The 144,179-nt window shown below is 36.7% G+C and overlaps 3 protein-coding genes, 1 long non-coding RNA gene, 3 other non-coding genes and 1 pseudogene across 8 annotated transcripts; 5 read left to right on the top strand and 3 right to left on the bottom strand.

Annotated features, from left to right (window-relative positions):
* Positions 1-71,624: 71,624 nt before the first annotated feature.
* LOC143561134 (uncharacterized) lies at positions 71,625-72,258 on the bottom strand. Its single transcript, XR_013140243.1, has 2 exons — positions 72,148-72,258; positions 71,625-71,976 (listed from the first exon to the last, which is right to left on the bottom strand). It is a non-coding gene; the product is annotated as an uncharacterized LOC143561134 (long non-coding RNA).
* A 17,083-nt stretch (positions 72,259-89,341) lies between these two features.
* Positions 89,342-93,516, bottom strand: LOC143561133 (pyruvate kinase isozyme G, chloroplastic-like). Its single transcript, XM_077049266.1, has 12 exons — positions 93,278-93,516; positions 92,477-92,728; positions 92,198-92,363; positions 91,989-92,123; positions 91,787-91,897; positions 91,574-91,662; positions 91,417-91,479; positions 91,131-91,306; positions 90,946-91,042; positions 90,699-90,847; positions 90,499-90,607; positions 89,342-89,740 (listed from the first exon to the last, which is right to left on the bottom strand). The coding sequence occupies exons 1-12, from the start codon at positions 93,461-93,463 to the stop codon at positions 89,627-89,629; spliced, it is 1,647 nt and encodes a 548-aa protein (XP_076905381.1). The 5' UTR covers positions 93,464-93,516; the 3' UTR covers positions 89,342-89,626.
* Positions 93,517-96,337: 2,821 nt separating this feature from the next.
* On the top strand, positions 96,338-96,410 carry LOC143561156 (small nucleolar RNA snoR14). Its single transcript, XR_013140249.1, has one exon. It is a non-coding gene; the product is annotated as a small nucleolar RNA snoR14 (small nucleolar RNA).
* A 45-nt stretch (positions 96,411-96,455) lies between these two features.
* On the top strand, positions 96,456-96,551 carry LOC143561155 (small nucleolar RNA Z101). Its single transcript, XR_013140248.1, has one exon. It is a non-coding gene; the product is annotated as a small nucleolar RNA Z101 (small nucleolar RNA).
* Positions 96,552-96,615: 64 nt separating this feature from the next.
* LOC143561154 (small nucleolar RNA Z101) lies at positions 96,616-96,707 on the top strand. Its single transcript, XR_013140247.1, has one exon. It is a non-coding gene; the product is annotated as a small nucleolar RNA Z101 (small nucleolar RNA).
* A 3,162-nt stretch (positions 96,708-99,869) lies between these two features.
* LOC143561146 (S-norcoclaurine synthase 1-like) lies at positions 99,870-103,025 on the bottom strand (annotated as a pseudogene). Its single transcript, XR_013140244.1, has 5 exons — positions 102,895-103,025; positions 102,736-102,820; positions 101,773-101,921; positions 100,796-101,120; positions 99,870-100,091 (listed from the first exon to the last, which is right to left on the bottom strand). The product of XR_013140244.1 is annotated as an S-norcoclaurine synthase 1-like (transcript).
* An 11,022-nt stretch (positions 103,026-114,047) lies between these two features.
* Positions 114,048-118,800, top strand: LOC143561151 (putative methyltransferase PMT14). Its single transcript, XM_077049285.1, has 7 exons — positions 114,048-114,335; positions 115,447-116,101; positions 116,191-116,401; positions 116,530-116,812; positions 117,243-117,629; positions 118,205-118,282; positions 118,377-118,800. Exons 2-7 carry the CDS (start codon positions 115,463-115,465, stop codon positions 118,600-118,602), a joined length of 1,824 nt encoding a protein of 607 aa, XP_076905400.1. The 5' UTR covers positions 114,048-114,335; positions 115,447-115,462; the 3' UTR covers positions 118,603-118,800.
* Positions 118,801-135,510: 16,710 nt separating this feature from the next.
* LOC143561132 (tobamovirus multiplication protein 2A-like) lies at positions 135,511-139,252 on the top strand. The gene is made up of 6 exons (XM_077049265.1): positions 135,511-135,816; positions 137,130-137,229; positions 137,337-137,417; positions 137,490-137,594; positions 137,682-137,891; positions 138,921-139,252. The coding sequence occupies exons 1-6, from the start codon at positions 135,578-135,580 to the stop codon at positions 139,026-139,028; spliced, it is 843 nt and encodes a 280-aa protein (XP_076905380.1). The 5' UTR covers positions 135,511-135,577; the 3' UTR covers positions 139,029-139,252.
* The last annotated feature ends 4,927 nt before the right edge of the window (positions 139,253-144,179 follow it).

The following is a 144,179-nucleotide window of genomic DNA, read 5'->3' as shown; positions in this document are numbered from 1 at the left end:
GTATAATTCATTAAATTGTAAAAAAAACAATGGAATGTTATATTAAAAATTTTAAAACAAATATCGTTGAAGGACATCATTAAGAAACATATTTTTTGTTAAAATTAAATATTACATGTAAGACATGTTAGAATTTAGTGCTTTGATTGAAGGTTTTAAATGATTTTTTTAATAAAATAATTAATAGTTGAAGATGAAAAGGTAGAGGTGCCACTTGACAAAATATTAGGACAATTAAAGTATATTTGGTTGAACCATCATTTTTGTTTATTATAATATGAGATTACTAGTTTATAAGCCCGTGTGATACATGGGATTAGATACAAATAATTATAAAATTAAGACAAATGTTTTATTCAAGTGGATGATTCGAATTTACTAAAGAAATTGAAGAAGACAGTTGTTATATCACGAATTCATATATTAAGCGAATTGTGTCTTTATCTTAAACATATGTAAAAGGCGAAGAAAATTAGTATTGCCTTTACAATGGTTCATATTTACAGAAATATATGCCATCATACAACATACATATTGATAAAATATTAAAGCTTTCTAATACAAGTAATCAGTTCTAAAAATTCAACTTTCGCTATAAAAACATTGTGTATATATTTATCTGTTTTAAATACTGTTTTATTATGAATAGCCTTTAATGACCGGTAACATCATTCTACAGTTTATTCTTGTTTTCTTTTCTTTTTATTTCAAATCAAATATCAAAATCATATTCATTTACGTTTTTAGTTGTGCTAAACCAGATAGATTGTGGTCGATATGCTCTTATGGATACACATCCATACTCTATCAAAGATTTTTTTTTTATTTTCAAAATTGTGTGTTTTAAATCTGTTTTGCCATTTTTTGTGTTTGATTTTATTTATTTTCTCACTTAGCTTTGGCAATATGCCCGGATCACATCATAACATGTTGATAGTTCATAGTGTTGTCTCATATGTTATGGATTTATATTGACATAAGGTTTTATTTTTTACTTTTTTGATTGCATTTTGTAAGGCTGAATGGCGTATGCCTTTTGCACCTCCAATGAAATGAATTTGATGCTTTGAACGTTTTCTCTTTGATTTTCTACTTGTGGACACACCTTTCTTACATGATCCAGTGATCAATGTTTGACCTTCTTTGACTTTGACTTCATCATCATTTTGTAAGACCGATGCCTACGGCACCCCCAATGAATTTCCTTATTGGGATGATTCTCTTTTTGATTTTTTTTTCACCAAGTAAATGAAGCAATTTGCTTGATTTCACACTGTTGTACGAAGTTATTTATCCGGTCACCAATCACCAATGTGACAATTGACAAAGAGGCTCTAGCCAAACAAAAACCAGATCCTACTTTTGAGACAAAATCCGCACATTGCCAAGAACCCTTAGAACTAGCTTACTCAATTGTGTGCTATACATTCATATATTTCTTTGTTAATTACCAATGTATCATATAATTGATAGATAACGGTTGTGTTAGAAAGATATTTCGACGAATGTACTAGAAATATAAAATTCAATTTTGTGTCTTAATATGTTGATAGTTGTATTGTATGTCATATCATGTTGTATATGTTATTACTAGAAAGCTTAAGCAACAAAGTTTTAAATCTATTAACGGTTACTAGAATTAAGCAACAATGACTAGATGACGATTACCATAAAGTTCTAACTCTATAAAACACAATTTTATATTTTTGGAAAATAAAATAAATTATAATATTTAAATAAAATTAAAATTTAAAACTACAATATTTAATTAAAAATATTTTCTCATGATGAATGAGGCTTTAGGCTTGGTTATAGCATGTCTTGTGACGAATCAGGCGTTTTGTCGGTTTAGCCTATGTTTTGTTTTATGTAGCAATTTCTGTAATATGGTTTCACAAAAAATAGAGTTATATCATTTATAGAAATTTTAATAACATAATGAATGAAGATAGAAGAGTTGCATTTTCTAATTAAATAACATCAACCAAATTATGTAATTACGACTTATAAGTCGAAACCCCAAGTGTAATTTAGTTTGTTCAGAATTTATTCATGAGAGTGGACAGGTGGCCGGTGTGCCAGAGGAGTGATCTAGAGAGAGATGGTGAATTTTTTGTTGTTCTTCATCTAGACATTGATTTTAATAATGAATTAATGAGTTTTCAAATTGAAGCTAATTTAATTTTTTATTCACTCTTTGAATGAGCTTGAATTATTCTAATAATTGTTTAAATGGAGTATGGTTATCCAAATTGATTCTTTCACGGGGTGGTGTAAAATTCCATTGGGAGGACGAGATTAAATAGTATGTATACTACTGAATGGAAACTTATAGGGTGTGTCAACGTCAATCCTAAATGGGTAGGTTTGTCGTTACATATCACATATTATTTTCATATAAAGTTATGCATCATATCATATCAATTATCATAGGATATCGTATATATGACGTAGCATATCATATCATATCATATCATATCGTATATTGTCGTATCATAACATATCATTGCGTATCATAACCTATCATAGTGTATCATAACGTATCTTATTGTATCGTATCATATTTTTATAATATTATATTACACATCATATCATGTCACAAACTATAATACATCTATTTTCAAACAGTACTTTTATTTAGTTTTAATAAAACATTACACCGCTTAACTCCTAAAAATCCCATATAAATATAATAACTTGTAAATTAAAATAAGTAGAAAATAATTGTATTTTTCGCATATATGAGAATTTAACTTCTCCACCCTTATAGTTCAACATAAATGATTTACTAACAGAAGAGTTGTCAAATGTCCGGCGTTTCAAGAAACATTTTAAGTAGTTGATTGCTTTTTCGACTTGTTGTCATTAAAAGTACAAAATGAACTTTAATGGAAATATTCCATTAGGTTGAATTTAAGTGGCATACGGTTTGCATATGTTCCAACAATATCGAACATGCATTACACGAGTTAACTAGTAATTTCCATCATCAGCAACTATGAAATTGTTTGCCCTAAACTAGTAATAGCGAATTTATCCTAATTGTTTATTGATTTCCCAAAGGATATATCAAAATTCCGTTATAATTATAAAGTGTGGATTTATATAAACGTGATGTTGCATCACGATAGTTTCTAATGAAGCATGTGTTTATATACATAAGTTAAGTTAAACCGTTACACTTACGCAACCCTAATTTAGTTGTTTAATTTTTGTATTAGTAGGTTTTAGAGATTGCCGCTAATTTTACTTGTAAACACATTTCATGTTGATATCCATGCCATAATGTTGATATCTGGATGTTCTCTTTGAGGTATTTTGACATCTAGAAAACGGAAATCACTGATCGAATTATATTTAAAGACTTTTAGGTTTGACCAAAAGTGTCTTTATGTTTAACAATTAGGCTCAATTTAGAAAAATGTGAGGGCACAACAACATTAAAAGAGGTTTGGGGATAGAGATCAAACTTCAAAGATGCCCTCTCAGATTCATTCATCAGCATTTTGTCATACTTTCTTCCCTAACTCAGGAATATCGCCTTCTAAACATTTTTTTTACTTTAGTTTAAACCAATTAATCATATAAAGATTTCCAAGGATTTATCAAAACTTAGATCCTAAATCAAGAAAATGCATACTTATTGGATTCTGTGCTAAATCCAAATGCATGTTGATTATATGAATATCCAGCTAAGAGAAGTATCATCACAAGTCGTGATGTGGTCATTGACAAAAAAGCAACACGGAAAGGGGAGGGAAAAAAGAGCATTGGCCTCTTGTAATACAAAACACTAGGCTAACAATCTTGAACACCATTTGTCAATCATGAAGTCCTACCAATATCAAAGCTATAAGTAGGGTCGGGGGAGGGTGGAATATAGGCACACCGTGCCTCTATTCAAAGGGATATAGAGTTGGCTTCCAGAGAGACACTCAGCTCTAAAAAGCATATGTATGAGGGAATAAAAGAAGAGAATCAAAGTTTAACAGTAACATAATTAATAATAGCACTTAGTAGGATAATAATAATAATATTATATACATATGTGTGTGTGTGCATCAAATCATGTTTAATCCTATAATCCCAAGTTAATTTAGATTGTCCTCTACCATTTGTAACAACAAAAAAGTACTTACTAATTTTTAAGTATCATTGTTAATAGGGTTGGAGGAAACAAGGAGGATCGACAACAAATACTTCTTTAAGTGTTCTCGTCTTTACAACGACCTTTGTTCTTGATAACTTTGAGTCAATTCATAAGAGTTTTGTTTTACAGTAAGTGTATTTTGTAAAAATAAGCATTTAATAAGCAAAAACATCGTCATCATCATCGTACTCAGTATATCCCATCAATAACAAAGTTATGGTAGGGTCTGAGGAGGGTAAGATGTAGACAGCCTTACCTCTACCCCATAGGGATAGAGAGGCTGCTTCCGGTGAGACCCTCGGCTCGATAGTAGTTTTGCATCAAGCCTTAGACATAAGGCACATAACACTTAACCATCGGGACACGCCCGATTGGTGCATGTACCCTTGTCTTTCGGCTATCAACGCCACCACATGATGCATGATTAACCTTCCGCCACTTTTAACGTTATTTTCACGAGATTAGTAAAATAACGTCAAAATTAGTGCAATTTCACTTTTGCCTACCCGAATGTTCACACATATATACATTATACGCGCGCACCGCAAGCAGGACGAATTTAAGCAAAAACAAGAATCATAATTCATGATTCTCGTGTTCATGCGTTTTAATTATAAGATATTTCCACCTCCTTGTTAACTTATGTTTATGCATTGACTTGTATATTTCTATGTGTTTTCTATGATATAAGATTGTTTTTTTCTTAAAAGGTGGTGGTGTAAAATCATGTCTTATGGTAAACACACTTTAAGGCACCAGAGGAAGGAAGGCGAGCCTCTTGCTTGATTGCTTTTTTACCATTGCCATAAGCACAAACTAGATTTTAAACTAAAAATAGGAACTCATTAAGTTAAATTTAAGACATACAATTTGCATATGTTCGATTAAATTTCGAAGATACATGACACGAGTTTTGGACGTTTTAAACCCTTATTAAGCTCTACTTTCGTACAATATTCCCGAAAAACATAATCATATGATGTACATGTCCTTAGATTGTAATATTGTCGTTGTTGGTACATAAATTACAAAATGAACACATGGCATTGCTTGTTGATAGTTTCTAATGTAGCATGCATTTACATAGAAGTTAAGTTAAACCATCCTAGTTATTTAGTCTTAATTTAATTATGTAAATTTTTAGATCTAACAAATGGATCAAGAGGGTGGGCGGTACATAGAAAAGGCAACTACATTGATTCGAGTTTGTTTTTCCACCAAAAATAATAATTAAAGAGAGCAAGAAGGTGATCCAAGCTGTGTTTATGGTCACTATGTCTATGTGGAACCAGGGGCGGAGCTACTCTAACCGGTCAGGGGTCGGCCGACCCTGTGAAAACAATATAACTAGTAGTATTATAGTGTTAAAATCCTGATCGACCCCTGTGAAAATTTGACGTCGACCCTGTGAAATTTCAAAATCTGATAGGTGAGAAAGAAAAGTAGAAGAAAGAAGATAACATGACTGGAAAGATTTCTCCGGCTTGTGCAATAGTGGTTTCTGGTGTTACTTGGAATATTAAGATGAAGTTGAACGGTGAAAGAATCTACATGTGATACTTGAAAGCTGCCCTAATTAATTTTTATGGGCTTTAGTTTATTTTAGGTCTAGTTAAAAAGCTAAATTCCTTGGGCTTGAAAGTATTTATTGGAGCCATGGAGGTTTTATATGTAATTTTAAGATATCAAAATCCATTTTCTGCATACGTAACATCAAGAAAATGAAATCAACTATAGTTTACTAAGTTATTATTCGATTCAAATTTTTTTAGTTCTATGTTGTTTATATTTTATTTAATTTTACCTATTATCTTTTCTAAATTATTAGATTATATGTATATTTTATAGCTTACTTTTTTACAAAAACCCTCAAAACAAATATTGATTCAGTATACATGTGATTGTATATCAACAAGAAAAATATATATTTTATATACATTTATACAAATAAGAATTATATTTTATATATTTTTTATAAGACCCGACCGGTACCTCTAAACCGAACCTAAAAAAAATTATGTACCGATTTGACCCGACCGAACCGCCAAGCCGAAAACAATTTTTTTTTATATAACTGGGCACCGACTACAAAATTTCCGACCCCTGTAAGAAGATTTCCTGGATCCGCCACTGTGGAACATATGAAAGGTTCGAAATGAAGGTGTTTTTAAAATAGGATATTCTCATACTATATGCGGTTTAGTGGATATGATTAAAGAGATTATTTTCTGGATGAAAATTAGGTCCATTTTCAAGGTTAATATGTAAAGTTTTTGTTGATATCTTTGCATTTATTAATGATATATTTTGTTTAAAAAAGCAAAATATACAGTTTTTGTTTAAAAAAACAAGTGATATATTTGCATTTATTGATGATATCTTTGCATTTATTAATGATATATTTGTTGATAACCTTGTGTATACAGAATTGTTATCAAATCATTCTCTGTTATCTAGCCAACCCTAGCCATCTCCTACAATCAATCCTTTTTTTTTCCTTTCATATCAAATATCAGAAATCTTAGTTCTTTAAATAAAATTCCTTAAATAAAATCTGTGCAAATAGTTCTTTTCGTGTTTCAGCTGCGTTGGCATTGATAGATCTGCAGTTTGATCATATCATGGACACAGAAAGGTGTTCAAAATTGTGTGTTTTCAATCCGTTGTTCGTTATTTGACGTTTGATTTTATCTGTTCTCCCACTGCATATATTGCTCGTTGGCGGTCTATTGGGGTCAGATCATAACATGTTGATTTTTCATAGCATAGTAACACCATGGGGGAGATCTATGTAAAGGGCTATGATTCTTTGGAATCTCTTTCCAAATCATCCTCCTCTCCCCTAACTATTTGTAAAGGGGCTGGTCCATTAAGGTGGTCGGATAGAGGGATGAAAGTGTCCGAGGTTTTTGAGTTGCCAAAAGAGAAAACTGAAAAGCAGGATGCAGATATTGATAGTAGGAAAAGGAAGATGTGGAATGCGGTTATGTATAAGAATATGTTCAAATCTCCAAAAACAAGAGATGAAACAGATGCTATGCCTATTTTTCTTTTACTAATTTCCATCATGCTAGTTTATATTTATAGGATAATTTGTTTTACAATAGATGTCTGGAGATCATACAACTGATTTCCAACATCATAGAGGCTGAGGATGCTAATAGAATGATTGTTTTGACATCAATGTTTTAGTGTTAAGTAGTTATGTAACTTATTATACATATTTAATTTATGTTTTTTTCATCAGTGTGAATTGTAATTGATAGAAAAGGGTTGTGTTCACGGAATGCACTAGAATTATAAAGTTCAATGTTGTGTTCCAATACTTTTTAAGATACCATGCTCGATGGTATTGTTAGAAATAAAAGAAAAAAAAGGAAATACATTATAATCTCTTTTCCTTATTTAGAAGATATCACAAGTTAATGCTTCCAATCAAATGAACGTTGGAGTCCAAGAATCAAGCGTCTAGTATCTTTTTTATTGTATTTTCCTTTTTACAACCATCTTGTTCATATTATATATTCTGTATTATTCCACACATTTAAAGGATAACAAAGATCAATAAAACAGTTTTGAATCCATTTTAAATTAGGTATATCATATCATTTTGTATGATACCATAACATGTACTATTTCAGAAAAAAAAAATCTAACAATCGATCTTAGTAATCAATTTCAAGAGATTTCCGACGCCATCGTACGACATCTGCCACTCTTCGGCTTGTTCAATCTACGATACAACTTTCCTCTCCGTTTCACTAAGCAACAACACCGCCATAGCATACGCTCATATGAAGATTGTCTACAAAGGTTAATTAGGTTCTCTCCGAGTCTGCACCTCAAACCCTATATCTCCTAACTATGATATGGAATTTGCAACTGTGGCATTGTTATCTATGGCTTCGTAAGATAAGTAGTTATTGCATTTTATAGTAATTATGTTTCGCTAAATTGCTTATTTAACTTAAAGAAAGAAATTTTGAATTAAATAAGGATTAAGTGGATGCCGGTTAATAAGTTACTCTATAAAAAAAAATTGGGATTGATAAATTTAGTTAAAACATTTTTAATATTCGGTTCTTCGGTTCCAAGTCTAGAACCGCCGGTTTTACCCGGAACCGAACTGCGAACCGTTTAATGCAAATTATGAGAACCGAGAACCGTAAGGTTACACAGGTTAGCGGTTCTGAGGGACCGGTTCGGTTCTGGTTCCTCGGTTTCGGCGGTTCCGAACCGTTTTTTCTCAGCCCTAGTTACATTGAAGAAAAATCCATATGTTAGGCCATGCCTTTTCAGGAAAAAATAATAATAAAGCAGTATTTTTGCCGCTATAAGATATTTTTAGTAATAAAAAATCTTCACGTCGTCTGCAATGAAATTTTCATATTATATGGCCGCAATTACCATCTTTGAAAAATTATTTGATTAACTTGAAATACATACTAAGATTTAAATATTTACAACGCTCTTTGTCAGTAGCTTGTAGAGATTTGATCTTATATATGTATTTTGCTTGTAAACACATACATGTTGATAGATGTGCCAAAATATTGATATATAGATGTTATCATTGAGGAATTTTGGCGTTTGTAGAAAACGAAATCATTGGTTGAATTATATTTGAAGACTTTTAGGTTTGACGAAAAGTGTCTTTGTAGTTGTGCTCTATTTGAAAATATGTGAAGGCATAGCAACGTTATATACTTATATAGAATTGGGCAGAGATCATAGATGCACTAGTAATATATTAGTTCCATCAATCAGTGGTTGTCTGCTTTTCCACCTAACTTAGGAATATCCCCGATCCTAACCATTTTTTTTTTCTGTTTGTTTATTCCGGTTGTATACTGATTTCCCCGGATTTATTAGAAGTTAGATCCTAAATCTGGGAAATACATATTTGTTGGATAGTGTGATAAATCTAAAGGTTGTTGAGTATATGAACATGCCAATAAAAGCATCATCATAGGTCGTGATGTGGTATTTTACGAACAAGTAACATGAAGGAAAAGAGAGCATTGGTCTCTCATTGGCTAACCATCTTGAGCACCATTTGTAACAATAAAAACATACTTAATAAGTTTAATATAACATTGTAAGCAGAGTTGGAGCTCAGAAGGAGGACGGACAACTCATCTTTTAGTATTGGCGTGTTAAGTTGTTGTCTTCACAACACTACATTATTTGTTCATGATAACTTTTAGCCTTTTCGTAAGAGTACGTTTCGTTAAGTAGTAGGTGTATTTAGTACATATATGCATTTAATGACAAAAAACAAGAACCGTAACTCATGACTTATTTTTGCGTGTTCTAATTTTAATTTGAGATATTTTCACTTTCTTGTTAACTTAAATTTATACACTGGCTTGTAAAATCCTAAGTTTTTTCTACGATATAAAATTCTTTTTTTCTTAATATGTGGTGGTGTAAAATCATTTTTATGGCAAACATAATTTAAGGCTGTAGAGGAATATGCTTGATTGTTTTTTCACCATTGTCATTAGATTGCACAAACTATATCTTTTAATTGAAAAAAAAACCATATAGTTGAATTTAAGTAAGAAAGTTCGCATATGTTCGATTGAATATCGAAAATGCATGACCCGAGTTTTTCTTAACGTTCTTGGCCCTCGTATCCTACGTATCACACAAATATTTTCATAAAAATATAAAGTTATCAAATGAAGTACATATCCGTGTATCGTTCTTGGTACATATGAAGTACGAAAATGAACAAACATCGTTGCATCATGATATTTTCTAACGTAGCATGCATTTATACTGAAGTCAAGTTAAACCATCAAACTATTTTGTCTTAATTTAGTTATGAAAAATTTGAGATTTAACAAATGGATCAAGAGGGTGGGGTGGTACATTGAAAGGGCAACTGCATTGTTTCGAGTTAGTTTTCAAAAAGAAAGAAACAAAAACAAAAAATAACTTTGTTTTGGAAACCCTCATAAAATAATGTTTACATGTACCAAGATATTATCATTGTCGTCGTTGTACAAAAAATACAAATACAAAAAGACGACATTGCGTGGTGATAGCTTTTAGATAAACATGAGTTTATACAAAAGTGAAGTTAAACCGTCAATTATTTTAGCTTAATTTAATTATGTAAATTTTTGGATCTAACAAACTGATCAAGAGGTTGTTACCATTCAAAAGGCAACTCCTGTTATATCGTTACAATAATATGGTAGGGAATTAGTAGTTGGTGCAAGATCGAACAAATTTTTGCCTTTTTAAAGAAAAAAGAACATCGAAAGGGCAACCATATTGGTTTCAGTTTAGCTTATTTAAAAAAAAAGAAGCATTAAATCATAGTTAATGCACAAGACAAATAACTTTATTGACTTATTAATTAAACTCTTAGATCAAAATTTCATATATTTTCACTATTATATTTGTGTTGTTAGAAAAAGGTGTGAAAATATTAATAGATGATATATTTGCATGGTATAGTTATAATTGCTTGGAAGGCTAGGAACGATAAGACGTTTGAAGAAAAAGATATCAAGATTGAAGACGTTATTGGGGATTTAAAGTCTCTCTGCCTTTTGTGATTCAGATATAGATAAAAAAAATAGATCCTTAAGTTGGTCATGTTGGTGTAAAATTAAGCTTATGTCGGTTTTTCTATTGTTTGGTGGCTTTCCATTAAGGTGTGGAGGTGGTTTTGTTGTTGCTTGTTTGTTTATAAAATACACAATTCAAAAATATATATAGCTTTTCATTTAATTATAATTATTATATCTTTGCATTTAATTATTATATTATCTTTTGCATTATAAATACCATCGCCTGTTTTATGAGAATTTGCAAATCATTCTCTAACCCTAGCCTCTTCCTTTACTTACGATTGAAGCTAGCCAATATCAAAATAATCTTTTTATAATTATTGTCGATCCTTGTTTTCTTCTTCTTTTGTTTCTTTCTTTCTTTCTTTCCTTAACCAATTAATATCAAAATCATCATCCTTTTCATATTTCGATCCATTGTACCTGTTCTTATCATGGATACAAATATGAACTCTACTGAAGAAATGTTTTCAAATATATATGTTTTTAGTTCACTTTTCAGTTCACTTTTTATGAAAAATAATAATAATAAAAAAGTTTATATTTGATTTAATTAGTTTTCTTTGTTTATCTGGATCGAATCATAACATATCGATTGTTCGTAGAATTGTCCTTCTTATATGTTTTATTATAACTTCTGTTCATTCGATCTTTGCAACACACACACACACACACACACACACACACACCGAGGTTTATCAACATGTCGTATGATCTCCTCAAAAACGTATCCTACCAAGTACGTAGAGGGCGAGATGCATTATGGTCCTAGCCAGCGTAAACCAAATCAACAGCAGGGTGCAATGACTGAAATTGGTAATTTGTTTTTTGATTTAGTTCATTCATTGTTGAATCTATCGATCATGATTGCTTGTTTTGAAATGGATCAAATTTTTTTTTTTTGAGTTTAGTTAAAGCTTTTACCATTTTTAATAATCAATCTCTTAGGAGCGGTTATGAAGAGGATTGTGAAAAGATATCTCTAGTTGCCTACATTAGCGTTTTTTTTTGTGAATTTTTGGATTATGTGATTCATATTCTGTTTTTTTAATGTTACAGACGATGAAGACGGAGCATTGCTACTTGGGACACCACATTGTCTTGAAAGTAGTAATTTATTGGAAAGTTCAGCTAGAAGAAGCCGAACAAAGCGAGTTCTCATGCAAAGGCCAACAATGGAAACACAAGATGATATAGATGAACTCACAGATGAGATCAAGCTTTTAAGTCGTATGTTAAAGAAGGCGGAGGGGAAAAAGGCAGAAGCCGAGGCCAAGGCTGCTGCTGCACGAGCTTAAAGAATTTCTAGTGGGGAGGCCTATGACAAGGCTAAACAAAAGCTAGAGGAACTAGCCCCGAAATTGGGCGAGGCTCAGAAGTCCATTGAGGAGTTTGAAACGCAGTGGAAGGAGACTGTGGATGGATTGGAGCTTGCTATGGAGGAGTTATCGCGCCTTGAGTCTAGCCTTTGAATAGTTGCTTTTGACTGTTACTTTTTTTTTATTGTCATGTATCTAATGACCAATTGACCAGTTAAGCTGTAAAGGGTTAATTTTGTTAATGTTGTAAGATTTCTAATGAAATACAACTGTTCTTGTTCAATTTTTACTTCAATATTGACTGTGTAGTGTTTTAACTAAAAATTGAAAAACAAGACTGCCACGTCATTGCACGTAGGCTTGGGGTCTCTCACTAACTTTTTACTCAAAAACTCATCACGGTTTAACTAAAAACACAATTATTGCTTTTTTTTTATAAAATAATTCGCATTAATTTGTAGTGTAATTTATTTGGTGTATATGTCATATAATGCTCATTATACCGAATTATTAATGCGTAATAATTTATAATGTTCATATATTTGGTTTATTTTGACATATAATGTAATTATTCATCAGGGTAGACATAGAACACACATTTAAAATATAAAAAGTAAATAAATGGGTCAACTTGTGAACCCGAACCCATCAGGATGACACATATACGACTTGTCTGGCTAAAAAGATACAACGATATTTTTCCTCAACTTTATGTCTTTCCTTTGTTTTTAGAACAATGAAGACGGGGTAACATTTTTGTTTTTTATGTGTTTTTACCTTTTTTTAATTTTGAGTTATTATTTTTTATTAATATGCTTTTTTTATGGTCACAAATTTTTCTCGTACTTCTCATTTTTATTCCCAACCTTGCATGGTGATAGCTTAAAAATACACTAGTTTAGATAGAAGTTAAGTTAAATCATAATAAATATTTAGCTTTAATTTAATTATGTGAATTTTTAGATCTAACTACCAGATCAAAAGGTAACTATATTGGTTTGTAATTAACTTATGCAACCAAAAAAATATTATTATAGAGAATATATTTGCATTTGTTATAATTTGATTATTGTAAAGAATGTATTTGCATTTATTATAATTATATCTTACCTTGTTTGGTTGATATTTGTTGTTAAGAAAATAAATAGTAGAGATATGCTTGCATTTATTAATAATTATCTGTTTTAAATACTGTTTTATTGTGAATAGCCGCATCCAAACTCTATCAAAGATTTTTTTTAATTATTTTCAAAATTATGTGTTTTAAATCTGTTTTGCCATTTTTTGTGTTTTATTTTATTTATTTTCTCACTTAGCTTTGGCAATATGCCCGGATCACGTCATAACATGTTGATAGTTCATAGTGTTGTCTCATATGTTATGGATTTAAATTGACATAAGGTTTTATTTTTTACTTTTTTGATTGCACCTCCAATGAAATGAATTTGATGCTTTGAATGTTTTCTCTTTGATTTTCTAGTAGTGGACGTTTTAAATACTGTTTTATTATGAATAGCCTTAATGACCGGTAACATCATTCTACAGTTTATTCTTGTTTTCTTTTCTTTTTCTTTCAAATCAAATATCAAAATCATATTCCTTTACGTTTTCAGTTGTGCTTAACCTGATAGATCGTGGTTGATATGTTCTTATGGATACGCATCCATACTCTATCAAATATATTTTTTTTTCAAAATTGTGTGTTTTAAATCTGTTTTGCCATTTTTTGTGTTTTATTTTATTTATATTCTCACTTAGCTTTGGCAATATGCCCAGATCACATCATAACATGTTGATAGTTCATAGTGTTGTCTCATATGTTATGGATTTAAATTGGCATAAGGTTTTATTTTTTACTTTTTTGATTGCACCTCCAATGAAATGAATTTGATGCTTTGAATGTTTTCTCTTTGATTTTCTATTAGTGGACACACCTTTCTTACATGATCCAGTGATCAATGTTTTGTTGGAGAACCAAATTGGACTTATAACTCTTTCACTTGAGTTGATCGTATTCTTTATTTTACACCGTACGTGAACAAGAACACATATACCTTTGCTGTTGATTTTTCGTTGGTGGTAAAACAAGAAGAATTAATAATAAAGTGTTGTAAAGATTTAATATTGAAATAGGAGATGTGGTGATAATCGATAATGGAAGGAATGCACAGGAGGTTTCTTCAAAAAACTCAAATCTCTTCTCTTTCTTATTATTATTATGAAAACAAACTCAAGTATTTATAAACCTAACAATCACACTTTGACTAGAACTAGGAAACTAAAAAGATAAACATAAACATTTAAATAAATAAAACTTAAATAATAAAATATTTGAATTTTGATCTCCTCCTTATCCTCCCAATGAGATCAACCTAGCCACCCCTCGGTTTTATCTTTAACGATCGGGATTATAATTATCATTCACCCCTTAATCTTGATTCGTTCCTTTCAGATCTTCAATCCCGAGCAATTTCCTCATCTCTTCAAACTTTATCTTCGGTAGTGCTTTTGTAAGAATATCCGCCTTTTGTTTCTCTCCACTAATGTGCTCAACTTGGACTTCACCACGTTCAATACATTCACGAATGAAGTGAAATCTAATATTAATATGCTTGCTTCTTCCATGAAACACGGGATTCTTCATCAGATCGATAGCGGATCTATTATCCACATGTAAAGTCACCACCTTTTCTTCATGCCCGGTCAACTCGCTTAACAATCCCCTTAACCATATAGCTTGACAAGCTGCGGTTGCTGCTGCCATGTACTCAGATTCACAAGACGACAAGGCTACGGTTTGTTGTTTTTGTGAGAGCCATGAGATCAATGCACCACCAAAATAAAACGTCATTCCGGTGGTACCTCGTCCATCCGTTTGATCCATACCGTAACTACTATCACAAAAACCAACCAACTCTCTACTACCGCATCCATACGTTAAACCATATCCACTCGTGCCTTGTACGTATCTTAATATATACTTTAGAATCTGCATATGGGATTGTTTCGGTTCTTGCATAAACCTACTAGCAACTCCAACTGAGTAACTCAAATCGGGCCTCGTGTGTGTCAAATACCTTAAGCTACCGATTATTCTTCGATATTCGGTTGCATCAACGGGTTCTTCTTCTTCATATTTCGTCACTTGCAACCGATGTTCCATAGGAAATCGAGTCGGGTTGCACTCGCTTAAACCTGCACTCATTAAAATTTTATTAGCATAAGCTTCTTGTTTCAACTTTATCTCATTCTTCTTTTGGGTTACTTCAATGCCCAAATAATAAGATAACATTCCGAGATCTTGCATCTCGAACTCATTCTTCATTTGACTTTTGAATTTCTCAATCTCGGCTTGACTCGAACCAGTCACGATAAGATCATCGACATATACACCAACAATGAGAATGTCGGTTCTCGTATTCCGCTTGTACACCGCCGGTTCTCTTGGACATCGAATAAAATCCAAACCTTTCAAAGCCTTGTCGAGTTTTTCGTTCCAAGCTCGTGGTGCTTGGCGAAGACCGTATAAAGCCTTTCGTAACTTATAAACCATACCGTGTTTCCCGGGAACTTCAAAACCACCAGGTTGCTTCACGTACACTTCTTCCTTCAACTCGCCATTTAAGAACGCCGATTTAACGTCCAAATGGTAAACGAACCAACCATAATTTGCCGCGATTTCTAAAATAAAACGTACGGTTTCCATTCTCACCACCGGGGCAAAAACCTCATCAAATTCTACCCCGTGCTCTTGCACGTACCCCTTCGCGACTAGCCGTGCTTTGTACTTTGTTATTGACCCGTCAGCATCACGTTTGGTTTTAAACACCCACTTCAAACCAATCGCCTTGTGACCCGCTGGTAGGTTACATAAGTCCCACGTATTGTTTTGTTCAATTGAGACTAATTCAGATCTCATTGCTTCTCGCCATTTCTTTGAATTCTTTGTCTCTTCAAAGGTAGCTGGCTCTTCATCTAGGAGAAGACATTCTCCTTCACTCAACATTACATAATCTTCAAATCTTTTCGGTGGGACCGATTGACGACCAGTTCTTCGCAGCTCAGGTTCGGGATTTTCTTCCGGTTGGTCTTCAAATTCAGGCATGTTAAGGTTTGTTGGGTCTTCGTTTTCAACTGGAATTTCTTGTTGAACTTCTTCTTGGACATGCTCGATTATAAATTCAACCCATTCAGGTCCGGTTCCGACTTGAAACGAGTCGGTATGTCGAGACCAGTCAAACTTTTGACTTTCTTCGAAACAGACATCCCGGCTCACATAAATACGCTTTTGAGCCGGGTCTTACAATTTATAAGCTTTTGATCCCGGTTCGGTTCCGAGATGTACAACCTCCATACTCCGATCATCTAACTTTTGAAGGTTGACGGTGGGTATCTTCATGTACGTTAAACACCCAAACACTCGTAAGTGTGTTATGTTGGGTTTTCGGCCCATCAAAGCTTCATAGGGGGTTACCGTCTTCAATGCTTTAGTTGGTACCCGATTCAACACGTAAACCGAGTGTCTCACCGTTTCTCCCCATAAATTTTGTGGAAGGTCCATAGCTTTCATCATACTTCTTGTTGCATTAAGGACCGTTCGGTTTTGCCTTTCGACTACACCGTTTTGTTGAGGAGAGTAAGGAGCCGTAAACATTCTTTTTATTCCTTCTCGATCACAATATTCGGTGAAAAGTTTGTTGAGAAACTCGCCACCTCGATCACTTCTTAAAGCTTTAACTTTTAACAAATGCTCTAACTCCACTTCCTGTTTAAACTTTTTGAAAATACCCAAAGCATCATTCTTATTTTTAATGGTATAAACCCACATGTACCTTGTATGATCATCTACAAGAAGCATAAAATACCGGTTTCCTCCTAAGGTAGGAGGTGAGATTGGTCCACATAAATCGGTGTGAACCAACTCGAATGGTCTCGTGGCACGGAACATGGTGGCTTTAGGAAACGGATTTCTCTTATGTTTGCCTAGCATACATGCATTGCAAACTTGCTCACCATGTAAAGTTTGAATATCACCACGTACCATATTTTTAGACTTCATATTAGTTAATGTTTCAAAACTAACATGACCAAGTATAGCGTGCCATAGCCATCCTTGGTTTTTAACGGAAGCTAAAAGACATACCGGGGTTCCGATTCTAAGCTCGATCTTATAAAGACGGTTTGGACTTCTCGGGACTCTCATTAGCAAGCGATCCCCTTCCTCGTATAACCACAAGTGGTCGTTTGCTATCCAAACCTTACACCCTTCTTTGCTTAACTGACCGATGCTCAATATGTTGTTACATAAGTCGGGTTTGTAATAAACATCATTCATAACCCGCTGCTCACCATTCTTGCAATCGAAAATAATGGAACCTCTCCCTTTAATATTCACTTTGGACCAGTCTCCAAATTTCACCAAACCGCTCACTCAATAATCAATTTGGGCAAAGTGGGCTTCACATCCGGTCATGTGATTAGACGCCCTATTATCTAAATACAAAATTGAATCACTTACCGAGTCGTTTGCATAACGGATTGGATGAACATTCTCTTCGTTTAACATAACTTGATCTTTATCAACTTCAACTGAGGCCATCATAAGAGTTGGCGGCTTAGCCTCGTCTTGGTTAAGATTCGCTTCTTGAGTCGGTGGGCTCGGACATTCCCACGCAAAGTGGCCCAAAACATTGCAATTATAACATCGAACACCGCTTTTATCTCTACCATGATTTTGATTATTATGATTATTACCTTGATTGCCATCTCTTCCTTGGTTGTTCGTGTTCGGTTGGTTACCGTCTCTTCGATTATCATTGCTTTGATTAAACCGACCCCTTCCTCTACTCGAACCTCGACCACGACCTCTTCCACGGCCCCGTTGGTTATAACCCGAGGAGCCCCCGAGCATAACTTTTTCGGTCATGATCGGTGTCTTTTTTTCCTTGATTATCGTTTTTGGCATACAATAACTTTCCCATCTCGGCCATAGCTTCCTTGCCTTTGATTCTCTCTTCAAAAGCTTTTAACCTTGCTATACAATCTTCAAACACCATAGTGTTAAGATCGGCCCATTGTTCGATAGTTGCTACAATAGCAATAAAACGGTCCGGAACGCTATCGAGCAATTTTTTTACGAGTTCATGTTCTTCCATCGGACTACCCAAACTATCAAATTGCGAGGAGAATTCCGTTACCTTCCCGGAAAAGTCTTCAACGGATTCCTTTTCTCCCATCTTCAATTGATTAAAATCTCGCTTTAACGAACGTAAGCGAGCTTGTTGCACTCGATCGGCACCGAGAAATCTAACCCGTAGTGATTCCCAAATCTCATGAGCATCATGGGTTCTTGCAACTTGCATCAACACGTTTTCCGGTAAGGCTTGAAAAATAATAGCCCTAGCCACCTTGTTTTTTCTCTCGTCAAGGGCTTCACCGGACACCACCTCCCATAATCCTTGAGCATCAAGGGTCGATTCCATAATTACAACTCACGTGTTGTAGTTTGTTTTTGTCAACTTCGGACACTGCAACGAAGTTGAACTTGGTTCCCTTGCTTGCACAACTTGGTTCGCACCCGCTACCGTGTCTCCCATACTCACCGTCTTCTTTGTTGATTGATCGGAAAACGTGAACCGTACTCCTCACGGCTGAATTGTTTCCCGTCAGTCGGATGTGGTTATTTGTCACACCCTCAAAATCCACTAACGGAGTTTTACCGTCAGAGGGTGTGAACTAACAAGATCGGAATCATTATTTATAATCAAACACTTTGTCCAAAGTTTTCAAACCACGAACATTAAATTTAAATAAGTGCGGAAGCGTAAATCATAAACCAAGTGTTGCGTCACGCAGGACGACTTAAAAACCCAATTAATATAAGTTTAAAACAAGTTTTTCAAAACGATGGTATTCAATGAATGCATGTTCCTATACCGTGCGCCCGCCTCGGCTACCTGAGAATAAAATACTAAAAGTGTCAACACAGGGTTGGTGAGTTCACATATATAAATAAAGAAAATGTTTGCGTTTAAGTGTTTGCGTTTGCGTTACCAGAAAATGTTAAGTCAATTATATATCGATAGGTAGCTAGCCTATAAAACAAATATTACTAAGTGTTCGACACCGAAGCTGACTGTTTATCAATTGCCTTGCCACCATGTCTACCACGACCATGGAAATTGTGTTAGCCAAGGTTACACCCACTCGACCTGCCGTCGAGTTTAGAGTTGGGTGGGGTTTGTCAAACCCAGTAGTACTACTCAACAGTGACTCGCTATTATACAAATACTAAACGGTTCGATGTTATGAAGGACTTTAGTTGGTTTGTTTGCCACTTAGCCTTTCAAGCGATATATAACCAATAACAAAATCTAAAGTGTTTGGAGTATGTTATCTCCCCCAAGTAAAAAGCGTTTAAAAGAGTAAAAGGGGAACGTGAAACTCACTGTTTGCGAAGAATTCCAAAACAAATCCGAGAGATGCGTGTCAAAGAAAATCCTCACTAGTGCTCTAAAACAAAAATGAGATTCTCTAAGTATTTAAACTACTATTGAGTCTCTAGACTCGGCACATAATACCTATGCATGGGATACGTTTCGTGTTTCGTTTGTGAATTATGTGTGACTCGACAAACACATTGGTGACACGTTACATGTGTATACAACTACTTAAGCATCAAATACTAACATTGTACATTACTAGTAAATTATCTCCCCACAAGGGCAATTTAGTCAAAACATGGCAATTATCTATTAACAAACACGTTTCATGTATTTTCACATAGTTCAGCAGCTAATTTTTATCAAGACAGATTTCTACTTGAAAGATTACTCTATTCAACAGATCATAACATATCAATTAATTCACCAAAAATCGTCACAAAAGCACACATGAGTTAGGTTTCCAGAACTATTTTTATTGTATTTTTATTCCTCATAGTTTTCTCACAAAGACCAAAACATTACAGTAAACTCACAGCAGTCAAAATCATGCGCAATAGAATGATATTTGTTATTCCCGTTAAATGGTAAATTCTATTAATGCAAGACCAATTGGGTTAGATTCTTAACTCAATATGTTAACTTCCAGAATTGGAACTAACCCATTTGGTCTTGTAGTTTATGAGATATGATAATTTCAAAACAGCCTAACAGCAGACCCCACAATTCAGACTTGCACTACGTTTTTGTAAAATAATAAAAGTTAACTTTTACACGTCCAAAAATTACAAATTTGAACTCTTTAGAAACTAGAATCAACCTAGTACACTGTAGTGTTAATAATTTCGACCAATTACCACATTAACATCCCGTTACAGTCGTCTAAACATCAATTTAACAATCTGTCCAGTACCAGTTTACATCAAAACTCAACATAACAACAATCTATGAACCATAATCCATGCATATAACACTCTAGACACAAGATTAACCAACCATGCATATCAATTTCACATTACACACATAGTTAGGGTTTTTCTTTAAAGTTTAAAATCAAAGAACAAGTGATTAACAGGCAACAATAACACAACTAGTTATCAATTTCATTAGCCATTCATCATCAAGCATATAATCAAACCCTAACTCATCTTAATCATCAATTTTCGAGAATTAGGGTTTTGATTAACCCATTCAATACCAAAATTTAACACATAGAATGCATAGAGTAGTTGTTAATTACCTTCCTAGCACCTTAATTCTTCAACAAAACTTGAAACAAGGTTGTATGTATGTGTGTGTGTGCTCACGGCTGCCAAAGGAGAGGGAGAGGGGGGCCGATCGGTTATGGGGAGGGGGTAGGGGTTTAGGGTTTTGTTATTATTTAATATTAATAATGTTACACAATGGTCCTTCTACTTCTAGTTATTAAATTTCTAGTGTAAATAATAACTCTTGACTCTTGAATTTTGTGTTTAATGTATAAATATCAAGTAGCATATAACTTAACACATTATTATCAAATATTTATTGTTTTGATGTTTGTCGTTTGTTCACCAATGGTTTGAGTCGACTCGTGTGCGTTTCGGTGCAATCCCGAAAGACTACATGTGTAGTGATTGTCATGCGTCATTTAAAACCATAGTTTAAATGTAATGAGATGTGCGTTATAGATCAAGTGATCTTAAGTTTGAATTGACGGAGTTTGGATTAACGGAGTTAACCTGAAATTGACGAGTGTCACATTATTCGCCCCACACCGCTCTTTCCCAAAGATCGTAGATCGCTTACGCTCTCGATACCAATTGTTGGAGAACCAAATTGGACTTATAACTCTTTCACTTGAGTTGATCGTATTCTTTATTTTACACCGTACGTGAACAAGAACACATATACCTTTGCTGTTGACTTTTCGTTGGTGGTAAAACAAGAAGAATTAATAATAAAGTGTTGTAAAGATTTAATATTGAAATAGGAGACGTGGTGATAATCGATAATGGAAGGAATGCACAGGAGGTTTCTTCAAAAAACTCAAATCTCTTCTCTTTCTTATTATTATTATGAAAACAAACTCAATTATTTATAAACCTAACAATCACACTTTGACTAGAACTAGGAAACTAAAAGATAAACATAAACATTTTAATAAATAAAACTTAAATAATAAAATATTTGAATTTTGATCTCCTCCTTATCCTCCCCATGAGATCAACCTAGCCACCCCTCGGTTTTATCTTTAACGAATCGGGATTATAATTATCATGTTTGACCTTCTTTGACTTCATTATCATTTTGTAAGACATTACTGCACCCAATGAATTTCCTTATTGGGATGATTCTCTTTTTGATTTTTTTTCACCAAGTAAATGAAGCAATTTGCTTGATTTCACACTGTTGTACGAAGTGGTTTATTCGGTCACCAATCACCAATGTGACAATTGACAAAAAGGCTCTAGCCAAACAAAAACCAGATATTACTTTTGAGACAAAATCCGCACATTACCAAGAACCCTTAGAATTAGCTTACTCAATTGTGTGCTATACATTCATATATTTCTTTGTTAATTACCAATGTATCATATAATTGATAGATAACGGTTGTGATTGAAAGATATTTCGACGAATGTACTACAAATATAAAGTTCAAATTTGTGTCCTAATATGTTGATAGTTGTATTGTATGTCATATTATGTTGTATATGTTATTACTAGAAAGCTTAAGCAACAAAGTTTTAAATCTATTAATGGTTACCATAAAGTTCTAACTCTATAAAACACAATTTTATATTTTGGAAAATAAAATAAATTATATTATTTAAATAAAATGAAAATTTAAAACTACAATATTTAATTAAAAATATTTTCTCATGATGAATCAGGCTTTAGGCTTGGTAATAGCATGTCTTTTGACGAATCAGGCGTGTTGTCGGTTTAGCCTATGCTTTGTTTTATGTAGCAACTTCTATAATATGGTTTCACAAAAAATAGAATTATATCATTTATAGAAATTTTGATAACATAATGAATGAAGATAGAACAGTTGCATTTTCTATTCAAATAGCATCAACCAAATTATGTAATTACGACTTATGAGTCGAAACCCAAAGTGTAATTTAGTTTGTTCAGAATTTATACATGAGAGTGGAGAGGTGGCCTTGGGCCAGAGGAGTGATCTAGAGAGGGATGGTGAATTTGTTGTTCCTCATCTAGACGTTGATGTTCAATAATGAATTAATGAGTTTTCAAATTCTAGCTAATTTAATTATTTATTCACTCTTTGAATGAGCTTGAATTATCCTATTAATCATTTAAAATAGGCTCTGGTTATCCAAATTAATTTTTTCACGGGGTGGTGTAAAATTTCATTGGGAGGACGAGATTAAATAGTATGTATACTACTGAATGGAAACTTATAGGGTGCGTCAACGTCAATCTTGAATGGGTAGGTTTGTCGTTACAAGATTATTTTCTGGATGAAAATTAACCCCAGCCAGAGACTCTGCCCCTTGGACCCCGCTAGGGGCTGCCGCCCCTAGAACCCTGCTGCCAGGGGCGCTGCCCCCGGACCCCCGTTCGTTGTGGGTTATATAAAGATAGAAATACGATATGAGTAGCGATAGTTAATTGATACATGTAAATATTATACAGTTAGACGTGCACAGCTCAAGAAAGGAATTACGATTAACGGCGAGCGTAACAGGATCCAGGTGAGTTTCTAGCCTCATTTATGGGTTATGTTTTCGGGGCTGTGTGCATACTCTATATGTTTGTTAATACGCTTATCCTAAGTGATAAGCGTATGCCTTATGTGAATGATGTGAAATGTATGAACGATTGCTTGATGATACGTGAACGATCTTCGGATATTGCACGTATTGTCAGGTTGTAATGCTAGGTATAAGGAAGGTATGATATGTATGCTTATATGTATGAACGTGATAAAGTTAATAAAAGAAGGAAATGTATGGTTGTATGGATACGAAAAGGGTACCGAGCCCTAATAATACTCGAGGTACGATGTATGGTTGTATGGTAACGAAGAGGGAATTAAACCCTGCTAATATTCGAGAACTAGGGAACCGAACCCTACTAATATTCGAGGAAAGAGGGTACCGAGCCCTAATAATACTCGAGGAAGGAGGGTACCGAGCCCTAATAATACTCGAGGAATGTAGGGCGTAATTCTCTTTATAACGTAAGATATGAAAGTAAGTTAGTACAAAAAAAAGTATGAAAGTATGAACGTATGAATGAAAGAGTATAAGTTCGTGTGTATTGATGTATGATTAACTAGAACTCATTCAGCGTAGCTGACTTTTAGTATGCACACAGGTGAGTAGGATGAGGCAGCTCGCTTGAGGGGACACGTGGCGTTGAATAAGAGAATGGCATCGGAAGGCTCAAGGCGTTTTATGTTTTAATTACTTAGTTTTCGAAAGACAAGTTGTTGTTTAAGACAAGTTTTGAATTGTTATGAAATGTTTTATTAAAGTTTTTATATTCCGCGAATGTTTTTAATTAACTCTGATTTTAGAACGACGTTCATGAGTAAATCCAACACCAAAAGTAGGGCTCCGGTAACGGAGCCTTACATCTTTGATTTTCTATTAGTGGACACACCTTTCTTACATGATCCAGTGATCAATGTTTGACCTTCTTTGACTTTGACTTCATCTTCATTTTGTAAGACTGATGCCTACTGCACCCCAATGAATTTCCTTATTGGGATGATTCTCTTTTTGATTTTTTTTACCAAGTAAATGAAACAATTTGCTTGATTTCACACGGTTGTACGAAGTGATTTATCCGGTCACCAATCATCAATGTGACAATTGATAAAGAGGCTCTAGCCAAACAAAAACCAGATCCTACTTTTGAGACAAAATCCGCACATTGCCAAGTACCCTTAGAATTAGCTTACTCAATTGTGTGCTATACATTCTTATATTTCTTTATTAATTACCAATGTATCATATAATTGATAGATAAAGGTTGTGATTGAAAGATATTTCGACGAATGTACTAGAAATATAAAGTTTAATTTTGTGTCCTAATATGTTGATAGTTGTATTGTATGTCATATCATGTTGTATATGTTATTACTAGAAAGCTTAAGTTATTACTAGAAAGCTTAAGCAACAAAGTTTTAAACAAAGTTTTAAATCTATTAACGATTACTAGAATTAAGCAACAATGACTAGATGACGATTACCATAAAGTTCTAACTCTATAAAACACAATTTTATATTTTTGGAAAATAAAATAAATTATAATATTTAGATAAAATTAAAATTTAAAACTACAATATTTAATTAAAAATATTTTCTCATGATAAATGAGGTTTTAGGCTTGGTTATAGCATGTCTTGTGACGAATCAGGCGTTTTGTCGGTTTAGCCTATGTTTTGTTTTATGTAGCAATTTCTATAATATGGTTTCACAAAAAATAGAATTATATCATTTATTGAAATTTTGATAACATAATGAACGAAGATAGAACAATTGCATTTTCTATTCAAATAACATCAACCAAATTATGTAATTACGACTTATGAGTCGAAACCCAAAGTGTAATTTAGTTTGTTCAGAATTTATTCACGAGAGTGGAGAGGTTGCCTTGGGCCAGAGGTGTGATCTAGAGAGGGATGGTGAATTTTTTGTTGTTCCTCATCTAGACATTGATGTTCAATAATGAATTAATGAGTTTTCAAATTGCAGCTAATTTAATTATTTATTCACTCTTGAATTATCCTATTAATTGTTTAAAATGGGCTCTGGTTATCCAAATTGATTCTTTCAAGGGGTAGTGTAAAATTCCATTGGGAGGACGAGATTAAATAGTATGTATACTATTGAATGGAAACTTATAGGGTGCGTCAACGTCAATCTTGAATGGGTAGGTTTGTCGTTACATATCACATATCATTTTCATATAAAGTTATGCATCATATCATATTACTTATCATAGGATATTAAATGACGTAGCATATCATATTATATCGTATCTTGTCTTATCATAACATATCATAGTGTATCATAACGTATGTTATCGTATCGTATCATATCATATTTTTATAATATTATATTACACATCTTGTCATGTCACAAACTATAATCACATCTATTTTCAGACAGTACTTTTATTTAGTTTTAATAAAACATTACATCGCTTAGCTCCTAAAAATCACATAGAAATATAATATTTGTAAATTAAAATAATTAGAAAATAATTGTATTTTTCGCATATATGAGAATTTAACTTCTCCACCCTTATAGTTCAACATAAATGATTTACTAAAAGAAGAGTTGTCAAATGTCTGGCGTTTCAAGAAACATTTTAAGTAATTGATTGCTTTTTCAACTCGTTGGCATTAAAAAGTACAAAATGAACTTTAATGGAAATATTCCATTAGGTTGAATTTAAGCGGCATACGGTTTTCATATGTTAACAATATCGAACATGCATTACACGAGTTAACTAGTAATTTCCATCATCAGCAACTATGAAATTGTTTGCCCTGACCTAGTAATAGTTATTTTATCCGAATGGTATATTGATTTCCCAAAGGATATATCAAAATTCCGTTACAATTATAAAGTGCGGATTTATATAAACGTGATGTTGCATCACGATAGTTTCTAATGAAACATGTTTTTATATATAGAAGTTAAGTTAAACCATTAGTATCTAGGTTTTAGATATTGCCGCTAATTTACTTGTAAACACATTTCATGTTGATATCCGTGCCATAATGTTGATATCTGGATGTTCTCTTTGAGGTATTTTGACATATCTAGAAAACGGAAATCATTGATCGAATTATATTTAAAGACTTTTAGGTTTGACCAAAAGTGTCTCTATGTCTAACAATTAGGCTCAATTTAGAAAAATGTGAGGGCACAACAACATTAAAAGAGGTTTGGGGATAGAGATCAAAGATGCCCTCTCAATTCATTCATCAGCATTTTGCCATACTTTCTTCCCTAACTCAGAAATATCCCCTTCTAAACATTTTTTTGCTTTAGTTTAAACCAATTAATCATATAAAGATTTCCAAGGATTTATCAAAACTTAGATCCTAAATCAAGAAAATCCATACTTGTTGGATACTGTGCTAAATCCAAAAGCATGTTGATTATACGAATATCCAGCTAAGAGAAGTATCATCACAAGTCGTGATGCGGTCATTGACGAAAAAGCAACACGGAAAGGGGAGGGAAAAAAGAGCATTGACCTCTTGTAATACAAAACACTAGGCTAACAATCTTGAACCATTTGTCAATCAATCATACTCAGTGAAGTCTCACCAATAGCAAAGTTATAAGTAGGGTCTGGAAATGGTGAGATGTAGACACACCATGCCACTATTCAAACGGATATAGAGGCGGTTTCCAGAGATACAATCAGCTCTAAAAAAACATATGTACGAGGGAATAAAAGAGGAGAATCAATGTTTAACAATAACTAGAAATTAGACCCACCCGCGTTGCGGGGGATTGTGAACCCATATGAAAAACATACCTGCAAATGATAAACAACACACATGCATTGGAAGCATCTTCTCGCGCGTGAATGGTTTAGATATGTCAAGAAAAGTCTCAATATTATTGATGATATGTATTTAGTGAAACAATACATGTATTTGTAATGAAGCATCAAGTCATCATGGTTGTACGATATTCAACCGTGACATTTTATATTTGCAGCATTAGCATGTCAAGAAACAAAACACCCAATTTACACCATTACTTGAAAAGGCATTCATATTGCAAACAGAAAGATACACAGCAAGTTGGATCATATCTACCGCAAGTAAAGCAATAAAGTGAGACTTTTGAGATATACAACAATTTGGTTGATGCTAGTTTTTTTGAAGTAGTTATACATGACAAACAAAGGGAGTTCGAAGAGTAAAACAACCGATAATCCAAACCAACCGTTTCCGTCACCTGTCATTAGACATTAATATTAACGTTAGTGCAAAGCTTTTGAGCCGCTTTGTAATCCTTCGGGTTCATACATGTACTGCAGGGATAAAGTGAACGCAAACCAACCTGTTTGTATTTTTAAACCGGGCCCAAACAGGTTCACACATTCCTTTAGTGGGGTGGGGGGGGGGGGGTAAGTTTTTTAGATCGCTTTCTTAACGACCACCAGACATTCCTTTAGTCAGGTCGGTTAACGTCGACCTATTCGACTTCAAATGCCCAAATTGTAACCCTTTGTTCTAAGCTTGTGTATAAAGGCATCATTAGCACCATATTGTAGTGGCCTCAAAACTTTCTTCCTCTTACAACTGGCCAAATGAATTCCAAGCATCCACCACCACAAACAAACTACTATGATCGATTGGCACCATTTAAGTAAACAAAATCATTTTACCTTTCTGGTCAAAAGAAGCCAAAGAAGATCCTCTGCAAACGGCTCACTGCCTGAGGATGTTTCCCACAACAGCCGAGGCATTCCTCTCATAACGAAAATAGTTATGATCATAATATGAAACTTACATTTTAAGTTGTAAATCCAATTATATTCCATGGTTTTTCCATTCCACAAACTGCTTACATCGTTTCACACTCCTTAGATTCAAAGCCACCGGCAACAGCACCTCCTTTTTGTCACTACAAATAAGTTATTCAAAAAGGGGATCTGAAAATGGAGAGGAAGAAAGTAACCAATATACAGAAACAACCGACTCAAATTCGTCGTCCTCCATCGCCAAAGACGGCCAGAAAAATGCCAGCAACAAAGATTTAAACGAAAATCGTTTGACAGTCGAGACTTGCAACGGTTCCATAAATTAGGGTTTGATTTGGAGGTAGAGAGAAGGGTTGCAGGTATTCTGGGTGGCAACAATGGAGGTGGAGGGATTGACTGAAGATTTTTCTGATGAGAGAGAACAGAAAGACATATCAAAGCTACAAAAAAGGTAGGAGAGAACATGTGTTGTGCCAGCTGCTATAAATCAGACACAAGGGCACCGACCTTCTTATTTATAATATATATATATATATAATATAATTAACAATAGCACTTAGTAGGATAATAATAATAATAATATATGTATATATATATATAAGAGAAGAAAATACCATAATAGTATATGACCAAAATAAGGTAAATAGAAGCCTTAAGGTATTCTTTTCTCAAGAAAAAATTCTTAACTTAAATTCTACATCTCTAAGAATTCATATCCTCAACCATGTCCTCAGAGATGTTTAGATCTATCAAATCATGCTTAATCCTCCTTTCCCAAGTCAATTTAGGTCGTCTTCTACCATTTGTGACAATAAAAAAGTAGTTACTAATTTTTAAGTATCATTGTTAACAGGGTTGGAGGAAACAAGGAGGATCGACAACAAATACTTCTTTTAAGTGTTCTCGTCTTTCCAACGACCTTTGTTCTTGATAACTTTGAGTCAGTTCATAAGAGTTTTGTTTTACAGTAAGTGTATTTTGTAAAAATAAGCAAAAACAAGAATCGTAATTCATCAATCTCGTGTTCATGTGTTTTAATTATAAGATATTTTCACTTCCTTGTTAACTTAAGTTTATGCATTGATTTGTATAATTCTATGTGTTTTCTATGATATAAGATTGTTTTTTTCTTAAAAGGTGGTGTTGTAAAATCATGTCTTATGGTAAACACACTTTAAGGCACCAGAGGAACGAAGGCGAGCCTCTTGCTTGATTGCTGTTTTACCACTGCCATAAGCACAAACTATATTTTAAACTAAAAAATATGAACTCATTAAGTTAAATTTAAGACATACAATTTGCATATGTTTGATTAAATATCGAAGATACATGACACGAGTTTTGGACGTTTTAAACCCTTATTAAACTCTATTTTCGTACAATATTCCCGTAAAAATATAATCATATGATGTATATGTCCTTAGATTGTAATATTGTCATCGTTGGTACATAATTTACAAATTGAACACACGGCTTTGCTTGTTGATAGTTTCTAATATAGCATGCATTTACATAGAAGTTAAGTTAAACCATCTTAGTTATTTAGTCTTAATTTAATTATGTAAATTTTTAGATCTAACAAATGGATCAAGAGGGTGGCGGTACATAGAAAAGACAACTACATTGATTCGAGTTTGCTTTTCCACCAAAAATAATAACTAAAGAGAGCAAGAAGGTGATCCAAGCTGTGTTTATGGTCACTATGAGGAGCATATAGAAGGTTCGAAACGAAGGTGTCTTTAAAATAGGATATTCTCATACTATATACAGTTTAGTTAATATGATTAAAGAGATTATTTTCTGGATGAAAATTAGGTCCATTTTCAAGGTTAATATGTAAAGTTTTTGTTGATATCTTTGCATTTATTAATGATATATTTTGTTTGAAAAAACAAAATATAAAGTTTTTGTTTAAAAAAACAAGTGATATATTTGCATTTATTGATGATATCTTTGCATTTATTAATGATATATTTGTTGATAACCTTGTGTATTATAAATACCCTTTAACCAGAACTGTTATCAAATCATTCTCTTTATCTAGCCAACCCTAACCATCTCCTACAATCAATCCTTTTTTTCCTCTTTCATATCAAATATCAGAAATCATAGTTCTCTTCGTGTTTCAGCTGTGTTGACATTGATAGATCTGCAGTTTGATCATATCATGGACACAGAAAGGTGTTCAAAATTGTGTGTTTTCAATCCGTTGTTCGTTATTCGACGTTTGATTTTATCTGTTCTCCCACTGCATATATTGCTCGTTGGCGGTCTATTGGGGTCAGATCATAACATGTTGATTTTTCATAGCATAGTAACACCATGGGGGAGATCTATGTAAAGGGTTATGATTCTTTGGAATCTCTTTCCAAATCATCCTCCTCTCCCCTAACTATTTGTAAAGGGGCTGGTCCATTAAGGTGGTCGGATAGAGGGATGAAAGTGTCCTAGGTTTTTGAGTTACCAAAAGAGAAAACTTAAAAGCAGGATGCAGATATTGATAGGATAATCTGTTTTACAATAGATGTCTGGAGAGCATACAACTGATTTCCAACATCATAGAGTCTGAGAATGTTAATTAAATGATTGTTTTGACATCATTGTTTTAGCGTCAAGTAGTTATGTAACTTTATGATATACATATTTAATTTATGATTTTTTTTTTCATCAGTGTTTCTTGTAAATTTATGATATTTAATAAGGTTGTGGTTGACGGAATGTACTAGAATTATAAAGTTCAATGTTGTGTTCCAATATTTTTGAAGATACCATGCTCGATGGTTTTGTTAGAAATAAAAGAAAAAAAGGGAATGCATTATAATCTCTTTTCCTTATTTAGAAGATATCACAAGTTAATGCTTCCAATCAAATGAATGTTGGAGTCCAAGAATCAAGCGTCTAGTATCTTTTTTATTTTTATTGTATTTTTGTTTTTACAACCATCTTGTTCATATTATTTATTCTGTATTGTTCCACACCTTTAAAGGATAACAAAGATCAATAATACAGTTTTGAATCCATTTCAAATTAGGTATATCATATCATTTTGTATGATACCATATACTATTTGGTATCTTATCATAACTAACCTTATCGTATTATGCCATATAATATCATACTACATAATCAAGTACACCAAATCACACTTAATGATAATTAAAGATCATGAATACAATTCTACGTACTATTTTAAAGAATTATTACTCGTGTGATAATCGTACAACTATAGACAACTTATAAATATCTCTGTAGGCTTATGAAACGTAATATATATATACTCGACCCAAATGTAAAATTTTACCTATTTTATCAAAAACAATTTAAAAAAAAATACATCTACCTCTGTTTTTTAACTAGAAACTTTAAAATTTCATATCTACCCCATTTAAGATTCTTTTATTATACTTTATACCTCCCATTAATTGGTTCACACATTTTCACTAAATTTGTACGGGAGTTTTTTACTTTTTACTATTTCTTTTATTGCAGTTTTGACTGAATTTTATCAACTCAACTCTACTGTTAATATGTATTGCATTCTTATCACCTTTTTATTACTATTTATCTCTGTTTTTTACCAGTTTAAGACCATAGAAATCCTTTGGGTTGGGATAATAAGACCCTAAATGGTGAATTGGTTGTAGACCACTTAGTATTAATATCATGGATAAGGTTTGATTCTACACGATCGCTTAATTCTCCCATACCATTGTCTTGTGAAGTGAGATTGATTTGCATAAACCGTAAAGTTTACTCTAATTGGTGATTTGGTTCAACTTTTAATTATCCTTTTAATTAACATATCGCATAACATTTTCATTTAATGTCATATTATATCGCGTTACATATCATTATATATTATGTTACATCTTATATCATCCATATCATGTATTGCATAATATCATATAACCTTATATTAGAAATTATATTATATCATATCAGACCATATCACATCACATCTTTTCACGTTCCGTTGAATATCAAAGATGCATGACATGAGTTAAATAGTAATTTTAATTTCTATAACTGATAGCTATGAAATTGTTTGCCCTAAACCAGGAATGGCGATTTTTTCCGAATTGTATATCGATTCCCCAAAGGATATATAATAATCATATGTAATAAAGCACCGGTTTATATAAACAATTAATGATGTTACACAGGATAATTACAAGAAGTCACATGTTTGTATATAAAAGTTAAGTTAAAAGAGTCGCAATTATATATACTTAATTTAGTTGTATAAACTTAACATTGGGATCAAGAGGGCGTTACACTGAAAAAGGAGCTATATATTGCTTAAAGCTCGTTTTTTCAAAAGAAAAAAAAACATTTTATCGGTTTTAAATATTATTACAAATAAATATCCTAACATCTTACGAAAAAAGTCTACAATCAAAGTTTCATGGTGTGTGTGTGGGGTGGGTGGGGGGGGGGGGGGTTGACATGTAGTAAATAACTTGAAATACATGGTTGTTCTAAAAGCTAGGATATTGGCCCGTGCTACACACGAGCCAAAAATATTTCAAACGTCATGCATATAGATGTAGATATTATAAGAATTATTTACCGCGTTCTCTACAAAACCACACGATGTAGGAAAAATATGTATAAATGATGGTATGAGAAACTGTATAAATATACAAATCATTGAATTGCTAAATAATAGTCATGCTAAAAAAGAGAACACAAAATCTGTTATAAATAATTAATTGTGGTCAAAATCAGGTTTTAAATCATTTCAAATGAAATAGTTGTTTATAATTATAGAAAACATTAATTAATGAATTATGTGTCAATTCTATGAATGAAAACCAGATGACTTGAAAGCATACATGAACATGCTAGTTAAAGGTCATATGTATATCTTGTATTGTTTTAGTGGTATAATAAGATGTATAGTAAACTTTTAAAAATAAAAGCAAAAATTAATATATACTTTATACAAAGTAAAAAATAAAATATAAAATCACAATTTCATAATTAAAAACTATTAATCATAACATCAACCATTATTTTAGTTCATAAAATTTTTCAAATGTCAAATGACCAAAAATTCATCAACCATAATCCAAAGAAAAACGTAATTTTTACCGGTAAAACATTATTGAAACCTCTAAAATGAAAACCAACATAAAATATTGTTTTTAGATACACCAATAAATCTATTTTTCCTTCGAAGGAATTAATAGATTTTTCTTCATGTCAGCAACGTCACACCTGAAGCATTGTTTGCCTTGGCTTTATTAGTTGAATTTACAACTGCATCATGAACATTTTCAAAAATATTTTCGGGGATCATGATATAAAGTTGGTGAAACACGGTATTAAAACTTGGAAAAAATGGAATAAAATTGAGTGAAGAAAAACTTAAGAACTTTAATTCAACAATAACTTACCCGACATTATCACAGTGACAGACAATTTCCTTTTAATCAGTAACTATTGATTTTCAGAAATATTTTCGAGGTTCATGACATAAAGTTGGTGAAACACAGTATTGAAACTTGGATAAAAATGAAATAAATTGAGTGAAATAAAACTTTAAGAACTTTAATTCAACATTAATTTACCTGAAATTATCATAGTGATAATTTCCTTTGATGTGATATTACAATTCTCTAGATGTTTAATAGTTGTACATTGAGGATGTTACTGGATTGTTAAAAGGTGTAGGTATATTTTCTTTTATAGTAGGAAATGGTACATTAATGATTTCCAAAAATCTTGGAATTTTCAAATTTCAATTATTATCAATTTGTAACTTACGGTTACATTTGATAAACTAAGATATGTTAGTTAAATATTTTAGGCCATGGGGTGTACTCTAACCCATCTTAATTCCACATAAACTCCACATCATCATTTTTTTCTCTTTCACTCTATGTATGGTTTAACCCATTTAACACATAATTAATATAACATATCAATTAGTAATTAATACATAATTAATACATATTGTTCATTTTAATCCGTTAAAAGCTTAACCCATGGATCTTTTTAACACACTTAATACAAGTGGAGAGTGGTTTAATCCATTTTTAAAGTCTCATATCACTTTAACCTATGTATGAGTTAAAGTATACCCCCATGACCTTACAATTACAAGGTATATACTGTTAAAAATTTATAATAAAAAAAATCAAAAAAACATTTTCATACTGCTTTTATTTGAATTGCGTAAGATATAATTTGAAATGATGTCATAATACAAAAAGTGAAAACATTATTATTTACAGTGAATAAATTTTGAAAACATTTTATGGTTTAAAGTAGGTAAGATATTGTTAATGTTTAAATTATTTGAATAATTATAGAAAGCATTAAATATAATCAATCTGAATTACCAAAAATAATGATAACCAAACCAGGATTTTAGTGGAAAATATAATTATAGAAATTATTAAAGCAAATAGAAATGATAACCAAACTAGGATTATTTATTTAGAACGAAATTGTTCATTTTTTAAAATAATTTTTCCTTTTTTATTATGTTTTGGAATATGCTCATGTTGAATAATTTCATAAGAAAATATTTCATAAAATAACAAATAATCAAATATGATTTATAAGAAAATATTTAGTAGTTTATGAACTTTATTGTTTAAAGTTTAAATTTTTGTTACTTTGAGAATCCAAATTTGATATTCGGTTAGATATATATATATATATATATATATATATATATATATATATATATATATTCAGTTAGATATCCGAATTTGTTACTTTAATAATCATAGACGACTTTTCAATTTCATAGCGATTTCCATCATTACTTGCTCACGTATAGCCTAATTTAGTTGAGGAATGAAACGGTATTAATTGTTTTATAGATCATTTTGCAAGATTTAGTTCGAATTGTACATTGATTTCCCAAATGATATATCAAAATTCATTAGTTGCAATGGTTTATATAAACAATTAATGATGTTCTGTCATGATAGTTTCTAAAAAAAGCATGGGCTTATATATCCTACTATATATTAAAACAAATGAGTTTGGTGTCACATGCTCCTTGCCTATTGGACGATTGCCTATCCTTCCAAAATTATCTTTCACTTGTCTATTTTTCTTACCATTTAAATAAATCAAAAATAAATTATATTCCTAATAATTAAAATACTTAATGTGTTCATTTAAGTCAATAATAATACCGGTTTCCAAGTTTCAATTATTTCAACTTCATTACACTCTTTCCTTCATACTCAACCTTACCTAATCAACGAAATCCTCCATACAATCGGCTATTATTTTATGTCAATCGGACAATGATTTGCAATGTTTTAAAAACCGGTATTTTAAGCGTACCAGATTGTACTAAAAAATGGTACAACCGGTTGAACCGGATCGTACCGGGAGGTTCAACCGGGTTGTCTAGTTTACCCTATAATTTTATATAATGCAACTTTAATTAAAAAATATATGATTCCATATAACTACTATATTAAGATAATAAAGTCATATATAATCAACCGAAAATCTCAATAGATGCAAGATAATAACTAATTTTAAACCATTAAAAAACATCATACATGCAAAATTATTAAACAAGAAGTTAGTTTTACTTTGGAATTTGGATACTATATCAATCAATAACACAATATGCTTTAGAAAATAAGAACCGACCTTGGTAGCACTGTAGCAGTTCAAATGGTGATGGATGGGTTAAAGGGTGAGCAACCTGGTAGGTTATTATTTAACTTAATTGTGAAATGATGAATGGATGATGGATGCTCACGCTAGGTTAATGTTACTTTAACATAATTGTAAACGTAAAACATAATGGGCCTCACAAAAAAAAATCTGGTGGGCCTTAAACTGGTTTACCGGTATGAACCGGTTTTCTATGAAAACCGGCCGGTTCGATGTCTTCCAAAACCGTCCAACTAAACCGGGTATCATATACCGGGGTTGTCTTCGAATCCAGTTCAACCGGTTGAACCGGCCGGTTCAAACCGGTTTTTTAAACATTGATGATTTGATTAGATTCGAAATATTCAATTGACACAGTCGTTCGTCTAAATAAGGGCAATTGACGTTAAACGGAATACTCAATTATTTGAAAACAATCATTGATCTGATTACATCCCGGAAACGATTTCAGTAGATCCATGTCAATTGTTAATCAGATATTCACTTCAATGGTTGTTTTACCGTCAATCGATGTTTTTTCTGGTTAGTATTTTATATTGTTAGGATAGTATGTTTAATTAACCTAGGTTAGTATTTTATATTGTTAGGATAAACATGTTTAATTCTTAATCTTAATTATTAATGTTAATTGATATTTTTAATTGATAATTCCTATGTTTCCGATGGTTAATACTTAATGGTTAATACTTAATGTATAATTCATTCCAGATTTCAATTACGTTATATGTTAAATGTTAAATTTTTAATGTGTCATTGATTCAAATTTTCAATTATGGTATTTGTTAAATTTTTAATGTGTAATTGATTCCAAATTACAATTATAGTATTTTGATTTTTATTGATTCATATCATTAATAATACATACAACTTTTCAAAATCGGAATTTGAATTCGTAATCAACTTAATGTCTAATTTTGTAAACATGAATTATAATATAATTGAATTTATATCAGTTATGACTTATCAGTTATTATGATTTTGTTACAAATAAATCCCTAATTACATTCTGTAAATTTACTATATTTGTTAATCGGTTATTATACAAATCCCTAACATACTCTTTAATTTTACTATTTTTATTAGTAGCAAAATAAGTTTATATCAATATCAATTACATTTTTTGAAACCCCTAATTATATTCCCTAAATTAACTGTATTTAGTCCCTTTTTTTAACAATTCAAACTTTTTAACAAATACTGTTTATCTATATATACTATAACCAGAATAAAGAGATTCACACACTTCTCACTTACTTACTCTTCGATTCATATTTGTATCATTGTCAAGGTTTTTCATTTTCTTTAAATTGGATCAACCTCTGGCGTGAAATCAACCGAAAAGGTAAGACCTTAAAAATAATTATGGATTATTTATCAGTTTCTCTAAATATAATAATTATAGAAATCTAAATGTATACACTAAAAACATTTTTGCTAAACTTATTCGTAGGAGTTGTTGACGCCTTAGTCCGACCACTTCATTCCTATTTCAAATTATGAAGATGTTATTCCTGATCGTCTTTCATCGCTTGACGGAAAGGATTCTTTACCTATCATTGATGTAAAACTCAAGCGGAAGTTGGATGACACTTGACACTTATGATGGTCTGACACTGGTATGGTATGGACTCTGCAACCAAGACGAAGGTTGACGAACAACCAACTGTTGATGCTAATGTTGGTGAGGGAGATACCGTTCGAATGCAAACCATATAAAATGGACGGATTTGGAAGTTCGTAATAAATGCAGCGTTTTGCATGCATGTTTGCTTTTTTTTATTTGTTTGACTATGGATGTGTTTATTTTTATTGTTCTTTATTTGACATTGTGATTTTGGTTTTATTTATCTTGTTTGAATTTCATATGGATATCAATGAATTTGTGTTTTCCTTATGTTATGTGTTGTTTTAAATTTGTATTCTCTATTTTCTTTGGTTTAAATTTTAGATCAACTACTTTGTTTACCCTCTCTATTATTTGTTTACAAATAAGATCATTGTCTTTATAATTATTGTCTACATATAATTTTGGTATTATGTTTACCTTACTTTAATATTGTCTTATAACTATTGTCTTATAATTATTGTCTGCATATAAAAGTAATTAAATCATACATAACTAACTAGGGCAGTACTAATGTTAAATAAGACATATTATTATGTAACATGAACGTATGTAATTTACTTATTCAATATTTTTGTCAACTATTAACATATATATACATATGTTAAGTAAACAAAATATGTGAATGATTTATTACTTTCTGTATAATTTTGTTATTAATGGAATTACTATATGTTAGTTTAGACTTTTAAACATTAATAATCAATAATTTCATAACGTGTTTAAGTTTTCGATTTCAAATTAAATTGTTAGTTATCGTTTATTTCATTATTTATTCAATATGTATATTTTTGAAAATTAATGTTAAATTTATAGTTTCACATGTGGAAGTTTGTTGGATTAAATTATTAGATAATTTTAAATTTTAACTACTTTTTTTATTTTCATTGTTAACTATAATTTTTAACTAACAATCACTTAAAATAGGAATAAATTCATCAATAAATGTAGATTGTTCTCTTTTTTTATATTGTTGACATCTAATTAGTTAAAATTGGACCAAATTCATCAATAATCTTTTCATGTATTTACCTAAACTTAAATTTCTCAACTTATTTTATATGAAAGTTTAACTCTTGAACATGCAATTTTAAGTTTTTAAATATAATGTAGGTATTAAAAGTTAAAACGAATTATATACTTATTAGCATAAATCATCAACTATATTTAACTTTTTACCATTAATTACTATTGTACACTTTATGATGAAAGTCATTAATAGTTATCTAACAAGCACACATAACGAAACCCAAAATTTTACAAATTTTTCTAAACAATTTTGAAAATACATAGTTTTATGTTACAAAAAAACATAATGGAAATGACAATAGCGTATACCACTATATATTTGTTACAACATAACTAGAAACACAGTGAAAGTAAATAAAATAATATTTATTAAAATTCTTATACGCGACACGAACTTTTATGTACGGGATACCATTATTTATTTATTTATGTATTTTTATAACGTATTAACATTAATATAAGTATAAGTTTAGTCATTCTTTGGTTTGATAGAAAATAAAGTTTATTCTTATACGCAACACTAAATTTTATGTACGGGATACCAATTTTTATCTCTTTATGTATTTTTAAAACGTATTAACATTAATATAAGTATAGGTTTTGTTTTCCTTTAATACTAAACAAAATAAAGTTTAATGTTATCAATATTCAAATATCTATGCTTGACTAAAAGTATTTTGATTATAAATATTAAACATTTAGATTTGTGAAACTAACAAAAACCTGTGTTGTTTCAGTGTTTCATGAATGATTGTAAAATTCCTTTTATTTTCCTTTGAAAGTTATGTTTAATAAAGTTTTAATTTTGATACAGACGTTATTAGCAATTGTATATTCTATTATTGTCGTCATATATATGTATGAATTATGTTTTTCACTTTCATATTATCGGTTGATGTTACAAAATTTTATTATTTCCACTCATGGCGCCCACGGGTCAATAACCTAGTATATATATAAGTTAAGCTAAATAGTCACAGCTGTGCAGTCTAGTTTGGTTGTGCAAATTTTGAGATTTAACAAAATGATCAAGATGGTGTTACATTGAAGAAAAATTCATATGTTAGGGTATGCTTTTTAAGGAAAAAAATATAATAAAGCAGTATTTTTGCCGTTATAAGATATTTTTAGTAATAGATAATCTTCACGTCGTCTGCAATGAAACTTTCATATTATATGGCCGCAATTACCATCTTTGAAAATTTAGTTGATTAACTTGAAATACATACTAAGTTTTAAATATTTATAACACTCCTTGTCCGTAGCTTGTAGAGATTTGATCTTATATATGTATTTTGCTTGTAAACACATACATGTTGATATACGTGCCAAAATATTAATATCTAGATGTTATCATTGCTGAATTTTGGCTTTTGTAAAAAACAAAATCATTGGTTGAATTATATTTGAAGACTTTTAGGTTTGACAAAAAGTGTATTTGCATTTGTGCTCAATTTGAAAATATGTGAATGCATAGCAATGTATTAGTTCCATCAATCAGTGGTTGTCTGGTTTTCCCACCTAACTTAGGAATATCCCCGATCCTAACCATTTTTTTCTGTTTGTTTATTCCGGTTGTATATTGATTTCCCCAGATATATTGGAAATTAGATCCTAAATCAGGGAAATGCATATTTGTTGGATATTGTAATAAATCTAAAGGTTGTTGAGTATATGAACATGCCAATAAAAGCATCATCATAAGTCGTGATGTGGTATTTGACGAACAAGAAGGAAAAGAGAGCATTGGTTTAATACTTAATAAGTTTGAAATAACATCGTAAGCAGAGTTGGAGCTAAGAATGAGGATGGACAACTCATCTTTTAGTATTGACGTGTTAAGTTGTCGTCTTCACAACACTACATTATTTGTTCGCGATAACTTTTAGCCTTTTCGTAAGAGTTTCATTAAGTAGTAAGTGTATTTAGTACATATATGCATTTAATGATAAAAAACAAGAATCGTAATTCATGACTTATTTTTGCGTGTTTTAATTTTAATTTAAGATATTTTCACTTTCTTGTTAACTTAAATTTATACAGTGACTTGTAAAGTCCTAAGTTTTTTCTAAGATATAAAATTCTTTTTTCTTAAAAGGTGGTGTTGTAAAATTATTTTTATGGCAAACACAATTTAAGGCAGTGCCAGTAGAAGAGGAAGGGCAAGCCTCTTGCTTGATTGTTTTTTCACCATTGTCATTAGATTGCACAAATTATAACTTTTAATTGAAAAAAAAAACCATAAAGTTGAATTTATGTGAGAAAGTTTGCATATGTTCGATTGAATATCGAAATATATACATGACCCGAGTTTTTCTTAACGTTCTTGGCCCTCGCTAAATCCTACGTATCACACAAATATTTCCATAACAATATAAAGTTATCAAATGAAGTACATATCCATGTATCATTCTTGGTACATAAAGTACGGAAATGAACAAACATCGTTGCATCATGATAATTTCTAACATAGCATGCATTTATATAGAAGTTAAGTTAAACCTCAACTATATTGTCTTATTTTGGTTATGAAAAATTTGAGATTTAACAAATGGATCAAGAGGGTGGGGTGGTACATTGAAAAGGCAACTGAATTGTTTGGAGTTAGTTTTTCAAAAACAAAAACTAAAACAAAAAAAAACAACTTTGTTTTGAATATCCTTATAAAATCAATTTTTACATGTGCCTAGATATTATTATTGACGTTGTTGTACAAAAAAATACAGACACAAACATACGACATTGCATGGTGATAGCTTTTAGTTAAACATGAGTTTATACAAAGTTAAGTTAAACCGTCAATTATTTTACCTTAATTTAATTATGTAAATTTTTGGATCTAGCAAACTGATCAAGAGGTTGCTATATTCAAAAGGCAAATCCTGTTATATCGTTACAATGATATGGTAGAGAATTAGTAGCTGCAAGATCAAACAAATTTTTGCCTTTTGGAAGAAAAAGAAAACATTCAAAGGGCAACTACATTGGTTTCGATTTATAGCTTATTCACACAAAAAAAACATTAAATCATAATTAATACACAATGAATGATAAATAACTTTATTGACTTATTAATTAAACTCTCATATCAAAATTTCATATATTTTTACTATCATATTTTTGTCGTTAAAAAAAGTGTGAAAATATTGATAGATGATATCTTTGCATTTAATTATAACTATTAAATCTTTGCATTTAATTATAGTTATATCTCTTGCATTATAAATACCATTGCTTGTTTTATGAGAATTTGCAAATCATTCTCTAACCCTAGCCGCTTCCTATACTTACGATTGAAGCTGGCCAATATCAAAATAATCTTTTTATAATTATTATCAATCCTTGTTTTCTTCTTCTTTTGTTTCTTTCTTTTCTTCCTAACCAATATCAAAATCATTGTCCTTTTCATTTTTCAATCCATTGTACATGTTCTTATCATGGATACAAATATATACTCTATTGAAGAAATGTTTTCAAATATATGTGTTTTCAATTCACTTTTTATGTTTGATTTTATTAGTTTTCTTTGTTTATCTGGATCGGATCACAACATGTTGATTGTTCATAGCATTGTCTTTGTGGTTTGTTATATGTATTACTATAACTTGTGTTCATCCGATCTTTGCAAACACACACACACCGAGGTTTATCAAGATCTCATATGATCTCCGCAAAAATGTATCATACCAAGTAGAGGGCCTCAGCCAGTATAAACCAAATCAATGGTAGGGTGCAATGACTGAAATTGGTAACATCTATTTTTTGATTTAGTTCATTCATTGTTAAATCTATCGATCGCGATTGCTTGTTTTTTAAATGGGTCGTGTTCGTGTCGAATCCGGCGGGTTCACGGGTTTAACTTATTCATTAATTCTTTAGTTGTTTTTTTATTATTTTTTTAATGTGCTTATGTAATAACTAAAATCTATTTGGGTGTTTTTATGCCACATTTTTAATCTTTAAAGAAAAATTGGCATATTTTAAACTTAATTGCTTTAAAAAATATATATAATATGTAAGTTTTGATTTTTAAATTATATATATGCAAAAAAAGAAAGTTCAATAAATTTTTCCCGCTCCATCTGATTACTTTTTTTTTTGAATTTTTGGATTATGTGAATCATATTTTGTTTTCTTTTTTTTTAATGTTACAGACGATGAAGACGGAGCATTGCTACTTGAGACGCCACATTGTCTTGAAAGTAGTAATTTATTGGAAAGTTCTGCTAGAAGAAGCCGATCGAACAAAGCGAGTTCGCATGCAAGGGCCAACATGTTACAACAACCCCTCTGAAGAAACACTAACCGGACCCCGGGCAGATTACTGGTAACCTGGGGGTTAGATAGATGTTTCCCACGAGGGGTTAGACCCTGAGAAGATGGTTCTTCTGATAACCTGCAAAACAGACACCGTGAGCTCGTCACTGAGAAGGGGGGGGTTCCTCCTTGTGACCACCCTCCGGCGTGAGAATCAGACTAGATTGCTCTTTAAATATAAAAGTATATTAAGAGATTGCTAGAGCAGATATCAGGTATAATATGATGATAATCCGATAAGATATGATAATCCAAGATAAGATGAGATGGTCATACCATTTGTGGTATTTATAGCCGAAGGTAGGTTTCCAAGGAGGTATGGCCGGCTGCAACAGTGTTCCTGTTCCACCAACAGTAGCCTACGCACGTGCCCTGCTGGTAGTTGGTGGGTAGGTAGCGGCTGACAGCGACCAGACCTGCTGTATACTATTCCTTTTCCACCAACTGTCAGCTACGCACGTGGTATGACAAGAGTTGGTGAGTAGGCAGCGGCTAATAGTGACATACAGTGTAGGAGCATGCTGCTCGCCATACTGTTGTCTATAAGCTGTCGTATCTTTAGTCAGATCTTTTTCCCATACCTCGTTAGGTACAGTACAGAAGATCTTCCTGTATCGTACGAACTGGCTTATTTGGGCGGGAGTATTCCCCCTCCCGCCCTTGTGCGGGATTGTTCCCGGCTTCGCTCATTCCTTCAGGTGACACTGAACGATTGAGAGCTAAGTGCCTTGTGCGTGTAGCCTTGCTGCGCGGGTGGCCTTCCCTAATGGCTTGTATCCGAGGCTGCGGGGACAGGCGGAGTCCTTCACCATTGGGAGGCATTTCCTGCGGGACCAGCTTGCGTACTGCGCGTAAGGGCGTCACGTCTCTGAGCATGGTTGGTCCTGCGGATCCAGTTGGTTTCTGCGCAGACGTCCCTGTTTAAGGTGAGTCTTGCGGGTCCAACTGGGCTCTGCTGGGACCTACCTCTTCAAGTCCCCCCAGTCCAATGTTCTTCTCATGCGTGTTTAATAAAGTGAGGTGAACTTTTGGACTTTAAGCAAAGGGTTTTGAAAAGGGTTTTTTAAGGTTTTCCATGGGGATTCTTCCCGCGGAAGTCCTTGTCACTTGCAGAAATTCCCGAGTTTCCTGCTTGGTCTTTGGGTATGATGCGGGTAGGTCTGTAACCTCCTCGCAAGTCAGGAGCGTTGAGTCCCACTTGTGTGGATTCTCCATGAGGTTTTGGTAGTTTTGAACATAGTGATCAATTATGTTAAAACCACCAATTCCATCCTGGAGCTTCAAACAACGTAGTTCTCGACGTTCCCGCTATGCGGGGATGTTATTTCCGCTTCCGCAAGCATTGCCCAGAAGATCCTTCTTGGTTTCAATTCCCAGCGGAGCGCTAGGTATGTGAAGGGTTTTGCCTTAACACTGTACCAGCGCTCGTCTTACGGTTACTTTACTTCCAAGGTATTCCTGGCTTCAATTCCCTGCGGGTGCTAGGTATGTGAAGGGTTTTGCCTTTACACTGTACCTACAGCCGTCTTATAGTTACTTGGTTGCCGAGGAATATTTGGCTTCAATTCCCTGCGGGTGCTAGATATGTGAAGGGTTTTGCCTTTACACTGTACCCGCATCCGTCTTACGGTTACTTGTTCGCCAAAATTTACTTGGCTTCAATTCCCTGCGGGTGCTAGGTATGTGAAGAGTTTTGCCTTTACACTGTACCCGCATCCGTCTTACAGTTACTTGTTTGCCAAGGTTTTACTTGGCTTCAATTCCCTGCGGGTGCTAGGTATGTGAAGGGTTTTGCCTTTACACTGTACCCGCATCCGTCTTACGGTTACTTGTTTGCCAAGGTAAGGGGGATTTTCCCGCTTACTTTTTAATATTTTCAAAATTTGAATTTTGAAATTCGAAGGGTTGGTGGAAAGATAGGAACAGTCCAAACCTCTGAAACGTCGTGCGACGGTTTCTTCTGACTGTGTCAGGACGTGCAGGAAGTTATGGTGACGTGACATTATATGGTCATTCCAGACGCTTTTTACGGCGCGTGGGCGCGATTTTTCGGGCGCGTGGCCACGAAATTACTGGCACACGTCCTGTCAACAGCTGTTGCCAGCCTGCTTTTTGCCACGTGTCATAGTTTCATTGCACCTTCGATTTCTCTCTCCTCCGCATTAAATTCACCGCATTAATTGCGATTAGTATAAAGGGGGAGAGGCCTCTTTGTAATCCACACTTTCACCTCTCTTCTTCTTCTTAGTGATTTCCGGCAAATACTCCCCTTTTCAGGCAAGCATTTTCCCGAAATCACTTTCTTTCTGCAAAATGTCTTCTCATGATGCTGAAGCTGTAGCCGACGATAGGAGTACTGCTGGCGAGTGCCAGTGTGCTCTACCTATCGATCAGTACCAGTACATCGTCAGGAAGTTCATGCTTGAGTCTCTTGAGCCTGAGTTTCCTGAATCCCACCAGACTGTGTACGATGCCCCCAGTGGCAAGATCGGGGTATATGCTGCATTCTTTGTTTATGGGAACCTTAGGTTCCCATTGACAAAGTTTGTGTACCGTGTCCTGGAGAGGCACGGGGTGCACCTGACCGAGGTGCATCCGATGGCGATTGCCAAGGTCCGGCACTTCGAATGGGTGTGCCGGATTCTGGGTATTGAGCCCTACGTGGACCGCCTGATGACCTTCTATACTTGGAGGTGCGTCCAGGGGTGGTACACCCTGACAACCCGTATTAAGGGTTTGAAGATCTGCGTGACCGAGCGCAGTCTCCGATCGTGGAAGCGGGAGTTCTTCTACATCTCTGCCCGCGCCATCCCTATTGCCATGAAGTTTAAGAAGGGTCAAGCGCTTCCGAGCCTTCACGCTTCCAGCTACCAGGAGGCGGAATGGTTCGCGAAGATATCCCGGGTCCAATCTCCGGTTTACCGGTTTGCGGAGTCCGGGATGGTGATGCTGGGGATGAGCCGGGTATGGAAGGATGCGTCCCGGTTTCCCATCCTTCTCGAATACGGTTTGAACTCTATTCCTTATGGTATGTCTTGTCTTTTTTGCTGATATGAGTCTGTCTTCTAACTGCTTTTCTTTCAGAGGGGAACAATTTGGAGTCGCTCCTGTACCCGCGGGAAGCTGACGGTCCCGTGCGGGTGGGTACTCGTGCTCTTGACGAGAACGAGTTGCCCATCCTGGAGCAAACGGCGGATCGGTTTGTGGAGGTCTATCCGCTGGGCCACGAGATCCTGAGCCAACGGCGGCCAGGTAAGGCGATACTCTATCCTCAACCCCTCAATGCTGTACCCGCTGCTGGAATTCCTGACATCCTGTCTTCTTCTGAGGAATCCGCAGATGGTCCTCCGCTGGTGCGGAAGAGGAAGGCTGCCGGTGGGAAAGGGAAGGAGGTGGCCTCCACAGCTGATCCGGTGCTCTTATCTGACAGTGAGTCAGATAATGAAGAGGTGGCGGGGCACCCCGGTGGTGAGAAGACCACTGCTCCGGAGGCTACGACTGTTACCTCCGGAGAACCAACGACGACGACGGTGACCGGCATCAAGAGACCGGCTCCATCGGGTTTGTCCCCGCCTGTCCGTACGTTCAGGCTCAAGAAAACCCGTAAGTACAAACATCATTGTTTTTGTAGATTTAACATACTTCATAAATTTATTGTTTTAACACTTATCTTCTTGTGCAGGCGTGGATGTTGACGCATTCCCGGGTGGAGTGCCTAGTAGTACCTCTCCGCCGATGACGGTAGGCTTGGTCAGCCTACCTGAGGCGTCGACCCAGGCGCCTGCGCCTGGTCCCGCTGGTTCAGTTGTTCACTCTGAGCCGACTGTTCCAGCCGAGTTTATGCCACCGCCGGCCGTGAGTGCGATTTTTACGGCGTCCTTCACCGAGCCGGCGGTTACGATTGCTGCTGATTCTGCGGCAGCGACTGCGGCGGCTGCCACCATGCCCCCGCCACCGGCACCGATGGCCGGCCCATCAGGTACGCATGGGAGTACTCGCCAGTCTTTGCCACCTTCCCATCTGCCTGACCTTTTGGATGGGTTTCCTTTGGGTTCAGGTGATGAGTTCGGCGGTTATCGGCCTGTTACAGACCCTACAGGTGCGTAGGGTTTCTTTGGCCCCGTTTTCACTTATTTTTTATCATCTTTTCCTAACTGCTTTCACTTGTTTTCACTTGTTTTTGTAGATTTAACATACTTCATAAATTTATTGTTTTAACACTTATCTTCTTGTGCAGGCGTGGATGTTGACGCATTCCCGGGTGGAGTGCCTAGTAGTACCTCTCCGCCGATGACGGTAGGCTTGGTCAGCCTACCTGAGGCGTCGACCCAGGCGCCTGCGCCTGGTCCCGCTGGTTCAGTTGTTCACTCTGAGCCGACTGTTCCAGCCGAGTTTATGCCACCGCCGGCCGTGAGTGCGATTTTTACGGCGTCCTTCACCGAGCCGGCGGTTACGATTGCTGCTGATTCTGCGGCAGCGACTGCGGCGGCTGCCACCATGCCCCCGCCACCGGCACCGATGGCCGGCCCATCAGGTACGCATGGGAGTACTCGCCAGTCTTTGCCACCTTCCCATCTGCCTGACCTTTTGGATGGGTTTCCTTTGGGTTCAGGTGATGAGTTCGGCGGTTATCGGCCTGTTACAGACCCTACAGGTGCGTAGGGTTTCTTTGGCCCCGTTTTCACTTATTGGGTTTGTGCGGGTAGGACCGCCTTCCCACGCAACGACTTCACGTAATGTGAATGCCGTCGCCAGTGTTCAGAAAAGTATAAATGTAAAATCATCAGCTTCGATGTTCTAAAGAGAATCATTTCCATTAGAAGTGGCTCTTGGCCTTTTCTTTACAAATTGGAATTGATTTACATGCAAACTGTGTAAATAAGCTCCCTTCCATATTGTTGGGATGGGAGTGCCATCGAGCCGATACGCACCTGGTTCTGGATCTCGTTCTTTACGCAACATGTAGTCTCGACATTGAAGCTGGAATTTTTATTCGTGTTTTCCCCAGCTGGGGTTCTACACGCACCCGCCTGCTCAGCTTTTATTGCGCCACGAGGTGCGCGAGCGTCCCATCTCTGACAAATGCTTCAACCATGTCTTTTACGTCTATGCATTCTTCAGTGTTGTGGCCTTTTGTCTTGTGAAAGTCACAGTATTTGCTCCGATCAGCATCGTGGCGATGTCGGATTATTGGAGGCTTTGGCCACGGGAGCTCTTCGGTGGCGAATATCTCAGTGACGCTTTTGGTGAGTGGCGTCCATCTGGAGTTTCGGTGCGGCTGTACATTATCGCTTCCGCCCAATCGATGTTGCAAGCCGGATGAGGTGTCAAAGTTTACCCTTGACTGCCAAATGCCTAGCTTCCGCTTTTAATTTAATCGGGCGGTGAGGACATTGTCTTCTCTCGTCTTCTGAGTGTAGATGTTTGTGCTCTGTGGGAGATCTCTACCCAGTTGCTTCTCCGTTTCCGCATAGCGTTTTGCTGCTGTCATGATGGCATCCCATGTGGATGGCATACCATCTTTACCCGTTAGGGTGCGGATGAGCTCTGGGTCATGCGCGCCCTGGATGAAGGCCGCGCGAACAAGATCTTCGCTGATATTGCCCAAACTTAGCTTCTTTGAGTTGAAGCGAGTGATGAAGTTTGGCAGAGATTCATCTTCTTCTCGTATGCATTTGAGGATTGTCCATTGCTCCTCGGTATACTTCCGTTGCTGGCTGAAGTGTTGGCTAAATTTCTGCTGGAAGTCTGCCCAGTCGTAGATGTGGTTGACCGGTAGACGATCAAACCAAGCTCTAGCAGCCCCAACAAGCGTCATTTGGAACATGTAGCACCACGTGGGTTCCGTCCAATTGCTGACGGTTGCCCCCGCTATGAACCTGTTCAAATGATCGTCTGGATCAGATATACCGTCATATGTGCCTATGTTAGGCATTTGTTTGGCACTCTTTGGGGCGATTGCCTCTGCAATGTCCCTTGCAAACTTGGACGTTCCTGCATTTGCAACGTTTGGTCTGAACGTTTTGGAGAAGTCTCGTGGACTTCCACCTGTGCTTTTTGGTTTGAAGGCTTGTCCAAAATGCCTTTTCGGTTGGGATTCCATTTCCTTACGCTTCCCTTTTGCCCTATGGCGAGGGTTCGCGTCGGAGTCGGATTCCTCCGAGTCATCCTCCCAGTATTCGAATTCTTCGGCCTGTTGTACGGAACGCAAGCGTTCGTTCAACTCGGCCTGGAATTCCTTTTGTCGTGCCTCCGCCCATGCCTTGACTTCATCGAGAGTTTGGCGGGGGAGTCTTCGTTTCTCAACCTGGGTATCCGTGGATCCCAGTAGGCGATCATTTACTGCACTTGCCCCAGCATGAGTAACTGGGGTAGTGTTCGTAAAATTTACTTCACTTGCCCCGGCTTGGGTAACCGGGGTAGTGTTTGTAAAAACTGTGTTACCGGTATTCCCCCCAGTAGCTGGGGTTGTGGTTACCGGAATTTCTCTAACCATCTTTGTAGAAGTTTGAAAAAACTGGAGAAAAATGTAGTTCTAGCTTTATGCACGGATGGCGCCAATGAAGAAACACTAACCGGACCCCGGGCAGATTACTGGTAACCTGGGGGTTAGATAGATGTTTCCCACGAGGGGTTAGACCCTGAGAAGATGGTTCTTCTAATAACCTGCAAAACAGACACCGTGAGCTCGTCACTGAGAAGGGGGGGTTCCTCCTTGTGACCACCCTCCGGCGTGAGAATCAGACTAGATTGCTCTTTAAATATAAAAGTATATTAAGAGATTGCTAGAGCAGATATCAGGTATAATATGATGATAATCCGATAAGATATGATAATCCAAGATAAGATGAGATGGTCATACCATTTGTGGTATTTATAGCCGAAGGTAGGTTTCCAAGGAGGTATGGCCGGCTGCAACAGTGTTCCTGTTCCACCAACAGTAGCCAACGCACGTGCCCTGCTGGTAGTTGGTGGGTAGGTAGCGGCTGACAGCGACCAGACCTGCTGTATACTATTCCTTTTCCACCAACTGTCAGCTACGCACGTGGTATGACAAGAGTTGGTGAGTAGGCAGCGGCTAATAGTGACATACAGTGTAGGAGCATGTTGCTCGCCATACTGTTGTCTATAAGCTGTCGTATCTTTAGTCAGATCTTTTTCCCATACCTCGTCAGGTACAGTACAGAAGATCTTCCTGTATCGTACGGACTGGCTTATTTGGGCGGGAGTATTCCCCCTCCCGCCCTTGTGCGGGATTGTTCCCTGCTTCGCTCATTCCTTCAGGTGACACTGAACGATTGAGAGCTAAGTGCCTTGTGCGTGTAGCCTTGCTGCGCGGGTGGCCTTCCCTAATGGCTTGTATCCGAGGCTGCGGGGACAGGCGGAGTCCTTCACCATTGGGAGGCATTTCCTACGGGACCAGCTTGCGTACTGCGCGTAAGGGCGTCACGTCTCTGAGCATGGTTGGTCCTGCGGATCCAGTTGGTTTCTGCGCAGACGTCCCTGTTTAAGGTGAGTCTTGCGGGTCCAACTGGGCTCTGCTGGGACCTACCTCTTCACCCTCATCCAGTGAGGAAGAGGACAATCAACACATAGTTGTTCATAAACACCCGCGCTTGTCCGAACTCAAGCCTCCGTCAAGATCCGATGGTTTCAGTACGAAACCATCATCTGTTGATACTAAACTGGAAATCAGGAAAGTTGATTTCCTGCATCAAAGAGGCTGATGATGTTGATGATATGATTGATATGTCATCCGACGCATTCACTTCTCTTGATGCTCTCCGGGTAGATTACACACCGTTGTACAAAGCAGTTTATTCTGTTATTAGTTACCAGTGTGACAAAGAAGCTCTAGCCAAACAGAAACCACGTTCTGATTTTGATATAAAAGCTGCCCATGACCAAGCGGCCTTAGAATTCTCCGAGGAAGAAAGACGCACCATTTATAATCGGGTGCTTAAAGAGGCGCATGATGATATAGATGAACTCACAGATGAGATTAAGCTTCTAAGTCGTATGTTAAAGAAGGCGGAGGGGAAAAAGGCAGAAGCCGAGGCCAAGGCTGCCGCTGCACGAGCTGAAAGAATTTCTAGTGGGGAGGCCTGTGACAAGGCTAAACAAAAGCTCGAGGAACTAACCCCGAATTTGGACAAGGCTCAGAAGTCCATTGATGAGTTTGAAACGCAGTGGAAGGAGACCGTGGATAGATTGGAGCTTGCTATGGAGGAGTTATCGCGCCTTGAGTCTAGCCTTTAAATAGTTGCTTTTGATTGTTACTGTTGCACAATTTGTGTTGTTTGTTATCGCCTTCAGTTTGTGTTACTTTTTTTTGTCATGTATCATCTATTGACCAGGTTAATTTTGTTGTTAATGAAATACAACTGTTCTTGTTCAATTTTTACTTCAGTATTGACTAAGATATTGTTCATGATCTCAGACACCTAAGGGCTGCAATTGCAAATTGAAAGTTTGCTGATAACAACAAAGATCCCATATCATATATACATTATTTAGAATTGTTCGTTAGAAAATGGCGGGTTCTTGAATCACTTCGAAGTGTGAGTTGTCGACTAGTTGAAGACGACAGTGACGAAGGTTGAGAATAAGGTGAAGTGTGAGGGATGCCTGAGAGGCTGAGTCTAGGCGACAGTGTAGTGTTTTAACTAAAAATTGAAAAACGAGACTGTCACGTCATTGCACGTAGGCTTGGGGCCTCTCACTAATTTTTCACTCAAAAACTCATAATGGTCTAACTAAGAACACCGGAAACACAAACAACATGTAACAACAACCCCTCATCCAGTGAGGAAATATTAAATTCAGAGAAAAATCAACCCATAGTTTCTCATAAACATTCGCGTTTATCCGAACTCAAGCCTCCATCAATATTTGATGGTTTCAGTATGGAAGAATCATCTCTACTAATGCTAAAGGTCAATTCAACGACGTTGATTTCCTACATCGAGAAAGTTGATGATGTTGATGCTATGATTAAGCCTTCATCACAACTATTCGCATTTTTTGATACTCCCGAGGTTGATTACGCACCGTTGTACCAAGCGGTTTATTACTAGTGTGACAACAAAGCTCTAGACAAACAGAAACCGCATTCTGATTTTTAGATAAAAGCTGCCCATAACCAAGTGGCCTTGGAATTCTCCAAGGAGGAAGAAAGATGCACCGATTATAACCAGGCGCTTAAAGAGGCGCAAGATGATATTGATGAACTCACAGATGAAATAAACCTTTTAAGTCGTAAATTAAAGAAGGCGGCGGGGGAAAAGGCAGAAGCCGAGGACAAGGCTGCTGCTTCACAAGCTAAAAAAAATATTGTGGGGAGGCATATGACAAAGCTAAACAAAAGCTTGAGGAACTAGCCCCAAAAATGGGCGAGGCTCAGACATTGACGAGTTTGATCTCCGCAAGAATTGTATCCTACCAAGCGACACATACTGAGGTTTATCAAGATGCCTTATGATCTCCACAAAAACATAGCCTACCAAGTACCAAGTAGAGGGTGAGATGCCTTATGGTTACATGTGTGCTTTAGCATCTATGTTGTAATATGTAATAGGAATAATATCCTCTATGTAAAAAAAGATCCACATATCTCGTATTTATTGTTGAGATCCTAATACAATGTGAGAATGAGAAGAGGAACTAGATTTCTATGATTAACCTATTGTCTTACAATGGTTATTTTAATACTACGGTCTCTTTAAAAAGAAAAGAATTGCATCACTTATAAAAATTTCAACTTCATAAAGAGTGTTAATAGAACAATCTAATTACTTGTTTCAAACACAACGTTAACCAAACTTCGTATTACAATATTACAATTACAACTAGTAACATAAGAATTCGAAAGTTGTTTAGAATTGATTCATGAGAATCAAGTGGCCGTTGGACTAGATTAGTGGACTACAGAGGAGGCACTTGGAGATTGGCTGCCTTCTGGTCGGTGGGTGGGGTAGTGCATTTGGTTGATTGCTTGAGTGTTCCACATCGTGACACTATGATCAATGGTAATTGATGAATTATCAAATTGACGCTAATTTCATTTTATAGTTGTTTAAATTTTATAATGGGTTTAAATTATTCAAAATTAATTGTAAAAAACCGGCCAAACATTATTCCAAATAGTTGTTTAAGATAGGATGAAATTGTCCAATGTAATTGCTTGAAGTACACATATTATTTCATAGAAATGTAATACACCCAACTTCAATGTTAGGTTTACCATTGTATATTCGCATATCAAATTATATTCATATCATACTATTCGTATCATATGATACAATATTATATTATATATCATATTCTACTGTATTAATATACGTATTATATCATATAGGGGTGTGTTTCTTAACCGTGCCCGAATAAGAAACCCAACCTTAGGCGACCCAAGACCCGAATAACCCGACCTGAAGCGACTCAAGACTAACCCGACCCGAATCTATCCAACCCGTTTAAACATCTAACCTGAACCCGAGATTAACTATTTGGGTTGGTATTTGGGTTGAAATCCCCACATTCGGGTTGACCTGAATAACCCAAAGTAGGTTAACCAAGGGACGTGGCGATGTTAAAACTTTAGCATTGGTATATCACTGTAGCGCCATTTAAGGTACTATTACTCGACATGCGTTAATCAGACTCAAAATCAATTTAATGAACTCTAAATACTAAATAGTATTTATATCAATTTATACGTATTGATAACTGATCGGTCATTCTTTATTTTCAATTCCACTGAAAGCAGCACAATAACATTAGCAATTTGACAGAAGCTTTGTTTTCATTCTAGTTGATTCAAGGTAATAATGTATATAAATGTTCTATATTATGTTTCATACTAATTATGTTCACCTATTCAATCTATAATCAGTTTGTAGCTGAATGTCTACGTTGGATGTCCTATAATTCGCATTCTATACTAATGATATATATATTCAATCATGTTTTATATTTGAATATTAGATGTCCTCTAAATTATATATTGGTTTTTATATATTTATGATTTTGTTAAAATTGTTTTTTGACTTGTTAAACTCAAAACCTGACCTGTTCAACACGTAAATCGAACGGCCCAAACTTATTTGGGTCGGTTCTTGGTCAATTGCCTTTATGCTCAAACCGAACAACCTGACCCGAGCAACCCGGAACCCAATTAAATTACCCGAAAAACACCCTCTTTGTTCTTGATAATTGTTAGTCTTTTCAAAAGATTTTCGTTTTACTATTATTGTATTAAGTACAAATATATGCATCTATTGTGTTTTAATTTTATGATATTTTCACTTCCTATTTAACTAAACTTTATACATTGACTTGTAAAATCCAAAGTTTTCTTGAGTACACACACTTTAAGGCATTAGAGGAAGGAATGCAAACCTCCTGCTTGAGTTCTTTTCGTCATTGCCATTAAGAAGCACAAAATTATTTTCTCACACTATACATTTATCTTTGGCAGTCTGTTGGGATCGCATCATAACATGTTGACAGTTTATAGCGTTTTCTTATGCATGTTATTAACTTTAAACTGACATAAAAAAATATTTTTACTTTTTTGATTGCATTTGGTAAGGCTGATGTGCTTTGAACTTTTCTCCATTTTCCTCTTTTTTGAATTCTTTCTCTTTGATTTTCTATTAGTGGACACAGCTTTCTTACATGCAAGGCCGTTTTTGAGGCATGGCAGGGTAGTCGACGGCCACATGCCCGACACCCCGCTAGGCCCGAATTTTTTTTCCAAAAAGAATTATATGTATTTTTATCAAAAACATGTGTATAGTCAATGTTTTAACACAATTATATAACCACTAGTTTGTTTTAATCGTAAAGGGTATGAAATCTAACCAAAAGGTTGTGGGTTCTAGTCTTATTTGAGACAATTTTCAGCTTATTTTTATACAAAATTTTTTACACAACTTAAATCATAATCAAGTAACTCATTTATAATTAAATTGTTTAAACCCAACAAAATGTTTCTTTTACTTAAGGCCCCAAAAAAATTTCGCCTTTAGCCCAAAATTTTTTTCGACTTTTCGGAGCCGGCCCTGCTTACATGATCTGGTGATCAATGTTTGACCTTCTTTGACTTTGACTTTATCATCATTTTGTAAGACCGATGCTACTGAAATAATTCTCTTTTTTGTTTTCTTTTCACCAAGTAAATGCAGCAATTTGCCGGCGTTGGTGGAAGAGTTTCGGTTGAAGAAGAAGGTGGAAGGAATGTAAAGGTTTTATGAAATATAACTTATTTATTATTATTATTATTGAAAGACTATTAATAATATGAAATATTACTTACTTATAACTTTTTTAAATCTTTTGGCGTTAATTTGAATTATTAGTAATATTTTAATTGTCAATATCAAATTTAAATGTTAAATTAATAAATTATATATTTTTTTTTGTACGAAATTCATTTTCATTATATAGAAACATAGATATTACATCAACATAGCAGGTAGGCGGGCAACAAGCTGCGCCGCCACCCCTTTCTGAATTGCAAACCCTAACCTGCTAAAAACATACCCCTGCCCCTTTGGAGTCGACACATTGCTATGCACAACCTGTTGGACCCTGGTTAGGAAACGGATAGCTTCCTGTGCCAAGGAGCCAAAGGTATCAAAAGTCAGAGGGACAAAAACATGTTGGTTCTCTTCGCAGGCTTTAGCATGTTTCTCCACCTTCTTTGTTTCAGCCCTTTTCATTGCTTGCCCAGCTACAAACTCATTATCCCTCAAACCAGCTAAGGGAGATACCCCTGTGAGGTCAACACAAGTGTGCTTTCCCCCGGCCCAACCAAAGACGAGCAAATCTGCCTGCCGTAGAGTGGATCTCCCTTCCGTGGGGTCTGTAAGGAAGTTTACGGGGGCTTCCTTTTTAGCTGATATCCCAGCTCGCCTTAAGATGTCCCAAAGAACGTCCCGCACCCAATCATGTAGGTATTTGAACCCAGGCATCTCCTTGCAATGAACCGCATGCTCTCCGAATTTATCCAGGCAAGCCTTACAGCATATAGGACATGTTTCGTCTTCTGGGTACATTGGGACCATCAAACGGTACTTAAGAATGGCCCTATACTCGACCGCAGACATGTTTTGGCCCAAGCCATCAATCGGAATAACGGTCAGAAAATCTTGGGCATGAGGACCTTGTAAGCAATCAATAACCGCCTTCTGTCGGGGGACAATCCAAAAACTTCTCCCGGGCTCTAAGCGATTTTGCCAAAAAGGGCATTCGCCAAAGTTTTTTGAGACTTTGGTGGGGCGGTGTCCTTTATTAGAGAAACCGCCAATGTCAAAGTCTGGGAGAGCGCCATTTAGGCGTTCCAGGGCCTGCACGTAGTCTGAGTCAAGGTCGACAACTCCACTATTCCTTAAGATGTGATTCTGTAAGGCCCCGAACCCGGTAGCCCTACTTTAGCGTCGGATTTACTCATAAACACAGTTCTTACAAATCAGAGTTCATTAAAACTTTCGCGGAATATAAAAACTTTCATAAAACATTTCATAACAAAACACGTCTTGTCTCAAAACATCATTTTGTCTTTCAAAATAAACGAAACATTAAACTTAAACGTCAATTACATTAAAACACCTTGACTCTTCAGATGCCTGTCTCCTATTCGCCCACCATGTGCCCGCTCAAGCTAGTTGTCTCATTCTACTCACCTGCGTGCATACTAAAAGTCAGCTACGCTGAGTGAGTTCTAGTTAATCGGACGCCATACAATACATACACATACATACATATCCAAAGATACATATCCATACTTAACGAGTTACCCTTCTGTTCTACATACATACTTACTACCATACATACATACATATCTACAATCACTAACCTCAGTCTACCGAGAGTACGTTCATAGTCCGCCGTCTATACCTGTACTCAAGGTCGTGAACACGTAAAAGGTCCGCCGTCCTTACCTATGTTCACCATTCATGGTACGTACAAGGTCCGCGATCCTTCCCTATACCATCATACATCCACAACACGTACAAGGTCCACGATCCTTCCCTATGTTGCAACCTAATTCATAGCACGTACGAGGTCCGCAGTCCTCCCCCATGCTAAAGCACGTATAAGGTCCACAGTCCTTTCCTGTGCTGACGCCTACCTATATTACGTATAAGGTCCGCGGTCCTTATCTACGTTACGTATAAGGTCCGCCGTCCTTATCTACGTTGGCGTCTATCTCCTATAACACGTAAAAGGCCTACCGTCTATCTACGTTTATATCTATCATCTACATCACGTATAAGGCTCGCAGTCCTTAACTACGCCATCACCAGCCGAGTCTATGTCCGACAGAAGCTAGAGGGATTTGCCATCCTAACTTACTATGTCGAACGTAGAACTCACATACCATTCGTGTACCTGTATACACATACTTCACATATACAATAATTACATTATAGCATAAAAACATTCTAGGCGTTCTTTACATCCTTCATTTAACAAGCATACCCCTTGTCGTTACGTGCAATATCCGAAGATCGTTCACGCCCCGACAAGTATTCATTTGTAATATTCATACATCTTTGATATATAATATTCGTACGTTTATTTTTAACCTGACAGTACGCGCAATATCCGAAGATCGTTCGCGTACCGACAAGCAATCATTCATATCCATCACCTATATCACATATGGCATACACTTATCACTTAGGATAAATGTATTAACAACACATCGAGTATGCACACAGCCCCGAAAACATAACAAGGAATGGGGCTAGAAACTCACCTGAACTCTGCTTTTTCCTCTGATAGTTGTAAATCCCTTCTTTAACTGAGCTCGGCTGACTGTATAAGTTACACGTATCAATACTCGCCTGATCTAATCTGGTGGCCTAGTATTAGCTTACTTTTACTTATCGTTTTAATCTATTCTCTAATCGAACTTGACTTTAGGCGAAGTTAAACCTTAGGCGAACTTAGCTTTAGGCGAAGTTAAACCTTAGGCGAACTTAGCTTTAGGCGAAGTTGTCATCAGGCGAACTTTGCTTTAGGCGAAGTTGTCATCAGGCGAACTTGGCTTTAGGCGAAGTTGTCATCAGGCGAACTTGGCTTTAGGCGAAGTTGTCATCAGGCGAACTTGGCTTTAGGCGAAGTTGTCATCAGGCGAACTTAGCTTGCAGGCGAAGTTGTCATCAGGCGAACTTGGCTTTAGGCGAAGTTGTCATCAAGCGAACTTAGCTTGCATGCGAAGTTCATCAGGCGAACTTAGCTTGCAGGCGAAGTTGTCGTCTGCAGCTACTGTTCGTTCTTAAATCCCTTAATCACCTTCGTTTCTTAACCAAATAACTCGATTTAGGTACCCACGGGATCGTCTGACCAGCGCCTACAAACCCCAACCATCAAATCGACCTAACATCGATGTTTAAAGGGTGCGATTTAGGCATATAGGTTATGGGTTCTTTTATCAATCGATTAACCCATCAAATCTTAACCATTTTCAGTAAGATTAGCTTTGTTGGATTCGTTTTTACCATACAACTCAGATCTATCATTTCTCAAATCAAACCGAACCTATACGAACGATTTCTAACTATAAACGTACCTTGAACCAGTCGAACTACGAACCCGGTTAAGCCTTGATGTTGTTTTGGTCCGTCACAACGTTCCATCACCAACAAGCTCGGGTTTTCGCCTTCGGATCTTGGTTCGGGTCGTGTGTGTATGGAATATGTGAGAATGAGGATTAAATGGTGATTAATGGTATTTATATTTAGGGATCATGGGCTTAAGCCCATGGACTCTCCTTCCTTCTTTCATAACCCAAGTCCATAACCCATATCCATTACCCAACACTAGCCCGACCCATACCAACTCCTACTCTATTTATTTATTTCCCGATAACCCGAGTAAACTTTCCCTCTATTATTAAGTAATATAATTAATATCATTTTGGAAATTTCGGGATGTTACAGATTCTGTAGCTTCCAAGACTGAGCCCTCGACGCTACAAAAGCGTAAACCCCAACATCATGAGCCGAAAGAAGGCCTAAACCCCCCAAGCGCATCGGTAAATTGTATTAAATATAAAAATAGAATTTGGAGAATGGTGGATAATGATGAAGAACCATGTATGAAATGGGTTGAGTGGTGGGGTTGAATGATGGAGTAAAAGCTGAGGTGGCGATAAGATGACGAATGATGAAGAATTATGTATAACACATATAAACCTTACTAGATGTTAAGATAAACCACCATGATTACGTAGCCGTAGTTAGTTATGTGTAATTCAAGATATAACGAATTGATGAAGAAGGGGTTGCATTGTAAGAGCGACTGTGATGCATATAGAGGTATCTTATTCGGAAACAGCTACCAAATAACATGAAATAAATATTTGGATTAAAGATACAACAATCATATTACATGATCTTGTTGCGAAGAGATTTATCATCAAAAATCATGATTTGGTCATTAACGAACAAGCAACATGGAAAAAAGAGGGAAAAGTTAGCAATGGTCTCTCATGATATACGACATCTTGAGGCCAACAATAAACAATAAAAAAAATATTTACCAACTTCAAAGTACAACTATAAACAAGGTTGCAGCGAAAATGAAGGATGTACATCAAATATTTCTTTTGGCATTCTCGTCTTCATAACTACCCTATTTGTTTTTGATAACTTAGACCATCTCCAACAGTTTTTTGTTTAAATCAGCCACATCACTGTCACATTAGCTTTCTTAAAAACCACATTTTTTACACCAACAATACACATTCTCAAACCATCTTTACATTTCCACACCATCAATTACTTTTACATTTATGTTAAATAAGAATCTCGCAATACTATAAAATATTTAATTTTTATAATTTTTATTTAAATAAATAGCATTATAATTAAAATTTAGTAAAAAATAGATTAACTAAAATATAGCAAATATATATATATATATATAGTAGGGTTAACGTAAAAAACAGTAGTTTTGTAAGAAGCATAAGAATAAATCTTGGCCATTAGATCTAGGATCTAGTGATTGAGATTAGTAGTTTCTAAATACTATATAGTTTCTTATTTACATGGTATAGTGTACTATTTTAGTGGTGTGATTGATTTTAAAGCCTTCTCACACTTCTCACAAAACAATTGTTTTTTATTTGAACCTCTTTCTCTCTCTCTCTCTCTCTCTCTATATATATATATATATATATATATATATATATATATATATATATATATATATACTAGCTTTTGAACCCGTGTATTACACGGGATTTATCAAATGATAAAAATAAATAAGTTCTGTTATTTTAAAAAAATAAACAAAATGAAAGGTAAAAATAAATTAAAAAATCATGTATGATATTTTAATTGTGATTCTTAAAATAATTTTCATGATTGAAATTACGTATAGCTTAACATATCATATAATAAATCTAAAAGATTCAGTGATGATGATAAACCGAGTTGCCATAAATGCAAGTGCCTACACAGGCCTTTGAGGCTATATTAGTTGTTATTAAAGTTGTTTTGAAATAAACAAAATCATCATTTTTTTTAAATGATCCATACGTATTCGATGATTGTCTTATGTCAGATCAGAACGAAACATGTGATACAATTGTAGTCCGAAATGCGACAAACACAATTTGGTAATAGGATTGCATGTCCAAAAGGTGTCTTCACATTAAGCACAACATGTGATACAAATTTTGTATACAAAGAAGTATTTTTAAATTTGTAAACATCATTTTAAGGTCTCATTTACCATGTAAATTAATGCATTAGACAAAGTAAAAAATTTATGAATTATAAATTTTTCACGTTTCACAACTTATAAAATGTACCTTCTTCATGTTTCACTATGTGTATTACACATGGTGGATAACATGAACTTAATGTAATTTTTCGTGTAACAGTGTTTAAAAGATGTAGACAATAATCTACAGTATAATGTCATCAGATTACATATATGCACATCTAAATATATACTTTATGCAATGTTGAAAAACCACAACCAACCTAATAATTGATTATATTTAGCATCAATTCTTCTTGAATGGTGATTATAAACGTGGCATTTATACACCTTTAAATGGTTAATAAAATCCGTTTAACGATTCAATAACCCAATTGATAAAATAGTTTTGACTAATGGATAGTTAAGATGAATGAGATAAGATATTAAGAATTATGATGAAAAATTAAGCTATGAGTGAATGTAGGCTTGACACCTAAGCATCAACACTTTGTTTTATTAGTAGAGTAACATAAGATTTGTTTTGTTTATGTAATAAATGTTTATGAAATTTACAGTTTTCAAAAAACAAAGAATTCGGTTTTATAACTTTTTAGAAAAAATCTAAATTACAGGGTTCCAAATTTCTTTAGGTATAACTGATCATTGTTTCAATGCTTAAAAGTTTTTTTTAGAATTACTACGTTTATAATTTTAAATTAAAGATACAAAATTAATAATCGCATTAATTGGAAATTTAAGTTAAATAGCATCATTAAAAAATTATATATATGAAGTGAGAAGTCTCGCATAATTCAAACTGAATTCATGAGTCCTTATTGTTAAAACATGTGTTGACATCTTTAATAAAAAGTAATGTATACATTGAGCAAAATTATGTTTTAGATTTTATATTATTGTAAATAGTCATTAATGTATGCATTATATCTTGAGATGTAACTCATGGGTCAACCCATTTTCACTAATGACCCATGAATAACATGGATTAAGGAGAAGAGATATTAGAAGATTAGTATGGAATTTTAATCTAGGAATGAATATGGTTAGGACACCTAGGCATCATTATTTTTGTTTATTAGTATTGTAAGATATATATATATATATATATATACATAATTTAAAATGGTAATTACTCTAACAAAATGAAGGAGAGATATACTGAAACTTTTGACTAATAATGAAATCCTATGAATTATTATTATTATTATTATTATTCTTAACCGTCCACAAATGTTCCATTAAATCATTCCGAAATTCATGGTGAGCTTCATTGCTACGTAAATCCCTGAATAGTTCCATGTACGTTTTTTTTGCTAGGACTTCTTATAACGTTTTTTTTTCTAGGACTTTTTGTAATGTCTAGGACTTCTTGTAACCTTTTTCTATGACTTCTTGTAACGTTTTTTTTCTAGGACTTCTTGTAACGTTTTTTTTTCTAGGACTTCTTGTAATGTTTTTTATTCGAATTAAGCGTTGTAAAATAGATAATAAAATTGTTAAAAAACTAACCGTTAAAAAAATTTACCGTTAAGCTAGCCATTACGTAAAAAATAGACAAATAAAAAAATATATAGTTTTTGAAATAAATATAAGAAAATATGTATACATGTATAATTAAAATATACATTATAAATATAAATATGGGTGTATATATATATATGGGGTGAAAGATGTGATGCTTGGGCCCACAATTGTTGGTTTTTGGTGGTTTGAAATATCAAACTTGAAGCCTTGGTTTTGGTTTAAACCAAACACTCCAATGATTTACTTGGTTTTTAAGTTGGTTTGAACCAAACAAAAAACATTATTGGAGATGGTCTTATAGTCTTTTCACAAGATTTTTGTTTAAAAATAAGTATACTAAGTACAAATATGCAATAATGATAAGAATCAAGAATCATAATTCATGACTCATTTTCATGTGTTTAATATTAAGATATTTTCACTTCGTTGTTAACTTAAATTTTCCTCAGTTTTTTTCTACCGTAAGTTTTTTTCTACCGTAAGTTATTCGGTAATTCCTTTTTCTAAAAAAGTGGAGTGGTAAAGAATTTATGATGGTAAACACCAAACACTCTTTAACTCATTAGAGGAAGGAGTCTTTTCCTCTTGCTTGATTGCTTTTCGAAAATTTTGCAGACACCCAATTTTTTAGGAGACATCTAACCTATACGCCGGCCTCGTATAGGATTATACGGTGACATATAGGTTGGGTGTCTCCTCAAAAGTCATATAATTATTTTTCTTTTTTTTTTTTTTTGTATTTTTGTTGTCTTATTTATTTATTTTGATTGTTTGTTTTTGTATTACTATTTTTTAATTAAAAATACTTTTTAATGTTTTTTGTTTTCAACAATCGGTTATACTTAACTGAATCGATTTAAAATTTCAACAAAACAACATAAATAAAACGATACTTATATATACGTACAACGAGTTCGTACAAATAAAAACAAAATGTAAAAATTCAATCTTAACGGCAGCACCACCCGCGTTGTCGTCGTTTCCTTTGCGTGTGGTCGGCCGATCCTCGGCATCATCGTTGTCTCGTGGGTATCTGACGCCTGACGTGCTCACCTCGTGGTCGAAACGTGGCGGTGGTAGTCTGTACACCTCACCAAGTTTCCGATCAGCCTCCCACTCTACTAGCCACGCTATCTGACGCTGACACTGGACCTGTCACATCTCCTGCTCTAAGCTCTAAATGTGAGTGTCAGTTGCCACATCCAAATGCATTGTGCGATATGTCTGTGGAACGTGTTGTGATTCCTCCTAGTGTGATGGATGGTATCAACACGATAAGTTAATGTTAATAATTATAAGAACAAAGAAATTAATTTAAACGATAATAAAGCGCACCTGATCACCATCCCCATCGTCATCCGCCACGTTATGGATATACACTTCCAGTGATCCCCCGGCGGAGGCTCAACAAGTGGACCGAGACGTAAGCGGCAGCCCCTGACCAGCGACCGGCAGCCCCCCAACAAGTGCACCTCCGGTCAAGCTTGTCAACCTTCCGGATGATCTGCATGCTATGTGCCATGATCTCACGCGGGGAAATTGACGGCTAAATAGGCAGCTCAAGCAGCCGCGGCGCGTAGCCTAAACTATCGCAATTTGCGTCACGTATGATCCACCGAACGACCTGCGGGCCTGCCTGTGCTAGTACATGGAGAAGTAGTCACTAAGCGTGCGAGGAACCAGGTTACTGTGCCTGTCAGTCAGCACTAGACACTGCAAAAAAAAGTCGCGAAGGTTGCAATGATCTGTTTCTTGAAATGACTATGTACTAATCCGGCTATCAGCAAGTGCGTGCACATGTACAACAAAGAGATACATTATATATGTTCTGTGTGATGTGTCACCTACATAGGTTTTTTTTAGCATTTTAGGAAAACTATGTCACAAGAGTTCATCTGGGCTTTAACTGTCAGTCACGATCACACGTGGCTCCCTACAATCGTTGAGCATTCCTTTAAGTCACTCGAGGTCCCACATGAAGTTACCCGCTCACTCCCTAATTAAACTCCTTGATATTATTCTTTGGTAAATCAGTCCTAGAGCGTCAAAATCCATATGGACAGTTGACTTCTCGTCTCAAGAAGATTCATTAGGGTCAAACGTCGTTAAAAAGCGGTTTTACAATTTATTTTGTTCTACCATCAATTAAATTGTTTTCACTTTCATATATATTCGACTTTTGATTATAATGGTGTGAATGCTTGATCAATTTGTCACCTATTCGAAATAGCAAATCTTCAAGAAATAAGAAGGGAAAACAAAATCTATTAGAAATATTCCCAATTTCTTTAACAAAATATAAAAACCAAAGTAATAAGTTACAATTTTTAGAGATGGCATGAAAACAATGAAATTAGATAAATAAAAATTGCATAAATTATGGTTGACTTGACCCATCTCTATAAATCGGATTTGTGATGTTATTAGGCCGGGTAGAAAACTGGTTTATCTGGCTTGGTAACCGGTTCATCGGCTTGGAACTAGTGTGTTGTCCATCTCTAATCTTGGGTTGCTTAATAGGAATGGGATATTGGATTTTAATAATCTCAATTAAAGGTCATTGGTCGATAATAATCCCAACTGAGTTTATCAACAATAGTGGTCCCAAATTTTAAAAAATTGGCTCTCAGTGGTCCACCGTTTAAAAAAACTTAACGGTGTTAACTTTTTTCCGAATTTCAAACTGAATTGTTAGGGCTTTTGATCGGAAGGAGGATACGAGTCGATTGATGTAAACTTAGCTCAAAACGACGTTCCAAACGGTTTGATTAGGTGTTTGAACTTCCAATTAACAAAAATTAAGCCGTTTGTAGCGTCGTTTTGAGCTAAGTTTTACATCAATCGGTTTGTATTATCATTCCAATCAAAAGCCCTAAAAACTCACTTTGAAATTCAGTTAAAAATTTTGGTTGGAGGTAATGTAATGACGGGAGAATGAATGGAATGAACAAGGGAATAAAATGGATTATTATCATTACTTTGCCGTTTGGTTAACCTATTGAAATGAAATGAATTATTATTTTATGTTGTTTGGTATCCAAAAATTTGTATGAATGAAATAGAAATAATAAAAACACTTATATCTCAAAATAATGTTTTTTACCAAAATAAAAATAATTTGCAATGGCGACGGTGGTGGTGGTCAGGGGTGTTCAAAAACCGGATATCCGAATTCGGGTATCCGGTCCCTTCGGATAATGGATTTCACTATCCGAATCCGAACCTGAAATTTCAGGTATCCGAACTTCGGATATCCAATCGGATAATGAATCGGATATCCGAATATATGGGAAAACCCTATTTTAAAAATACACTTGCAACATTTCAAGATCCAAGTTTTCCAATCCAACAAATAAAACACAAACTTTTCAAATTGCAAACTAAAAAGCTAATAACACATTGTGAGACGATTGATGATTGATGAGGGTTGTGGTAATGGTTAACGAACTGATAAGGGTTGTGGTGATCGGTGACTATTGACGAGGGCTGAGGTGACGACGGTGTGACGAGTGCCGAAGGTGGTGAGCGGTGACGGATTTATGGTGAGACGACGGGATTGTGGAGATGTGTAAGGCCCCGATCCCGGTGCCTCACTTTAACGTCGGGTTTACTCATAAACACAGTTCTACAAATCGGAGTTTATTAAAACTTTCGCGAAATAAATAAAACTTCAATCATTCTTTACAAAACATTATAACTTGTCTTTAGATCATAACATAAAACATTGCGTTATAACGTCATTTCTTTTATCATTAGATGTCAGCCATTCAATCCATGTCATGTGCCGTCCTCGTGCTAGCTCTTTAGACCTGTTTACCTGCGTGCAAACTAAAAGTCAGCGACACTGAGTGAGTTCTAGTTAATCAAGCAACTTACCATACAACCATTACATGCAATCACATACGTGTCTGAAGACACATAGTCCACTGTCTGACATGTTCACCTTATCGCTCAACCACTTAGTTGTCCCCTACGTCTTAGCCACATGTTTTACGGAAGCACATAGAGGCTTACCCTCACACGCACTCACGTTATGTCACCTAATAACGAATGCACGTATAGGCTTACCATACCACGCACTCACGTCATGCCACTTTGATAATGAAGGCACGTATAGGCTTACCCTACCACGTACAATCGCCATGCCATTAACGCCCTTACTAGACCCTTGCCACTTCTATCACACTCTACCTCTGCTTGTCTACAGCACACTTTCTATTATTACATCATTTACTGTAACATCCTACTTTTAGTTATAATATTAAAATAAATTTCGTTATTTTATAGTGGTCGTTATCGGTTTAATTAAATAGAATGTGAGTTGGGCTAGTGTTGGGTTAATTGGATATGTGTTATGGACTTGGGTTAGAATGAAAGAAGGAAAGACCATGGGCTTAAGCCCATGATCCACAATTATATAAACCATTAATCACCATTTAATCCTCATTCTCACATATTCCATACACCACCCAAAACACACACTTAAGCTTCTCTCTAGTTCTCTCTTTTCTCTCTAGCCGAACCAAGAAGGAAACCGATCACTGACCCGAGGTAATACTAGTATGATGTTTATTAACTTAAACCCGTTAGATATAATCGCGAAACTAGGATCCGACACCGTTAAACCGTTTAAGTCACGAGATCCGGATGGAATCGGGTATAAACCGAACCTAATATGAGCTTAGGGATCACCCTAGCTCAGATCTGGATCGAACGGGACGAAAAACGGTGAAAAACGAGTTAAAACACGTTTTTCCAGCGAAAACGCGGTTTTCCGGCGATGACGCGCCGGAAAAGTCTGGTACGAGTTTAGGCGTCAGAGAATGTTTCTGAAATTCTCTGACCTAACCCTAATTCGCTAACGGGGATTTAACGAATTAGAGGTAATTCGTTATGATGATTCGCTAAGGAAAGGATAACGAACTAGACTTAGTTCGTGTTCAAATTCGTTAAGGATAATATAAAGAGCCAACTCCCAATTCGCTAAGACCATTCGTTAACAGGGATAACGAATTAGAAAGTCCAATTCGCTACAAGAACTGATTCGTCAAAGGATCAGTTCGTTATAAGGTCCAGTTCGCCTAATAACAGTTCGTTAAAGGATTCAATTCGCTACATGGACCAGTTCGCTAAGATAAACCAATTCGTTAAGAGCAATGTAACGAACTAGAAGTTTTATGAACTGACAGCATGGTCCCTAAACTTCTAAAAGAATGAATTAATTACAAATCAGCCCTTGAACTTTAAGTTAGCGAATTATATAATAATTTAAAATCCTAATGGAAAATGTGTTACGACAGTTAATGGAAATAAAATTTTTCCAAGCTGACCTGGCAGCTCGACCCCATCCAGGGGCTTTGCCCCTTGGACCCTGCTAGGGGCTGCCGCCCCTATACCTCGTTGCCAGGGGCGCTGTCCCCGGACCCCCATTTGTTGAGGGTTGTAATTAGACTAGAAACGAGTAGTGATAGTTAATTAATGCATGTAATTATTATACAGTTAGTCGTGCCCAACTGAAGAAAGGAATAACTATTAACGGTGAACGTAACCGACTTCAGGTGAGTTTCTAGCCCCATTCCTTGTTATGTTTTCGGGGTTGTGTGTATACTCGATGTGATTAGTTAATACACTTATCCCAAGTGATAAGTGTATGCCATATATGTATTATGTGAAATGTATGAATGATTTCTTGTCGGTACATGAACGATCTTCGGAATTGCATGTACTGCCAGGAAAAGGTTGATGTTATATGTATGTTGTAAGATGAAGAATGAATGTTGTATGTATGTGCGAAACGTACGATTATGTATATAGAAAGTATGTTAAAGAGGTATGGAAGAAAGGGTACCGGACCCTAATAATATCTGAGGATGGAGGGTACCGGACCCTAATAATATCCGAGGATGAAGGGTTACCGGACCCTAATAATATCCGAGGATGAAGGGTGACTGGACCCTAATAATATCCGAGGATGGAGGGTACCGAACCCTAATAATATCCGAGGTATGTAGGGCGAATGCTCTTTATAACATAAGGATAGTTATGTATGTGTATGAAAGATTGATGGACAGGTTAAGTGTGTAATGCGTACCTTCGGGCACGTATATGTGCATGTAAAGTAAGTTATGTGATTAACAAGAACTCACTCAGCGTAGCTGACTTTTAGTATGCACGCAGGCAAATAGGTTGAGGCAGCTCGCGTGATTGAAGACACATGGCATGGAATCGAAGATACTGGCATCTCGAAGAAATGTTGTGATGTTTTAAAAGACTATGTTTTGTTTTAATTGACTATGAATATTTTATAAGACAAGGTTTGGAGGTTATGTAAGATGTTATGGTTGAAGTTTTATATTCCGCGTAAAGTTTTAATTCACTCTGATATTTAGAACTGTGTTTATGAGTAAATCCAACACCAAATGTAGGGCACCGGTAACGGGGCCTTACATTTACATAATAACCAAGTTACATAATATTACACACACCAATAACCACTTAGGGATCATTCCCATTGGCGGTACGTGCAAGATCGTTCACGCACCGACAAACATTCATTCATAACATAATACTTACTATCACATCAATCATTATAGTATACATTTACCACTTAAGGTAAGTGTATTCACACTTCACATCGAGTATGCACACAGCCAAACATAACAACGAAATGGGCTAGAAACTCACCTGAACTCGGTTGCGTTCACTGTTAATAGTTATTCCTTTATTGAGTTGTGCACTGGAAACTGTATAACAATTATGCGTATTAATTACTGTCACTTCCCATATCGTCTTTCTAGTTTAATCATTACCTTCAACGAACAGGGGTCCGGGGGAAGCGCCCCTGGCAGCAGGGTTCCAGGGGCGGCAGCCCCTTGCAGGGTCCAAGGGGCAGAGCCCGTGGCTGGGGTCGAGCTGCCAGGTCAACTTGGAAAAATTTTATTTCCATTAACTGGCTTAACACATTTTCCAAAAGGATTTTAAATTATCGTCTAATTCGTTAACTCGTTCGCTATAACGAAATAAGCCTAATTCGTTATCTTAACACAGCCTAATTCGTTATCTACGCGTGATCTGATTCGTTATCCTGATTATCCTCCTCCATTCGTTATATGGTTTGATTCGTCATCTGGTTCGTTATCTTAAACATAGTGAACTGGTCAAGTAACGAATCACTTGATTCGTTATTTTAATTTAGCGAACTGGATAAGTAGCGAATCACTTGATTCGTTATCGTAACGAACTGAGTGAGCTAATTCGTTACCTTGACATAACGAACTGGACGAGTAACGAATTACTTGATTCGACATCTTGATCCGTTAATCATAACGAATTAGCATCTGTTCTTATCCAAACTTTGACTAGGGGGGTTAAAGTCAAAATCGATAAGAACAGGCGCAGTCAACCCTCACAGATCTGCAATTAAACCTTCATTACGTGATGGAATAACACGAGTTTGGTATCATTAGATTTTGCAGCGCCTACAAACCCCAATCATCAAACTTTCCCAATATCACGTTTTAAGGGTGCGATTTATACATGTATACTCACGGCTCATTTACCCTCGATTAACCCCCATTGTTAACCAATTTCAATGAGATGTGTTGCGTTGAATTTGTTTTAATCATTTACATACATATCTAAGAGTTCCCAGACGAATCTAAGCCTAAATGAACAAGTTTTCGTTTTAAACGTACCTTAAACGAGTCGGTTTACGAACACGAGCTGGTCTTGGTGTTATTTTGGTTCGTCGCAACGTTCTAGCACCAACAAGCTCGGGTTTTAACCTTCGGATCTCGGCTCGGGTTTTAGGATGGTGTTCGTGTGTGTTTTTCAAGGTGTAGGCTATGGTGTAGAGATGGATAATAATGGAAAGGATTAGGGTTTAAGGGGTATCTATACTCCCTTAAGTTCATGGACCTAAGGCCCATCTTTCCTTTTTGGTCCATACTTAACTCCATCTAATTAGCCTACTTGAACCATCTTAATTATTTTATTACATTTCTACTAACTCAAGTAAACTCTAACTTCATAAATAATATTTTACTATCATTTTTCTAGAAATTTCGGGATGTTACAAGATGCTCCCTGTCGGCTGTGTGGTTGTAATGTCGTGAAAGTGAAAGCACAAAAGACTCTGAGAATAGAGATGAAGGCTGTATTCTTGAATTAATAATTAGGGTTGGATAAGAGGCTTAATAGTTGATATATAAAATAGTATTAAAAACTAATAAATTTAATATACCGGATAGTTCAGATATCCGAAACATGTCGTATTTGCTATCTGAATCAGGAATCCAAATTTTCAGATATTTCGGATTCGGATTTTTTTGAACACCCCTAATGGTGGTAGCTCCGGCGATGAAAATGGTGATGGCAATCAGCCAACAGGGGTAGGGGTTGGAGGTGTGGTAGTGGTGGTGGGGTGAGTGCTCAAGCAGTGGTAGAATTGGTAGTGATGGCGATGTAGGGTGGCAGTAATGGTGGTGGCGATCAGGTGTTAGTGATCAGGCACCGACAGTGGTGGTGGCGGTGGTAGCACTGGTGGTAAGGTGGCGGTCAAGTGGTGGTGGTGTTGAGAAAGTAGGGTAAATGAGGAATTAAATGAAAAACAAATTTGTGGGAAAGAATGGTTTTGATGGATTGATATTCAATGTGTAATTGATGATTCCATTTCATTGAACAACCAAACGATAGTCGTTAAGTTTTTTTTTCCAATTAGGAACCACTAAGAGCCAGTTTTTTTTTAAATTTGAAACCACTAGTGATAATAAATCTAGTTGAAATTATTATTGATCAATATCTTTAATTGAATATATTATAATCGATACCCCAATAGGAATTTGTTGCTTCTTACAATGTTACCTTACTCATATGGAGTCTTCAATTATTGGGCTGAACTTTCCTGGGCTTGCTATAGGCATGTCGTTTGTTTGGGCTGGTTTTGTATCATTAAGTCACTTCTATGTTCCTTCTTAAAAAAAACCTTAACGTCTTGTTCTTGAGTTTTTTTAAATGAGAGAAAGAAAAGGAAAACTAAGGATAGTTAAAAAATGGGTGTTCTTGAGTTTATTTTAGGATGAAAAGGAAAGGAGTAGGAGGAGTTAGGAGGGATTAAATTGATGTTTTCCCAATAAGTTATCCTCCAAAAAATGGGATGATTACTAAGGATAACATAGTTATCATTTCCTTTCCTCTAATTTCCTTCCAACTCAAGAACACGCTTAATTAAAAAAAATTCCTTCCCTTCCCTTCCATTCCCTTCCCTTTCTTATCATTTCCTCTCCTTTCCTTTTATTTCTTTGGTTAAAAAACTCAAGAACAAGGCGTTACGTGTTCCCGAGTTTACTTAACGAGAGAAAGGAAAGGAAAAGAAAGTTTTCTTTCCTTTCTTTTCCCTTTCATCTCCTTTCTCTTTTTCTTTTCCTTTCTTCTCAATTCTTTCCATTTTGAAAAGAAAGATTTCCACCCACTTTTCTTCTTTATTTCTCCCTCTTTCCTTTCTTTTCATTAATGAAATTTAAGAACACATCCTTTTCATTTTTGTTTTCCTTTCTTTTCTTAAAAAAACTAAGGAACACATAAAGTCTTTACTTTTCATTCATTTCTTTTCCTTTCTCTTCATTATTAACACTCAGGTGGCACAGTAACAACTATCCAAGGTGGCACAGTAACCGTCCACAAAGCAAGACCAAATTACTTGCAAAGTTAAATACCATCATAGACCAATTGATATAAAGCCTCTAAATAATTTCTTACCTAATCAAGCATTAACTTGAAATAATTCCATTCTCAAAAGAGTAAAATCAAGTAACAATATATAACATATTCAAATCAACCATTAAATCTACAAATTTAAACCTTACGAGTTTTGGATTCATCACTCTTATAATCCGTTGACGGATCAAACGAAGCGAGTGAAATCAGTTCCGATCTCAACTCATCAATCGTCTTGTTTCTAGTATTCACATTCGGATCCACATACGTTACACCACTTGCATTCTCATCCTTGGGTAAACAAGCACGAATCTCTTCAACAACACCATAAGAAATCGCAATGAGAGATTCCCTCACACTTTCCTCGGTCACGGTATGTTTGTAATCCATGTAACCTTCTCTAAATTACACAATCAAAAAAAGAAACTTAATCAATCAACCGATTGAGACCGAATAATTTGAAATGCACATATTATTATTATTTTTCTTTAGACAACAAACTACGCAACTAATCTTTTTTGTTTTTTAGAAACAGAATCGAAATCAAACAAACGATGAAAACCTAGTGTACCTGAAGAATCCAAAGGGGGTTGAAGAAGTCGAGTGATTCCTAGGTGGGACTGTAGGGTACTTTAATAGAGGTTGATTTGAGACTCCGTACACACAAGTCTGACGTGGAATCTAGTTGGATCCTATCAATGTTGGCTTGGAGTACATCTGTACAAGTCAAGTGTAATCATTTCAAAATCAACCCAACTCACGTTTCCTATTTTTATTTTAAAAATAAAATAATTTAATAAATGGTATAAGTAATAAAAAGATATTAAATGTTTCTTAGCTGTAAATTTTCGGCCAAGTTAGTTTTGTCACTTTGTGGGGTGTGTGCATTTTAGGCATGAAAAAAATATGACTTGTATCTTTTAAATCATAAACTGTGAACTCATGTGTTTCATAATAACTAAATGTAAAATCATGTATTATACAGATAACTTATCACACATTATCATGTCACATGAGCGTTGTATCAGTATCTATACCATTCTTCATCTTTCACCCTGTCGAAGCACGAAATGAATCTGACCTGATCCATGACGATGTTTCCACGGATTTTCGAGATGAACGAACCACGTCTTGATCTTCTCCTCCGGTTGCTTGAGACCTGCAATGGTTTTTCGGGGGTGTGGAGGTGACTGCTAAGAAATCTGAAAGATCTCTTGTTTACAGACACAAAAAAGTGGTGGTGGCTCTTATTGAGCATGACCCGTTAATAAGGAGGTGGAGACCTCCTTATATAGAGAGTCTCATGGCCACCATCATGGTACCCTAATGGGCCTAGCCCAGTTAGGGTTACCTCCACAAAACCCCCTCAGCCCAATAACATTGTATTAGTCCATATAATAAAATAAGCCAAACATAATAAATTTAGGGTCGTAAAACCGGGTTTAGTACCATACCCCCACAAGCCCCCCAAGTCCAGCGTTGCTCCTGGGCGCGCAAGCGTCTAGGTGGAGCGCTGGACTTTATGAGGTGTGTTAGGTCATGGGGCGGTTTTTTCCCTTTCCTTCGGCCTTGTCTTTATTGTCTGAGTTTTGGGAGGTTTTCCCCATGATGGTGACATGTTGCGGTCCTTGTGATAATGATGGTGCCCTGGCATAAATAGATATAACACGCATCATAGTGGCGCGAGGCCTGATAAAAGATGGAGCGCGCATCTTGATAATAATGTAACATAACTTGCACGCGAGGCAGCTTATGAGTTATGAGAATAATAAAGCCTGCGCGCGAGGCGACTTACGGATCTATGAGAATAATAAAGCCTGTGCGCGAGGCGACTTACGGATCTGTGGGTAATAAAAAAATCTGCGCGCGAGGCGACTTACGGATCTATGAGTAATAAAAACTGCGCGCGAGACGACTTACGAGCTATAAGAATAATGAAGTTTGCGCGTGAGACGACTTACGAGCTATAAGAATAATAAAGCTTGCGCGTGAGGCGACTTATGAGCTGTAAGAATAATAAAGCTTGCGCGAGAGGCGGCTTACGAGCTATAATAATAGAGCTTGCGCGAGTTGCGGCTTACGAGCTATAATAATAATGAAGCTTGCGCGTGAGGCGACTTACGAGCTATGAGAATAATAATGAAGCTTGCGCGAGTTGCGGCTTACGAGCTATAAGAAAAATAAAGCTTGCGCGAGTTGCGGCTTACGAGCTATAATAATAATAAAGCTTGCGCGAGAGGCGGCTTACGAGCTATAATAATAGAGTTTGCGCGAGTTGCGGCTTACGAGCTATAATAATAATGAAGCTTGCGCGTGAGGCGACTTACGAGCTATGAAAATAATAATGAAGCTTGCGCGAGTTGCGGCTTACGAGCTATGAGAATAATAATGAAGCTTGCGCGAGTTGCGGCTTACGAGCTATAAGAAAAATAAAGCTTGCGCGAGTTGCGGCTTACGAGCTATAATAATAATAAAGCCTGCGCGTGAGGCGACTTACGGGCTGTAATAATATTGGAGCTTGCGCGAGTTTCGGCTTACGAGCTATAAGAAAAACAAAGCTTGCGCGAGAGGCGACTTACGGGCTGTAAGAATAATGGAGCTTGCGCAAGTTGCGGCTTACGAGCTATAAGAAAAATAAAGCTTGCGCGAGTTGCGGCTTACGAGCTATAATAATAATAAAGCCTGCGCGTGAGGCGACCTACGGGCTGTAATAATAATGGAGCTTGCGCGTGCGCGTAGACTTTATGTCCCGCGCCACGCGCAGATGTTGCGTGCGCGTGCGCGTAGACTGTGCGCCATGCGCAGATGTTGCGTGCGCGTGCGCATAGACTCTGGCTTTGTGTTATGCGCACGTGCAGATGTTGCATGCGCGTGCGCGTAGACTGTGCGCCATGCGCAGATGTTGCGTGCGCGTAGACTTTGTGTCATGCGCCATGGGCAGATGTTGCGTGCGCGTGCGCGTAGACTGATGTGAGAGCATGTGATGCGTGAGCATATGTAATACGCGTGAGCATCTGTGATGCGTGAGCATATGTGGTGCATGAGCATGTGATATGCGACTGCGCTCAAGCATCATGGTGGTGTGCATGTTGAACGGAGCGGAACCGCGTTCGGTCTTGTATTCGGCGCGAAGCCGTATGGGTTTATTGTGACATCTGCCCGATCCGACCCGACCCAGGTACCCGTTTCTCTTATCCGATCTCTTTCTTTTATGATTTAATATTTATTTATACTTATATTTTACTTTTAATAATAATAATATATATTTCCTTCTCGCCTCTTTGTCTTTCTTGTCGTCCCGCCTCTCTCTCTCTTTCTTTCCGCCGTCCCCTCCCTCTTCCTTCTCTCTTTCCGCCTTCTTTTCCCTCTTGTCGCCGTCCCGCCCTTACGCCTTGTTTCCCTCTTTCTTCAAACTCTTTGCTTATCCTTTGGTTCTTCCCGCCTAAGGATGTCTGCAGCTCCACGCGCCAGACTCCTTACATGGAAGCCTGCGTGAAGACATCTTGTTCCTGCGATGCGTGAAGAGAACTCTTCTCGCAGCGCGCTAAGAATGCATGTTCTTCCCGCAATGCGCTAAGAATGTATGTTCTTCCCGCAATGCGCTTAGAATTCCAGGTTCTTCACGCAGCGCGCTAAGGATGTGATTCTTCCCGCAGTGCGCTAAGGATTGTTGTGCCAGTCTTCGCGCTCGCGCACTCAGCCTTCTCGCGCTTGACCCTTTAGTCTAGTCTTCTGTTTATTCTAGCCGTTTGCTTTTGTAATGTCTTTTCTTCTGAGCTGTTGACCTAACCTATCTAATGTCTGAATAGTTACTTTCGGCGCAGCATGCGTACCAACCCCATTGGTTGGTAGAAAAAGTGACTGACATTATCTTTTGAGATCTGCTTTTGCCATGCTTGACCAGTACCTTTATCTGAACCGCCCATGCCTTTTTACTGTTCCCTGTCAGCTTTATCTTGCCCCCTGCAGCTGCCATATCTTTTGTTATCTTTTGTTTTGTCTTGTTCTGTTTGTCTTGGAATCTTTTCCTTTTTTTTCTGGATTTATGTCTCCTAGGGTTTCTCTATAAATAATAGTATTATTTTTCCTAACACTACACACACAAAACACTTACTCTCTCCTGTTCTCTTGCCCCTTGCTCTCTCTGCCGTCTTCCTCTCTGCCTCCGTCTTCCTCCCTGTTCTGCCCTGCTTTTTCGGTAATATATATATTATATATAATAATTTACTTATTAATTATGCTAACTTGTAATCAAGACTTAAAACAAATCATTAAAACAATAATCTTATTTATAGGTTAACTTGTGCTTGTTTAAAGTTGGTTCTTGATTTATCTTACACCGCATCGTGTATCAAGTGAGTTATCTCGTATCTAATCCCTTTTTATTTTAAATGCTTTGGGATGTTCATGTGTTCATACAAACTTAGAGTCTTAAACTGTTTATGAACTTTAGTCGCGCAGTATCCCATGTGTTGAGGACGTAGACTTGGCTGTTTATTTGTATGTGTGGATCATTAACCGTCTTGTCGGTCTATTCCGCAGTTTTCATGGTACCATTAGATGAACACGGGAGAACTATCGTTTATGATTTTCTCTTTTGTTACACTTGCGCAGTTAGTCTTGTTTGTGAGCTCAATTGTGAGCACTGGCAGTCTTGTCTCTTAGAGTTGGTCCCGATCAGATTACACCCTTGTTGAAAACCAGACATACACATGTTGCGCGCAGATTTATTGTTATCTATGTATTGTATTAAACTTGATTTCTCACCAACACGCAAGTGTTTGACGTTTATTTTAACACATGTTCAGGTTTGCAGTAGCTGTTTTGGAGCTTGTGGACACGTAGGAAGTTTTCACTTTTGGACCTAGAATTAAAATGTATCAAGACAAGTTAATGTTGTTTGAATGTTATAATTTATAATATATTGATTTATGTTTGATTTATGTTCTTTATTTTCCCCGCTGCGCGTGCGCGATAAAATGTGTATTAATAAATATTGACACCAATAGTGTCGCGAGTAATGAAGCAATATGTGGCGCCCCGATGTATAATCCGCCTTTGGTCGGGGTGTTACAGATTGGTATCAGAGCTCGTTGACTTTAGGATAGGTGGTTAGACGTAACGGCCTAGAATACCTAAGAGTCCCTTCTCGCGCATGAGAGAAATCTCATGTTTGCGCGCTTATTGTTAATTACTCGTTATTTATGAATATGCTCGCGCTTGCGCAGTATATGATTTTATGTTTTATTCCGCGATATTTCGATTTTTGTGAATTTCGATTTTTATTGATTTTACTTACATATTCGTTTGTTGGGATTGAAAATCCGAAAAGTCATGGTGATACATGAATAGTTGATTTTCAATTTCCATTTACGATTATGTTCTGAGGTTGGAGACTTGAAAAGTCATGGTGATACATGAATTGTCAACCTCCAATACTCATTTTCTTGTATATTTTATATTGAAGATTGAAAAGTCATGGTGATACATGAATCGTCAATCTCCAATACTCGTTTACTAGTCATTTTAAATTGGGAATTCGGAAAGTCATGGTGATACATGAATTGTCGATTCTTGATTCGAATTTGTTACCTTTATTAAGTCTGCAATTAGGGTCATTTATTTTACTTTAACTTTTGATAGCATCTAACTCCGTGAAACCAAGCTTTATAAGATTAAAACTTTGCGCTAAAACCAAGATATTAACTAAAATTAAAATTTTTATAGAATGCCTCCGCTATCTCGCCGATTTCAGAGAAGAGAAGCCTCGCGCATGCGTAGACAGCAACGTTCCCAGGAAATGGCCGCCGCAATAGCCCAAGCTTTGAGCCAAAACAATACCAATACCTCGAGTTATAACATTAAGTCCTTTAACGCGGGTAACCCTCCAAAGTTCACAGGTCTTGAAGGAGCCACCGTGATGCTCCAATGGCTCGAAAAGATTGAAAACACTTTCCTCCATACCCAATGCCCCTCAGACAGACGAACCCTATATGCTTCCAGCGTCCTGGAATCCAGAGCGCTTACATGGTGGAATGGAGTAGCTCATGCGCGTGGCGCAGAGGCTGCTTCTAGCATGACATGGGAGGAATTCAAGGAAATTCTTACGCGAGAATTCTGCCCTCCCAACGAAGTTAAGCGCCTGGAGGAAGAATTCTGGAACTTGAAGCAATACAGTGGCGAAGCGCGCGAGTACGCGACGCGCTTCCACGAGCTAAGCTTACTGGTCCCTCACCTTGTTACCCCTTCACGCCGAGCAATCGAGAAATTCCTTGGGGGTCTCCCCATGGAAATTCAAGATTCTGTATGGGCCAGAAACCCAGTTACCCTCTCTGACGCCATCGAGTTGGCCGCTGTGCTCAGCGACAACCATGTCAGAGCAGGAACCCTGTTCCTGCGGGGAACTGAGAAGACCAAACTCACCAAGACTGCCCCTGAACCAACAGAAACCAAACCTGAACACTCAAACCGTAACAACCTCAAGCGCAGGCGCAAGGCCTATGCGCTTACCAACCCGCCCATTGTCCAGCAACCCGCATACCAACCCCCAGTTTACGCGCCTAACCCTCTGTCAGCTTACCCAACTCCCCCTGTAGTTCACAACTATGCCCTAACCAATCCAGCACTCCCTGCCCCGCCTCCTAAGAAACCTTACACAGGAAACCATCCCTTTTGCCCAACCTGTAGATTTCACCACCCAACCCAAACCCCGTGTCGACTTTGTACCCGATGTGGCCGTACTGGTCACACTGCTGAGAACTGTAGAGTCCTTCCCGCCAATCCAATTGCGCCAACACCACCAGTCTACCCGCAGAACCCACAATCAATCTACCAAAACCCACGACCCAGATCGTGCTTTAACTGCGGTGATCCCAGTCATTTCCGGAACGCGTGCCCGAGACTACAAGTTCAGATTACGCAAGCGAATCCGGTGAACCAGATTTCAAACCAAGTAACGCGTGGACGAGCTTTTAACATAACCGCGCACCAAGCGCAAGCGAATAATGACGTAGTTAATGGTACATTTTTACTTAACGGATTTTATGCCTCTATACTTTTTGATACTGGCGCCGATCGAAGTTTTATCTCTCGCGCCTTCGAGCAGAAGCTTGCGCGACCGCGCGATGACTTAAAAGAAGATTTTTCAGTTGAATTGGCTAACGGTGAAACTGTTTTAATAAACTCAGTGATTAAAGATTGTACGCTTAACCTTAACGAAAACGATTTTCTAATCGACCTCATCCCCATGCCTCTTGGAAGCTTTGATGTTATCATTGGTATGGACTGGCTCTCGAAGAATCGCGCCGAAGTTATTTGCGCCAAGAAGATGATTCGCATTCCTCGAGAAAATGGTGATCTTCATATTTACGGCGAAAAACCCTCCAGTGGTCTTAAACTTATGTCTTGCGCCGAAGCCCGTAGGCTCATGCGGAAAAGGTGTGTTGCATTTCTAGCCCATGTGGTTAAACCTGCTGAAGAGAAGAAGCTTCGCGATATCCCTGTTGTGCGTGATTTCCCTGAAGTTTTTCCTGATGATCTTCCTGGTATCCCTCCCGCTCGTGAAGTCGAGTTCCGTATTGATCTTGTCCCTGGTGCTTCCCCCGTAGCTAAATCTCCTTATCGTCTTGCACCCGCTGAGATGCAAGAATTGGCCAGCCAACTTCAAGAGTTGACTGCTAAAGGATTCATTCGCCCTAGCTCTTCGCCCTGGGGTGCTCCGGTGTTGTTCGTTAAAAAGAAAGATGGATCGTTTCGCATGTGTATTGATTACCGCGAGTTGAACAAACTCACCATTAAAAACCGGTATCCCTTACCGCGTATTGACGACCTCTTTGATCAACTCCAAGGTGCCTCTTGTTTCTCGAAGATTGATCTCCGCTCTGGCTATCACCAGTTGCGCATCCGCGATGAAGATGTTCCGAAGACTGCTTTTCGAACTCGTTATGGCCATTTTGAATTCTTGGTCATGTCCTTCGGTTTAACCAACGCACCCGCCGTTTTCATGGATCTAATGAATCGGGTGTGTAGGCCTTTCTTGGATAAATTCGTGATTGTGTTTATCGATGATGTTCTGGTGTATTCTAAGACCAAGGCCGAGCACGAGCAACATCTTCGGTTGGTGTTACAAAAGCTTCGAACCGAGCAGCTCTATGCTAAGCTTTCCAAGTGTGAATTCTGGTCTGATGAAGTACAGTTTCTTGGCCATGTTGTGAACAAGATGGGTATTCATGTCGACCCATCCAAAATTGAAGCAATCAAGAACTGGATTACGCCATCCTCTCCTTCTGAGATCCGTTCCTTTCTGGGCTTAGCTGGTTATTACCGGCGCTTCATTTCGAACTTCTCGAAGATCGCTTTGCCTTTAACAGCTCTAACGCACAAAGGTAAACCGTATATTTGGGGCTCGAAGCAAGAAGAAGCCTTTCTAACGCTCAAGCGTTTGTTGTGTGAAGCTCCTGTTCTTGCGCTACCTGAGGGTAATGATGATTTTGTCGTGTATTGCGATGCATCCAACCAAGGTCTTGGTTGTGTTCTTATGCAACGAGGCAAGGTTATCGCTTACGCATCGAGGCAACTCAAGGTTCATGAAAAGAATTATACAACTCACGACCTCGAACTTGGTGCAGTTGTTTTTGCCTTGAAGATCTGGAGACACTACCTTTATGGTACTAAGTGTATCCTTTACACTGACCATAAAAGCCTTCAGCATATCTTTGATCAAAAGGAACTTAACATGAGACAACGCCGATGGAACGAACTCATCAGCGATTACGATTGTGAGATCCGGTATCATCCTGGTAAGGCTAATGTGGTAGCCGATGCGCTCAGCCGAAAACCCTGCCAGCTTAACTGTATTTTGCCGCGCACGCAGCTTCACTTTGCGCCGATCCAAAGCAACCTTGAATCGCGTATTCGTGACGCGCAGCGCGCATCCATCAGTAATGGTAACCTTCGCGCCGAGTTAGCGTGTGGCGCGGAAGCACTCTTTGTCCCTAATCTGAGTGAAATTCTCTGCTATCTCAATCGCATCTGGATTCCCTTTGATGAGAATCTTCGCGCAGATATCCTGAGTGAAGCGCACAAATCTCGGTATTCTATTCATCCTGGCGCTGATAAGATGTACAAGGATTTGCGCAATACTTATTGGTGGCCCGGTATGAAAAAGGATATTGCTGTGTTCGTAGCTAGATGTCTGACTTGTTCTAAAGTAAAAGCTGAACACCAACGCCCATCTGGTTTGCTCGAACAACCAGAAATTCCTACGTGGAAATGGGAATGTGTAGCGATGGACTTCATTACCAAGTTACCTTTGACAGCAAGCAAACATGATAGCATTTGGGTAATAGTGGATCGTTTGACTAAGTCTGCTCACTTCCTGCCCATTCGTGAAAACTACCGCGTTGAGCAACTCGCGCAGCTTTATGTCAAGGAAATTGTCTGCCGCCATGGTACTCCTTTGAGCATCATATCCGATCGCGATGGCCGTTTTATATCTCGCTTTTGGAAATCTCTCCAATCTGCGCTAGGAACTCGCTTGGACATGAGTACGGCATATCATCCTCAGACTGACGGTCAGTCTGAGCGAACTATTCAAACTCTTGAGGATATGCTCCGATCTTGTGTTCTTGATTTTGGAGGTAATTGGGATTCACACCTGCCTTTGATCGAGTTCTCTTATAATAACAGCTATCATTCCAGTATCGGTATGGCCCCATTTGAAGCACTTTACGGTCGTAAGTGTCGCTCCCCGATTTGTTGGAGCGAAGTGGGTGAAACTCAAATCACAGGACCCGAACTTGTTCAAGAGACAACCGATAAAATCGCCAAGATCCGTGATCATCTGCTGACTGCCAGAAGCCGACAGAAGAGTTACGCAGATCGTAGGCGAAAGCCTCTCGAATTTCAAGTTGGTGATCTTGTTCTCCTCAAAGTGTCGCCTTGGAAAGGTGTTGTCCGCTTTGGGAAGAAAGGTAAGCTTGCTCCTCGTTATGTTGGTCCATTCAAGATTCTCGCGCGTGTGGGAAAAGTTGCCTACAGACTTGACCTGCCGCCCGCGCTCAGTAATGTGCATCCAACGTTCCATGTATCCAATCTCAAGAAGTGTTTAGCTGACGAGAACCTTCACATTCCACTTGATGAAGTTCAAGTTGATGAATCTATGCATTTCGTTGAGAAGCCTGTTGAGATTATGGATCGCGAGGTTAAGCAAACCAAGCGCAGTCGTATCCCTATCGTGAAAGTTCGTTGGGAGTCCAAGCGCGGAGCCGAGTTTACATGGGAAAGGGAAGATCAAATGAAGATCAAGTACCCGCACCTGTTCTCTGCGCAACCTACTTCGAGATAAATTTCGGGACGAAATTTCTTAAAGTAGGGGAGACTGTGACATCTGCCCGATCCGACCCGACCCAGGTACCCGTTTCTCTTATCCGATCTCTTTCTTTTATGATTTAATATTTATTTATACTTATATTTTACTTTTAATAATAATAATATATATTTCCTTCTCGCCTCTTTGTCTTTCTTGTCGTCCCGCCTCTCTCTCTCTTTCTTTCCGCCGTCCCCTCCCTCTTCCTTCTCTCTTTCCGCCTTCTTTTCCCTCTTGTCGCCGTCCCGCCCTTACGCCTTGTTTCCCTCTTTTTCTTCAAACTCTTTGCTTATCCTTTGGTTCTTCCCGCCTAAGGATGTCTGCAGCTCCACGCGCCAGACTCCTTACATGGAAGCCTGCGTGAAGACATCTTGTTCCTGCGATGCGTGAAGAGAACTCTTCTCGCAGCGCGCTAAGAATGCATGTTCTTCCCGCAATGCGCTAAGAATGTATGTTCTTCCCGCAATGCGCTTAGAATTCCAGGTTCTTCACGCAGCGCGCTAAGGATGTGATTCTTCCCGCAGTGCGCTAAGGATTGTTGTGCCAGTCTTCGCGCTCGCGCACTCAGCCTTCTCGCGCTTGACCCTTTAGTCTAGTCTTCTGTTTATTCTAGCCGTTTGCTTTTGTAATGTCTTTTCTTCTGAGCTGTTGACCTAACATATCTAATGTCTGAATAGTTACTTTCGGCGCAGCATGCGTACCAACCCCATTGGTTGGTAGAAAAAGTGACTGACATTATCTTTTGAGATCTGCTTTTGCCATGCTTGACCAGTACCTTTATCTGAACCGCCCATGCCTTTTTACTGTTCCCTGTCAGCTTTATCTTGCCCCCTGCAGCTGCCATATCTTTTGTTATCTTTTGTTTTGTCTTGTTCTGTTTGTTTTGGAATCTTTTCCTTTTTTTTCTGGATTTATGTCTCCTAGGGTTTCTCTATAAATAATAGTATTATTTTTCCTAACACTACACACACAAAACACTTACTCTCTCCTGTTCTCTTGCCCCTTGCTCTCTCTGCCGTCTTCCTCTCTGCCTCCGTCTTCCTCCCTGTTCTGCCCTGCTTTTTCGGTAATATATATATTATATATAATAATTTACTTATTAATTATGCTAACTTGTAATCAAGACTTAAAACAAATCATTAAAACAATAATCTTATTTATAGGTTAACTTGTGCTTGTTTAAAGTTGGTTCTTGCTTTATCTTACACCGCATCGTTTATCAAGTGAGTTATCTCGTATCTAATCCCTTTTTATTTTAAATGCTTTGGGATGTTCATGTGTTCATACAAACTTAGAGTCTTAAACTGTTTATGAACTTTAGTCGCGCAGTATCCCATGTGTTGAGGACGTAGACTTGGCTGTTTATTTGTATGTGTGGATCATTAACCGTCTTGTCGGTCTATTCCGCAGTTTTCATGGTACCATTAGATGAACACGGGAGAACTATCGTTTATGATTTTCTCTTTTGTTACACTTGCACAGTTAGTCTTGTTTGTGAGCTCAATTGTGAACACTGGCAGTCTTGTCTCTTAGAGTTGGTCCCGATCAGATTACACCCTTGTTGAAAACCAGACATACACATGTTGCGCGCAGATTTATTGTTATCTATGTATTGTATTAAACTTGATTTCTCACCAACACGCAAGTGTTTGACGTTTATTTTAACACATGTTCAGGTTTGCAGTAGCTGTTTTGGAGCTTGTGGACACGTAGGAAGTTTTCACTTTTGGACCTAGAATTAAAATGTATCAAGACAAGTTAATGTTGTTTGAATGTTATAATTTATAATATATTGATTTATGTTTGATTTATGTTCTTTATTTTCCCCGCTGCGCGTGCGCGATAAAATGTGTATTAATAAATATTGACACCAATAGTGTCGCGAGTAATGAAGCAATATGTGGCGCCCCGATGTATAATCCGCCTTTGGTCGGGGTGTTACATTTATGAGGATTCCCAACCTTTAAGTATGGCGCGTAGCCATATGGGATATTATGAGGATTCCCAACCTTTAAGTTTGGCGCGTAGCCATATGGGATATTATGAGGATTCCCAACCTTTGAGTTTGGCGCGTAGCCATATGGGATATTATGAGGATTCCCAACCTTTGAGTTTGGCGCGTAGCCATATGGGATATTATGAGGATTCCCAACCTTTGAGTTTGGCGCGTAGCCATATGGGATATTATGAGGATTCCCAACCTTTAAGTTTGGCGCGTAGCCATATGGGATATTATGAGGATAGCCATATGGGATATTATGAGGATTCACAACCTTTAAGTTTGGCGCGTAGCCTGATGCGCGCATGCACGGCGATGGAGTGGTGACTCGTGAGTGCGCGTGCATGGCGGAGGTCTCTTGCGCAAAACCCAGATGGTGGTTTCCGCGGCGGCACATGCACGGCTGCGGAGTGAGAATCCGCGGGCGCGCGTACATGGCGGCGGAAGTCTGGTAATTTCTGGATCTGCAATTTTAGAGTCAGATCTGCAACTTTAAACCTAAAATCCAGGTCTGTAATCTAGATCTAGATCTGTAAATCAGATCTAGATAAATCTGAAGCTCGGAGCAGATTTAAAACCATCACAGATCCGGAGACCTGATCATTCGAATCAGGCCGTTTCTTTTTGCACAGATCTGGAAGCCTCTTTTAGATCTATGGATCTTTTTGAGCTTTAATAGAACAAGCCTTGAAGCCTTTTTCTGTAAACTTCCAGATCTGGGTTTTTCCTGGGAGAGATCTAACAGCCGAGATGAAGATCGAAGGGTAGTTCGTTGCCGTCCCACGGATGGCGCCAATGTCGAAGCACGAAATGAATCTGACCTGATCCATGACGATGTTTCCACGGATTTTCGAGATGAACGAACCACGTCTTGATCTTCTCCTCCGGTTGCTTGAGACCTGCAATGGTTTTTCGGGGGTGTGAAGGTGACTGCTAAGAAATCTGAAAGATCTCTTGTTTACAGACACAAAAAAGTGGTGGTGGCTCTTATTGAGCATGACCCGTTAATAAGGAGGTGGAGACCTCCTTATATAGAGAGTCTCATGGCCACCATCATGGTACCCTAATAGGCCTAGCCCAGTTAGGGTTACCTCCACAAAACCCCCTCAGCCCAATAACATTGTATTAGTCCATATAATAAAATAAGCCAAACATAATAAATTTAGGGTCGTAAAACCGGGTTTAGTACCATACCCATGGCGCCAATGTCGAAGCACGAAATGAATCTGACCTGATCCATGACGATGTTTCCACGGATTTTCGAGATGAACGAACCACGTCTTGATCTTCTCATCCGGTTGCTTGAGACCTGCAATGGTTTTTCGGGGGTGTGGAGGTGACTGCTAAGAAATCTGAAAGATCTCTTGTTTACAGACACAAAAAAGTGGTGGTGGCTCTTATTGAGCATGACCCGTTAATAAGGAGGTGGAGACCTCCTTATATAGAGAGTCTCATGGCCACCATCATGGTACCCTAATGGGCCTAGCCCAGTTAGGGTTACCTCCACAAAACCCCCTCAGCCCAATAACATTGTATTAGTCCATATAATAAAATAAGCCAAACATAATAAATTTAGGGTCGTAAAACCGGGTTTAGTACCATACCCCCACACACCCGTAACAAACCAATTCGTATGAGCTCTTGCGCAACTATAATTGTCATACAAGCTCATACGACCATATAATTAGTCACGCAAGCCATCCATACGAGCCCTCATACAGTCATACGACCTTATGATTGTTATATGAGTTGTTTTGTGTAAGCGCTAGCTTTAGCCACCGGTTTTACCAATCGAACCATATAAGTGACATATAGGTCATGTGACTAATTTGGCGCTTCATTAACTTTTCAGCAATCTTCATGTTAACCTTCATTCCACCTTTTTAACCTATTTTACATCCACTGAACGATTCCCTTCGTTCAATGCATCCTTTGAAACCCAAAGAACTTTATTCCATCATTCAATATGAAAATCAAGTGTTTGTGTACGAGAATTGAAGCTTCAAAGTGTGTTTTAAGACTTTTAGAGGTTTTTTTATATGAATAGAGAGTTCTGAAAATTTGGAAGTGTTCCTAGGAGGCGTGTGGGTTCGTGTATATAGGCACTTCACTGCTCAACAAGCCAAGTCGAGGAAAAGCTGAGATTGAAATAATACACGACAATAAACTTGTTCTTTAGAAGAAAAAAAGAGTCAAAGGATTCATTGAGGTGATAAACTTATGCAAAATGTAATGTTTTCATAATTGGATCGAGGTTCGATCATTTTACTGGTACACTTGTCGGACCAGATTCAAAAACCAGATAACGTTATAATAATTTTAATAATACATTTTCGGTTTGGTGTGAATTTGTAATTTTACTTATGCTTTTGGAGTATTTTTGCAATTTTACTTGCGCTTTGTGTTTTGGTATAACTTTGTTATTTCAAACACTTAAAGAAACTATTAAACATAAGGGTATGTTTGGCTGAAAGGAATGAAATGAAGGGGGAATGGAATGGGAGAAGGAATGGAATGGACAAAGGAATGAAATTGATCGTTACCATTCCTGTCTTGTTTAGTTAACATATTGAAATGAAATGAATAATTAATTTATGTTGTTTGGTATTCGAAAAATATTTTAGGAATGAAATAGAAATAATAAAAATATTTCTCTCCAAAATATATATATTTTTACAAAAAAAAATAACAAAAAAAAAACTGAAATGGTGACGGTGGTGGTAGCTCTGGAGATGAAAATGGTGGTGGCGGTGGCGACGGTAGTGGTGGTGGCGGTCAGGCCACGGGGGTGGTGGTTGTGGTGGTGGTGGTCAAGCGATGGTAGCATTAGTAGTGATGGCGGTGGTAGGGTGGTGATGACAGTGGTGGTGGCCAGGCAGTGATAGTGGTGGTGGCGGTTATGGTCGGGTGGCGACGGTGACAATGGTTGTCGTGGTTATGGCGACGATGGCGGCGATGGTAGCTTTGGTGGTAAGGTGGTGGTGGTGACGGCGACGCCGACGGTGGCGGTCAGGTGATGGTGGCGACGGAGGTGGTGGTGGTGACGGTGGCGGTGGCGGTGGTGGTAGATGATGGTGGTGGCTCTGGTAGTGGTGGTGGTGGTGGTGGTGGTTGTTAGATGATGGTCTTGTTGAGAAAGTAAGTTGAAGAAGGAATGAAATGGGGGGGGGGGAGGAATGGTTTTGATGGAATGAGATTTCATGTGTAATTGATGATTCCATGCAACCAAACACCTCTTATTTCATTCCCACGTAATGAATCATTCCATTCCGTCTGTCATTACTGCATAACAAAAGCTACCTAATAATTACTCGTAAATGAGATTTTTAAGGAAGAAAAGCAAAATCATATAAACTTATCTTATATAAATAATTTAATACCTAATGAAGCATTAACTTGAAATAATTTCATAGCAATACTAGCAAAGCAAAAGTACAAAATCAAGTAACAATACTAAAGATGTTCAAATCCAACATAACATCTAAACCTTATAATCCGTTGACGGTTCAAAAAAAGCAATTGAAATCAGTTCCGATCTCAATTCATCAATAGCCTTGCTCCTACTACTCGTAGTTAAATCGACGTCTACTACACTCTTTGCATTTGCAGCCTTCGGTAAACGAGCAATCTCTTCGATAACACCACCGTTAGAAATGGCGATGAGCGATTCCCTTGCACCTTCCTTTGTAACAAGATGTGTGTAATCCATATAACCTTTTGTAGTAAATTACAAACAAAATCAATTAAAAGGAGATTGAAGAAGATGAGTGAATGAGGGGTGGGTACTTATAGGGATGGATTTGATACCGTACACGGAATCCTGACGTGGAATCCACTAATCCAGTTGGATCCTATCGGTACTTTTTTTGGACTACTAGTCAAGTGGACTATTGGCAATATCTATCAAGTATCAACCTAACATACACAACCCACATTTTTTTGTTTTATTATGGATTTTCTTTTTTAAATATTTATAGTTTAAATCAAAGTTATTATATATTGTTCAATCTAATTTTCGAACAAATGTAGCTTTCGCATTGGGAAGCTGTAAACAAAGACCTAGAATTACGGATGGGCTACCAATCCCGATCCCGAATATTTGAAATATTTGGCACCGGTAGGGGTGTGTACGATTCGGTTCGGTTAATTTCAGTTAATAACCAATATTAAACTTGGGTTAAAATTTTGCTTAAAATACATGAAATTAATGCTTAAATACATGAAATGAAATGAAGGTATAACTAAATGAAATAAATGTACAAATATGAAATTGAGATATTCGTACTTGAATGAAAATGATAGTATTAAACTATTAATACATATAATACATGAAATAGAGGAAAAAAGACTTGAAAATATGAAAAAATTGAAGAGCTCGGTGCGGTTCGGTTAATTTCGATTAATTAGGTTTTCGGTTATTTCGGTTCGGTTTCGTCGCTTTTCGGTTCAGTTTCGGTTAACGATTCGGTTATTGCTCACCCCTAGGCACCAGTGCCGAAATGTTCGGTTATGTACCGGTAGTTCATGCAAAATTTAGGAGATACCAGTACCGTACCGGTATAAAAAACTCAAACTTGATACTGATTCGGTATCGGTACCGAAAACACTCATCGCTGCCTAGAATGTCTTTTTCCAAAATGAGTATTCTTTTGGAGAGCCATGTTTAAGATCATCTGTTTATTGGGGTTAATTTTTTTTGGAAGGGCAAATTCCTTTAAAAAAAATTAGCGAGACGCTAGAAACCAACAACCAAACAAGAGTTACAAAGCGAAATTACACCAATCTTTACACTTGTTAGTTACAGATTTTTTTTACTGCCCCGTATTTTTGTTGTAAATAGAGTGCAAAAAATGCCACTTAAAGAAATATTAATCTTTAAAGGCAGCCAGAATCACTAACAATCTATAGAGTATGTTAATACATGCTCCACACGACTAGTATTTGTCAAGATTTTGAGTGGTAAATAATTATTTTTCCTCAGTTGGTAAAAATTTATTTTTGGATTGCATTAAAAAATGTCACTAACGACCTATAGTTAGAAAGGTTTCCCTTAAGAGAGTTTTGATAGATGCTCCATTTATCAAAATTTAGAGTGGCAACTATTTTTCCACAATTAGTCGTTCAGCGGTATTCGCTGCCTAAAAATTTGTTACCGGATTCCTTCAATCATCGGTTATAAAGGTTTTCCTGAGAATTAATACATGCTCCACACGACTTGAATTTATCAAAGATTTTGAGTGGTAAATAACTATTTCTCATGGTTAGTCGTTTACTATTTATTGCATCTCACCAACGGTAGAGACATTGCGTAAGGAGGAGGTAGACCGGTTGCATGAGTATCAAATCCTCAATAAAACAAAATACATCTGTGTGTGTGTGTGTTTATGAGAAATATAACTATAAAAACATAAGATGGTTAAACTGCATTATATTTAACATATAACATGAAAAATAATCAACATAGAAATCGACAGTTGGTTGGTTTTTAACAAGTATGAATTCAAAAAAAACAAAAGAAAACCTATCTTGTATATTCTTTTGTGCTCTAAAGAGGGATGACAAAAAACACTTTCTAATGAATAAATATACACCAAAACCTAATATTCAGTAAGCACTTAATATTTATTGCAATTTACTCAGGCCTTAAGAAAAACTCATGTCGAGTAATATTTTGTGTACCTGAGTTTAACCTTGAACCATACGAACTTGTATGTGGTGAGTCGACTCTTGACGCCAAATTGGTTGGGCTCCACTTTGAACAAGAGTAATATACTGCCCTTCCTTCACCAAATTCTTGTCCTGATAAAGATATAAAAATTATATAAATGTTAACAATTAAGAACATATTACACTGAATGTAACTTATTGTCACCAGTTTAGCCATTGTATTTAAAACATAACCTTTTTTTTTCATCGTATGAACATACTTTCAGTTTTTACCGTTGTATGTATTAAGCATTAACCTTCTGTATAGCAAACATATGTGAAATTAATTTGAAAGTATGTTACGTATTATAAACAAAATACATTTTCCTTGCATATAATGGACCAAAAGATATAAGTTGCATTTTGGTGTATTTAATATTACTTATCTGGCCATTAGTAAACATTACAAGATTCATATTAGATCTGTTCAAAAATCCCATAATAGCTAGCTCGGTTTGTAAACAAGTTGAGCTTGAGCCAAACTTTGTTTGGTTGGCTCATTTGGCTCACTTAAGTTAAGACAAAAATTTAATACTTTTAAAGTATAACCTGATTCATTTATAAATAAGCTTGCATAACATAATCCATGAGCCCACAGACCACAATATATTAATTTATAATATTAAGTTTTACTTAGATATTTTTAATTCAAACGAGCTGGTCGATGTTTTTACAAGCCAAGCTCGAGCTGGCTCATTTATCATCGAGCACTTCAGCTTGGGCTCAGCTTGCTCGTTAAGCAGCCATAAGCCCATAATTCACATATATTTTAGACACTAACTTTCGTTTAAACTATTTGTCTAGTCAAATGCAATAACTTTCTTGAAAAAAAAATGGTGAATCATACTAACCACTAAAATCTTAAGAGCTCTAGAAAAGGTCTCCTCAGCATCATCAGAGAATTCCATGTATATTGGCATAACACCATGATAAAGAATCAATCTTTGTTGAACTCTTTTTCTGCAGAAACCATCAGTATGTGATATTTAATCTACATTAATGACCAATCATGGTAACAATATGCAATGTTAAATATCTGTACAATACTCACACGTTTGTGAAGGCAAAGATTGTTGAGAACGGGCGGTAATGGCTTAAAATAACAGCCATGGAACCGGTTCTTGTAAAGACAAGGATAGGAGTCGCGAGAGTGTTGGCTATTGTTGCAGCATGGTAGCCAAAAATCTCACCCATATGGCTCTGAAAAAGGTTGCCAGATTGGTCAACATGAAATACATTATTATATTAATAATAACGTAATAATTTAATGTTTTCTAATTGCATTAATCGCCACACACCTTTTTAGATTTACGACCAAGAGGAACCATGTTGATTGAACTTGATTCAGTCCTCAATGCCACAGTGTGCATTACTTTCACAGCTTTCAGCGGAAACCTATACAATATTAACATGTAAACAATAGTATATGAAAATATTGTGAATGTAAAAGTGGTAATAAAATAATAATAATAATAATACTTACTTTCCATGGGCAGTTTCTCCAGAAAGCATGATAGCATCAGCACCTTGTCGTACGGCTATTGCAATATCAGAAACTTCAGCTCGTGTTGGGGTCGGGTGATCAATCATGCTTTCTAGCATGTTTGTTGCTACTATGACTGGTTTCTGCAAGTCTTGGCACCTTCTAATGATGTCTTCCTAATTAATCAATAGGCAATTATGACATTAACGCTAATTCATGCTTAAAAGTTACAAGACTTACAGATGAGAAACTAACGTGTTGCTTGTGATATGTTTAATTTAATTACCTGCAACAAAGGGACTTCTTCGATTGGAAGCTCTGCACCAAGATCACCACGTGCAACCATTGCCTTAACAAAATGATAATAAAGTTAACAGATGATGTTTATTATTATAATCATTATTATTTTTAAGAAATAGAAGGAAAATATGATGAAAGCTAACCCCATCAGATGCAGCAAGTATAGAAGGAAGGTTAACTATTGAGTCTGCACTTTCGATTTTGACAATCACATGGATGTCAGCATTGCAGCCTACAGAAGATAATAACCTCAATCAAGTATAAATAAATAAAAGAAAATTAACACAAGAAAAGAACAAAGTACATGCAAAAACTATTACAACTAGTTATACCATGTTAAAATATAAGAGCCTTACTTTTGAGATAGTCTTTCAGCTCACGAACCACTTCAGCATTCTTCACAAATGAAACAGCATAGAAATCAACCTCGTTATCCACTCCAAACTTTATATCTTCCCAGTCTTTATCTGTAAATTAAACTAATTTACCAATTAGCATGCAATAAAAGAAATCAATAAAATAAATCATGACACATTTGTAAAATAAGTTAAAACAAACCTGTTATTGAAGGCAAAGTGGCACTTTTCCCACGCACATTAAGATGCCTCCTTGATTTAAGTTCTCCACCATCAATTACTTCACATTTTACTACATCTTTGGTCTTAGATTTAACACCCAATGACATCATTCCACCTGCAAAAAAAGGTAATGTAAAATGTATATGAGTTCAAAATTGCAGAGTACAAGTGTGCTGAATGAAGTCTTACCATCAACCAATAGTATATCTCCAGGCTCGACATCGCTTATAAAATCATCATAATTAACACTAACAGTGTCATCTGTGCTGACTCCTCTATTAATAGTGAAATTGAATTCTTGTCCTTCTTTAAGGAAAATTGGTTTAGGTACATCTCCACTTCTGACCTCAGGTCCCTAAAGCAACAGGATAGATATAATCATGCTGTAAAAATAAACTAAAATGAACATCTAACAAACTATTAAGATACATAAAGATAACGATAATGTTCTATAACACAAAGGCATACCTTTGTATCCAACATTATTGCTATAACTTTCTCACTGAATTGAGCATTGTATTCTTTGACAAGATTAATGGTTTTTTGATGTGATGCATGATCCCCATGTGACATATTTAAACGAGCCACATTCATCCCTGTTTCAGCCAACTTCCATATCATTTCACGCGAGCTTGTTGAAGGACCAATTGTGCACACTATCTTTGTTTTCCTTTGAGCATCTGGAGATATTTGAGGTGGCCTTAAGCTGCTATCACTAGACTGCAACTCAAAAAGAAAAATATCCTGTAATTAATTGTTAAATTAACCTTTAATCTCTTCTTTTAAGCTAAAGTTGAAAATTTCATATTAAACATCTCTCAATCATACACTGACATCATATACAATTGTTTCAGGTCAAACTGAGCAGAAATTTCATCTTCTATAGTACAATGTGCAAATCAAGTACACAAATCATAGTAAATCAAAATCCTTCAAGATATTTTCGTGAAACGTTCACGAACAAGATATTTTCATATTTTGCTCTGTTAGGTGTTCATGAACCATTCGCTTGTCTGCTTAACGAACGAACATGAACAAGGCCTAGTTCGGTTCTATTCGTTTACGGCCCTAAACTGCCTATCACCTATCGAAACTCACATTATTTCTTCATTACAATAGGCTAAGATGTCATATACCAGTTAACTATTGCAATTTAACTAACAGCTAGTTTTCATTTATATAATATTCTAACCTTCACAATAACTTAACCAGTAGAAACAGATAATTAAATACAAAACCTAAAAATCGCTAATAATCATCAAACAATACCAGATAGATAGGACCATTGGAAGAAACCAGTGGCTCATAGCTCTGTGCAACGATCTTCGTCGACTTAACCGCACTCGAACTCGTCGATTTCCGAACGCGTAGCCGTTGATTCGAATTAACAACGGACTGCAACGATCCGTTGAGGTCGGATTTGAATGCCGGAGTGCGTAAATTGATAGTCGCCATTGCGGACGGACGGATCGATGTTGACCGGAAATTGTGAAGGGTGACGTGGAGGCAGGGTGGTTTGGTTACAGGCTCAACGGCTGTGTGACACAAAACTGGACTTTGACTGGGCCCACCAGGAGTTATGTGGTGATTAGTTGTTGTACTTGGGGGGTGACAATAATGGATGCGAATAATCCGAATATGGTCCAAATGACCCTCAAGTTAAAAAGGAAAGTTTTTTACAAATTTGTGATGGGAGATTTTTATAATGGAAAGCCTCCAATCATTTAACTAAAAACAAATTAGTGACCATTCATTAAACAAACAAACAATATTGATTGACATGATAAGCGTATGCTATAAGTTGTATCAACCGCATTGTTATCATGTTTACACCATACTCCATATATAAGCTGATCTGTAGCATAAGAAACTTCAGAATACTAAAATAGATCAAGAGATGTTATGTAGACTAGCTACAATTATATAGCTAACTAAAGGATAAGGCTTAAAAATATTAATAATTGAGAAATGTTTAGATGAAAAGGAGAGTTTAATGGGCCGTGGAGGCAAACTCAGCCCAAACAACATGTTTTGTGTTCAACTGAAAATCCTTCCTAGGGTTTTTGCGCCGTGACCGACCATCATATCACCTCTGCAAACACATGTTCATGTTCTAGTTCCACTATTGTTTTTTATCTTAATTTAATTTTCAGTTTTTGGTTTTTATATCGCCATGAGGAAAACATAACCGCTCCATATACAGATTTTTCTGTCGGTGATGGTAGCAATACCTCTAAGGCCGAGGGGTGCGGAGCGCTAGGAGGGGCGCGAGAAGGCGTTCGATAGCGCCCCGGGGCGCGAGAGCCACACCACCGGGGCGCGAGTGGGGCGCGAGAGGGGCGCGAGAGCGGAAAACGAGGCAGGCGCAAGGGAGGTAGCGCTCGTTATGGGCTGTGGGAAAAGGAAAGAGCCGTTGGGAGGCTTAAATAATTAATAAAAAAATATTTTTTTTTTTAATAAAATCATCTATATATATCACAATACATATCAAACACCAACCATTCTCACATATCAAACTCCAACCATTCTCACATACTACAACCAAAACCAATATCACATACCACACACAAAACCCAAAATCACCCTATCTTCGAAACCTTTAAAAATAATGTCGTCGTACTCGTCTGATTCCGACTCCTCAGAAGAGGATGATTTGCTTCTTCAAGTAGGGGGAGTTTTGACCGCAGCCGTGGTCAATCTCTTGCAAAATCAAGCCCATCAACCCCGACTCCCGAGGGTTAGAGCACCACCTCGTGATCGTGATCGATCGGGTGCTAACGAAACTTTGATGAGGCATTATTTTAGCCCTCAACCGGTATACGCGGAGTCGGATTTTCGAACTCGTTTTCGAATGAGCAGGCAATTGTTCACGCGTATAGCGAGTGATTTAGAGGCACGGTATCCCTTTTTTCAACAAAGGGAGGATGCTAGGGGTCTTCCCGGTTTTACACCTCTTCAAAAATGCACGGCTGCTATCCGTCAATTAGCGTACGGCATCTCGTCGGACGCTTTGGATGAGTATTTACAGATGTCGAAAAGGGTTGCACGTGAATCCCTTCATTTTTTCTGCCAAGGTAAAAAACATTAATTTTACTTTTTACTAAATATTTATTACATTTTCTAATATATATTGTACGTAGGAGTCATATCGACTTACGCTCGGAGATATCTGCGTAAACCTACAACGTATGACATCCAACGCATATATGAGGTGCACGCAGAAAAACATGGTTTTCCTGGGATGCTAGGTAGCATCGATTGTACGCATGTTGGATGGGCTATGTGTCCAACGGCCTGGCGAGGTCAGTTCCACCGTGGTGATCATGAAGGGCCGACCCTCATACTTGAGGCGGCGGTGTCACAGGATCTTTGGTTCTGGCATGCTTTTTTTGGTGTTGCTGGGTCAAATAACGACCTTAATGTTATCGATCAGTCACATTTGATCAACGACCTTATCGACGGGGTTGAACCACCTCAATCTTTTGTTGCAAATGGAGAACTCTTCAAGTACGGGTACTATCTGGTCGATGGTATTTACAACGAATGGGCTGTGTTAGTTCAAGCTTTTACAGATCCAATCGCCGACAAACGGAAGTATTTTACGAAGAAGCAAGAGTCTGCTAGAAAAGATATCGAAAGAGCTTTTGGAGCTATAAAAAAACAATATTATGTTCTGGCGAACCCGATACGTTATTGGACTCGGGAGAGGATAATGGACGTCGTCTACACGTGTCTTATCCTACACAACATGACGTTAGAAGACGAGGGCAAAGCTATATGCCAAAACTACCAAGGTGACATTCCGCCACAACCGTCCACAATCAGTGATCAACAAAAACTTCATAACATAGCAAATATCAAGAGCCGTGAGATACACGGGGAGCTTCGACATGAGTTGGTTGAACATTTGTGGGCGAGGAGACCAGATGATCTTGTATTAGATTAGTGTTATTATTAAATATTATTGTTTGTTTAATTTTTAGTATGTTTTTTTTATTATGAATTTTCAAAAAAATGTGTGTTTTTTTAAATAATTTATTGTTTTTTTAATAATACGTTTTTTTAATACATTTATAAAAAAATAAAAAAATAAACCGCTCGCGCCCCCTCTCGCGCCCCTCCACACCATGCCCCGGGGCGCTATCACCACTACCAACACCCATCTTATCAAGCTTCTCTCTCTGCCACACGTCACAATATTATTGGATGGCGCCCCCACTCGCGCCCCCTCTCGCGCCCCCCACACCCCTCAGCCTAAGAAGTTCTGAGCGATAAATTAATTTATTATTGTTATTATTGTTTAGTTATAATTGATTTAAATGAATAAAAGCGAGGTGACGATAAAATTCAATGGTCTGTCAATCCACTGACAAATTTTGATTGATGTTAAACATTGAATCTCTTATTTATTTATTTATTTTTAAATTTAATTTTTTGGTTTTAATTAATTCGGCATATGATGAATCTTTATTTAACAAATGGGTAATTTGCGACTGAAAGTGTTTTTTTGATGCTACAACACCTTGGAGAACTGATGCCGAATGTATTTTTAATTAAGTTTTGTATTTGCTGGTCTTTTTTTTTATTTACGTTTTTTGGTGAAATTAAGTTGGCGTATGAAGAATCTCTTTTAACAAATGGGTAATTTGCGTCTGAATTTTTCATGATGCTACAACACCTTGGAGAACTGACGCCAATAGTTTTGATACTAAGACCATGTGTAGTCGTAAAGCTCCACATCCAGGGGTTATACGCCACGTGGCGCCCAGTCAGAGTTATGGTTTTGTACAAAAACAGGTTGTAGTCATAACTCTCCACATCCAGGGGTTATGCGCCACGTGGCGCCCAGTCATTATAATTTTGTTTGTTTTTTTTAAATAATAATTCATTTAAATAAATTAACATAAAATTAAAAATTACATTAAACTTCCAAATAAAAATTACATTAAACTAAATTAAAAAAAATACATCAAATTAAAATAAAAAAACATAAATAATACTAATAAAACTAAAACTCATTTATATTTTTCTAAAATTTTCGCTCGTCGAGCGGCTTTTAGAGATTGGACTATCGGGTCGTCTTCGGATAGCTCGTTTGATAAAATCTCGATGTCTTTGTCCATCTCATTCCTTCGAAGTAGGTCGACGGCGTCCAAATTTAATTGAAGTCGTTGGGTTCCAAGTTGGTGTAAATCTTGGAGTCGAGAGTTCATTAATTGGAATTGGCTTTCCAATTCGAGATTCGAACCCGTTGCCGACGACGAACCGGCCCCTTTCCCCTTTCCTTTGCCTTTGGTTCTTCTACCCCCAGCCGAGGCATGTCGGTAGTATTCACGGGGTCATTATCGCTTAAGTTGAAGTTTCGAGCGTCGGAACGGGGCGTGTCTGGATCAACCGAAGATGATGTTTTAGACTTTTTTTACGCGGACCACCTTCGCCTTTGGCTTCGGCTTCGGCATCCATCACCAAGCCCCATTTTGGGTGAAACCTCAAGAGGTCTTTCCAAATGACAAAGTGGTTGAAGGTCCCGCCGACCTTATGTTGAAACTCAACCAACGCGTTATCCATGACTTCCGCGTCCGAGACACCGCTACTCCTAGTTCGATTCATCCGAGAGAAAATCGTATGGAAAGCCATGCATTTGGTGTTTATGTCGCCCCATTTCGACAGTAACGAATCTTTTTCTCGACGCGAGTCCCCGCCAAGGTTGTGAAACCTCTCTATAATTTTGTGCCAAAATACCCTCGTTTTTTGATAGTTCGCTAAAAAAATAAAACATTACAAGTTTAATGTTTGTTATAAGAAATTTAAAAAATATATATATGCATTTTAAAAACCTACCGCATTTGGCATCTTCCGATATTTGGCACCAAGCACGAGCACATAGTACACACTCGTCGATACTCCACGATATCACCGTCTTTCTAACCCGAGGTTCGCCGGCGGGCTTCTTTGCGTGTTTTTTCGAACGTCCGCGTTGGCTCGAACCGCCCTCGGGTTGTGTCTCCGGCACGAACTCGACCTCGGGTTGGGTCTCCGGGGCGGGTTGGGAACCCGAACCCGCAAAAATGTTTGTCGATGGGTTTTGGAAACCGGGCACCGCATTTGGCATAGAGTTTTGTAGAAGTGCAAAGTACGCGGCCATTTGCGGGTCATACATTTGCGGGACGGGTACGGTTGGCGTCGGCGCGGTAGATTGGTTCGGTTGTGGATTTTGGTTGGCTTGACGGGCATATTGACCGAAATCGAGAATATTTTGGTTGTTGTTTGGAAACATGATGATAGAAATATTAGTGTAAAAGATATAAATATTTGTGTAAATTGGTAGATTGGATGGAATGTGTTAAAAAATATGAGTTTGGTTTGTTTATATAGTATAAATATAGTTAATTTTTTTTTTAAATCCAACGGCTCTTAACGGTAACATTTTTTGATTCGCGTGCCATTCTTGCGTTTTAGATACAACGCGCCCAAAATTCACTTCAACATAACGCAGGGGGGGGGCGGTGTTCCCCCCCGCGTTTTGGAGCCATAACGCGCCAGTACACATGGTCTAAGTGGTATTGATAATTAATCTTTATAATGTAGATAATTATATTAGCTTTTGAGGAAATTATGAAAACAAAAATTTTATTAGGACTCTCAGCAAAATTTGTAACGATTTCAAAGACCTGGCTTCAATTGGTGTTGGCACGGTTTTACACGGGCTCATACCGAATTTGAATAACATGTCACTCGCATACTTTGTGTGATGCAGAATTTCCCCATCACCTTACCAGCTTGCCCAATTCTTTCTTTCGAAACCACACACACATATTTGACTTGAGTTGAACAATTTCGTCATTTAATTCTACTGATAGTTAAATCATCAACATAAACCATAACTATCACAACCTTGTCACCTACTTTCTTGGCAAATAAACTTTCATATGCATGGCTTTGTATAAAACCATTTGACTCCAAATCTTACCGAACAATGTTGTTGGTGATTGCTTCAACCCGTAACATGATCGGGCTCACCATAAAGGAATGTGTTGTTGACATCCATTTGTGCCAACGTCCACCGTTTACTAATAGCGACAGCTAACAATGCTCGAACAGTTGTTAACTTGGCCACAGGACTGAATGTCTCTTCAAAGTTAATACCATAACCACGGGCTACAAGTATTGCTTTGAACCGTTCCACGGAACCATATGTTTTCTGTTTTAATTTATACTCATTTACAACTCACCGGTTTTGTTGAGGTGTGTTCGGGCATGTGAGCTGTCTTCTAATGTGCTTGTGCTTCAGGTACCGATCAAATTAAATTCTTTAAAATTTTCAAATACCTCAGCCTTCTCTTTCATAAAATAGATCCAAGTGTAGCGAGAATAATCGTCAATAAATGTAACTACATACTTCATACCTGAAATTGACGCTTGTTTAATGGTGAGGACATCAGAATGAACGAGCTCAAGTGCTTCTACTGTTCAATAGTAGCCACATTCCCTTCGTCATTTTGTTGTTCCCGACTTTATTTTATTTGGCATGATTTTTAAATCATAATAATGTTTGTGAATAGTCGACGGTATCAGATGTAAGTTGTGTAGCTTGAACCTTTTTTGTAACTATTTTTATTGAAGTGTGTCAAACGAGTTAAGAGGTTTGCATTTTGTAATCATACTATGAACGTGTTATACGTGTTGATAGGTTTTAAAAGTCGATTGACAAGTCATAAATTTTGTATATCCAACAAGTCACAGGTTTATAAAGTCATAGGTTGATACACCTTGCAATGGTAACATTGTTTCAATAACTTATCTGCAACAGATACAAAACAAATGCTACGAAATCATAAAACTTCTGGCGAAATTGAAGTTTCTATTGGATCTTCATATGATCAATCAGACATTTGCCATCAAGTTTGCTACTAATGACTAACTTCAAATACTCGGGTGCATCAATTGTCTTATGTCAATCAGACATTTGCCCGATCATGGTTTCAAGGCCCGGAGTATGAAAAGCTGCAATTGAGAGCCGCTCTTTTTCAAAGTCACCTACAGCCCTATGCTCAATACTCTTATACTCTCCATTGCTCATTATCTGTTTTAATACAATTGCTAATATAGTTTCATCAAAAATCCAAAATATTTATGAATCCCAACCACAAAATCACCACTACTATATCAATGATTAAGGTTATGTTTTTATTTTTATTGAAATTGTATTTTTATCGCATAGGATCTAAAACAAAAATGTTTTTTTTTACCGGTCAATGTAAACAAAAATATTCACTTAACTAGCTTTCCCAAAATGTTCATCCCAAATCCAGTCGACCCGTCTACTTAATAATCATCACTGAATGAGATTTCAACAAATAAGATTTTGCCACGTGTCAAACAAATCTCGGCGAAAGCCAAAAAAATCCCGACAGAAGACGAGTTAAATCTCATTAGACTCCAAAATAAATCTAGTCAAGACGTCTAAAAGATCATGAGGTTCAATGGCCTTTGTCCAAAATATCCAGAAGTCTCGACAAGATATTGCATGATCTATTTGGGTAATGATTATTAAGTAGACGGGTCGACTAGATTTGTGGTGAACATTTTGAGAAAACCTCGTTCAAAACATCAAATGGACAAAATGTTTATTTTAACCAGTCTGAAATTGTTTATATGAAAGTGTTTTGGGTCAATCCACCCCGTTATTCGCCACCTCTAAATCTAATTGTTAAATTTGGTTCTATTTGTCTAAATTTGAAAAACAACATTGAGAAGTAAATATGCTTTTGGTGATTGATCAATTACCTCCACGACATCACCAATGTTGACAATAATCGATCCGGGAATGGGTTTTATAGGCACCCATTTTGAGTTCTTCTTGATTTGTAGCCCTTGGACCTCATTGACTTGAACCAAGAGGGTTAGCCCAGTTGCATCCGAGTGCGGTGCCAATCCTAAAACCTTTCGGGCTTCCAGACATGGTGGATAGTAGTTCATTCTGATGCCTTGCGAGTAATTCTTAAACACTTTGTCACCTGATTCAGATTTTATCCCAAGGTTTATAGATATTAACTTAAAGAGTTTCATTGAAACGCCGTATAACTTGTTCGAGTATTCGTCTAAGGTTTTCCTGGTCAACATAAATAAAAATCAAGCCACAACAAAAAAAATATTGGATGAAATGATGAAACCACTCTTTATGCACCAAGTTGTTGACGTCTTAATGACTACGTTGTTAAGTAATGATCAATAACAAGATTGGTACACGATAGCAAATGAACCGAATAGACACAAATAGGCATGCTCATGTTCGTTTGTTCAACGTAAATCAAACAAACGATTGAACATATGCAATTAAACAAATGATGTTTCTTGGTCGTGTTCGTTCGTTCAGAAAATAAACGTGTTTGTGACGTTTTGTTTGTTCGTAAATGGAGTAAACAAACTATTTACTAGCACATACAAAAGTAAACATGAACATCAATCTATGTGGCCTAAAAAATTATGAAATCAACACTGAATTGTAATATGTGAAATTTTTGTCTTATAGAACTAGATTAATTTCATAATTTGTAATAGGCCTGAAACTTTAGATGAATGTATAAATGAACGAAATTAAACACACTTATACGAATGAACGTAAACAAAAGAATTTAAGTGAAGGAACATAAATGAGCAAACGAGATACGTGTCATATTCTTTCATTTAAATAAACGAACAAACACTTTTATAAAAATAATAGGTTTTAAACAGAATATATACTTGCTAATTACAAATTTTACCTGAAGGAAATGGGATTTTGAGGCCAAAATCTGAGGTTCCTTTGCTCTATTGGCAATGGTAAAATAAAGAGCATGTCTCCCCAATTAAGTTTTAAATATTTAAAAATAAATAAAAAAGATGTAAATGCAACAATAAATGCACTCTCTCTCTCTCCAATTAATACAACTAATATAATCGTAATAAATATATCTAATTAATATATCTAACTAATTTAACTATAATAATTAAAAAAATAAAAACACTACTTTACTTTTATTTTTTATTTACACATTCTTCATTTTATTCAACATAAATACAATATATTCATATAATACTATTTTTTTATATTAAAAAAAATAATTTCTACTCAATATATTAGCATATATCAACGCATTTAAGTTCAATAAATATACAACATACACAAAGTTATATAACATACACTTGTTTTAAGCAATATAACCTACACTTGTTTTGAAACCAAAATAATCAATCTTATATAAATGAATCGAAACAAAAACCAATGGTTTAGTTATGTTTCTCTAAAAAATGAACTCTAGGTTAAATTTCGGTTTTGCATATGATTATAACCGAAAAATTTAACCTAACTTACAGATTTTTAATATTTATTTTGAATTTCAAGTAATTCATTATAATATAATATACACCGTAACCAAATAATTTACTCCAAATGTATAAATAATCAAATAAAGTTACAAAGCAACAAAAAAAATTTATTCCTAAATTCATTACTTTTTTGCCATCTTTCCCCCAAAATTTTGAGGCACAAATATCAAAAACCAAAGAAACCGGAACCGAGCCATACTCAACTAAAAACCAAAAAATAAAAAACCAAACCTGACGGTTTTAAAAGAACTCAAAAACATAAATTCCATTTTTGGTTCGGTTTTAGCTAAAACCGAACCAACCCATGCACTTCACTGCACTCGTAAAAACCGCCTTGGCAATTGGCATATATTAATTACCTGAAAGAACCCCCAATCTCTACAAGCAGCATGAAGTTTAGCCAGTTCATCATCATAGCCAGCTTCTCCTGTCACCATGAGTTTGCTAATGTCAATCACCGGAATCCGAAGTGATTCATCGTATAGAATCTCTTCTATTCAATCTCGGGTCGAATATACCGAACCGGAACATTTTTCGGGTCCTCCGAAGCAAGTGCCTGGACGTTGTCGACCGGAATTGAACCGCTAAACCCGGCCCTGTTATGTATCTCACCAGTATTATTACTATTACTATTATTATCTATGGCCATTGCTGGAATGAACTTGTGTCTTTATAGTGAAACGTAGGTGCATTATATATTAGCGGATAGATGTGATGAAATAAGTATTTTGTTTATTTCATTGTTGTAATGTCAATTGGGTGCACATGTCTTGGAAACATTCGATAAAGAATGTTTGCATAACGGCAAGCAGCAGATACTTCAACTGTTGCTAATTGCCGGAACCTATCAAACAAAGGTGATTTATTCATGGATATCCGTTACATGTATGTTCGATGTTCACGAGGTTCAATGATTTGATTTAAAGTATTAAAATTGCAATTTATATTACCAACGTAGGTTAGATCATTAACTTTATTAAGTATACTGAACACTCATGAAGTTCATATATCGTAACACTTTTACGTCATTTCCACAAAGTTAGATTAGATTTTCTGTTAAGTTAAAGATAAACTGGTTTAATATAAAAAAAATATTTAAAAACAAACAAAACTTGCCCTTAAATTTCTATATTTTTATTGTTTATATTTTAAGTAAAGGGTAATATAGGGGCCTAAAGCCCTAACTTTTCTTGCTTAGCTTGTTGGGCCAGCCCTGACAACATCAATTGTTGAAAGTGTGCGAACCATAATGAATATTGCACATTTCATCATAATTACTCAACTAAGAGCAATTGTTGTGGTGCGGAACTGATAACTTGGCAAAAAGGGTTATGTAGAATGAGTAACTAAGTATGCACAGTCGTATACTCAAAAAGGGTTATCAATTGTGGCTCTAACATAGTGACAAACAAGCAAGAGAAGGAACTGTTGATTGTGTCAATTCATGAAGAACTGGAATGTTAGTACTTTGTGGTCAGTGACAAGGCTACTTAATATGAAACAGGTTTAAGCGTCACAATTGATTTATATATTTTTAATGGACTGTATTGTACGTAAATGTCGATTGAACTTAAAGCTTTTTTCCGAAGTTGAAACCATGTGTTTTCTGTACCATAAGTTTTTTTGTATGAGTAAAAAATGAAAAACGATATTTTTTCGGACTGTTAAAACCGTTTATTATTTAAGGGCAAAAAGTTCGATTCTAGACAACATTGTTTTTTTTTTCTTTCTTTCTTTATTAGGTTTTTCGGGCTTTTTCCACCTTCCTTTTCATCTTGGGCTTGGGCCTTTTTTTTCTTATTACTATTTCCAACCGATTTCTAAAATCAAAAATCGTTGCCAAAATTGCAATTCAATGTTGACTTTTAAATTGCTTTGATTTATACATATGTTACGGTTACTATCTCAGATTGGACAAGAGGTTATTCTTACAAGTTTATAAACATGGAAATTGTTATAGATGTAATATGAGATACCATGATTATTATCATTATATTGTTTTTTTTTTCGGTAAGACATTCAATTTTTTCGGTTATAAATTAAATGTCAAATTTTCCATAATATCAACATTAATATTCTACTTCATAATTTCATGTTAATGTCCCGCTGATACAAGCTAATATTCATGGATTGAGGATTACTTTATAAGATGTATTTTTTATATTGATGTATATTTCTTTTTTGAATATTCAATTATATTCATTATTTGTAGATAAAATAATATATTGATGTACATCGGAGATATCTTGATGTATATTTTTTTCCGTCGTGCCTTAGTATACATAAATTACACATATAAGTATCCCATTAATACAATTTATTGAGTTTGACTATCCTTATTTGTTTAAATAACGAATTAACAACTTAATTAACTTTCCAACTTAAATAGCTTTCCGACCATTTCTAAAAATAAGTTTTTAAATTTAAATTACATTTACATATATATTGTAATTTATATAGTTTAATTATTCCATTATTACATTTTGTATACTTTGACTTTCCTTACTTTATAAAGAAACCAACTGAAAATTTTAACTACATTTTGCCACCTCATTTACTATTTGACTATTTATATTAAATAGTTTTTGATCATCTATTAAGGTAAATCGTTTTAAATACTAAATAACATTTACTTATTTATAGTACTTTCTTGCTACCATTTTTAATTATGTTAATACCTTTTATATTAATATTTAACTTTACATAAATAATTGCGTAATAATAACTTTACAAAAATAAATTTTAAACATTTAAACTTTGACTATATTATTAACAACCGTATTTTCATAATTTACAAAACGATCTGCTTTATATTTATTAATATGTTTAACTCCAAAATTTAATTAACATATTAAACTCCCTTTAAATTTGCAATTTGACCAATCTTTTAACAAAGTTTTAAAGGTTTTAATACACTCCATAATTTTAAACTCATTTCAAATTTTTCCATAGGTTTTTGAAGTTTTTAAATTAACCGATTTGATTTTCATTTTTTTAATTACTTCTAAATTAATTAGTCATATTAATAAAATTAGAACCGATTTGATTTTAATATTTGTGATTTGGCATTAACTTTTGTAATTATCTCTATGTATATATAATTTTTTTAGAGCAATAAACTATTCGTTACTATAAAAATGATGTTGTTTTAGTCATCACCAAAATAAATTAGGTATAAACTTCTGGTCATTATTCATGTTTTAAATATTATGTCTAAATTAACTGGCATTACAAATTTTTTAACCAAGTTTAGATGTTACAAATTTAATTTGGTGTTAATGTTGATTTTAATCTTTTTAATATTATTAAAAAATTTGTAATTTAATGATAATTTAATTGGTTTTAATTGTGTATAGTTTTCATAATTTTTTTTACTTTTTCAGTTTATATATATTTTTAATTATGTGTGTTTAACTTACCGCATATTTAACTTATTTAATAAAATAGAATAAGTTATCATTTTAATATTTAAAAAACTGATTATCAAACTAAAAATATCTGCCATAATTGTAATGTAATCTTACTTTAATTTACGTGAATATTAATTATTAATTAATACTAAAATAATAACCACGTTATTTTATAACACAATATTTAAATTGACATAATTTCTAATAATCAATACTTAATATATCATAAATTATATAACCGTTTTATCATCATTTATAAATATTATTCGGCATATATGATTTAGTTAATATTATTAAACATGACAACTTTTCATAATTTATTAATATTATTATTCCCATGAATCAAGATATGTCAAATTATTTCTATCTTTACATGGAAGACCAAATTTAAACATAAATTTCGGTCACTTATAAGTTTACCATTCAATATCGTATTCCTCATTGATATTCCATCATAATTACATCCAAATTTCAATATTTTCGCTGCAACCATGTAATTTTTTCAATGAATTATTAATATACATTTCACTTTGTTTTTCAAAAATTAAATTAATCACATATTAATTTCTTATTGTTATTATTTATAGTAGATTTAATTGATTATGAGATTCCACACCTGAAACATAATTCAGTGATTATATTTTTATCTATTTTAACTAATTTATAATAAACACTTATTATATTTTTAGCCATTTTAACTAAAAAGTTTTTTAAACATAATATAAATCTTCTAAATATAGCATCCAAACAATTTGATAGTCTAAGTCTTCATAATGTTTTCAAAGAATATTAAAAATATATGATAATTTATTTCATATACGTTTATATTTTGTTTTCATTGATTTTGTGTCATATTTTTTCACCTTTAATTATTTTCAAAGTCAATATAAAATTTTTTAATCTTTCCAAAGTTATTTGAAAATTCATTTATTGTAAAACGTATTTAAGTTTTCCAAGTTTAACAAAATATTAATGCCAGTGATTTAAAAGTTTGTTGCAAGATTGGTCAAAAAAAAAATATTTCATAATTTTTTTGAAGTTGACTAATTCCAATTTTTTTATATTTTGTAACTATTTTAAAAATATTTCAAAACAGGTTGTTTTAAAAGAGTATCAAATTTGTTAGGTATAAAATGATGGCCAAAAAATGTTTTTATTGATATATCTTTTTGTTTAATGGTTTAAGTTATAAATATGTTTTATGTTGTCATTTTACTTTGTTTGTTGTTGTATGTTATTTTGTTTTAATAAAAACAACTTTATTAATGTTCAAATGTTACTCATTATTAAATATGTTATTATGGTATATTTAATTTGGATTCTATTGTTTTATTATATTTTCAGGTGGTGAAGCAAAATGAGTTTCTTTTGGTATATGTTTGAAGAAGTTGATGATGGTTTAATATGAAAGAACATGTTTATGTCTTTTGTTGCTATTTTTTTGTTGTTCAATGTACGTTAACTTATTGTAACTTTTAACTTTTATGATCTAGACAATGTAAATTGTTAACGTTTTGGTCCGAAAGTTTGAAGAAGTATCGTGTTGCTTGAATTTGTTGTTTAAATTTATTATGTTTGTTGACATGTTTTCCACCCATGTGTAACACAGGGAGTGGGTTTTTTGCCCTTATCAAAACAAGGTTGTTATCAGGTTTGAGAATTGACAGTATAAGAATTTTAAGCCTAAACAACTATTGTCATGTGATGATTTAATCATGTTGAGAGAGATTGACTTGTTGAAGTTATCTAATGCAAGAAAAGAAGTTGCACATCTTGATTTGGAAGCGGAAGTGAGTTTGAAGGTCAAATGGTTAGAACAATGTTGTAACTATAAAAGTGATTATGAAGATTTTCCAAACAATTTAGAGTCTGATGATGAACTTAAGGTAAAATATAAATTCTTTAGATATTGTTGTTAGATTTAATACAAGTAGTATATGGTCAACACCTCTTTACACTTTCTAATAACTATAATTTAGAAGTTAAGTTTTATTGGTTTCATATAACAACTTTAGTAATGTTTATATGTTACTAATTATTACACATGTTGTTTTGTTTGGTTTATATTTTATATAATCTGCTATTGTGTTGTAACAATTTTCAGGTGTGTTAGAAAAATGGATTTTTTTGTTGAAGTTTTCAAGATGTTGATGATTGTTTAATAGCAAAGAACATTATTAGTTATTTTGTTAATGTGTTTTGGTTGTTAGGTTCAAATTAACTTCCTGTAATTTGGAAGTTTTTAATATTAAGACAATGTAAATTTATTACTTTTTGGTTGGTATAATGAGGTGTTTAGTGACAATGTAAATCTATCAAGTTTTAATTGTTAAAGAAATATTATGTTTGTTTAAATTTATGTTTAAGTTGATTATGTTTAGTGACATGTTAATCCACCCGCGTGTCACGCGGGTATATACCCTAGTATAGTACCAAATATGGTAGCCAACATTTAAAAAAAATCAACCGCATTTTAATCTTTATTAGTGAACTACAAAATTTGAACCTAGAACACAAGTTACACTGAGATTGAATTTTCCCTCTATTTTTTATCCTTAGGAAGTGTTCATCTTTATCCCCTATAGCATTATATTCGAGTGTGTACTTATGTTTTGAGAACCTTGTCATTCCTAGTCTTTAAAATAAATCACCAAGTTTCAAAAACAATCGCTTGAATTATCTTCTAAAAGGATTTGGTCTCGGCCAATATCTTCAAAAACTCTAATAGATCCATCATCGAGTAACTTTCACCACGAGTTGATTTGTACCCATATCGAATTCTTCAAGGGCATGTCACCGGCAATAGACATGTAGGGAATACAATAGTCTATACATCACACGTAAACACACATGTGCATTGTAACATCCCGAAATTTCTAAAGTAATATTTATTATATTATTTTGTCGGGTGAAATAAACGAGTTAGTGGAACGATAATAATAATAGCAAAATATGAAGACTTAGTAGGATAATTAGATGGGATTAGACATGGACCAAAAGGAAATATGGGCCTTCGGTTCATGGGCTTAAGGGAGTATAAATACCCCCTTAAACCCCAATCCTTTCCATTCCATCCATTTATCCATCCTAATCTCTACACACTCCAAAACACACACAACCCGAACCAAGATCCAAAGGCGAGGACCCGAGCTCGTTGGTGCTAGATCGTCGTGACGAACCAAAGCAACAAGACCAGCTCGTGTTCGTAGTTCGACTCATTTACGGTACGTTTATATCGAGAACTTGTTCGTTTAGGTTTGGATTAGTATAGAAATGACAGATCTGTGTTTGTATGGTAAAAACGAATCCAACAAAGCTAAACTTACTGAAAATGGTTACGATTTGATGGGTTAATCGATTGATAAAAGAACCCGTAACCTATATGCCTAAATCGCACCCTTTAAACATCGATGTTAGGTCGATTTGATGGTTGGGGTTTGTAGGCGCTGGTCAGACGATTCCGTGGATACCTAAATCGAGTTATTTGGTTAAGAAACGAAGACGATTAAGGACGAACAGTAGCTGCAGCCGACAACTTCGCCTGCAAGCTAAGTTCGCCTGATGAACTTCGCCTGCAAGCTAAGTTCGCCTGATGACAACTTCGCCTGCAAGCTAAGTTCGCCTGATGACAACTTCGCCTAAAAGCTAAGTTCGCCTGATGACAACTTCGCCTAAAGCTAAGTTCGCCTAAGGTTTAACTTCGCCTAGAGTCAAGTTCGATTAGAAAATAAATTAAAACGATAAGTAAAAGTAATCTAATACTAGGCCACCAGATTAAATCATGCGAGTATTGATACGTGTAACTTATACAGTTAGCCGAGCTCAGTTAAAGAAGGGATTTACAACTATCGGAGGAAGAAGCAGAGTTCAGGTGAGTTTCTAGCCCCATTTCCTTGTTATGTTTTCGGGGCTGTGTGCATACTCGATGTGAAGTGTGAATACACTTACCTTAAGTGGTAAGTGTATGCTATAGATGTTATACGAGGTAGCTATTATATAATACTTGTTGGTGCGTGAACGATCTTCGGATATTGCACGCATCGCCAAGGACAGTGATTGCCAAGTGGTTATTAGTGTGTATGTATGCTATGATGTGACTTGCTTATTATGTAAATGATATGAAGCATGTTGTAGATAAGTAGAGGTAGAGCGTGTTAGAAGTGGCAAGGGTGTAGTAAGAGTGATAGTGGCATGACGATAGTACGTGGTAGGGTAAACCTATACGTGACTACGTCATTAAAGTGGCAAAGTGGCAAAGCGGCATAACGTTAAACGTTATTAAGTGGCAAAGTGGCATAACGTTAAACGTTATTAAAGTGGCAAAGTGGCAAAGTGGCATAACGTTATACGTTATTAAAGTGGCAAAGTGGTAAGGTGGTAGGTGTAAATAAGAGGTTAAGTGGTAAGGTAAGCAGGTTAGATAGTGGACTACGTGTCTTCGGATACGTGTATGATGCATGTAGTGGTTGTATGACAAGTTGCTTGATTAACTAGAACTCACTCAGCGTAGCTGACTTTTAGTATGCACGCAGGTGAGTAGGAGGAGGCATCTCGCTTGAGGAGACACGTGGCACTGAATAAGAGGCTGGCATCGGAAGACTCAAGATGTTTAAGTTTAATGTTTCGTTTATTTTGAAAGGCAAAATGATGTTTTAAGACAAGACGTGTTTTGATATGAAATGTTTTAAGAAAGTTTTTATATTCCGCGAAAGTTTTAATGAACTCTGATTTGTAAGAACTGTGTTTATGAGTAAATCCGACGCGAAAGTAGGGCTACCGGGTTCAGGGCCTTACATGCATAATGTTAATGGTATGCTAACCCTTCGAGTTGTCAAAGCCTTTCCTGTAGAAATCGTGTTGAAATTAACTAGCCAACCAAACAAATTAACATTTAAAGGTAACATCTTTATCCAAGAATAGATTTCTTAAACACCGATTTCTCAATACCGACATATAGAGAGTGAACTATAAACAAACATACCGAAAATCATCTCCCGACAACTTTTATTTATCCTTGGCTTTCATCTCCTGACACAAAGTTGCAGCTCCCCTAATTCTAACTCTTCACACGACTCTCTATTCCGTTTCTAGTTCAAAATTGTGAGGTTATCTTATTCATGAATTCCGTTCGTTAGTTTACATGTTTTTACTGTCTCTACGAATAACCTCTCAGTTCCTTTAATGAATCCATTTATTCTCAACTATATAGTGGAAGTAGATATCTTTTCAAGTGACCAAATGCATCAGTGTTAAATTCTTTTGTATCAACTTCGACTTCGAATGTGTTTTTCAGAATTTGTTTAAACCTATTGCTTCTTGAATTTCTTTTGCTGAAATGAATGCTATTAATCATGTTAACACATAGATTTGTCAATTCAGTCTTGTACCTTCATTGCCACTTTGATAACCAAACCAGTTCTGATAATATTATGGCGTTTTCACAATCAAACAAGGCTTTAAAATGATATAATAAAAACAAAACATAAACCAAAAAAAGTTGAACACACAAGTACCATACTCATTGCAAATGCTATTCTTGTTTCTTTATTAATCAAGGTAAAATCAAAACCCAACTAAATAAAATAAAAATGCTAGCTTTCTTAAATCTCAAGAAACCAAACATTATTAATTTTTACAACACCTTTACCCATAAATTAAAAATTATAGGAGCTCACAAATATCTTGGATCCAAACACAATTAAAAGTTTTCAATTGACTTTGACATTTAACTATGTAAGTGAAAGTCACATGCAATTAATGAGAATGGTGGAGCATGATTTGATAAGGACCGCATTACCTAATAAATTCCATTTTGAAATTTAGTTTCTCTGTCCCACACCCATCATGTCGGTAGAGAAAATTGTAACCAACCCAATTTAAATATTTAATCTTTATATCTTCTTATGATTTCAATTCTTTTTTGGTAAAATGGCACTCACAATCTTATTATACTAATTAAAAAATCAAATAATAGCAACATCGCTTTTATAACAACAATTATTTCAAACTTAGTGTGTTTGGGATTTCTTATTTTTACCTCCTTATAACTTATAAGGAAAAGTTATAAGTTACAAATGTGTAACTTATTAACATATCCTCTCACATAATAAGTAAACAGAAACACTTTTTGTTAACTTATAATAAGTTATAAGTTATTTTTTTTGAACGGCCAACTAAGTAACGCCGAGTACTCCGTACGCGGCTCCAATGGCTAAAGGTAGCCCGATCTGGCCACTAGTCCGGACGGACGGAACCCCTAGCGGTCCACCTATTGAGGGATTCACCGGATAAAACCCGACCCCCACGCCCGCCAAACGGCACGACAGCGAGGAGCCGGTAAAACCGGGTGAGATCAGGACTCGAACCCTGGCTCATCCCTCATATCTCCTATATAAATTGGTGGTAGTGAGGTTTGAACCCCCTACCTCTCTCTAGTAAAGTGAGTGCTCTACCATTGAGCCACAACCAATTTAATAAGTTATAAGTTATTAATAAAGTAAAAAAATAAGGAATCCCAAACACCCCCTTAAAACTAATATTTTCATAACTGGACCGGACACCGAATCGGACGGCCTACCGGTTCACCGGTACAACCGATCGGACCGGCCGAATAACTTTGGTAAAAAAATGACAGGTCGAACTGAAAAAAGGATTTTTATAAAAAATATATATTTTTCTTTTCCATAGAAAACCAGTTCAACCGGTCCGGTTTTTCAGTCCGGCCGGCCGGTTCCCTAGAAGCCGAGCGAACTATGTAGAATCAGAGCGGTCGGTAGACCGAATCCCGGTCTCAATAACACTACTTAAAACTCACCTAACTATCTACTTTCACCTAAAAACTATCATATTCTTCTACTTTCAAGTATCTGAACTCACACAACCTCCACAACCTTTATAAACGATAAACATCACTAGGTCATAAGGTAAAACCAACACAGCTAACCTAATTTTTTATTTAAATTATAAATTACTGAAAACATGTCATCTTTTTTCTTAGATCTTGCTCAATAATTCAATAAATTTATAAGATCACAAACTAATTTTACCAGGTTAATTAACCATCTAGAATACACTAACAAAAATATGGTTTGTAACTAGCTAAAATTTTAATTTTTTTACTAATCTTATTGTATAAAGTAGAGAAAAATCTATAAAAAATTAACAATAAACATGCATAAGGTATACATATCTTTCTCTTTAATAAAAAGAATAAAAACTTATTATTTAAAATTAAAAAACTAATAATTCTTAATCATGGTCGAATCCTATTGTTATAAACAAATAAACTGAGTTGTCATATGTCAACTTCTAATAAAATGTAGATTTATGTTTCTTGACCTCCTCTCTTATTAATGGTAATGACTCAAAATAATTAAGTTAAGTAACTAAATATCTAACACTTATTCTAATTGCAACATACTAAATTAAAGTCGATTTTAATTATATTATATCTTAATATATAAATATACTCTAGATTTGAAGAACCACGTTGCTTTACTCTGACGTGACTATGTTGTCTTAATCAAGTGACTTAGGCGTTTCTCGAGAAAATCATACTACCGGCTGCCACTTGGCAGTTGTTGTGCCGTCACAAAAACAGAATGTTCTAGCATAACACATGATGAGACGAAAACCTAGATAGACTCAAAACTCAAACCGACAAACTCACAATACTTAACTCACATCCTTCTATTATTTTTTATTTCATAATTATAACATAGTATTTTTCTACATATTTTATTACAATTACAATTTTCCTTTTTACCAAACTTTCCGAAAATACTACACCCGGATTTAACTGGAAAGAAGAAAACAAGTCCAAAATGGCTATAAGAGCATTCTCAACCCATTCTTTAAACTTATCAAACTCATATAATTTAGGGTAAATTTTAAGAAAACCATCGAAATCATTTCTCCAATCCATTCCCTATTATATGGATGAGTTATATGACAACTAAAGTAAAACCCCAAATATAGGGACTCACTTTTGATCTATACCGTATAATATATCACCTATCTCCCAATCACCATTTATTATATAACAAGACAAAAGAGAAAAAATTAATAAAGAATTAATTTATGGATATAAATAGAGAATAGAATGTGAAAGAATTTTAAAAAATGATAGACAAATATATGAAATAGTGATTTTTAGCTAAATTATAGGGAAAAATACATGGGCTGTGAATTCAGCCGCTATAAAAATAAAATAAAATTGGTATATATATAAAGTTATAATTAGAATTAGAGTTAGAATCTCCTCCGTCCGTCCAGGCTGTCTCGCAGATCTCCACCGCCACCGACGACCGTCGTCTCACTCTCTGGATTACGTCAACTTCCATCCTCAATATTATTATATTATTATATAATCATAATATTATTATTATTATTATTCATCCATCCAACTATATATATATTAAATCAATCAATTTTACCTGTAACTCATTCACACTCTTACTAAGCTACTATCGCCTTTCGTTCGTTCTCTCCGATGCCAAATTTGGGGAAAAACTTAGGTTAAATCTTAGATCTACGATTTAATCCGTCAGGTACTTTTAATTAGTTTTTAGTCTGAGTTTACTTACTTATTGCTGTGTGATTGTTCATTTGCTGTTGTCAATTCGATTGATTTGATGTAGTGTGATTGATGAACCGAGATTTGTGTTGTTTGATTGTTTACGTGTTCAGTTGATGTGATCTCGATCATGAATGGTTACATTTTGCTATGAGTTTGTTGATTTGTTGTTGTGAATTGGATTGATTTGATGTGCTGTGGTGATTGTTTTGGGGAAATGGATTGGTGTAGTGAGATTGTGTTGTTTTAATTGTTTTTGTGTTCGATTGATGTGATGTGGATCGTGAATGGTGGTTTGTGATGAGGTTTTGAAGTAGGATTAGGTTATATAGATGTTTAGCTTGATCTATAAGTTTAGATGCCTTTTCAGGAAATTTGAATAAGAGTGATTTTTCTTCTTGATCTACTAAACAGTTAGCCTTTTTCTTATAAAGTTATTATCTGGATCTCAGTTTTTCTTATAGCATGCCATAAGCAAAGTATTCTAGAGATTTGGTGAGTTAAAATAGTTAGCTTTTTCTTCATAAAACCGAACCAAAATCTGAAATGTCTTTTTTGAGTTTTTGAGAACTGTTCGGTTTTTCAGTTTCGGTTTAGCCATTTAGGCTTGAAAAATTTTGGCTGAAAATAAATTTGGCCAATAATAATGAATTTAGGCCTAAATTGTTTTAATAGTTAATAATTCGTTTGGGATAATATATTTGGGTTAAACTGTATATTCAACTGTTATTATAATGTAAAATAAAAAAACAAATTCTATAAGTTCGGTTCGGTTTGGTTTTTTCTTATTAGTTACACGCAAAAACCAAAACCGAACCAAAAGTTCGGTTTTTACGGAACATCAAGTCAGACCATTGATTTTTTGCTTTGGTCCGGTCATTTTGGTTCGGTTTTTTCGGTTTCATGCACACTCCTACAAGATTCTACTCCCAAATTAAATGCCCTGTTAGGTCTCTTGTAATCAATGCTATGTTTCTGTTTATGGTTTGATTTGACTTTCTACAAACCATAACATTCTTGAATTCATATGTGTCGCTAAATCTTGTTTTCATCTAACTCTTTTTGACGTTTGATCTTTATTATAGGGCTCTGAAGCACAAAATGGGGTCTAAGAACAATCCAGCAAATAGAAGAAGAAGCCCATTATCTATAATCATTGTATTTGGGCTCTGCTGTTTCTTTTACTTATTAGGAACATGGCAGAAAAGTGGTTTCGGAAAAGGAGACAGTATAGCAATGGACATAACCAAGAAAACCGAGTGTGAAGATGACTTTTCAACCCTTGATTTCACTCCTCATCACAGCATTCCAATTCCTGATTCTTCCAAACCAAAGTCCAAAATGTTCAAAGCGTGTGATGCCAAATACACCGACTACACACCCTGCCATGAACAAGACCGAGCCATGCGGTTCCCGAGAGAAAACATGGTGTATAGAGAAAGACATTGCCCTCCACAAGAGGAGAAGTTGAAGTGTTTGATTCCAGCTCCAAAGGGGTATTCAACTCCATTCCCATGGCCAAAGGGGCGTGATTATGTTCACTATGCTAATGTGCCTTTTAAACATTTAACTGTTGAGAAGGCAAATCAACATTGGGTTGAGTTTCAAGGCAATGTTTTTAAGTTTCCAGGTGGCGGAACTATGTTCCCTCAAGGAGCAGATGCATATATTGATGAACTTGCAACAGTGATTCCGATTAAAGACGGGTCTGTTAGAACGGCTTTGGATACTGGTTGTGGGGTAGGTTTGGTTTACTTAGCTGTCTATTTACAAGTTTATCTATTTTTCTCTTTAACAAGAATTCTGTTTTTTTAACAATGTTAACATAGGTTGCAAGCTGGGGTGCTTACTTGATGAAAAGAAATGTGTTAGCGATGTCATTTGCACCCAGGGATAACCATGTAGCGCAAGTGCAGTTTGCTTTAGAACGTGGAGTGCCTGCTATTATTGGTGTTCTTGGATCAATAAAACTTCCTTTTCCGGCAAGATCATTTGATATGGCTCAGTGTTCACGATGCTTAATACCATGGGGCGAAAACAGTGAGTAATTTAACTTTTATTGATTACGTATGTAATATGCAAGATTCCAAAAAGTATACTGGTTAAAAGTAATAAAGTATTCAAATCCTTTAAAACACATAATTATGACGATTTAAAATTATGTGCAGATGGGATGTATTTAACGGAAGTTGATCGAGTTCTTAGACCTGGTGGATTTTGGATATTGTCGGGTCCTCCAATCAATTGGAAGACATATTATCAGACATGGAAAAGAACAAAAGAGGATTTGAAAGCAGAGCAAAGAAAGATTGAAAAACTTGCTGAATCTCTATGCTGGGAGAAGAAATATGAGAAGGGAGATATAGCTATTTGGAGAAAAAAGGTGAATGCTGAATCTTGCCAAATGAAATCTGCAGATTTCTGTAAATCCAGTGATGCTGATAATGTCTGGTGAGTCACTGAGCCTTTTAGATTTTCTTTTATTTTTTGTAGTTGAACAAAAAAATAACAAAATAAATTATTACAAACATTTGTTTCTCTGTGCTTCATGTTTAGCTATATTTGGAATGTGCAGAATTATTTTGTTTATTATTGAAGTGCTGAAAACTAAATCACATGTTTTCATATGTGTAAATTGTAATAACCGAATTACATATATGTGTAACAACCAATTTACATATATGTAGCCACAAAATGACATAACTACCCTCAAATAATACTAAATACTAGATATATAAAATAAATAAATAAAATGACTGTTGTTAAGAGTTTTTAAATATTTGAAAGAGATCAATTTTATATTATATCATAATTGAACAGGCATTAGTGATTTGTAGTCTCGGTTTCCTAAAATACTTAAGCTGTGTTACATGTAATTTAGGTACAAGGAAATGGAAGCATGTGTAACTCCCTACCCTAAAGTCAAGAACGCAAATGAAGTGGCGGGAGGGGAGTTAAAGAAATTCCCAGCAAGGCTACAAGCAGTGCCACCTCGGGTATCTAAAGGACTCGTTCCAGATGTTTCTGTTGAATCTTATCAAGAAGATAGTAAACTTTGGAAAACGTACGTTGGCACTTACAAAAGGGCAAATCGGTTAATTGGCACTTCAAGATACAGAAACATTATGGATATGAATGCTGGCCTTGGAGGTTTTGCTGCAGCAGTTGACTCAAATAAATTGTGGGTGATGAATGTGGTCCCCACTATTGCTCCAAAAACATTGGGTGTTGTCTATGAACGAGGTCTTATCGGTATATATCATGACTGGTGAGTTCCATAAATATTTTCATTTTTGTCCATTTTATGAAGTTTTTTTATAAATAATTAATGTGTTAGTTATGATTGCAAAAACTATTTTACTTACAATAATTATCCAAGTGTGAATCAGATAGACTTAGGGCAACTTTCCACCTAGGCATGAACAGTTCGTGAAGAATTGAACTGTTTGGCGAGAATTTAATTTATTTAATAAACAAACGAACATAATTTTTTTTGTTCATTTGGTTAAATGAACAAACATGAACACATGTCTCATTCGTTCATTAAAATTCATTTATGTTTGTTCGTTTACTTTTGTTAAAAATATACATGAACAAGAAAACCTTGTTTGTATAATTGCTTTCAAAAGCGTTTGTTCAGTTGAAGCTAATCACAAATATGTTCTTCGTGTTTGTTCGGTTCATTTACAATTCTCATTTGACCGGTTTTAGGCATATACAAAACCAAATTGACACCTTTAATGATACTATCTGCTTAATTTGTAGAATAAGTTACATGTTCATACAGTTATTGTTAAATTTGTCGTGTGCGATATTTTCTAATAGCTGTCACCTGTCTATTAGGTGTGAAGGTTTCTCGACTTACCCAAGAACGTATGACCTCATTCATGGCAATGGTGTATTCAGCTTGTATGAAAACAGGTAAGTGTATCAATCTTTAATAATGAGTATTCATTTGTGTGACTTAGAGGTAAATTAGCTAAACAGATTTATTAATAAAATTATTATTAAACAGGTGTGATCTGGAAGACATCCTTCTAGAAATGGACCGAATATTAAGACCGGAAGGTGTAGTGATCCTGAGAGACGAAGTGGACGCGTTGACCAAGGTGATGAAAATTGCAGCAGGTATGAGATGGGATGTTAAGTTACTAGATCATGAAGATGGACCCTTTGTCCCCAAGAAAATCTTCGTGGCATCTAAACAATATTGGGTTGGGAATGACACATCAAGTGAGTAATTTAATAAATGATATGTGATATTAGTCAACAAACTAGTGTTTTTTATGTAAGTCAAAGTCAACAAAATCTAGATTTGCGTTAGGTTCGAAATGGAACTTGCATATCTTTATGGGTCTGTTTTGTAGATGTAAGATGATCATAAGTTATTTCAAGTGTTTGTAAACTTACTACCTCTAGCAGGGTTATTTTTGTTTTTATTGTTTAGCTTTATATGAATTATTTTTGCATTATTGGATTTGGACTAATGCAGTTGTGTATATGTATGTGTTTTCTTCTTTTCTGTTATATCAAGGACCATTATTGTTGTAGCTTGTATGGCAACAAAATGCAAAATGTATCCTTGGGCGTAAACAAAATGCAAAATGCTGCTTAAAACCCGGTTCCAGATCACCGGACTCGTCCTACCTGACCCGTGGGTGCAGACGAAGTTCCGGTCGATTCCGGGACCCGACTGTTCAAAAGCCTAACCATATCTGGAATCGATTTCTACCAGACCCGGTTCTTGACTTTGTTGACCAAACGTCCAAACCCGGAATTGGATTTTGAAATAAAAAATGATTTGTGCACCTCTAATCAAATAGGTTTGTTTGAATTATTTTTTCCTTTCAATCTGGTTTATGACTATTTCCAAACTGAACAGTACAGTTAAGTTTGGTTCGTTTGGATGAAAGTTAAAATTATTGTGATTTTGAACAATCAACAGTTACTTGTTTGTATCAAAAATGAAATCGATATCACTTGTCTTAAGTTTAAACTTATTTTTTATAAGCAGATTTGATAGGTATTGAAACTAAATCGAAGCTCAAAATGAACAACAATGGTGGAATTGAAATATTATTACGGAGAAGATGATGATCACAAGGATCTACAAGATAACTAACCACCTAAGTGGTCCCGGGCTATGCCCTTCTCATGCACATGGCAATGAGCCTAATAACTAACCAATTCTATTCCTCCCTTCCACTAGAGACTAATGCCTTATTTATAGAACTACTAATTACACTACCCCCCCCTTCTATTAATAGACAATGGCAATTAGAGTAGACTTAGGATATGATTCCTATCAATACTCCCCCCTTCGAAAAAGTCTTGTCCCCAAGACTTTGATCAGAAACGGGACCCGGAATCCAGATTCGTCTTCTGGTGGCCGCGGCTGCCCATGCATGACCTAGAGATGCCACGTAACTGAAAACCTCAAACACGGTCTGTTGAGAGGACGATGATACAGTGTAGCTTTTCCCCTATCAAATGGAGTGAACACCAAATTCAGAACCGTTCCAACATGAAAGTTGTGAGGCGAGCATTTCAGCGAGTCCAGATCCGGACAATCCAGTTCCAGAGCTAGTGTCAATGTCACACCGTGGCCCACCACCGTTCCTGAGTCCAACTTCTTGTGTGTATCATCCAACATAGCCCCATCAACCCTAACCGGCATCAAATTTGCAAGGCTGTTTGAGTTTTCGGCAGATCGCGAACATGATACCTTTGCCGCCAATTCTCTTTTCTTCTTCTCTAAAGTGTGGATATCAAAATTCAGATTGGCCTGCTGAATCCTTTCTTGCGGATCGAAACCAGTGAACTCAGGCAATTGCACCTTGTTCACAGCCTCAGGCAAACCCACAGGAGGAGCAACCGGACCAGATCCCGTCCCCGAACCAGAAAAACCTTCATCAGAAAGCCCCGAGCCCAACGAACGTGTGTCGTGGCGATGCTCCTGTGAATTCATCCAACTCAAAACCGCCTTACGGAATTCGATCGATTCTAGATGATCTGCTTCCAAAACCTTTAACGTTGCCTTAATTTCAGCAACGTCTTGCTGTAATTGAGTGATTTGCTGGTCATGAGTATCGAGACGAGATGTTTGATTCGCCATAATCGAATATGAAATTGAAGGAATGAAATCGGATCCGAGATTGAATCTGAAATCAGATCTGAGAATGAATTCGAAATCGGATCGAAATTGAATCGGAAAATGGATCTGAAATTGAATAAGAATCGGATCTGAGATCTGAATAAAAACCCAGATCTGGAGTTTGATGATTGATAGGAGAGTAGAGGTGAGGCAGGTCAAGGCAGGTCGGACCAATGATAGGTATTGAAACTAAATCGAAGCTCAAAATAAACAACAATGGTGGAATTGAAATATTATTATGGAGAAGATGATGATCAGAAGGATCTACAAGATAACTAACCACCTAAGTGGTCCCGGGCTATGCCCTTCTCATGCATATGGCAATGAGTCTAACAACTAACTAATTCTATTCCCCCCTTCCACTAGAGACTAATGCCTTCTTTATAGAACTACTAATTACACTAACCCCCCTCTATTAATAGACAATGACGATTAGAGTAGACTTAGGATATGATTCCTATCAAGATTCATCTCAAGGATAATACCTTTCATTATTGTTATTCTATATCTAAGAAACATAATGATTGGTCCTTTAACTGAAAAGCTACATTCGCCAGCTAAATCTGAAAATGTGTAAATATATTTGAAAAGATTCTAAATGAGCATTGACACACTATAGAGAAATTACAGACGTTATACGGGTTGCATGACACATGAAAAATGGTCATGCGAGGTCGTATAACTTATTAGAATGGTACATTATATGCGTTGTATGAGTTTGAGTTAGAGTTATTATACTATACGGCCAATAAGACGTGGCATAATGACATAATAATGACTGATGGGACCAACGATAAAGTCATATGCCTAAAGATTTTTGCTTTGTAATATGGCCCATATTGATAATGTCACCAGATGATGATGATGAAATATAAGCGTATATATATGTTTTTTTTTGTTGAATAAGATCTGGATATCAAGCAAAGCGATTACAATACATTGGTAGGTAAACAGGCAACAAGCTGTGCCGCAACCCTCTTTCGAATAGCAAAGCAGATTCATCTCGAGTCAACAAGCTGCGCCGCAACCCCCTTTTGAATAGCAAAGCAGATTCTACTGATGCAAAATCCTAAGCATATACAGCTATTAAAGTATAAAACTATACGCATTCTATATTAATTTGTGTGCAGACCATGAGTCTATTCTATAATGAGTTTATATGTAGAGTTTCTTAATTCATAAATATCTTCTAGACTTTCATGGCCCTAGTTAAATAAATAACGTTGTCTTTGCAATGTGTGTATGACTGAGAATCACATGTAGCTTGAAAATTGTAAAGAAAGAAATCTATGAGTTGACATTGTGTTTGTAAAAGTTCTATAATATGAACATTACTTTACTCATACATGCTTTATCCCAACATTTAAATTTATAGATTAAATTAAGCTTGTAGTTGTTGGAACAAGGCTTCTTAAGGACTCGTTCGGTGATCGAAGAAAGCAACGATTTGATTGATAAAATCCTTTTTTCTGTTCTATTGTCTTCTTATATTTGCGAACAAGTTATACCATAATACAAACCATCTAATTATGCCCCTTACTTAAGTATTAATGATTTGATAATTTATCATTAACCTAAGAAGTTTTATTAATTCCCGAGTCTCTCTAATTATAATCTAAAATTATATCTTCTTTTAACAATCATGAGACTTGAACCCTCACCATTTCAAAATAAAAAAGTCTTATCCAATGCTTGTATTGGTGCCGCTTGGCTGAATGCCTTACGGTAGTATTATAGTATTTAAGATGAAATGAGTTGGAGGTGAGTTAAAACGAATAAAGAATAACACAAGGAAGGTGTGGTATATACTATACATAAAAGAAAATATATAAAAATAAAAAGTTAGATCACACCAGGTTGACTGCAATCGGCCTAACAGTTTTGGTTTGACAAGACCATGCTAATAAAACAAATAATATTTTCCTTTGAATAAAGAACTTTGAAGGTGTTTAATCAGTGTGTATGTATTAAATATATTTCAATTATTTAACATGTTAAAGTTAAATGACGAGGTATACAAGACAATATATACAAATGTCACTTTTGACTATGTGTTATTTAACTTATTTTTCATTAAAGTCATAATCTATAAAAGGAGTAAAGTGTCATTTTTATTTTTGTAGTTTGAAAAATAATGCGAATTTAGTTTAAAAAGTTTATTTTTTGCATATGGACCCTCCACGTTTCCCAGTTTTTGTCAATTACATCCAAATCACTAACCCCGTTAAATTTACTCGTTAAGTCAGGGGAGGGGTAGACATGTATTTTTATTATTTCTTTATTATAATACATGTATCAGTGAACTGTGGCTTTCGTCCATGTGGTTTGTCCGAATCTGCGGTTTTAGTCCAATAGTCTCAAATTTACCATTTTCTTCCCTATCAAATTTGCGATTTTCGTCCTTGCAATTTCATTTCACTTGCAATTAAACCTGAATTTATTAACCATGTCCAGTTGTTAAACCATCTGCGTGCCCCTGACGTGACGACCAATTTTGTCGTTTTTCTCCCATTATAAACCTTAGTCCTAATTCGTAAGCCCCCTCACGTGAGGGGTTGAGGTGTATTTGGGAAAGAAGAAAAAAAAGGACAAAACGACCCCTCACGTGAAGGGCACAAAGATGTGTTTAATGACCAGACTTAACGATATTAGTGAATTCGGGTTTAATTGCAAGTGAAATGAAACCATAGATACGAAAATTGTAAATTTGAAACTACTGACTAAAACCGCATATTTGGACAAACCACATGAACGAAAACCTAGTTCACCGAAATAAATATTATAATAAAAAAAGAGTGAAAAGACATGTCTACCATTGACTTAATGAGTAAATTTAACGGAGTTAGTGATTTGGATGTAATTGACAAGAATTGGGAAACTTGGAGGGTCCATATGCAAAAAATAAACTTTTTGGACTAAATTCACATTATTTGTCAAATTACAACGACGGAAATGACACTTTACAAAATTATACTCCCTCCGTCCCTTTGAATATGTCCTATTTTGAATTTTCAAAGTCTTTATTTATAAACTTTGACCTCAATTATATACTTTTTGTGTTATATAAAACTTGATAAAAATTATACTGATAAAAACATTTTTTAAAACATACTCAAATCATATAACTTTCATCAAGTGTTATCTAACGCAAACAAAAATATTTAAGGTCAAAGTTTATAAATAAAGACTTTGAAAATTCAAAATAGGATATATTCAAAGGGACGGAGGGAGTAATATAGATTACACAATTACGTTTCTACCATTGTTTTTACCAATAATTTAAAAAGAAATTCTTAACTTTTTTTCAACCTTAAGATAATGTGTCATTTAACAAACCTTAGTAAGAATAAAAAAGTTATATGGTTCCGAAGGACATTACATGTGAAAATGTCTTTCATGTGAAAAACTATGAGACCAAATAAACACTTATATACACACCACTAAGAGGCAATACATGCCACTTTGATCTTACGCTATACAGTTGTTTAAAAAGTAAAATCCAAAAAGATCCGTTTAACGGAAATAATCTAAAACCAAACGTTTGTTTAAAAACTGAAACGACTAATATGAGCGATGTCAAATACGTGCATGAAGTATTTAGTACTAAGTGATGCATTAAAAATAAAAAAGTTACAATATAAAGCGATCAAATTCACGTAACCAAGCATGATTATTACCACATCCAAAAGCAAATGAAATAATTAAATAATTTACACCTAACTGTAAAGTAGTATTTCAACGGTTAGCCGGTATCATTACCCACCCTAGTCCACACACAAAAACAATTACAACCAACAATTTCTTTATTTTAAAAACAATGACTTTATAGTTTGTTAGGATATCACACTCTTCAATTTAGAGAGACCCGTTGACTCATTCTGGTTAGATTATGTTATCTTAACCGAGCTCACACTAGTTTCAAAGTGTAGTTTGGACGTTCCCTTGGGAAGCCATACAGTCTGTTGCTACTTGATAGTCATTGTATCACCACAAGAGCATAATTTTATGACGTAACACACGATGGACTAAAACCCGGGTGAGCTAGGTATTCAAATTGACAACCTCGCAAGGCCTAACTCAAATATTTCATTACCAATATCCATCCAAATTAACACCAATGAAAATCAATGGGTTTCTATTGAAGGACCCGAACCTCCTAGTCGATACACACAAAAACAATTAACAACTAGGCACTAGCAATTGAATTACCATATTATTATTATTATTATTATTATTATTATTATTCCCACCCGCACACACCACTTTTCTTCTTTTTTGTTTTATTGTTTTCAATTGAATTCCACCAATCCACGTTCTCTCCTTCCTCTCAATTACCACTTTCAAATCTCACCGATTAATCAATCACTCATCTGTAAGTACTCCTTTCATTTCAATTCACCTTCAATCTGTATTCATCATACATGAATTGTTTAACCTTAGGTTTTGCATATTTCAATTTTGTAATTAATGCTATATATATTGTATATCCTTAGATCGTCAATTCAATTTCGGATCTGCATGCTACGTATATTATGAATGCGTTGATTTATATTTATGAAATTCACGAGGATCAATCATGATTACGTGTTTCGGAAGATCACGCCGATTTTGTTACTTTTAGCTCCCGTAATTGTATATGATGTTTATCGAATCTCTTCGCTTAACTGAAAATTAAAGAAAGGAGTGATTCGATTCGCCATAGGTTTCGGTAACAGTTTGTAATTGAAGAAACACTAATCGACCCCGGGCAGATTACGGATAATCTGGGGGTTAAATAGATGTTTCCCACGAGGGTTAGTTCCGGCAAAGATGGTTGTTCTTCTGATGACCTGCAAAACAGACACCGTGAGCTCGTCACTGAGAGGGGGGGTACCTCCTTGTGACCACCCTCCGGCGTGAGAATCAGACTAGATTGCTCTTGAATATAAGTGTATATTAAGAGAAATAGCTAGAGAGAAGATGATGATACCGTTCCAAGGTGTTGGAGTATTTATAGCCGAAGGTAGGTTTCCAAGCAGGTACAGCCGGCTGAATAGTATTCCTGTTCTACCGACTGTGGGCTACGCACGTGCCATGCTGATGGTTGGTGGGTAGGCAGCGGCTGATAGTGACCAGGCCGGCTGTGTACTATTCCTTTTCCACCAACTGCAGGCTATGGACGTGCCCCGACAGGGGTTGGTGAGTAGGCAGCGGCTGATAGTGACTTTAAGTACTAGAGCGTGCTGCCCGTCGTACTGTTGTCAGTGAGCTGTCGCAGCTTCGGTCAGTTCTTTTGTCCATACCTTGACAGGTACAGTACAAAAGATCCTCCAGTATCGTACGGACTGGCTCATTTGGGCGGGAGAATTCCCGGCTTTGGGCGGGAGTATTCCCGGCTTGCTCATTCCCTCTTCAGGTGACATTACTGAATTATTTGAGTTAGTGCCTTGTGCGTGTAGCCTTGCTGCGCGGGTAGCCTTCCCTGATGGCTAGTATCCGTAGCTGCGGGAACAGGCGGAGTACGTCACCATTGGGAGGCTTTTCCTGCGGGAACAGCTTGCGTACTGCGCGTAAGGACGTCGCGTCTCTGAGCATGGTTGGTCCTGCGGATCCAGTTGGTCTTTGCGCAGACGTCCCTCGAGTCTTGCGAGTTCAACTGCGCAGACGTCTCTTCGAGGTGAGTCTTGCGGGTCCAACTGCGCAGACGTCCCTGTTTAAGGTGAGTCTTGCGGGTCCAACCGCGCAGACGTCCCTGTTTAAGGTGAGTCTAGCGGGTCCAACCGCGCAGACGTCCCTGTTCAAGGTGAGTCTTGCGGGTCCAACTGGGCTCTGCTGGGACCTACCTCTTCAAGTCCCCCCAGTCCAATGTTCTTCTCATGAATTGTTAATAAGTGAGGTGAACTTTTGGACTTAAGCAAGGGGTTTTGAAAAGGGTTTAGTTTTAAGGTTTTCCATGGGGATTCTTCCCGCGGAAGTCCTAATATCACGTGCAGAAATTCCCGACTTTTCTGCTTGATCTTTGGGTATGATGCGGGTAGGTCTGTAACCTCCTCGCAAGTCAGGAGCGTTGAGTTCCACTTGTGTAGATTCTCCATGAGGTTTTGGTAGTTTTGAACATAGTGATCAATTATGTTAAACAACCAATTCCATCTTGGAGCTTCAAACAATCTAGTTCTCAACGTTCCCGCTATGCGGGGATGTTATTTCCGTTTCCGCAAGCATGGCCCAGAAGATCCTTCTTGGTTTCAATTCCCTGCGGAGTGCTAAGTATGTGAAGGGTTTTGCCTTGACACTGTACCCGCACTCGTCTTATAGTTACTTTACTTCCAAGGTACTCCTGGCGTCAATTCCTTGCAGGTGCTAAGTATGTGAAGGGTTTTGCCTTGACACTGTACCCGCACCCGTCTTATAGTTACTTGGTTGCCGAGGTATTCTTGGCTTCAATTCCCTGCAGGTGCTAAGTATGTGAAGGGTTTTGCCTTGACACTGTACCCGCACCTGTCTTATAGTTACTTGGTTGCCAAGGTAAGGGGCATAGTCCTGCTTACTTTTGAATCTTTTTGAATCTTTTTGAAATTCGAAGAGTTGGTGAAAGGATAAGAACAGTCCAACTGTTGAAGGGACGTCAGCGTGGTCTGACGGTTTCTTCTGACAGTTTCAGGACGTGCATGAAGTTATGGCGACGTGACAGTATATGGTCATTCCAGACGCTTTTTCAGGCGCGTGGGCGCGAGTTTTCGGGCGCGTGGCCGCGAAGTTTACGGCGCACGTCCTGTCGATAGCTGTTGTCAGCTTGCTTTTTCCACGTGTCATAGTTTCATTGCACCTGCGCTTTTCCGTCTCTCCCGCATTAAATTCATCGCATTCATTGCGATGAGTATATAAAGGTAGGAGAGGATGCATCTTAATTCACAGTTTCACTTCTTCTTCTAAGCGATTTCCGGCGAATACTCTAACTTTTGTCGAGCATTCTCCTGAAATCGTTCTTCTTTCCATCTTCCAAAACATGTCTTCCATTCGTGATCCTGAGGCTATTGCCGAGGAGTCCGAAGTGTACATCGAGAACCCGACGTCTGACAAGGACGATAAAAGTACTGCTGGGGAGTGCCAGTGTGCTCTTTCCGTCGACGTTTATCAGTACATCGTCAGGAAGTTCATGCTCGAGCCCTTCGAGCCTGAGTTTCCTGAGCCTCACCAGACGGTGTACGATGCCCCCAAGGGCAAGATAGGAGTGTATGCTGCATTCTTCATCTATGGGAATCTCAGGTTCCCATTGACGAAGTTTGTGTACCGTGTTTTGGAGAGACACGGTGTACACCTAACGGAGGTGCACCCGATGGCCATCGCAAAGGTTCGCCATTTTGAATGGGTGTGCCATATTCTGGGCGTTGAGCCCCGCGTCGACCGCCTGATGACCTTCTACTCCTGGAGGTGCATCCAGGGCTGGTATACCTTGGTCAATCGGATCAAGGGTTTGAAGATCTGCGCTACCGAGCGCAGTCTTCGTTCTTGGAAGCGGGAGTTTTTCTATGTCTCCGCTCGCGTCGTCCTCATTGCGATGACGTTCAAGAACGGGAGGGCGCTCCCTAGCCTTCACGCCTCCAATTACCAAGAGGCGGAATGGTTCGCCAAGATCTCCCAGATCCAGACTCCGGTTTACCGCTTTGCGGAGTCTGGGATGGTGATGCTTGGGATGAGCCGGGTATGGAAGGATGCTGGGGCGGAGGCGCCACAGATTCTCATCGTCCTCGAATACGGTTTGAACTCTATCCCTTACGGTATGCTTCATATCTTTTTGCTGATTTAGGGTTTTTCTTCTAATTGCTTTTCTGTTTATTTTCAGAGGGGAACGATTTGCAGTCGCTTCTGCAACCGCGTGAGAGCGGTGGTCCCGCTCGGCTGGGTACTCGTGCTCTCGACGAGAACGAGTTGCCCATCTTGGAGCAAACGGCGGATCGGTTTGTGGAGGTCTACCCGCCGGGCCACGAGATTCTGAGCGCCAGGCGGCCAGGTAAGGGATTATTTAACCCTCGCCCACTCAATGCTCAAACCTCTGCTGGAATTCCTCTAATTTTGTCTTCTGATGAGGAATCCGCAGATGGTCCTCTCTTCGCGAGGAAGAAGAAGGCTGCTGGCGGGAAAGGCAAGGCGAAGGTTGCCTCCGCCGATCAGGGCAACCGGTCTGACTCGGAGACCGAGAGCGAGGAGGCGGCGGGGAACCCTGTTGGTGGTAAGACCACTGTTCCAGAGGTTGAGACAGCTATCACCTCCGGGCAGCCCAGTTCGACGACGGTGACCGGCGTGAAGAGGCCGGCTCCATCGGGTTCGTCCCCGCCTGTCAGAACCTTCAAGCTCAAGAAAACTCGTAAGTGTAAATTAATCTTACCCGCAATTCTTTCCGCCATTGTTTTTAATATCTTGTCTTCATGCAGGCGTGGATGCTACTTCATTCCAAAGTGATGCGGGGAGGAGCAGTTCTGGACCCATGACGGTAGGTTTGGTCAACCTACCCGAGGCGATGACCCAGGCGGCTACGCCTGTTTGCAGTATTGGTTCAGTTGCTCATTCTGTTGAGGCAACTGTTCCAACTGTAACATCATCCCCGCCGGCTGTCAGTGCGATCTTCACGGAATCCTTCACTGAGCCGGCGGTAATTGTTTCCGCGGGCTCCTCCGCAGCGGCGGCCACGGTTGTGAGTTCACCTCCAGTGAGTTCACCTCCAGTGAGTTCACCTCCGATGGTCTCTACCGCGGCGGCTTCAACCGTGCCTCCGGCACCGGCGACTACCTCGTCCTCGGCCGGTTCAGCAGGTATGTTCGGGGCTTATAGCCAATCTCTGCCTCCTTTCCCATCTGCCTGACCTCTTGGATGGTTATCCGTTAGGTTCGGGTGATGGGTTTGGCGGCTACCGGCCTGTTGTCGACCCTACATGTGCGTAGGGTTATTTTGGCCTTTTTATATTTTTATCATATTTTCCTAACTGCTTTTTGTTTTTGCAGTGTCGGATTCGAATGAGGTGTATGTTCCACGGTGGAACATCCGCCGGGGAACAACCCTTCGGACGGCCGTGGACTGCGTCGAGTGGGCGCGTCACGCGGCCCCAGGTGGCGCGTTGGGGGAAGCCATGTCTAGCTACCAGGAGGGTAGGCTGACAAATGAGCTTCGGATTCTCCTTGCCCGGATGCAGCCGCACGTCGATATGCTTTGTCGTGAAAACGACAAGTTAAAGGCTGCGCGTATCCAAGAAGTGGCTCAGGCGCGGGCTATCCGGGAGAACAGGAGACTTTCCGCAATTGCTGCGAAGAAGGAAAAGGCCTTCAAGGCCCTCGAGGTTGAAGTGCAGGCCCGGCTCGAAGCCCGTTCCAAGGCTACCCAAGCTGTTAACGAACAGCTTCGGTTGGCTAAGGAAACTGCGCGGAACGCGACCGAGAGGGCCACCAAGGCTGAAGCCGTTGCTGAACCTCTGCGCGCCGAAAATGAGGAGCTTAAAGCCAAACTAGAGAGGCTTCAGCAGGCTCATGATGCTTTGGCTATGGAAGACGCCAAGAAGCTTCAAGAGATCTTGGATCAGAGGGGTATGCTTGACCATACTGAGCGTAAGCTGAAGGGCGTTGAAGAGGCTGCTGCTAAGGAAGTGTTGCTTGCCAACCTTAACAAGAATGAAGCCGAACGCGCCCGTGACCTAGCTCAGGCTGCCCTCCAAGAAGCTCTGATTAACAAGGAATGGCTTCTACGAGAAGCGTTGTCGCAGGTATGCGTAGCTTCATAATATCTTTACGCTTTTCTTTGTGCTTAGAAAAGGTTTTGATACTTGTATTTTTTCTTGTAGTTTGTGCATCGAGTCTTCACGAATACATCTTATGACGATGCCATGAGCGCAGCCCTCAACGCTTCTCATGAGGATGCGGAAAAGGCTGGCTTCCTGCTTGGTCTAGGGTTTGTTGAGAAGGGCATCCCGCCTTCCAACTTCCCTCTATATGATGTGGATACTGAAGCTGCTTATGACCAAGCAGTGAACCAGTATGCTGCCTTCCCGCATCCGGTGGTGGAGAAGGTGAACGAGATTGCTGCTGCTGATGATGGGCTAACCATTCTCAAGACTTTCCTTGAACCGCCACAGCCAACTGATGGTGCGGGTACAAGTGGGTTTGGAGGGAGTGGTCCTGAAGTTTGAACCTTGAGATCCCTTCCCACCGTTAGGATAGATTTATATTTCTGTAGGCGGGTAGATACCCGGCCATTCTTGTAATGTTTGAATTTTTTATGAAATATAAATGTTTGTGCGGGTAGGACCGCCAATTTCACTGGATGACTTGCTTTATAAACGTTATATGACTTGCTCATGCATATTATAGGTTAATTTGGCACTTGTTTTGCCGCATAAACAATATATGATTCGCTTGTGCATACTTTAGTTTAACTTAGCAATTTTCCAAGTGTTTTGAATAAGTTAACCGTTCGACGCGCGGTTGTCAATAGGTTAGTGTTCAGTTTCCTCTATCATGATTGTGCGGGTAGGACCGTCACTTTCATTTAGTGGGATGACCAGTCTTCACCTATAACTGACCTGCGTGAAGGTTTGCCGTTTTTTGTGTTTATGCGGGTTTAGCCGCCGTCCACACGCAACGACGTCTCCACTTATTTATGCGGTGAATACCGGCATATCAGTGTTTTGAATAAGTTAACAGTTCGACGCGCGGTTGTCAATAGGTTAGTGCAGTTTCCTCTATCATGATTGTGCGGGTAGGACCGTCACTTTCATTTAGTGGGATGACCGAACTCCACCTATAACTGACCTGCGTGAAGGTTGTCCTTATCTGTTAGAAATTTTTATCGTTTTTTGTGCTTATGCGGGTTTTGCCGCCGTCCACACGCAACGACTTCCCCACTTATTTATGCGGTGAAAACCGGCATCAGTGTTGAATAAGTTAAACCTTTCGACGCGCGGCTGTTAATAGGTTAAAGTTCAGTTTCCTCTATCATGATTGTGCGGATAGGACCGGCACTTTCATTTAGTGGGATGACCAAACTTTACCTATAACTGACCTGCGTGAAGTTTGTCATCTGTTTGAAATTTTTGCCGTTTTTTGTGTTTATGCGGGTTTTGCCGCCGTCCACACGCAACGACTTTCTTCCCCACTTATTTATGCGGTGAATACCGGCATATTAGTGTGGAAAGTTTATAAATGTAAGATCATCAGCGTCAATGTGATAAGGAGAATCATTTACATTAAAAGTGGCTCTGGGCCTTTACAAGTTTGGAATTGATCTACATGCAGCCTGTGTAATTGAGCTCCCTTCCATGTTCTTGGGATGGGAGTGTCATCGAGCCTTTCGAGCCGATATGCACTTGGTTCGGAATCTCGTTGTTTACGCAGTATGTAGTCTCCAACATTGAAGCTGCAGTTTCATTCGTGTTTTTCCCAACTGGGGTTCAACACGCATTAGCCTGCTCAGCGTTCATTATGCCACGAGGTGCGTGAGCGTCCCATCTCTGACAAATGCTTCGACGATGTCCTTCAAGTCTAAGCATTCCTCGGTGGTGTGGCCTCTTGTCCTGTGGAAGTCACAGAATTTGCTTTGATCAGCGTTTGGACGCTGTCGGATAATTGGAGCCTCTGGCCATGGGAGCCTTTCAGTGGCGAATATGTCGGTGACGCTTCTGGTGAGTGGCGTCCATCTGGAGTTCCGGTTCGACGACTGCATGTTGTCCTTTCCGCCTAACCGAGGGTGCGAGCCGGATGAGGTGTCAAAGTTTACCCTTGACTGCCAAATACCTAGCTTCCTCTTTTTGTTTAGTCGGGCGGTAAGGACGTTGTTTTCTCTTGTTTTCTGGGTGTAGAGGTTTGTGCTTTGGGGAAGATCTCTACCCAGTTGCTTTTCCGTTTCCGCGAAGCGTTTAGCTGCTGTCATGATGGCATCCCATGTGGATGGCATGCCGTCTTTACCTGTTAAGGTGCGGATGAGCTCTGGATCTTTCGCGCCCTGGATAAAAGCAGCGCGAACAAGATCTTCGCTAATAGCGCCCAGACTCAGCTTCTTTGAGTTGAAGCGAGTGATGAAGTCTAGCAAAGATTCATCTTCCTCTCGGATGCAGTTGAGGATCGTCCATTGTTCTTCAGTGTACTTTCTTTGTTGACTGAAGTGTTGGCTGAACTTCTGTTGGAAGTCTGCCCAATCGTAGATGTGGTGGACCGGTAGACGGTCAAACTACGCTCTAGCCGCTCCAACCAGCGTCATCTGGAACATATAATACCACGTGGGTTCCGTCCAGTTGCTGACGGTTGCCCCCGCTATGAATCTGTTCAAATGATCGTCTGGGTCAGATATACCATCATAAGTGCCGATGTTGGACATCTGTTTGGCACTTCTCGGGGCGATTGCTTCCGCAATGTCCCTCGCAAACTTGGATGTTCCCGCATTTGCAGCAGTTGGTCTAAAGGTTTTGGAGAAGTCGCGTGGGTTTCCCCCCGCGTTCCTTGGTTTGAAGGTGTCTCCGAAATTCCTTCTCGGTTGGAAGTCCGTTTCCTTACGCTTCCCTTTTGCCCTATGGCGAGGGTTTGCGTCGGTGTCGGATTCCTCCCGATCATCGTCCGAGTACTCGCACTCACTGCTCATGTTGAGCTGTTGAGTGCTTCCGAATTCATCAGCCTGTTGGAGTGAACGCAAGCGTTCATCCAACTCAGCTTGGAATTCCTTCTGACGTGCTTCGGCCCAAGCTTTAACTTGATCGAGTGTTTGGCGGGGGAGCCTCGTCTGTTGTCTCTCCAACTGGGCATTGGTGAATCCCAGTGAAGGATTGTTTACTGCACTTGCCCCGGCTCGGATAACCGGGGTAGTGTTCGTAAAATTTACTGCACTTGCCCCGGCTTGGGTAACCGGGGTAGTGTTCGTAAAATTTACTGCACTTGCCCCGGCTTGGGTAACCGGGGTAGTGTTCGTAAATATTGTGTACTCACCGGTGTTCCCCCCAGTAGCTGGGGTTGTGGTTACCGGGGTTTCTTGGTCACTCGTTGGCCTTGGCAACGGAGTAACCTTAACCATCTTTCCAGAAGTTTGAAAAAACTGAAAAAGATTCAAGTTCTAGCTTTTATGAACGGATGGCGCCAATGAAGAAACACTAATCGACCCCGGGCAGATTACGGATAATCTGGGGGTTAAATAGATGTTTCCCACGAGGGTTAGTTCCGGCAAAGATGGTTGTTCTTCTGATGACCTGCAAAACAGACACCGTGAGCTCGTCACTGAGAGGGGGGGTACCTCCTTGTGACCACCCTCCGGCGTGAGAATCAGACTAGATTGCTCTTGAATATAAGTGTATATTAAGAGAAATAGCTAGAGAGAAGATGATGATACCGTTCCAAGGTGTTGGAGTATTTATAGCCGAAGGTAGGTTTCCAAGCAGGTACAGCCGGCTGAATAGTATTCCTGTTCTACCGACTGTGGGCTACGCACGTGCCATGCTGATGGTTGGTGGGTAGGCAGCGGCTGATAGTGACCAGGCCGGCTGTGTACTATTCCTTTTCCACCAACTGCAGGCTATGGACGTGCCCCGACAGGGGTTGGTGAGTAGGCAGCGGCTGATAGTGACTTTAAGTACTAGAGCGTGCTGCCCGTCGTACTGTTGTCAGTGAGCTGTCGCAGCTTCGGTCAGTTCTTTTGTCCATACCTTGGCAGGTACAGTACAAAAGATCCTCTAGTATTGTACGGACTGGCTCATTTGGGCGGGAGAATTCCCGGCTTTGGGCGGGAGTATTCCCGGCTTGCTCATTCCCTCTTCAGGTGACATTACTGAATTATTTGAGTTAGTGCCTTGTGCGTGTAGCCTTGCTGCGCGGGTAGCCTTCCCTGATGGCTAGTATCCGTAGCTGCGGGAACAGGCGGAGTACGTCACCATTGGGAGGCTTTTCCTGCGGGAACAGCTTGCGTACTGCGCGTAAGGACGTCGCGTCTCTGAGCATGGTTGGTCCTGCGGATCCAGTTGGTCTTTGCGCAGACGTTCCTCGAGTCTTGCGAGTTCAACTGCGCAGACGTCTCTTCGAGGTGAGTCTTGCGGGTCCAACTGCGCAGACGTCCCTGTTTAAGGTGAGTCTTGCGGGTCCAACCGCGCAGACGTCCCTGTTCAAGGTGAGTCTTGCGGGTCCAACTGGGCTCTGCTGGGACCTACCTCTACAGTAATTAAAGTATTTGTAGAGTAATTTATTGTTCAGTTTACTTTCCGTCGACTGTTTGGCATGAAGTTCTTTTATGTTCGTTCGTTTGTTCGTTTAATAAATGAATGGACATGAACAATGAATTTCGTTCGATTAACTAGAATGTGCTCGTGAACGTTCGATAATGTGTTTGTTTATGCTCGTTAATATTTGTTTATGTTTGTTCGTTTAATAAATGAACAAATATGAACAAGGAGTTTCGTTCGATTAACTAAATGAACGAACACAACGGAGGCCATCATCATTCAGTTTTGTTCGTGAGCGTTCGTTAATGTTTGTTTATTAAAGGTTTTTAATACTTTTTAATGACTTTTCTAATCTTATCATATGAATTTCAGCAAGTTTATTAACTATAAGACAAAGATACATATGAGTATTATGTGATTAATTTATATTAAAGTTAACATATGAATATGAATGTTAAATAAAACACCGGTAACCGGACCAAACCGTTGACCCTGACCATTCTCGGTTAGCCAAATCAAATTAAACATTGTTTGTGTTTGTTCGTTTTTGTTCGTGAACTTTTCACGAACAAGTTCATTTCCTTAATCAGCGAACAGGAACAACCGAACAAGAAGTTTCGTTCGGTTAGCTCTTCGTGAATCGTTCGTTTGTCCAATAAAAGCTTTACGGACGAACATGAACAAGGCCTTGTTCGGTTCGGTTCATTTACGGTCCTAATTTGCACATAAATGAATTGTTTCACTAAAATCATCTCCAGTTTTCAATATCTTTTATGTTTGTTCTTACCTTCTCTTCTTTTTATGTTACTATATTCAATGCTTTTTTTGGCTGTTGTAATGTAGGTTTGAAGTAACTGATCATAACAATTTTGGTTTGAGCGGATTCAAGATAAATAAGACAAGTATGGCTTGTAAGGGGTTTTTGGAGTGTTTGTTGAAGCTCCTGAACTTCTTGTTGACACTTACTGGTCTAGCAATGGTGGCATATGGGGTCTACATGTTTCTTATGTACCAAAATGCAAGGGATCGAAATTTTGAACCTCCACATGGACCACATGAAGAACTGATCAAGCTTGGGCGCCCTATGTTAATGGCTGTCTCACTGTCACGCATCAGCATTTTTGATAACTTGCCTACTGCTTGGTATGCCGTATGCTGTTATATGTTGTTTTGTTACTGCTTGGTGTGCTGTATGGTGTTATATGTTGTTTTAAGAATCATTTATGCATATCTTTTTCCTTTAATATTCCATCTAGGCATACAATCGTGTTTAGATAGTTTCAGCTACATGTTTGGATGGTTTAAAAACATTACAAGTGAGTGCTATAAGGTCATAGGATATAATGTTCTTTAGGAAATTGGTGGATAAACTTACTGCTAAAAGCTTTCTCTATGACTTACGAGGTTAAGTAAATGGTAGAGATGGTTAATCATGCAGAAGATAAATTTGGTTAAAGTGTTAAACTCCTTCAAAAATTGAAAGTCCAATTTGAAATAGCAGACTATTAGCTTACAGGTTAGCAGGCCAAAAAAGCAAAAAAAGAATGATAAGGGGAATTAGGGGTGTTTTGATCGTTTTTTCTTTATCTATCTTTTCAAGTCAATCAATCGGTATGCTAAAAGTTTACTAATTCAAATTGTATATCATACTTAAAAGGGAGTTAAACCAAAGCTATCAATTGGATGATAAATCATCTATCTCATGTACATATTAATCCAATATATTGAATGGGCAATAAACAAAAAGTCACATGATTTGCGTTTAGACTTATGACCATCTCTGAATGCTGTACTTTGGGCTCAAAGTAATCAAGTTATAAAACCTAGAACATCATTACTCTGGGCCAAATGAGAATTTGATTTGAGATAACAGTTAACTGTGTCTGCACAATAGTTTGACTATGTGGTAAACATGATTAGTCACGTTTAATCCCTGCCATATTTAATATACTTATTTTATCAAAAAGTTTTTTTTTTTCACTTTTAAGGTTGGGGCACATAGCCCAGAATTTTTAGCACATGTTCTTACGTTGCTATGTTTTTTTTGGCATTAATCATGCTGAGATCACAGAAAGCATATCACAAGTCATAAAAGTTGAGCACACAAAAACCTAGCTTGCCTTTTAGTTTATCCATAATAACTATTTACAAGATCACAACAGTCTCTAGTGCAAAATTGTTATCTAAAAAAAAAATAATTTGCTGACTTAAAAGAACAATAATGGTGATCTGTTGTGCATATTTTATGATATTAATTGATGTTAAACACCAACTGCTCCTATAAATAACATTAAAGATGATTCGCTTTTAAAGCATTTGATTAAAAATATCGATGTTTATATGGAAAACAAGACAAAAAACCTTGTTGGCAGACGCTAAAAAGAGTTTCAGAGAATTGGAATTTAGACAGATAACGAAAATTATAGTAACTGATTAATATTGCTTGTTATGTGCAGGTTCATGTATCTATTTGTTGGAATTGGTGCACTTATCTTTATCATATCTATTTTCGGTTGCATTGGAGCATCAACCCGCAGTGGATGTTGCCTAAATTGTGTATCCTTCCACTTTATGGTCCCATTAATCATAGTATAAGTATCTTTAATAATAACAAAGTGATCCATTTTATATCTTACATCGTTGTTTTCCTTAAGGCAATGCAGTATTCTGTTCTTATATTCTTGTTAATCCTGGTGGAATTGGGATGTGCTGCTTTCATCTTCTTTGACAAAAGCTGGAGAGATGTGAGTTTGCTTTGCATTTCAATATTACGTATTCATATATAATTAAATGTCTAAACATAATTATGTCATCAGGAGATCCCGGTTGATGAAACTGGAAAATTCGATATGATTTACCGATTTCTGGAGGAGAACTGGGAAATATGCAGATGGGTGGCTCTTGGTGCTGTTATATTGGAGGTACATCAATAATATCTTTACCTAGTAACCTTATTTCATAATACTGAAAAATAATATTTCTAATATTGGTTTCATATGGATTTGCAGGGTATTGTATTCTTGTTAGCTCTAATGGTACGGGCTGAAAATGCTCAACCAGACTATGATAGTGATGACGAGTACATAGCAGGCCCCAGGCAGCAACGACAGCCATTGATCAGTCGTCAACCAGTTCCCGCTACAGGTTTTCCTGTTACTGCAGCCCTTGATAACCGTCCAAGCAGAAATGATGCATGGAGTACACGAATGAGGGAAAAGGTGTGTATATGACTATATTCTACTATGCAATTATACTAATAATCTAAACCTCTACATTAAAATAGCTCAATAGGTTATATGCAGTATAAGTACACTCTACATAAAATAACTGAACAGATTATATGCTTTATAAGTACACTTAATACGACTTGATTTTTTGGAACGGCTGAGCGTTTGGATTTGACTCGTTTGAGCTAAAACATAACCCAAATTGATTCGGTTCGGTTTTTGTTTTTTCGGTTACACCATTTGGGCTTGAAAATTTTGCGCCAAAAGAGAAGTGTCCCAAAATTATGAATTTAAAACCGTAATTTTGGACCTAAACTTTTTAGTTAATTAATGATTAATTGAATATTACACATGGACTACATTATTTATAAACTTTTTTATTAATTACTGAAAATCGCCTTTTTCAGTTCGGTTCCAATCTGTTCGGTCCGATTTTTTTGGTTGATAGTGAAACTGAACCGAAAAATCGTTTATTTTAATACAAAAAACTAAACCGTCGGTTTTTTGTTGGGTTCGGTTATTCCGTTTAGGTTTCAGTTACGTCACAATTATATTAGTTTCATGGACACCCTGACTGATATATCATGTATTTGACCTTTACACTTAAGACTAATTTTGTCATAAGTCTAATAGTTCAGGGGCATTTTGGTCTTTTGGTTATTATGGGTTTGATAATTATTTAAATAATTGAGTTAATAAAAAGTTTATATGGGTTTTATTTATGAGTTTATGTTTATCTTATGGCTTTACATAATCATGGGTTAGTTTAATTTATCTATATGTTTGGATTAGAGTCCAATTAGGATTGTGTTACTTCATCAAGATTGTTTAGCTATAAATATGGTCATCATCGAACGAGTTCGTTCATGTCATGTGTTTTGTGTTCGATCAAGGGCCTGGTTTTCCAACAAGCTCTAGTCTAATAAACATTTAATCTAATCATAAATAAATGTGTATGCGCTTCCAAATTGACCTATTTATGAACCAGCCCTTGATTTTTTTCATTTCTATGTGAAACAGTATGGGCTTGATACGACTGAGTTTACATACAACCCGAATGAGCCAAACAGGTATCCGCAAGCCAACGTGCAACCAACTGAGGAGAAAGGTGGTTGCTCGATCATGTAACACCGATTTGGAGATATAAACCGATTTTTTGTTTGATTGATGTCTGGTCTGTGTGTATGTTTCATCAACATAACATGTTCTTGTCGAGTGTCAGCTTCAGGAGCTTCAAACTCTTTTAACTCCTGTATTTATCCTAACATTGATATTGTCTTCTTATTAGCAAAGGGGATGAAGTAATTATTTTGTTGGTTGTTACTGTTATTGTTACTGTCATTTTAGTTGATATGTAAGAGAGCACTGCAAAACTCTAGATTATAAAATTTTTTAAATAATATGTTTGATCATGAACAGTAATATTATAAGATTGCATTTTATCCATATCTGATAAAATGGGTCGTTTTGTGTGTGTCAAAATCTCAAGTACAGATTGGGTTTGGTTAATCCAATATAGTTTATAGTTTATATTTATTAATAATAATGGGCTCAAAACGATTACAAATGTTAGCTATATATTCTTTTTATAAAAGGTGATCTTTGAGTTTTATGGGGATGAGATTTTTTCACCTGAATACATGTCCTCGCCATCATGATTTTAGGAATTCGGTATACAATATTTATGGGTATGGATACAGGTATTTCGGTATTTGGTACCCGTTTGGAATATGTGAAGGTACTTTGTATGTTTTGCCATTATGTTAATTGATTACGAATGGATATATTATTTTGTTTACACTGGAATTATGGTTTATTGGTTTTATTTTTAGTTTTGCCATTACGGTTTTGGTATTATGATATATTAAATCCCGATTCAAATTATTTGTTACTCGTATTGGTACCGGTACCAAAATTATCGGAGATTTGAAATAAATAAAATGCAAAGCGAATATCAAAGCGATTACCGTATCAAAACACCCGTACCATACCAGTAAATTCGGTACGATACTTGGTATTTAGTTTTATTGATATTCGGTACATGTTTTGAGTTCTTGCATTGGTACGAATATGATATCAATCTCATCCATAAGTTAGAACACATGTTTATTATATTAATAATCCTTTGTATCTAACTCATATTCATATACTGTTATACCTGAACAAGGATATCTAGAACAGATAAAAGCGTACAAAAATGTGAAATAAAATAATTCAAAACCTATGTAGAATAGAATTTCTTTCCCACCATATAGATTAACATGACAATAACTACCTTATAAAACAAAAATTCCTGCCATGTGACTTTTGGTTCAATGTATCAATGTTGTCTGTCTATTTGATCAATCTTAAGAATCTTGTTTAGTCAAAACTTTATTTTTGTCTTTAGCATTATTACTAACACCTTTAATTTAAATCTATTGTGTGTTTTGAGTAGGGTATGAGACAAACTACATGTAATAATAATAATACTGTAGAATAAGAATAGAATATTATAAAAATAGATTATATTATTACAAAGGTGAATCATAGGGTAAATCCACATATAACAACATGACTAAGGTTAAAACTTTGCTTTATTATACATGCAACGAAACATAGACCAACTTCTCTAGAAATAACAAACTTACAAAATACAAAAATAAAATAAAATAAAATAAAATAAAATTAGATCCTCTTGGGACATGTCATGTCCCCGAGTAGATACTCTCTCAGTCTCTCTCTCAACATCTACCTACAAGATGGGCTCTAAACATGTGGATATAAACCCAGCCCATCTAATGTCATTCAAACACATAAATCTCCTATTAGTGTTTTCATCTATTTTGACAAGAAACACCAAGGTTTCCGAATTCCGATTATTTATGTTAGATGCACTCATGCACTTACAATTGTTATCCTATAAGATATTGTTCCAACCTAATGAGATTAATGATTAATCATAAGCTTATCCTGAAAATAACAACATAATTAAAATCAAGTCTTCAATCTTTTTAATCACTTTTAGACAACAAACCTTACAATTGTTTCAATAAAAATGTTCATATTTTTATGTAATATGGCAAAAGAATACTCAACCTCTATTAAACTCAAAATTATGCCTGTTATTTTGCATAGGAACCACAACACCCCCAAGCGCTAAACCCTTTTGCCCCCTACTCGCCATTCCCTTAACGCCTTAGAGGGCTCAAAAAGGTGGGTCCACCCCATTTCAGTCAATCTTATTTTATTTTTTTTAATATCTGGTTAAACCACAACACCCTTGTTAAATGGTTGGTTAGTTAAAAGCTCACTGCCTACATGTACATGACAGTTACATGACGTTTTAACTAAACAAACCAGAACACTCGGCCTTATACAACATGTTCAACCTTGCTATTCTCCACATTATTCACGGGTGTTCTATCTTTCGTCTTATTATTGTTTTCTAGATAGACACTGACCCTTATATGCGACCACCCAACACCCAAAGGCCCACATGCTTCATTCAACTATTTCCTCTCGATAAACCATGCAGACATGCAATTTTGGCGTTTATGTATGAATTAAATATTAAATATTAAGGATTGAAAATATATGCGACAATTGATCATCAGGTGACGTTTGAAAATCATTGAAAATATACTTTCACACACAGTGCCATGTTATCTTAAAACTTTTTAAACAAAATATTAATTGGGTCTAGGTGCGGTTTTGGGTTAAAACCGAACCGAAAACCAATGTTTCGGTTTTTTGTTTTTTCAAAATCATTCGGTTTTGGTTTTTTTTGGTTTCAAATTGGGTTAGGATTCGGTTTTTTCGTTTTGCTTATCAAGCTAGTAGTTTTCAGGCCGAAGAAATTTGACCCATGATATTTTGAAATTGCGCCTAATATTTAAAAAAATAATAACTAGTACAATATTGTACATTTTGGCCAAAAATATTAAGAGCTAATAAAAAATATATTTAAAATGATTTAATATCATCCAATCGACAAAATATAATTGATTAACGTTAAACATAAAACATATATACAAGTTTATAAAACATACACGATTCAATGAAAAAGTAATACCACAAATCAGCTTTTTCAGTTCGGTTCGGTTTTTTACAAAACATAAAACCGAACCAAAACCGATAACTTCGGTTTTTACTAAAAGTCAAAACCAAACCGTCAATTTCTAATTCGGTTTGGTTTTTTTAGTTCGGTTTTTTGGGTTCTTTCCGGTTTTTTTCGTTTTCGTGTACACCCCTACAAAATAATACTTTTATGTTCTAACAAACTGTAAATAAAACATAAAAAAGCATGCATGATAGCAATGATTAAAATACAATAACTATTAGAAAACACACTTAAAAGATACGAGCAAAGATTATTGTGTGTTTCGCGTTGTCCTATTTGCCTTTCTTTCACACGTTTTCTTTTATCATAGCTAATTAACTTCTTCCAAGGCTGATGTAACGTTGTCAAAACCAATCCCTGTTGTATCTACGTTTAGGTGTATCCGAAATTAATATTTCCCATCCTATCACTGAACTAATAATACAACTGGTAAATCAATTACCCGAGACTTTAAACTATGAAACCTAATCTAACCAAACCAATGTACCCGAATCATAAAAATGGGCCAATCTGTTTGATCGGACGTTATCAGTTATTTCCAACAAACCTATATGTATTTTCATTAACGATAAAACCTGTCACGGTATGGACTAACATACACTTATGATCTATTAATAAGATCTCAAGAATTTTGTATGCAAATTTAATTTACACTTGTTTTAAATAAAATTAATTAAAAAAATCTAATTAATATGCATGTGTAAAACACTATGTAGTGGGGTAATGAATAATGAAACCAATAGGTTAAATAGGGCAGCTAATAAATTGAAAATGAAACCACACCACTAGTCTAAGTGGGCTGAATTTTGAAGAGTCACGAGCCAAAACTAGCCGTTAATATTTGGAGGGTGAGACCCATGGGTTTGCTTTGGTTCAGAGACAATGAGCCGAAAGCATTGGACCCAACAAGAGACAACATAACACAAGGATAAGCTTATCTCTTACACTTTTTATTTCCCAATTAAATCCTCTTTTTTCCTATCCCATTTAACAAATTAATCAATCGACACAATTAGGTGCTGTTTGTTTTTGCAGACATAAACTGTCTGCAAGCTGATTTCATCTGTTTTCATGTCTGCAACTGAATATGTGGTCTGAAGATCTGCAAGCTGAAAATATAAGACTGTTTGTTTTTATAAGCTGATACTGTCTGCATAACTGTCAAACTTATCTCACAAGATAGAAGTCATTTATTCAAGTTACATAGAAAATATAATAATAAAATTGTGGCGGCGGACGGTGGGTAGTGGCGATGGATGGTGGTGGTGGACAGTGGGTGGTGGTAATGGACGGTTTTGGTGGGTGGTGGACGGTGGTAGTTGACGGTGATGGCGTCCGACAGTGGGTGGTGGTGGTGATGAACGGTTGTGGTGGGTGGTGGACGGTGGTGATTGGTGGTGGCTGTGATGGATGGTGGTGGTGGTGGTGGTGGCGGACGATGGGTAGTGGTGGTGGATGCTGGTAGTGGCGGCGGACGGTGGGTAGTGGCGGTGGATGGTGGTGGACGGTGGCAGTGGGGGATGGTGGTGGTGGCGTACGGTGGGTGGTGGTGGCGGACGGTGGTGGGAGGAGTGGATGAGAGGGTGGCTTCAAAGGGATAAGAGTATGATTTTTTTGCGAAGATGTTTTAAGCAAGATTTCTTTGCTTTTCTTTTAAGATGAAAGAAGATAACTTAAGATCTGTTTTAAGAAAAAAAACAAACAGTCTTCAAGGGTAATGTCTGCGCGCGTGCAGACATTAGCTCCCTTGAAGATGTTTGAAGAAAAAACAAACACCCCCTTAGTCTATTAGACAAAAAGAAAAACAAAAACAAATATATATATATATATATATATATTGGAACGACCAGCTAAGTAACGCCGCCGGGTACTCCGTACGCGGCCCCCATTGGCTAATGGTAGCCCGAGCCGGCCACGAGTCCGGACGGACGGACAGCGGTCCACCTATTGAGAGATTCCCGGGATAAAACCTGACCCCCACGCCCGTCAAACGGCACGACAGCGAGAAGCCGGTAAAACCGGGCGAGATCAGGTATCGAACCCTGGCAAGCCAGGGTCATCCCTCATATCTCCCATATAAATTGGTGATAGTGAAGTTTGAATCCCCTACCTCCCACTAGTAAAGTGAGTGCTCTGCCAATGAGTCACAACCAATTTATAACAAAATATTTTCTTAT

The sequence above is a fragment of the Bidens hawaiensis genome, unplaced genomic scaffold, assembly GCF_021521415.1.
Source record: "Bidens hawaiensis isolate Kalapana, Puna unplaced genomic scaffold, B.hawaiensis_p1.1 tig00020557_1, whole genome shotgun sequence".
NCBI lineage: Eukaryota > Viridiplantae > Streptophyta > Magnoliopsida > Asterales > Asteraceae > Bidens > Bidens hawaiensis.
This window is presented reverse-complemented; position numbering and strand designations above follow the sequence as displayed.

Excerpts from the sequence above, each read along its gene's own strand:
- LOC143561132 (XM_077049265.1), top strand. The coding sequence starts at position 135,578 with ATGGCTTGTAAGGGGTTTTTGGAGTGTTTGTTGAAGCTCCTGAACTTC. Across the intron at positions 137,230-137,336 it reads GTGGATGTTGCCTAAATTGT|TATTCTGTTCTTATATTCTT; the intron begins GTATCCTTCCAC and ends AAGGCAATGCAG. Across the intron at positions 137,595-137,681 it reads TTGGTGCTGTTATATTGGAG|GGTATTGTATTCTTGTTAGC; the intron begins GTACATCAATAA and ends ATGGATTTGCAG.
- LOC143561151 (XM_077049285.1), top strand. The coding sequence starts at position 115,463 with ATGGGGTCTAAGAACAATCCAGCAAATAGAAGAAGAAGCCCATTATCT. Across the intron at positions 116,813-117,242 it reads AGTGATGCTGATAATGTCTG|GTACAAGGAAATGGAAGCAT; the intron begins GTGAGTCACTGA and ends CATGTAATTTAG. Across the intron at positions 117,630-118,204 it reads ATCGGTATATATCATGACTG|GTGTGAAGGTTTCTCGACTT; the intron begins GTGAGTTCCATA and ends CCTGTCTATTAG.
- LOC143561133 (XM_077049266.1), bottom strand. The coding sequence starts at position 93,463 with ATGGCGACTATCAATTTACGCACTCCGGCATTCAAATCCGACCTCAAC. Across the intron at positions 91,898-91,988 it reads CACTTTGCCTTCAATAACAG|ATAAAGACTGGGAAGATATA; the intron begins GTTTGTTTTAAC and ends TTTAATTTACAG. Across the intron at positions 91,480-91,573 it reads TACTTGCTGCATCTGATGGG|GCAATGGTTGCACGTGGTGA; the intron begins GTTAGCTTTCAT and ends CATTTTGTTAAG.